The sequence below is a fragment of the Podarcis bocagei genome, assembly GCF_964188305.1.
Source record: "Podarcis bocagei genome assembly, chromosome: 7".
NCBI lineage: Eukaryota > Metazoa > Chordata > Lepidosauria > Squamata > Lacertidae > Podarcis > Podarcis bocagei.
In genome coordinates this window covers 11,219,387-11,343,160 of record NC_138132.1, presented here as the reverse complement: position 1 = coordinate 11,343,160, position 123,774 = coordinate 11,219,387, and the positions used below count along the sequence as shown (strand labels likewise).

Here is a 123,774-nt window from a genome sequence, read left to right as displayed (position 1 = left end):
AGCGCTTTTTTCATCGTGGGGCAGCTAACTTTGGAACTAGGTTGTGGAAACAAACTATACCTTTAAAGTACGCCTGATGCACCTTTTCCCCCTTGAAGAATCCTGGGCACTGTAGTCTGTTAAGGATTGCTAAAGATTGTAACTCTCTGAGAAGTTAAACTAGAGTGCCCAAAATTTGTTGAGGGAAAGAAGGTGCTTCGAAGGTGCTTTAAAGATACAGCGCATTCACAACATATCCCTTGTAGCTGATCCTTCAACAAGAACAGATTCTGCTTATCCCCGTGCTGTGAAAGGCTTCTGCATATCAAGCTGCTTTTAAAGATGCATGAGCAGCCAAACTATTTTTTTCCTGGTCGGCTGGCAACTGTATATGATCCATAGCTATGCCTAGTGGGGGACAGGGATAGGATGTATTTAACTCTTTTCTTCAGGGTTCCCTCAAAATTCAACACAACAATCTTTCTCTTTCTTTCTTTGGCGATCACTCGTAGCCGAGTAAGATTGTCTTCCATAAACACGGTTTTAACAATGAGTCCGTAAGTGACTGTGGAGGCCAATTCTGGAACCACACATCCTTCCACAGTAACCTTCCACTGATGGCCAGTTCCACATTTGCTTATTTTTCTCTGCCCTTGGTTGCAACGATGTCCATGATTGTATGAAGGTTGCTCCACACCCTGTATTTGTGGCTGGGCAAACATTGCCATCCCAAAGTGGCTTGACCACCATCTAATCTCCATGGTGTTAGCTTCATCCTTCCACTTCATTATGAGCAAAATCTAACACAGGCTGGGGTGGGGGGGAGTTAAGAGACCCACCAAGCTGAACGCATCCTGCCAACCACTAGTGATGGTTCCACCAGAAGCACTTGTCTGTGAAACCTCCTCCTCTTTGGGGTGACTTTCCAGGCCGACAAAATGCAGGGAGTGGTGCGTCAATCACTTGGGTGACAGCCACTGTGTGTGACTGGTGACCTTCATTCATCTTGGTGAGTCACAATGGCGTGGATCTCTGTTGAATGAAACGGGAACTGACTTGTCTGTTTTGACTGTCGGACCCATCTTCTTCAGAAAATGCAATGGCGCCCAATGCTTTCGCGGCGCGGTGCTGAGTCATTCCGCTACTCCCGGCTACAGCAGTTTCTTCAGCAGCAGTGTGCCTGTGTGTAAGGATTTATCAGCACTGCAGTAAAACTCTCATACACAGCTTCTTCTGTTCTACGAAGCTTTACTGTACAGCAGCAAAACAATAAATCAGCCATGAGAGAGCAACGATATGTTGCCTCTCCTTTGCAGCCAAAACAGAAAGTAAAAGTAAGTTCACATTCCTACGTGAAACACACCCAGGACAGGACGTCATTTCCCTTGAGCTATTAACCTTGTAAGCTCTGGGACTCCTCACAATCTCAAGTGTGACTGTGCTTGTCCCAATTCTTGTGAGTGCCTCCTCTTGGGTGTGGAAGATGCAGAAGAAGCCAGATTCCTGCAGATAGCACACATAGTTCCGTCGTTCTTGTTGAAAATGCATTGAAGCATCCAGGTCTAGAACAAACTCCTTCAAACTTCAACAAGACCCGTGGTTCTGCATTGCTTGCAACTGAACAGCATCTTGAACAGGAGGTGGTTACCACTGCTATTGGCAAATCTGTTGTTGGGGAAATCCCCTGGGAGCTGATTTGCAGCAATAAATAGAAATGTATCTGTTGAGACTTGGGCACAAATAGCTCCCCTTCTCAAGTTGAGCTGCTTTTTATTGCATCTGTTCGATTCGTTATCCACACTTGGATTCTCGCAACTTTTGTCAAGCACTGTGCTTGTGGGTTGAATGTTGCAGGGAGCTCTGCAGTGATTGCATGAAGGTAAGGAATGGTCCTCTTAGTGGTACAACTCATGTTTTGCTTGTAGAAGGTCAGGTCTTAGGTTCAATTTCCCACATCTTCACCTAGAAAGATCTTGAGTAGTTGAGGTGGAAATGGCTCAACTACTATCTGGATATTTGAAAGGTTTCTTCCAGTAACAATTCTGTGATAGGTTGACCAGTGTTCTGACTTGGTGTAAGTCAGATTTGTGTGTTCTTTCATAGTTGGGTGGGATGGGGGTGAAAAGCATTGGGAGGGTTGAGTAGCAGAGAGTTTGCTTGTTAAATCCCTGCAGTTTATACTGACTTGGATAGCAGAGGAATAGTTTTAATGTTGTGGTAGCCAACGTCTGAAGATTACCATATTTGTAATGAGTGCACTGCACATGACTAGCAGTGAATTCCAGAGTCACCCACCCACCCACACCTCATAGACAAAGGATGGTGAATGGAAACATATTTTTAAAATATTATTCGTATATAAATATGAAACAACAATAATAACAAAACAGATACCAAGAGACAGCTTATATAATTGTCAATAAGAATGGCTAAATAGAGAAAACAGTCATTCCTAGGAGAAGGCATTTTGCAACAGACGTTCCAATACTGGACAATGGATTCTGGCCTTTTTACCTTTCAGAGTTACTCCGTTCCATATATGTGCCAAGCCCATCAGCTTGTCCGTTGCATTAATCAACCATACAGTTTTTCTTGTGATGGGTGGAGACACCTGTTCAAAATAAAGGGTTGTTGTTTCCTCTATTTCCAAAAATAAGTATCCCCAGATTCCTGAATTCCTGGAGGGCATTCAGAGGCATAACAACCCACAAGCCTGTTAATATCAGTCTATTTCATTCAGCCATTAATAAATAGCAGTACAATGACCAATAACTAACAATACATTTGTGGATCAACAGTCTAGCGCAAGAGTGCATTGCTGAACTACAACTCCCAACCATCTCTGGCTATTGGCCATGCTTGCTGGGGCTTTTGGGAGTTGTAGCTCAGCAACATCCAGGGGGCCAAAGGTTCCCTTCTCATGGTTTAGCACCGAACACACACACACACACTCACGTGGGCATTCAATCTGGTAGTGAACATAGATCACAAAAAAATAATTTTGCATATGTTCATGTCCCATTTTTGCATTGATTGTGTGGGATGCACAATCTTTGAGGAGAGAGAGAGGCATTCTTGGTAAGCTCCTTCCAACCGAAGGATTAGCAAATATTGTGTCCCGCTGCCCCACAGCCGTTTGGTAGGGTGGGTGGGTTTCTCCATCCCTTCCGCGTAGTCTTTGGGAGGAGCCTCCTCGCCGCCTTCACAGAAGTCTGTGCCGGCGTCTGTGTGTCTGCCACTGTCCTCGCGGCTTCTGATCCCCCTTGGGGATCTTCCCCCTACAGTATGGCCAAACTTGGCCCTCCAGCTGTTTTGGGACTACAACTCCCATCATCCCTAGCTAACAGGACCAGTGGTCAGGGATGATGGGAATTGTAGTCCCAAAACAGCTGGAGGGCCAAGTTTGGCCATGCCTTTGTTAACAGAGAAATCCGACGGCTCCCTTGGACAAAAAGCAAAGACACCAACCAGGACAACTGGAGCAAAACAGCAGCCAGTAGGCTTGGTCTTTATTGAGACTGTTGCAACAGGACTCCAACTCACCACAGGATGAAGCAAGATGGAAGCCCTGAACAAAAGAAGACCCCAACTTTTATTAGCTACTAATCCCTCATGCTACACCCCTAAGACTACATCATAACTACATCATTGACACATCACAAAGAGGAGGGGTTCAGGGAGGAGTTGTGGTGGTAACCTGAGTGTCTTGTCACCTGTCCCGTTCCTCCTTCCCCTCTCCCCATGATTACATTCCTGAGGACAAAGAGGAGTTCACTGTTTCCTGCCCCCAGAGGGAAGGGCTGGTCACTGTCCTTTGTTTCAGTCCGTACTGAATCCACTTCCATATGCAGGTGCTTTGTGAGTGTAATGATTTTCTGTCTAGGACCATCAAGGTTGGCATGCTAACTGGGTAGGGCTCCCTGCGGACGTGTTGGCTGCCTTGTGTCAACTCTCTCCCCTTTGATAGTCCTTCCTTCATGGTGTAAAATAAAAGTGGAACGGTACAGATCCGATGTACGGGTGATTTTCTATGAATTTATAACAGAAGCGTCGCGTATGCTGTGTGTGTGTCGAGTTGGTACAAACTGAATGATTGGGGAGGGGGTTTCTTGCAACACCTTGCGCCCTCGCTGTCCACGCGCTAAATAATGAGCTTCACAAGCCTTTGCGGGTGCGTGTGAAAAACCTACAAAATCCACCCCCCCACCCAAATTCAGGACAACGGCACTCTGTCGTGCTCCCCAACCCAAATTCAGGAGAACGGCACTCTGCACATGCTTGGTGCTGCTGCTCTCGGAAGACAGGGCTGCCTGAATCTAACAACAGCAGCAATCCCAACTCGCTATTTTCATTGTAAACGGTATTTTTTTCATTATTAAAAACAACTATTATAAAAACAACAATTATTAATCACTACACATAATCAAATGAGCGGGTGTATTAAATTTCATGGTAATAAACATCCCGCCTCCGGTCCCTCCAGTTGCCATGACAACGGTCCTCGGCGGCCTCTACACACTCACACCGGCCTAGAACTTGCCGCTCTAGCCTCTCGCTTCCCCCTGCGGCCTCTATGGTTCTTCGATCGCCCGTTGCCTTTCCATAGAAATCAGGGAACGTCCGCATTCCGGTTCCCCTCTATCCCTCTCCTCCATTCTCTATGCGCCGCGCTCCTCCCGCGGGCCGCTCTGGCCCCGTCGTCTCGCTGCGCCTCATCGGTCCCGGGCTGAGCCTCTCTATGGGCCGCGGGGGCAGCGGAGTCGGCGGCAGGTGGGTCTTCGCGTGGGGGGGGGGGCAGGTGGGTCTTCTCTTTTCCCGCATTCCCCCCTCATTGCACGCCTCCGCATGCCCCCCCCTTTGTAGGCCCCCCTAATAGACCTCACCTGATAGAACCCCCCCCCTTTGACCCTCACCTTCCTCCTCCGGAGAGTCCCCTGGCTGCAAAGTCACCCGTTTGCAGGATTTATCCCTTTCCCGGCCCCCACGTTCGCCCCACTCATCTTTTGTTATTGTTATTATTAATTATGTATACCGTCCTGAGATTTACTGGTGAAGGGTGACAGTATAGAAATACAAGATAAAATAACCACGAAATTCACAATAAAAGGAAGGACAAAACAAAAACAATAAGCCCTCTCCTCTCCCACAAACACACGTCGCCTCCTGGACTCTCCTCATGAACCTCCCTTTCAATATATATACACACAGTGTAGGCGCATTTATGTTGCATGCTGCAGCCCCTTTGGGCATCTCTAAGGTATGATTCTCACAACCCCAAAGACTTAGCAGGGACTCCCCCCCCCACTTTAGGGTCTCCTCCTTTTCAAGGACCTGTAACTCCAGAAGTAATGCTGAAAAGGAAAAAGGGGAAAAAAATCCTGCTCTGGACCTAAGTTTCCTCCTAGGAAACTTGTTTTGATTCCCCAGCTGGGACCAGTTCCAGGGAATTTCTTCCCTTCTGTGTATGGGTTTCTCTTCCTTTTCCCACAAAGCCTTTTTTGGGGGTGGGTGGGGGATACTAAACACACATGCGACACGTATACAGTGCTTTTTTCTTTTAAAAAAATGTTTAGGGGTCCTGTCATTTTGACGCAAGAAAATCACCATTTTATAATTCAAATCGGGAAAATATACACAGTAAATGGACAGAAGTACAAAGTCACAAAATGTTTAGGGGTTTACGTACCCCTGCGTCCCCCCCCCCAGAAAAACAGCACTGCATGTACACACTCGGTTTGCTTTACGGGGAGTGGGTTTGTTATTGGTGTAAGGCAGCCTTCGCAAAGCCGGTGCGCTCCGTGGGAGTTGTCCGAAACATCTGGAGGGCACCTGCTTGGCAATGGCTGCTTTAAGGTCTGAAATTTAAGCTGCTTGTGAGAAAGGATTGGAAAGCCCTGACTGCAGTTTGGAGGCACAGTCCCCTTTACACCACATCTTTCTTTATTCTGTCTACATCCTGTCCTGTCCTGTCCTGTCCTGTCCTATACCTATTACTCGAATTCAGCATTTGTAACAAGTTGTGGATCTGAGCCCTGTCTACGTTCTGGGAATGGGAAGTTTGTCAAAAGTTACCTTTCGCTGACTTGGTGCGTTCCAGATGCTGGAGCTGGGGCTGATGGGAGTTGTAGTCCAAAAAACATCTGGAGAGAAATGGGTTGGTGAAGGCTGTTCTATTGTGCTAAACAACTCCTTGCCTTTCTCCTTGTGCCCCAAAATCTCTCTGGGCCATCTTGGCTGTTCCACTGCCCTCAAAAGCTTTGGTGAGATGGCGGTTCGGGAGAGGGCGTTTTCTCCAGCAGCCCCTAAGTTGTGGAACTCCCCACAGAGATGCACCTGACACCCAGTCAGATGGGCAGGGTATAAATAATACAATTATATTTATTGTTATTATTATTTTGGCACTCGAGATGTATGTTTTTAGGATGCACCTAATTTTTTGTGATTTTAAGTTGCAACGGGCAGTCCGGATGATGGCGGTGATGAAAATGAAAATAAACAGTATACTCTGCCTGACCTCCGAAGTTCTTCTCTGCTCTTTCAGGCTGGATTATGGCATTCCCTTCACCTTTTGGACTGTGCTGAGCAGCCTCCGAATTGTGGGGAGATCCAAACCCCATCATGGACTCCTTATTGGACGGCTGCCTGAGGTTGCTGGTAACGTTGCTTTTAGCGCTGTGTGGGATCCGCTGGGCCAGCGGTGGCGACTGTAAGGGGCACCGCCAGGTCCTGCGCAGTGCGTCAGGCTATGTGACGGACGGGCCGGGCAACTATTCTGTCAACGGCAACTGCGAGTGGCTAGTGGAAGGTAGGAATTTGGGGAGGCTTCTTTATTTATTATTGGAAGTATATAAATCTACCTCCTTTATCCGAAAGTCCTATGGTGGCTGTCTGCAACAACCTAAACTAAAAATAAAAAGTAGGATAGAACAGAGACTTTAATTACAAACAAAACCAGCAACCAAAGTCCTGGACCCTGAGATCATCTTCTGAGGCCCCTTCCTCGAGTGCCTCCTCCACGAGAGCCTGGAGGGTGGCAACATGAGAACAGGGACTTTTCTGCAGTGGCTCCCCGTTTGTGGAATGCTTTCCCCAGGGAGGTTTGCCTGGCGCCTTCATTGAACACCATTAGGCACCAGGCAAAAACATTCCTCTTCAACTAGGCCTTTAGCTGATTAATATTCTGTAGCCTTTTAACTGTGTCTGTGGGAAGATGGGGTTTTTATTTTGCTGTTTTGCTTTACTTACAGTGGTACCTCTGGATGCGAACGGGATCCGTTCCGGAGCCCCGTTCACATCCTGAAGTGAACGCAACCCACGTGTGCGCAGGTCGCGATTCGCTGCTTCCACGCATGCGCGTGATGTCATTTTGAGAGTCTGCACATGCGCGAGCGGCGAAACCCAGAAGTAACACGTTTCATTACTTCCGGGTCGCCACGGAGCGTAACCTGAAAACGCTCAACCTGAAGCATATTTAACCCGAGGTATGACTGTATTTACTTGTTTTTATCTTGCATTTTATTCAGTGAACTTCCTTGAGATTTTACGATGAAGGGTGGTATATAAATCTAATAACTAAATAAAGATAATAATAAAAAAACGTTTTCCCCACCCATTTGTTTCTACCTTTAAATATAAATCAGCCGGTTAATGATACATTTGAGAAGTCCTGCCAAATATATCAGTCGTGTGATCTGAAGAAGGGTGATAGTGGGGTTCTGTGCCTCCCAGCAGTTACATGGTGCACAGAAATCCTGCAAGTGCCCACTTTTCCTGCTGCAGAAATGGGAATGGCCCCTTCTTGAATGCCTGCCTATCACACAGCTGTTGGCGGCGCAGAACCTTGTTCCCATAGAGGTGAAAGAGGAAGTGAGAAAGAGCGCCCTTCCTCAAACTTCCTCCTTCAGTTCTGTGCACTTTTCACAGGACAAAAGGTGACCCCACTCAATGCCTCTTGGACCAAGGGGGCTAAGAAGCTTAGTGGGCTCTAGGGGAAGACCCTCCAGGGCTCATGGGAACCATGTTGGTACCCCGCTGCCTTACAGGAGTCAGGAAATGATGAAAGCCCATTCTTGGTCCTGTGCCTGGTATTCTAACCCTCCCGCCCCACTTTTCCACCCTGTTCAGCTCCCAGCAGCAGCTACCGCATCCTCTTGACGTTCATGTTCATGGACACTGAATGCACCTATGACTACCTGTTCATCTACGATGGAGATTCTCCCAGCAGCCCTTTGCTGGCCAGCCTCAGCGGCAGCACCCTGCCCCCCACCATCGAGGCCACCTCTGGCAAGGTACTGACCCCGGAGGTTGGGTGGGCTCAAGTTGCAACCAATAGACATAGGCCTGGACCAATGGGCATGGAAGGGCTCCGTGGCCTGGAGGTTTTGCTCTGGGGTTCGGGAGGTGGCCATTCATGAGTTTTTGTTGAGATGAGGTTGGAGATTGCTGCATCCTGGGGAGAGGAGTGGAGACTCTGAGGGGCACACGGGGCACGTAGCTGTGGTCTCTTAAGGAACACGCGAGTCGTGTAATTGTGATCTTGGGTTACATGTGGGGCATGTAGCTGCGATCTTGACACCATCCCACCCTCTTAACTCCTTGGCAGATGCTGCTGCACCTGTTCAGTGATGCCAACTACAACCTCCTGGGCTTCAATGCCACCTACACAGTCTCGCTGTGCCCAATGGGCTGCTCGGGACACGGGATCTGCGACAACGACGGGCACTGCACATGCTTCCAAGGTTGGGGCGGCGAGGGCTGCTCCATGCCTGACTGCGTCACCTACTGCCAGAGCCATGGCAGCTGCAGCCAAGTAAGACTTGCGACTTTCCGGATCTCACCGTGCTTGCCCCATAAAGAGCATTTGTAGCAGCCGTGTGTGTGTGTGTGTGTGTGTGCTGGGGGGTGGTCACCCCAAACTTCTTGCCCTAGACACAGCTTTCTCCTGTCTTTCTCCTGTAGCCTCCATCTTGTATTTCTCGAGTGGGGGCACGCTTTTTGCAAAATAAAATAAACGGAGAGACAATCCGAATTCAGTTCCAGGAACAACTGAGTTCTGCACAGCTCTCTGTTCTAGACTGTCTCGCCAGAGTGGTGCATACTCTGGTTATCTCTCGCTTGGACTTCAATGCGCTCTACGTGGGGCTACCTTTGAAGGTGACCTGGAAGCTACAACTAATCCAGAATGCGGCAGCTAGACTGGTGACTGGGAGCGGCCGCCGAGACCATATAACACCGGTCTTGAAAGACCTACATTGGCTCCCAGTATGTTTCCGAGCATAGTTCAAAGTGTTGGTGTTGACCTTTAAAGCCCTAAACGGCCCTGTATACCTGAAGGAGCGTCTCCACCTCCATTGTTCAGCCCGGACACTGAGGTCCAGCTCCAAGGGCCTTCTGGTGGTTCCCTCACTGTGAGAAGCGAAGTTACAGGGAAGCAGGCAGAGGGCCTTCTCGGCAGTGGCTCCCACCTTGTGGAATGCCCTCCTACCAGATGTTAAAAAACAACTATCTGACTTTTAGAAGACATCTGAAGGCAGACTTGTTTAGGGAAGCTTTTAATATTTGATGTTTTATTGTATTTTAATATTTTGCTGGAAGCCGCCCAGAGTGGCTGAGGAAACCCAACCAGATGGGCGGGGTATAAATAATAATAATAATAATAATAATAATAATAATAATAATAATAATAATAATAATAATAATAATAAACATTGCCTAATCTCTGCTACTTTGTGTAATCTTATTCTGCAGTGTTTGTTATTTTGCCTCATTTTTTCCCTGGTTTTTGCTTCTCTTGGGGAACTCTTTGCAAGCACCAGATCTTGGCCTGCTCCGTGTCTCTAATCTTGGAAATCTCATTCGGACGTCTCTCGGATGCCTGCAGATTTGCTTCCAAGCCTAGACTCCTAGGCCCAAGGGCTACCTTTCCCCCTTGAGATGAGTTTCTCCTCCCTGCCTGCGGGCCAGTGGCGCTTTGCAGGGAGCCTTAGGTTTTGCTGTCCTGACAGGGTGTACTGCTTCTCCACAGGGATCAGATCATTGCCGGTGCGAACCTGGCTTTGTGGGCCGGGCCTGTGACTTAGCCCTGAGCGAGAACCAAGGAGCCGGCAAGTGGTACAACGTCAGCGCCCGGGATCCTAGTTTCCGGCCCCGCACGGCAGCGGCTGGTGCCTTCTTGCCCTCCACTGGAGGACTGTACATCTTTGGAGGTCAGAAATTAATCCAGTTATCCACTCCTGTGGGGTGGAAGGAAGGGAGCCGCTCTGGGCATTTGGGGGCTGCAGTCCTGGGGTGCTTCCTTTCCCTCCTGCAGTCCCAAGGGGCGCTTCCTTCCTGTTCTGTAGCCCCATGGCTTTTCTTCTTCCTCTCCAGGTTTGGATCTGAACACGGCCCTGGGGGACCTCGTCTTCTATAACTTCACCACCAACGTCTGGCATCGGCGAGTGCTCAGCCCCTCTCCGGTAAGCTTCTTCTTTCCTTTGTCGCCCAGCAGCGATTTATGCGGCACTTTAAAATTCTGTTTATTTAGAAAATATATAAACCACTTGGTCAGGGGAAAAAATATCAAGCAGTGTTTAAATGAAATGATAACTAAAACATGACTAAAACCCATAAACCAATTAGAAACAAGTACAGTACAGTGGAACCTCGTGTTACGTACCACCCCCCTTACGAATGCTTTGGGTAACGTGCTCTGCTTAGCCGGGAGTAGATGCCCCTAGTTGTGACTTGCCCCAGGATGTGAGAGGAAGTCGTGTGCCAGTGGCACGGCAGCAGCGGGAGGCTCCATTAGCGAAAGCGTGCCTCATGTTAAGAATGGTTTTGGCTTAAGAACGGACCTCCGGAACGAATTAAGTTCGTAACCAGAGGTACCACTGTATATATAAAATTGGCATCATTCTTTTTAAAATATGAAGTTTTTTTTAAAAAAGCAACTATTAAAAATAAGTATAGATTAAAAAAACTAAACAAGGCCCTTTAGGGCCCATGAACCTGAGATGTTTATAGCATCCTCATAAAAATGTAATGTGTGACTGTATCATCATTAATGTGTGTCTGCACACATCCGACTTGGTGGAATGCCCTGTCCCATGAGACCAGGGCCCTGCAGGATTTAACTTCCTTCCACAGGGCCTGTAAGACAGAGCTATTCCGCCTGCCTTTCAATTTGAACTTAGCCCGATCTTTTCTTCCCCTTCCTTCCTTTCCTCCCCCTCCCCTTTTTATGAAGATTACCCACTCTGGGATCCCACAGCTAACTCTCACCTGGTCCAAATAGGACTAATTTAGACAGCTAGCCCTGGCGATCATCTAATTTTTATTGGATGGATTTCCCCCCTAAATTGATTTTTGAATTCTGAATTTATTGTTATTCACGTTTTATACTGTATTTTATGTAGTTTTTTGTTGCATCAGTTAAGTGTTTTAAATTTGTTGTTAGCCACCCTGAGCCCGGTAAGGGCAGGGTATAAATAGAAATGTATTATTAATATTATCTCAGAGCCAGGAAGCTGCCCCTTGAGCCTTCCTTGCAGCTGCTTCATGTGTGAAATGGCCCTGGGGGAAATCTGCCCCACTGTGCCTTGATCCTATACCTCCCACTTGTCTAACTCCTTTGTCCTCCTCCTTTTACAGTCGGCCCGCCACTCCCACGTCGCCGTGGCATGGGAGGGATTCCTGGTCCTCTTTGGGGGCGAGCTGGCCAGCGGCTTTCTTACAAACGACGTCTGGATGTACCTGCCCTGGGAAGGCCGTTGGCAGGAGCTGGTGCCCCTCAACACCACCTGGTTTCCTCCACCTCCTGGGCTGGCCGGCCACGCCTCTGCCGTGGTGAATGAATGGCTTTACATATTTGGAGGTGAGAGCAAGAATCACAGAATCTTAGTCCAACCCCCCTGCAATGCAAAAATCTCAACTAAAGCATCCATAGTCATCCAACCTCTGCCTAAAAGCCTCCAATAACCTGAAGGGCAGCGACTTGAATGGGACGTGAAAAAGTAGAGTACTGGAATACTTTGCTTCACCCACTACTACTACTACTACTACTAATAATAATAATAATAGGATTCCTTAGCTGCCTGTCACCATAAATTTCCAGGTGGGTGGCAACAGTATAAAAACAGGATTAAAATCAGTCAAAATAATCTAAAACCAGAAGACTAGGGTGGGTCCTGAAAGTATCTATCTGGGTTGTCAGAAGCCAGAGGTAAATAAGTGCAGCTTCAACACGTAACAGAAATGGTACAATGGAAGTGCCTGTTATGGCTTGTGGGGAGGGACTTTCATAGTTTAGGGCAGGCATAGGCAAACTCCGGCCCTCCAGTTGTCTGGGACTACAATCCCCATCACCCCTGAGCATTGGTCCTGTTAGCTAGGGATGATGGGAATGGTAGTCCCAAACATCTGGAGGGCTGAAGTTTGCCTTTGACTGGTTATGGGGCTGTTACAGAGATGGCCCTCTCCTGGGCTGCCACCCCCTGAGCTTCTGAGGGCAGCAAAACTACCAGGAGGGCCCCCTCTGCCAATCTTAACACCCGAGAAGGTATGTAGGAAAGGAGCTGATTGCCCAGATATTCATGTGCTAAGTCATTCAGGGCTCTAACCACTCACGTGAACCCCCTGAATTGGACCTGGACACAAACTAGTGACCGGTTCAGCTGTTTTAGAGCAGATTGCTGTGTGAATTCTGTACGGAACCCCAGTCAAGTAACCTGGCTGCTGCGTTTCGGACCTGTGGATGTTTCTGAGATCTCTTCAAGGGCAGCCCCATGCGGTGCACATTGCAGCAGTCCAGCCCAGCAGTCACATGAGCGTGGAGCATGGTTGCCGAGTCACTTCTTTCCAAAAGGGGGCTTTATCCGGTGAACCAGCCAGAGCTGGAAATAGGCGCTCTTAGCCCTGCTAACTTGTTTCCCTTCCTTTACGCAGGCCGCACCTCGGTGGATGTCTTTTCCTCACAGATGTACCGCTTCCATCTGAGGATGTGGCGCTGGGAGTTGGTGGTGCCCTCAGGTGGCAAGGCTCCCGCAGCCGCAGGCCACTCCATGGTGTTCCACGCAGCCTCCCGCACACTCCTGGTTTACGGCGGGCACCGACCCTCAACTGCTCGGTAAAGAGAAAACTGGGAGTACTGTGGGCATACATACCAGGGGCTGCCACCCCTGCTCACTCCACCAACCAACCCCACCTATCTGCCCTACAAGTGGCCAAACCCTCCTCCCTTTACACCTCACCCACCCCTGCACACTCCTCTGTAAACGCCCCCCACCCGGCTCCTTTGAACAGCTTCCCTTGGCTGCCTGCTACCCAGTCGTAGCTTTCTATTGGTGGCCATTCAGACTGCAGCGTGACGGCAGCCTTACAATTTTATGTATATAGGAAGATATGTATATAGCAGAAGTAGATCTTTTTGTTGTTCAGAACATTGAGGGAAACTGGTGCAAAAGGCCTTGGGGGGTTTGATTTACAACTTCCTCTGGCCTATTGATGCAGGAAGTCGCCTTGGTTGGTATAGCTGGCATATAGACAAAGAATGGGGAACCTGTGGCTCTACAGGTGGCATTGGACTACGACTCCCATCAGCCCTAGCTGTTGGCCATGCTGGCTGGGGTTGATGGGAGTTGTAGTCCAGTAACCCTGGGAGAGCCATATTTTCCCCATCCCTGATAGAGGCTAAGTTCCCACCTTCTTCTCAGGTTATTGAGTCAATGCTTGTGGGTGCAATTGCTTCCTTTAAAATCTATTTTTATTGCAAATATAACAGGAAGGAAAAAGGAAGAGACCATATCAACTCACGTTAACTAAAAGAAAAACCCAGCAATTCTAATTTAAACATATGTGTTAAAATAAACAGTCCCTCTGGGCAAAATGAGATTGATGCTGACGCTGTGGGCAGACTTGAGATGATGGAAACATGAAGGGGGTGATATGAATCATAGGATTTGTAGAGCTGGAATTGTATAGTTGGAATGTCAACTCAAGCATCCATGGCAGATGGCCACCTAACCTCAGCTTAAAAACCTCCCGTGAAGGAGAGTCTACAACATTCCAACGGAGTCCGTTCTACTGTCAAACTCTTACTGTCAGAAAGATCTTCCTGATGTTTAGTCAGAATCTCCTTCTGTACCTTCAGTCCATTGGTTTGGGTCCTAGCCTCTGGAGCCGGAGAAACCAAGTTTGCTCCATCCTCTGTGTGACAACTCTTTAGATGTTTGAAGGTGCCTATCGTATCTCCTCTCAGCCTCCAGGCTAAACATACCCAGCTCCCTCAACCGTTCCTCATAAGGCTTGGTTTCCAGACCCTTGATCACCTTGGTTGTCCTCTGCACACGTTTCTGCTTGTCACTATCCTCCTTCATTTGTGGTGCCCAGAACTGGACACAGGATTCCACAGGAATAATATAATAACAATTTATTATTTATACCCCGCCCATCTGGCTGGGTTTCCCCAGCCACTCTGGGCGGCTTCCAACAGAATATTAAAATACAATAACCTATTAAACATTAAAAGCTTCCCTAAACAAGTCTGCCTTCAGATGTCTTCTAAAAGCCTGGTAGTTGTTTTTCTCTTTGACATCTGGTGGGAAGGCGTTCCACAGGGCGGGTGCCACTACCGAGAAGGCCCTCTGCCTGGTTCCCTGTAACTTGGCTTCTCGCAGCGAGGGAACCACCAGAAGGCCCTCGGAGCTGGACCTTAGTGTCCGGGCTCAACGATGGGGGTGGAGACGCTCCTTCAGGTATACTGGGTCGAGGCCGTTTAAGGCTTTAAAAGTCAGCACCAACACTTTGAATTGTGCTCGGAAACGTATTGGGAGCCAGTGTAGGTCTTTCAAGACTGTTGTTATGTGGTCTCGGCGGCCGGTCCCAGTCACCAGTCTAGCTGCTGCATTCTGGATTAGTTGTAGTTTCCAGGTCATCTTCAAAGGTAGCCCCACAGGTGTGGTCTGACCAAGGCAGGAAGAAAAGCTTACCTGAAACTCTCCTGCCCTCAGCTTCAGCGTGCGGGTGAACACCACCGACCTCTTCCATGTGGACCTGCGCTATTGGAGCACGTTGCGCGCGAAGGACTCGCACCGGGGACCTCGAGAGCGGGCCTTTCACTCTGCTACAGTCATTGGCAACTACATGGTTGTGTATGGTGAGTGTGGCCTCTCCAGCCAGAGGGTAGGGGTGCGTGGAGGAATGTGAGAATTGGGGTGGGGGTCAGATCTTTCCTTCCTCTTCCAATACTGGATATTTGGGAATTTGGGGAAGGGCCGTAGCTTGGTGGCATAACATGCCGAAGTTCTCAGGTTCAGTCCCCATCAACATCTCCAGGTAAGGCCGGCAGACAATCCTGTCTGAAATCCTTGAGAGCCACTGCTGATCTGTGTAGACTCTATTGAGCTAAATGGATTCATGTTCTGACTCAGTATCTTCCTTTGTTCCTAATCATTTTTGGTGCAGATAATACAAACCAGTTTTCCACCATTCCCCAAACCCCTGCCCTCCTCGCATTGACCATTTCCCTCCGACAGCCTGAGACACAGAAACTTGGCTCCCCAGGCCATTTTATTTGCATGCCAGGCAAAGTTTCATGTGCTAAATTGCTGCGTATCCAGGTTGGTGCTAAAGGCACAGGAGCAGAGCCAGGAAAAAGAACTGGCGACCCTGTTACCAAGTTTAGTACGGTATTGTTAAATTAACATTGCCAAAGCTTCCATTTCCTGTAAAATTTCTGTTGTCTCAGTAAGGGAAAAGCCTATATTGAAGCAATCGAATAAGTACAGTCGTACCTTGGTTTTTGAACAGCTTAGTTCTTGAACACTGTGGCTCCCGAATGCCACAAACCAGGAAGTGAGTGTTGCAGTTTGTGAACTATTTTTGGAAGCTGAATGACCGACGGGGGGTCCGTGGCTTCCAATTTTCTGCATGAGCTTCCTGCAGCCAATCAGAAGCCGCGCTTTGGTTTCCGAACGTTTTGGAAGTCGAACGTACTTCCGGAATGGATTCCATTTGACTTCCAAGGTACGACTGTATTGCCCCCCCGTCCCCATATCCCCTATCAGTTGCTATCAGTGGCTACTAGCCATAATGGCTATGTACTGCCTCTGCAATCAGGCAGCAATGCTTTTGAATGCCAGTTCCTGGAAACCACAGGAAGGGAGAGGGCTCTTGGGCATGAATCCTGCTTGCCCGTTTCCCACAGACATCTGGTTGGAGAAGAGGACTAGATGGGCCTTTGGCCTGATCCAGATCCAGCAGGCTTTCCTTGTGTTCTTAGGCACTGGAAATAGCTGGACATTTTACTGCACCATTGTATATATATATATACATCATATACATATATATTTCATCATCATCATCAAACCTTTTATTGGCATCACATACAAACATCCATAGCAAATCAATACAGAATTCCTTCCTTCCCAGTGACACAAAGCAGTCTAACATTACATCTCTAGGTTACCAGGGAGATCAGACATCTTCAATGTGTTTCGACGACAAAAAACCAGATAAAGATATTTAGCCATTAACTTGGTGAGCTCCTGATTATTCCCCAGTAATAGAAAATGTATGAACTCTAGCTCTGGTTTCCATTTGGGGATGCAGAGTTGATCTAGGAACTGCTGGTGGAGATCACCATAGAGTTTACATTTAAGAACCATATGTGTAAGAGTTTCCACCTGATGGTCTTCACATGGGCAAATTCTTTCTCCATCCACCATTCCCAAGAACCTTCCCCATAGGAGGTTTGAAGGATTTGAATTAAACCTGGCCAGCAAAAATGCCCTTCTTTCTTGAGGATTAAAAATTCAAGATAATTGTGGTTAATTTCATATGCCCAAGAAAGTTGAAAGTTAAGAGGGGAACATGTTTTCTCTGCTGCTGCTGTTAGTTCCTGGCGTTCAGTGTCCCACAACCTAGTTTTTATTATAATATATTTTTTTGCTTCTCTTCCCCTTCCTATCCAGGGGGAAACGTCCACATCCACTACCACGAGGAGAAATGTTACGAGGACGAAATCTTCTTCTACCACCTGGGCTGCCATCAGTGGGTCTCCAGTCATGATCTGGCGCCTCCACTCTCCCACGGTGAGGGAAGGTTCTGATTCTAGGAAATTGCGCTCGCCCTCTTAGTTTGCTGCAGGGTCGTGATGGTGCCACAGAATTTTTAGTGGTCAACTTCCCTATAGAAAGAGCACTTCTGTATGAAGTACTCTGGGGAGGAGAGAAGTTCCATAGGTCCAGCTTCTCTCATCGCAGCGTTGAAAGGAAAGGGGGCACCTGAGCTTGCTGAGCACCCTTTTGCCACAGAGCTCGTAAAGCAGGAGCCCGTATCCCTCTTATCTCTCTCCTCGTACTCCAGCTCCCATCAGCCTCATCCAGCCCTGCCAATGGTCGGGACTGATGGGAGTTGTAGTCCAGCAACATCTGAACCAGATCACAGATTGCTCATTCCTCTTGCAAAGGAACAAAAAAATAATAATTGGTGTTGGGTTTTTTTAACGGATAGTGTAATCGGTGAGTTTTGATCTGTCACACCAAAAATCAAGCCAAAGTTAAATTTTGGTCCGCCATCTTGATTCAAAATGGCTCCCAAACATTGATGAAGACCCCCTCCACCCCACCTCAGGAACTCTCATGCTGTGTTTGGTGATGATATCTCAAGAGATGGACGAATTTACGCCAAAAAAAGGGGCAAGGTCATGCCAAAGTCACATTTTGGTCCACCAACTTGTAACCTAGTGACCAGTTGGTGACAAAGACTGCTGCCCCCACCTCAGAACACTCATGCCAAGTTTGGCAGCGATATCTCGAGAGGCGGCTAAACCCACGGGGAACAGATAGACAGACAAACCATTTCCCAAAATGTATAGTTTTATATGGCACCCTATTTTTCCCGGGCCCCAATTCCAGCGCCTTGTTGCGACACCGCAATAGGCTGCCCTTGACCTGGTCTCTTTCTCCTTCCCTCAGAACACGAGGCCAAGACTCAGGCCCAGGCGCGAGGCCGCTACTCCCATGTGGCCGCAGTCATGAACGGGAACGTGCTGGTTGTGGCTGGCGGCTACAGCGGGGTGCCGCGGGGAGACCTCCTAGCGTACAAGGTGCCCACTTTTGTCTTCCAGGTGCCTTCTCAGATGGTAAGTGACTCTGCCTCCCTTAACCCCTTCCCTTTCCCTGCTTCCGATGGGCTTGCCTGACCGTGGGCCCATCGAAACCTCAGCATCCTAAGAGCTGGCCTGTCACCTGTGCTCCAGGAGAGGGCCTTCTGGTCTTAACCAGGCCAACCACATACACCCCAGTTAGGGCCTCTCAGATGTATACTTTTAACTGTAAAATCGTAAAACTGGGAAATTTTACAAATAAATGCATGAGACTTGGGGTTCATTAGAGAATTAGGCTGGTTAACTTGCTCCAGGAAGTAATGGTCTCTCCTGATGTGTTCATGTATGCAATTCCTTTCTTCCCCTTGTTTTGTGCTTTATACACCCGTTGAAAACCCTTATTTTCCTCCAAGCTTTCTCCAGATGAACTGTTGTTTTAGTTTGCAACTGATAGTCTATGCAATGGAGGAATTCTAATTAGGCTTTGAAATTTTGTTTTATGATTTACGTGTTATGTTCCCCTCCCTCAGTACTCTTATTCACCGCTTAAGATTATTTTATTTTATTTATTGCTTTATTTATAACCAGCAGGGGTGTCTGGTGATTTGTGGAAACAAACAAACAAAAAACTGCGCTTTTAAAATGGACAGCGCAGTTGGTGATTTTGGACCCGCTTCCCAAAAATCAGGTGAAGTCACGCCAAAAGTGTTAGTCCGCCATCTTGATTCAAAATGGTGCCTGGTGCCCCAAACACGAACAGAGTCTGCTACCCCCCACATTGGAAACCCCCATGCCAAGTTTGGAGATGTGCTCATCACTGTCACATTATTCTATTTCAAGCTGTATGTAACACCTTAAAATGGATACATTAAAAAATAAAGAATGTGTTTTGTTGCAGAGACAGTCTTTGCATTCTGCTGGAGGGCAGGGTGTGGGGGGCAGGAGCTACACACCCTCCCTTTGTGTGGGGCACTTTGTAAGGCAGCTGAGTGCCTTTCTGGATGCAGGACTGACTTGAGGGGACATTGACCCACACCTTTGCTTCTCCCCCCACGGCCTCAGTACCACTTGGACTACTGCTCCATTTACACTGAAAAAACCACGTGTGCCAAGGACCCAGAATGTGCCTGGTGTATGAGAGGCTGCCAGAGTACCCAGCCCCACAGCACTGTGAGTAACTCTGGGGGTTCAGCGGTTTAGACCACAGCACCACCTGCGTCTCTTGGCCTTGCCGATCGGAAGGTTGGCGGTTCAAATCCCTGTGACGGAGTGAACTCCTGTTGCTCTGTCCCAGCTCCTGCCAACCTAGCAGTTTGAAAGCACGCCAGTGCAAGTAGATAAATAGGTACCACTCCGGTGGGAAGGTAAACAGCATTTCCGTGTGCTCTGGCTTCCGTCACGGTGTCCCGTTGCGCCAGACTCCATAGTCACCTTTGACTGGACTTAGCCGTCCAGGGGTCCTTTACCTTTTTTTACCTTTACCTCTGGGAGTGTGGGGTGCGTGGCGATCCAGAGATGAGTAGCTGTGCATGGACAGGAATGGAAATCTCACTGGTTGTCCACTGTGAGATGGTGGGAGTTGTAATTTGACAACATCTGTAGCGCACCATGCTGGCTACTGGGAGTGCAAGCTTTTAGGGCTCACTAATGTTTCCCCCCCTCCTTCCCCTCAGTGCCCCAATACTGGCTGCCTGGGCTTGGCCCGCCTCTTAGTTGACTGCCAGTCCTGCCTGGCTTTCGGCGGCACCAACGCTTCTCTGCCTCGTGCCCCGGGACCCTTTGGCTGGTGTGTGCAGAACGAGACCTGCATGCCTCTCTCAGGTAAGTGAGCCAAGCCGGGCCATTCCTCCTGTTGCCAGAAACCCGTGTTTACGAGGCACACTTCTTAAAGTGACATTACAAATACTGCTCTTGGGGGCTACAGGCTCGCCACAAGCCTGGGAGCAAGTTGACAGGAATGAACACTGTATTCCTCATTGTTGTTTTTAAAGAGATTAAAAATAATGATGAATAATTGAAGTTGTATATCGCCTTTGATTTCAAGAAGGAAAACCAAGGCAGTTCACTGCCTCAGTGAGGGAGAATGGGAAGCAGGGACTCACTTCATCTACTTTGCTGACGGAAACTCCATTAGGCAGGCACCACCTACCTCTGAACAGTTGCAGCTGGGCATTATAAGAACCTCTGTTTAAGAGCTGGGACGCTTGAGTTTTATTTTTTCCTCTTCCCTCCCTTTCTTTTCCCCTTGTGTGCCTTTCTTTAAAGGACCGTAAGCTTGCAGGCAGAAACCGCCTTCTCTTAACCGAGTGCATGTGAGGCACTTTGAGACTCTTTTTGGCTGAAGAATGGGTTGCAAATGCTCTTAATAATAATATTTAAATACACCCTGAAGCAATTTATTCAAAACGCTGAAACGTCTGTAATTGAAATGCATAATAAACAAGCCCATTAAAGCAGCGTAGCAGTGAAAATCAAAAATAAAAACAGGAGATTCAGATCAGGAGAATGCTTGTCCAAACAGGTGTGTCGTAAGGAGCCGGCGCCTTTCATATTTCAACAGAAACCGTGTGCTGAAGAAATCCACTCTCCGACACTCCTGTTTCCTTTTCCTCCGCAGAGCAGGGCAGGTGCCAGGTGGGGAAAATCTCTGGGACCTATGGCTGGTGGGGTCCTCAGCCCTTCTTTGTCACTTCCTTGGCGCAATGTCAGCATGAAAACTTCCTCCCCGGCCTTCACCTCATCACCTACCAGCAGCCACGCAACGATTCCCAGCCTGATAAGGTAATGGCGAGAGTGGTCTTCAGATTTATATACACAATCAGCAGATTGATTGATTGACTGATTGATTTATCGGTTGCATTTCTTTGCCGCTTTCCAGTCAAATGAATCCCAAAGCAAGTTGCAAGCAATAAATAACAAAAAGCATAACATCACAAGTGCAGCATAAATCATATAATATAATTAACAAATCGCCTGTAAACCAATTGCAGTCTATAAAACACAATTAACAAACAGGCAATTAGAATATAAGCTAAACATCACAATTACAGCGTAAGTCGTACCATGCGATTAACAAATCAATAAGGCATTTATAATCTGTAAAACGATATTAACAAGATAGCAACTAAAAAGTAAGCTAAACGCTATTAAATTCATACACAACACAACACATTCCCTCCCTGCAATGACTCATAATTTTTCACTCTGCTGTGTTCATTAAAAGACACACGCATCCATCACACGGGAGGGCCGTGATCTGAATACAGTGCAATTTAATTTAACTCAGCTCCATAATAGGTTATCTGTAATTAAAACATTCAGAAAAGTAACCTATTCAAAATGTGGGGTTTTTTTAATTAAAAAAAATTACGATACACTTGGGAAGAAAAAATATGAAATAAAATAATGTCCAATTTGTTGGTTGGTTGGTTGATTGATTAATTGATTTACACATCTTTCCCCACAATTCTTCAGGAAGTTGGATGCCACAGATATTTTATTTTTCATTTATGACTGCCTTTATATCCCCTCTTTCCTTCAAGGAGACCAAGGTGGCATATATGGTTCACCCCCTCCCCATTTTATCCTCAACACAACCCTGCTAGGTATGTGAGGCTGAGAGGTAACAGCAGGCCCAAGGTTACCCAATGAACATCACGGCTGAGGGAGGATTTGAACCCTGGTCTCCCGGGTCCTAGTCCAATGCTCTTAACCATCATGCTAAGTCTCTTAATGCCATTAAGTCTCTGGCAGATAACATAAAGCTGGGAGCTGGGCAGGGACAGTGTTGGTTCCGCCGTACCTCTCAGCAGCTTTCGATAACAGCTAAAAAAGCCAATGCAATTCTGGGCTGCATCAATAGGAGTATAGCATCTAGATCAAGGGAAGTAATAGTGCCACTGTATTCTGCTCTGGTCAGACCTCACCTGGAGTACTCTGTCCAGTTCTGGGCACCACAATTCAAGAAGGACACTGACAAACTGGAACGTGTCCAGAGGAGGGCAACCAAAATGGTCAAAGCCCTGGAAACGATGCCTTATGAGGAACGGCTAAGGGAGCTGGGCATGTTTAGCCTGGAGAAGAGGAGGTTAAGGGGTGATATGATAGCCATGTTCAAATATATAAAAGGATGTCATATGGAGGAGGCAGAAAGGTTGTTTTCTGCTGCTCCAGAGAAGCGGACACGGAGCAATGGATCCAAACTACAAGAAAGAAGATTCCACCTAAACATTAGGAAGAACTTCCTGACAGTAAGAGCTGTTCGACAGTGGAATTTGCTGCCAAGGAGTGTGGTGGAGTCTCCTACTTTGGAGGTCTTTAAGCAGAGGCTTGACAACCATATGTCAGGAGTGCTCTGATGGTGTTTCCTGCTTGGCAGGGGGTTGGATTCGATGGCCCTTGTGGTCTCTTCCAACTCTATGATTCTATGATTCTAACATCGACTACAGTAATCCTTCTTGACTGCCTGGTCTGGATGGGACTCTGGGGTACTGTTTTGCCTTTTCTCTTGCCCTATCTGAAGCGCAAACCCCCTTATTTCTTTCCCCGAAACAGTAATTTAATAACGCCCTAATTTGCCATTTCCTCCAACTTTCTCTGAGTATGCAGTGGCTATTGAACTGATGGCCTGAGTGGTGTCAGGTGGGCGATGCCACCCAGCTCTGGACAATGGAGAGAAGCGGCAGGGAGACCAGCCGTCTCAAGGTGGTCTTGCCCTGCCCTGGACTCTGCAAGAGATCAGCCTGTGACAACTGTCTCTCTGCCTAGGTCTCCATCGTCCGCAGCACCACGATCACCCTCAACCCCAGCACGGAGATGGACGTCTCCCTGGTCTACAAGGGCTTCATTCACCCGCTGGTCAGCAGCTCCGGACCTGCCGAAGACATCTCAATCTGGGCACGCATCCAGCGCCTCTTTGTGATTGCCAAGCTGGCCCGGGCCCCTGGCACGTCGGAGCTGGTAAGGGTACAACAGTCCGGGGGCAGAACTCGGGTTTGAAGCATACGACAGGAAGATAAGGTGCCGCAGGATATGGAATATATATACCTTAATATCAGCAAGACAAAGGAGATGGTGTTGGACTTTCGGAGAAAGAGAGGAGAACTAGCCCCGCTGTACATCAGGGAGGGCTGTGTGGAAAGAGTCTCTTCCTTTAAATTCCTAGGAGTTTATCTCAGTGAAGACCTTACTTGGAAAATCAATATGACCCAGGTGGTTAAGAAAGCCCAACAGAGACTCCATCTCCTCAGAGTACAGTGGTACCTCGGGTTAAGTACTTAATTTGTTCCGGAGGTCCGTACTTAGCCTGAAACTGTTCTTAACCTGAAGCACCACTTTAGCTAATGGGGCCTCCTGCTGCCGCCACGCCGCCAGAGCACGATTTCTGTTCTCATCCTGAAGCAAAGTTCTTAACCTGAATCACTATTTCTGGGTTAGCGGAGTCTGTAACCTGAAGCGTATATAACCTGAAGCGTATGTAACCTGATGTACCACTGTATTGTGAAAGAACGATGTCAATCAACATTTAATGATCTCCTTCCACAATAGAAAGTGTCCTTTCATACCGCATCACGGTGTGGTACGCTGGTTTGACATCAACTGATAGGAAGGGCCTACAGAGGGTGGTGAATACAGCACAAGGTATTATGGGCTGTCCCGTGAATCTGCTGGATGACATCGCGGAAGAACGTTGCCTCAGGAGAGTGAGGAAAATTCTCAGGGATGATTCACACCCTGGCCTGCACTTTCTTGATATCCTGCCCTCAGGCAGAAGATATAGAAGCATGATTAGTCGCACTAACAGGGTAAAGAACAGCTTCTATCCGTGGGCTGTTAGGCTGCTGAATGAAAAGATAATAACAGGGCAACTGACTTTCGGGTTTGGTGGGTGTGCGTCAGTAAACAAGGGGAACTAAGACTAAGAGAGCTGAGTGGGGGGTGCTCATGTAATCTCACTGTATACAAGTTGTACAAGTGACAATAAAGCATTTCAATTCTGGGGGGTTTCGGGGTGGGGGTGGGGCTGTCTGCTTGAAAGGTTCTGGGGCAGCCTTCCTCTTCCCCATCCATCATGGCCAGTGGTTAGAGATCAGAGTTGTACTCCCCACGGGGCCTATGAGAGAGAATGTGGGGGGCCTTAAGAGCTAAGGAAGAGTCTGAACCAGGTGAGAGTAGCCAATGGATCTCAAACCTGTGGTGAGCTAGGGACTTTCCTGGCATGCAGAGACAGACTCTGGTGGATTGAGCAGACGGGACCAAGATTGGGTCCAACATTCAAGAAGGTGGTTTCTACACCTGCTGTAGAGGGAAGTGAGGGGCAGATGGGGCTTGTCCACCTGGGAAGGTGGCCCATCTAGGAGAAGGCAAACTTTGACCCTAAACCTCTGCTGCCTTGTGGGATATCTTCAGGAGAGATCCCTGCAAAAACCCAGAGTTCAGTCCCTAAGACGGTTGGCTAGAGTCTCGTACGCCTCCTTCCGGCAACTCCTGCCGCCCAGCTGGTGCCAAATGTCTTGCTCTGCTTACCTTTGGACCACATCAGTGAGTCTGAGAGGGGGGTCTCATCACCTGGGCAGCCCAGGACCCCCACACTGCCCAAGCTTGGACTCCCAAGGAGATTACTTTGGCACTGCTAACACAGTGGCTTGACTTCACCTTCAGAAGTGCACTCCATTGTCACCCAGCAAACTTCATGGCCAACTGGGGATTTGAACCCTTGCTTCCCAGGCCTTAGTACCACGCTTTAACCACTGCTACATCATGCCGTTTTAAGTACGGTCATACCTCGGGTTACAGACGTTTCAGGTTGCGTTTTTTCGGGTTACGGACCGCCAAAACCCGAAAGTACCAGAACGGGTTACTTCCAGGTTTTGGCGGTCGCGCATGCACAGAAGCGTTAAATCGCGCTTTGCGCATGTGCAGAAGCGCCGAATCGCAACCCGCGTGTGCGCAGATGCACCGCTGCAGGTTGTGAACACTGCGGGTTGCATCCCACACGGATCACGTTTGCAACCCGAGCGTCCACTGTAGTATTAAAATGGTTCCAATTCATAGCATTTGGTGACCATAATCAAACATAGGCAGCGGCCCAGTCACCAGAAACCCCCTTTTTTAAAAGGAGAGTAATGGGGGGGGGGGAGACCAGCTCGCCTGCAGGAGACTCTTACACTTAAAGGCAGGTGAGCAAGCAAGCAAGCAAGTAAGTAAGTAAGTGCATCTTTGTAAAGCTTCCCCAACTTCTGACTGGCTTTGAAGGCCACTCTAGGCTGCAGAACATGCTCTTCCTAGCTCTCCCGCCTTCCCTTTCAGGAGGAGGTGGGCCGCTGGGCAGTGCAGCAGGAGAAAGAGAAGCGGCTACTGCAGCGCCCCGGGGCTGAGCGCCTCTTCCCCAGCACCGAGAGGGGCAATAAGTACACTGTCCTGGTCGAAGGCCACCTCAACAACTCTGGCAACGGGCAGACGAGCGAGCTGACCCTCACGTGGGATCGCACAGGAGTGCCCGGGGGCAGCGTGAGTATCTCGCCCTCTCCGTGAGAGAGCCAGTGTGGTGTAGTGGTTAAGACTCGTAATCTGGTGAACCGGGTTCGCGTCTCCGCTCCTCCACATGCAGCTGCTGGGTGACCTTGGGCCAGTCACACTTCTCTGAAGTCTCTCAGCCCCACTCGCCTCACAGAGTGTTTGTTGTGGGGGAGGAAAGGAAAGGAGAATGTCAGCCGCTTTGAGACTCCTTTGGATAGTGATAAAGCGGGATACCAAATCCAAACTCCTCCTCTTCTTCTTCCATGGGGAGAGGTTCGCAGCCTCGCTTGTCTTCAGGGACTTCGAGCGCAGAACCCACTGCTTTCTGGTTCACGTTGCTGCGAGCGCAGACTGCTGCCATTGACAAGGGAGGAGGTTCAGCGGCTTTTTAGGAATATTCAGGATCCAAGAGGAACAGGATGCGAGGGAGCGAAGGATATCTGCAGGCGGGGGCAGTTGTGCTTCTGAATACCAGTTCCTGGGAGAGGGCTCTTCCCGTGGGCTTTTTTCTGCACCTGCCAAAACATTTTTGTCTATGCAGACATGTAGAATGTTGACTTTTTTTTAGTATATCGCTGATATTAGTTAATTTTTATCACATTTTTATTAAGTTTTCCAAAAATTGAACACATGGATTTCAGTAGATAGTAAAACATTTTTTCTTTGTTATTTTTTTGTCAACTTCCCACCCCCTTTTCCACTGTGTTTTTATTACTCTCCCTCTGTTGCGCCCTGTCTTGTGTCTCTTTTATCATAACAACACTGCTATAATCTTCAAGTTCTTCTGTTGCTCGTAGTTCAAATCCTGCTCACGTATTCATCATATAATAATATTTCTTTAAATTGTCCGAAAAAGAAGATGTTAATTATTATTTTTTCTATAATTTTTTTTAAAAAATATGTTTTACGTTTTAAAATATTCATTTAAACAACCTTAAAATATCAATGACTTCCCTTCTTCTGTTTCCATGGTTCATTTTGCGTAACACAAATCCCTGCATATTTTGTATCAACTAAACTATTCAGCATTCCATTATTACATCCATCAGAACTTATTTACCCTGTTGAATTTATCTTAATGCTAACATCAAGATGTTAATGATTTTTTGAAGTTTTACAATTGTTGTTTTTTACTGGTTATTTCTATGCGTTCTTCTTGTAAGCTGCTTTGAGGTTGGTTTGTTTCTTAAACAATCAAGTGGTATATAAATTTTAAGAAATGAAATAGAAATAAAGGAAGCGAACCTCGCTCGCTGCATCCCCTCCGACACAGAGAGATGTGGCGATGTTTATACCAGGTGATGCTTATCTTCGTTTCTCTTCTCCTGCCAGGAGATCTCTTACTTCTTCCTGGAGCCTTATCGCTCAGAGCTGTGCGCCACCTACCGCTCCTGCCTGGCTTGCCTGGCCGACCAAGGTTGCGGCTGGTGCCCGGTCAGTGCCACCTGCCACCGGCGGCTGGCGCATAAGGACGATGCCGGCGGCTGTGGCGCTGGCAGCGTGCGCCTCATCCTGGCCCCCGGCAACTGCATCCTGTGCGAGGACTACCGAGACTGCCACGCTTGCAGCAAGGTGAGAGGGATATGGCTTGCGGGTTTGTGTGTTCCTTGGGGCAGAGCCTTATTTGGAGAGGGGGAGGCAGGCGCAGTTCAGTGCAGCGGGCAGGACCATTGTATTTTCAACAATATCTGTGTACGGAGAACGAAGGGTCTGATCTGTCTAGGGTAAGTTGTTGTCAATGAAACCCATTTCTCTGCTAAGGGATAAAATCTTAGAGGCATAGGAGCGATGGAGATGGACTGTCAACACTGCATTGCAGCGCAGTTACATCAGAGACCCTTTCTTTCTTTCTTTCTGTCTGTCTGTCTTTCTTTCTTTCTTTCCCCCGCATTTATATTTTATTAAATTTCACATATACACCCCAATACAAAAAAACTTATCTGTGTATCTGAAGAAGTGTGCATGCACACGAAAGCTTATACCAAGAACTAACTTAGTTGGTCTTTAAGGTGCTACAGGAAGGAATTTTTTTATTTTGACTATGGCAGACCAACACGGCTACCTATCTGTAACTGGAAACATGGATATATATGCTATAATGTTATTGCTATACTTAAATAAATTGTTTAAATTGTTATTACGGAAATGATTATTTTTCTCCTTCCAATAAAGTACAGCAGAAAAGTTGTCCAAATATAAACAGTTAAGTTATTAAACGACACAATAATTTCATATTTACCTGTCTATGTATTTCTAATAGTATAACCAAATCAGCAATTTTCGATATAACTGTAAAAACTACTCTGAAAATTCATTATTCCAAAAATAAACCTTCATCTGGTTGTAAATATTAAAGATTATACCAGCAAGAATGGGGGACTCGGGTGGCGCTGTGGGTTAAACCACAGAGCCTAGGACCTGCCGATCGAAAGGTCGGCGGTTCGAATCCCCGTGGCGGAGTGAGCTCCCGTCATTCGGTCCCAGCTCCTGCCTACCTAGCAGTTCTAAAGCACCCCCAAGTGCAAGTAGATAAATAGGGACCGCTTTCTAGCGGGAAGGTAAACGGCGTTTCCGTGTGCGGCGCTGGTGCTGGCTCCCCAGATGCCGCTTAGTCACGCTGGCCACGTGACCCTGAAGTGTCTTCGGACAGCGCCGGCTCCCAGCCTCTTGAGTGAGATGAGTGCGCAACCCTAGAGTCGGACACGACTGGCCCGTACGGGCAGGGGTACCTTTACCTTTACCAGCAAGAATGAGTCCTTCTGTAAAAAAATATATTTAAATCTTACTGACCAGTGATTTAAATAAAGTCTTACTGACCAGTGATTTAAATAAAGTCTTACTGACCAGTGATTTAAATCATGATTTAAATCAATTTGATTTAAATCAGATCCACCCTGGAAATAAATAAATGGTAACAACAGAACACATCTATGTGTTTGCTGCACCTTCCCACAACCTGATTATGATGGTGATAATAAAGAGCGTTTGGACCTCACTCTTCAGTCCAAAAGTCTCCCAGAGTGGTTTACATACAACTAGTTAGAACAAGGCAGTCCTTGCCCACATGCCTGCAAATTTAAAAGAACATGACAAACAAGGGAAAATGGGGGAAAACCCCAAAATCGAGCACCAGTTCTTAAACAGTGGTTCTCATAATGCTCAGTTCTGGGGTAAGAGGTACCCGATGAAACCGGCCTTTGGCAGGGCTGATGGAGCGAGCGTTGGTTTGATCTCTTCCACTAATTTGAGTGTCCGATCCCAGAACAGATTTAGCGAGGGTGGGATGGGGAGCAGAATGGGGGAGAGTTCTCTTGCACAAGTGTAAATCCTTGCACTTACGGAACGAGAGACTGGGCACTCGTTTGGATGCGAGCCCCACGCTTCCTCTTTTGTTCCCCTGCTCCAGGACCCGTTCTGCGAGTGGCAAGTGAACAGCAGCAAGAAGGGGGACTTCCTCTGCAGCCGCCGGGGCCGCCTCCCCAGTGCGATCCGCTCTCCGAAGGACTGCCCCAAACTCTGCAACCAGTGAGTGACCTGTGTTGCAAACAATTATCAGTAATATCCAAGGCAACACGATGACCAAGTACAACAATGCGATGTCAATATAAACTCTTTATATAATCTACAGTGGTACCTCGGGTTAAGTACTTAATTCGTTCCGGAGGTCTGTTCTTAACCTGAAATTGTTCTTAACCTGAAGCACCACTTTAGCTAATGGGGCCTCCTGCTGATGCCCTGCCGCCGGAGCACGATTTCTGTTCTTATCCTGAAGCAAAGTTCTTAACCTGAAGCACTATTTCTGGGTTAGCAGAGTCTGTAACCTGAAGTGTATGTAACCTGAAGCGTATGTAACCCGAAGTACCACTGTATTCAGAACATTGAACAGTATGAAATATATGAAATATGCACTCTCTGCATATGTTTATGTTTATTTGGTTGTATGTTTTCAAGAGAATCCATCAAGAGTGCATATTTTGTGACTGTCAGAGATTTATAAGATTTCTGTTTATTTGGTTTTGCAGAGAGTGCATATTTCATATATTTCATGCTGTTCAATGTTCTGTATAGATTATATAAAGAGTTTATATTGACATCGCATTGTTGTTCTTGGTCATCGTGTTGCCTTGGATTACAGTGGTGCCTCGCAAGACGAAAAGAATCCGTTCTGTGATTCTCTTCGTCTAGTGGTTTTTTTCGTCTTGCGAAGCAAGCCCATTGAAGGATTAGCGGATTAGCGCTATTAGAGGCTTTTAGCGGCTTATCTGCTGATCGGATCAGCTGATAATCAGCTTAGCGCTATTAGCGGCTTATCTGCTGATCGGATCAGCTGATAAGCGGCTTAGCACTATTAGCGCTGTTAGCGGCTTATCTGCTGATTGGATCAGCTGATAAGCGGCTTAGCGCTATTAGTGGCTTTTAGCTGCTTTTAGCGGCTTATCTGCTGATCGGATCAGCTGATAAGCGGCTTAGCGGCTTAGGAAAGGGGGGGGAGGGAAAAAAACCCAGCAGGAACTCGCAAGACATTGTCGTCTTGCGAAGCAAGCCCATAGGAGATTCGTTTTGCGAAGCACCTCCAAAACGGAAAACTCTTTCGTCTAGCGAGTTTTCCGTCTTGCGAGGCATTCGTCTTGCAGGGCACCACTGTACTTACCCACCAGTGAGTGAGCCAGGGGGGCGGCGGGAAGGTTTGGGACAAGGCCGCGGTGGAAAGGAACCTCGGTCAGACTCTGCCCTCCCGAGCATGAAGGCTGCAAACAGATGTGGACGAGAGCCAGGTCAGGAGAGCGAGGGGCAGTCCGTGGCTGGGGCTGAGATGCCAGCCAGCAGATGGGAGACATTTGGCCTTGCAGGGAAGAAGGCAGCAGGGAAAACTAGAAAAGGGAAGCTTGGAAGTATTTGGGAAGTCCTCTGGTTGCTCAGGTGAGAAAGCTCGCTCTGATCCAGCATCTAATGCCTGCTCTTCGCCAGTGGGGAAGCAGCAGCACTGTCTTATCTTCAAGAAGCCTGAGATCATGGAATTGTAGAAGTGGAAGGGACCCTGATGGTCATCTAGTCTGACCTCTTGCAATGCAGGAATCAAAGATGCTGGATTCCTAGCACAGCCTGGACCTGGGAAGCCCTGGTTCAAGCAGCGGCAGAACCAGGGGGGAAAATTCAGGAGGCGGGGGCGCCAGGGCTGGATTAACCATTACGCAAAGTAAGCACATGCTTAAGGCATCAAGGAAACACCGCAGAAATTTTCCATTGTTGGATTTCTAACATTAATGGTCGCAAATTCCTCGTTTTCTCAGTTGGAGCATATTAAAAATCCCAACCGAACAACTATGCAAGAAGACAGGCTGGATTCCTTATCTCTACCTAGTATAGAAGCAGATATGTTATGTAAGATTAGTTTTGAGGATCTGATCCAAGACTATGCAATTAGAAAAGAGCAGGAGGGGGAAAAATCAGATACGAAGCAGAAGTATACAAAAATAAACATTCATTTTCCATTGTACCGTAGGTTTTGTTTCATTTTGAGTTTTATTTTACGGTTTATTGTTGTTTATAGTTTGAATTAGATATATATGGGGGCACCAAAGTCTTTTAAAGTGTTTAGGGCCTCTAAAGGTCTTAATCCGGCCCTGGAAGGTGCAGAAGGGGCAAAGTAGTTCTGAGATCCGGTCTTGAAAGCGTTGGTTTCTCCTCTCGTCTTCCAGGCGCAATACCTGCTCCGAGTGCCTCTCCAACTCCAGCCAGTGTGCTTGGTGCCAGTCCACACGTAGCTGCTTCTTCTTCGCTGCCTACCTTGCCAAATACCCCTATGGAGACTGCCGCGGTTGGTATGACAGGTACGTTGGGCATGCAGCAGGAAGACTCGGGGCATGAGGAAGTCACGGTCTCCTTCGTGGTTGTTCGGCGGAAAGAAGAAAGGCAGAATCTGCACAGGCTCAGAGGAGCTTCCCTCTACTAGCAGGCCGCAGTTTGGAAGAGCAACACTCCTGGCTCATAAAAATGCTAGTACAGTGGTACCTCGGGTTACAAATGCTTCTGGTTACAAACTCCGCTAACCCGGAAGTAGTACCTCGGGTTGAGAACTTTGCCCCAGGATGAGAATGGAAATCCAGCGGCAGCGGGAGGCCCCATTAGTGAAAGGGCGCCTCAGGTTAAGAATGGTTTTAGGTTAAGAATGGACCTCTAGAACGAATTAAGTTCATAACCCGAGGTACCACTGTAATAGGTTTCCAGAAGGAATGATCAGATATGGGCGAGCCCTAGCCCAGGTTATGCACCGCGTGAGGGGAAGTGGTAGTGGAAAAGGAGATGGCGATTTATTCATTCACTCATTCATTCCACAAGATGCATATAAGCATCCCATTTATGCAGGAGTTACGCTCCGAGGCACCACACCCCTCAGTGAAATCGCATATATTTGAAACACCATTGAAAGAGCCTGCAAAGGCCCCTTTCCGCCTTGCCCCAGAAAAATATTTTTGTAGCTGGTTCCAAATTCCTGAGAAAGAAGGAAAGAAGATGTGCAGAGGGCTAGTAACTTGACTACTTAAATTTCAAAACAATTTATTTACAGCAAAACCAGAGTCATCCAATTGACAAATTAAGTTGCTAAGCATCAGGTTACTAGAACTCTGGACCCCTCTTCCCTCTTTTCCTTCTTTCTCGAACCCAGTGCATGCAGGAGCTGCTCACCAACCTCTTTCCCCCCCTCCCCTCCCCCCAGCGTGCACTCTGTGCCCCAGTGCCTGGACTGCACCCGGTTCAACACCTGCCGGGAATGCCTGCAGAACTTTGAATGTGGTTGGTGCGGCAACTCGGACAACCCCACCTTGGGCAGGTAAGACTCATGTTTACAGTGGTTCTTCTTCCCCACCACACAGACAAGGTGCCTGTTTTAGCCTGGCCACGGATGAGTAACTATATCACCTTTAGAAGACATCTGAAGTCCTGTACAGGAAAGCCTTTCAATGTGTAATGCTTTATTATGTTTTCATATATGTTGGAGGACTGGGGGCAGCCCAGTCAGATGGGTGGGGTACAAATAATAAAATTATTACTGTCATTATTATTAAGCTTACTTCCAGGGGGTGAGTAGAACAAGGGGGCAGGGCTGTCAATCCACCATTTAGTGCGTCGCACCAAATTGGGAACCTCAGGTTTGACTTCAGTTTCACCATTTTAACTTCAGTTGTGGTTGGGCTCAGGACTGCGATATCTGAAGGACCACCTCTCTCCACATGAACCTACCCAGATCCTGTGATCATCCTCTGAGGCCCTTCTTCATGTGCCTCCTTTGCGAGAGGCTGGCAACGCGTCAGTGGCCTTTTCTGTGGTGGCTCCCCGTTTGTGGAATGCTCTCCCCAGGGCGACTCTCCTGGCGCCTTCATTGTACACCTTTTCGCCCCAGACGAAAGTGTTCCTCTTTAATTAGACCTTTGGCTGATCAGCCTCCAGTGCCCTTTTAAACATCTTGCGGGAGAGGGCGGGGATCATTGGTATTTTTATCATGTATTCTGTGTTTTTTAATATGGTGTTTTCACGTTGCGAACCACCCTGAGACCTACAGGTGAAGGGTGGTATGCAAATTTAATACAGTGGTGCCTCGCAAGACGAAAAGAATCCGTTCTGTGATTCTCTTCGTCTAGCGGTTTGGTTTTTTCGTCTTGCGAAGCAAGCCCATTGACGGATTAGCGGATTAGCGCTATTAGCGCTTTTAGCGGCTTTTAGCGGCTTATCTGCTGATCGGATCAGCTGATAAGCGGCTTAGCGGCTTAGAAAAAGGGGGGGAAGGAAAAAAAAAACAGCAGGAACTCGCAAGACATTGTCGTCTTGCGAAGCAAGCCCATAGGAAATGCGTTTTGCGAAGCACCTCCAAAACGGAAAACTCTTTCGTCTAGCGAGTTTTCCGTCTTGCGAGGCATTCGTCTTGCGGGGCACCACTGTAAATAAAATGAGTAAAATTGTGAAGGAAGAAATTACAAGCTGCTGTGTTTGTGCTGGAAAGGTTGCAAAGTCTTTTCCATGGGGTCGTGGTTTTTCTTTGAGTGGCAGCAAAAAAAATCAACAGCCAGAGGTTTTCCCCATCGGTGGAGGGTCAGCAGAGGGAAATACGGCGCTTGCTTAATTTCTCCTTGTCATACAGGTGTTATAGGCAGGGAATCCTTTGAAAGCAAAGGTAGTTTCAACCCTGGGACCGTTGTGAGGGGAATAACTTATTCCTTTTCCCTTCTGCAGGTGCCTCCCTGGGGATTTCTCAGGCCTGAACACCTTCCTGAACTGCTCTGTGGCCCTCTGGGAATCTCACGGGCTGCTTCCCACCCACCCGGCTCAGTGGTCCTACGGGCAGTGCCCAGATGTGGACGAGTGCCGCCTGGGCCTGGCTAACTGCCATCCCTTTGCCAGCTGCAAGAACACACCCGACTCCTTCGAATGTCACTGCAACCGAGGCTATGCGGGGGACGGGGTGGCGTACTGCAACCAGACGTGAGTAGGCTGGGCACGAGGGGCGGGCAAAACGCTTTTGGCAGGTTTGGGGTGGGGTTGGGGGTGTTCCTTGAGCTTGGTTCTGGTTACAGGAACCAGAGACTGTCAGCAAGCAGGCAGAGGTTTCTCCCCAGTGTTCACAAACAATGAAATCTGCTCCCACAAGATTTAGTGGTGGCCACCAGCCTGGCTTTAGAAGGTTACACAGATTCGTGGAGAGTAAAGCTCTCAGTGGCTACGAACCAGAATGGCCATCTGCCATGAATGCTTTAGTTGAGATTCCTTCATTGCCAGAGGTTCATCCAGAGGACCCTTGGAGATACCTTCTATGATTTCATGATTCTGTAATTCTCTCCACTGCCAGAGGCACTATGTTGAGTATCGTAAGCAGAGAAGAATTCTCAGGTGTGGACTTCCCATAGGCATCTGTTTGGCCACTGTGAGAACAGGATTAGATGGGCATGTGGCAAGATCCTGCAGAGCTTTTTCTGACAACCTTCTGATGCCAAGAAGCCCCCTGGCAGGACGCGTTTGTGAGCCTGTGATGGTCCTGTGACCCCAGACTCTCATCTTTCTGAAACTTCTGTGTTAGTTTGGTTGCGCCTTCTCTATTAATCCAGTCCTTCTGAAGGAAGGAACTTTGGCCAGATCTGTACCATACATTGAAAGCGCTTTCAGCATGCATTTAAAACTTGTGAGTTCCCCCAGAGAATCCTGGGAACTGCACTTTGTTGAGGGCATGGGCCCTGTAGCTCTGGGAAGAGCTTTCTGCAGGACTTTCTCCATCTCCCCCTCTCTGTTTTCACACAGCTGCTACGACGAATGCGCACACGGCGAATGCAGCGGGGCCCCCAACTTCACCTGCGTGTGCGACTTGGGCTGGACCTCCGAGACCATCATGGGGGCCACCCCGCCGCCAAGCGGGGTGCAGTGCAATGTGGACTGCGGGTGCCACTTCCACAGCAGCTGTGGCCTCAGCGGGCCCGGCGTTTGCGACGAATGCCAGAGTGAGCCGGATGCTTCTTGTCTCCTGCTTTTCTAATTTACGGTTTTGTTGCATCGCTGTTCTTTGGCCAGTAAAGCACCGTCAGTGTGGACCTCGGAGGGTATAAGACGGTTTTCGGACTACAACTCCCATCAGCTGTGCTGGTTAGGGCTGATGGAAGTTGTAGTCCAAAACCTGTGGAGGGCCTGAGGTCGGTGATGGTTTGGTATAAGAGGACAGGTCTTCAGTTCTTGCCTCCTCCTTCTCTCCTTCTAGGAAAGGGCCATAGGTCAAGAGGCACACATCTGCCTTGCATGCAGACGCTCCCAGATACAACCCCTGCCCACCGCAGGAAGGGCTGGGAGAGATTTCCTGTCAGAAGCCCTGGAGAGCCACTGCCAGTCCTTGCAGTCAATACAGTGGTACCTCGGGTTACAGACACTTCAGGTTACAGACTCCGCTAACTCAGAAAGAGTACCTCGGGTTAAGAACTTTGCTTCAGAATGAGAACAGAAATCGCGCAGCAGCGGCATGGCAGCAGCAGGAGGCCCCATTAGCTAAAGTGGTGCTTCAGGCTAAGAACAGTTTCAGGTTAAGAACGGACCTCCAGAACGAATTAAGTTCTTAACCTGAGGTAGCACTGTACTGAGCTAGACGGACCCAACTGCCTGACTCAGTGTAATTGTCAGGAGCGAGCCAGCAGTAAATCACACCATGCAAGTTGGGGTTAACTCTTTATTAGCGAAAGCACGCTTGATACAGAGGTGTCATGCCGAACTCATCTCTGGCAGGTCTTGCCCCCATGAAGCCATTCCTGAGACTGGAGGTCCCCACCTCCCCACAACCCTCTAAGTCCCCTCCTTTCCAGGGTGTTTTCCTGCAGCCAACCTCTGCCCTGTGCCCTGCCCTTTTCATGCCTCTTCTGGTTCTGGGAGACAAGTGAGGAGGGGAGCTTGGCGCAGACACCCCTGACTCTTCACCAGACTGACTCATCTCTGCCCCTTGGCCTCTCGCCTCCTGCCCTTCTGCTTCGGCCTCTGGTCCTGGACTTTTCTCTGCCACAGATTCTCCCTGCTCACGAAACCCTGTTGCTTCTTCAGCTTCCGACACCACCTCCTCCCAGTCTTCTCCTTCTCCCTCTGATCACTCATCGCCATCCCACCTCCACTTCCCAGGCTCTGAGCCTTCTTCCTTTGTGGATTCCCCACCATTCATCTGCGTCCAGCCAGTCTGTGACTGAATGCAGTTTCCTCTGTTCCTTGTCCACATCGGTCTCATCCTCTTTTTTATCCTCCTCTGCAGACTGGACCCATGGTGAGCGCTGCCACCTTTGCCGGCCTGGCAGCTACGGGAACGCCACAAATCAGAGCGGCTGCCAGGAGTGTGCCTGCAATGGGCATGGCCTGGAAGAGATGGGCTATTGCCACGGGGCCACAGGAGCCTGTTACTGCGCCCCACCCACCGAAGGGCTTCACTGCGAGCGCTGTGCCCCCGGCTACCATGGGGACCCCAGGTGAGAGAAGCTGGTTGATTTGACTGTGGTTGCATCCCCTGTATTACGGCAATACTACCTAAGTTGCACAAATAAGCAACTTCTATTGAAGGCTATTAACCTGAAGAGCTAAGTTGAGCTGCCATGTTCAGGAGCTGTCTATATTACTGACTACCAGCTGCTAGATACAAACAGTAGCAGCTGTTGTCTGACACAGCAAAGCAGTTCTTCATTTGGTCTGTGCAAAACTTTGCCCACCTTTTCTAATTCTCCCACTTTTTGAAATTTCGCCTGGTGGTTGCTGAGGACTACCGGGGCACTTGCCAAGCTCACAATAAAAGTGGTCATGTTGAACTACTTTTTCCACAGCCTGCAGTTCCCCGATTTTCCAAAGACTCGCCTCCTGAAAAACAAAGAAACACCGAGCTCTTCCAACATACATGCTATGGGAATCATCAAACTTTCTATTAATGTTTAGTGTTGTTATATTCTTATTTTAAAGGTCTTTTGTTTCTGGCTGCCCTTCATTTGGGCCCAAACTGCGTATTTTTAATGCAAAACTCTCACACGTCATTAAAGAGGTGCAAAATGGATCAAACTGCTCCCTGATGTGTGCCGTGTACAAGCAAAAAAACAAAGACTGACATACACACACATGCTTCCAGTTTCCTGGAACAGGAAGTATTTATGTAGGGCTGTGTGCGTGACTTGGGTCCATTGCAAAAGGGAAAGCTCACAGAATATGACTGGGAGCAGAATTCAGCCTCCTTTAAGAGGAAAAGTAACAGAAGCTTTCTGGTCATTACGATGGTGTAATGGTATACCTGAAAGGGTGCTGCCACTGCTGGTTTTAGTACCTTCCATGCCCGCTTGCCTCTCTCACTTAGTTGCAAAACCAGAATAAGTTATAAAGGAAAACTTGTGCATAATTGCATAGGTTATACACTTTTGCATAGAATTCTGCAGAATTCTTTGTCATGGAGAATGCTGTCCTGCAGTGAGAAACTCTTACTCCAATAGGGAGGGTTAGGCAAATTAGCTTTACAATCTTCATCCCTGACATTTGGAGGAGTACTGTACTTTTCGCCCCATGGGACGCACTTTTCCCCCTCCAAAAATGAAGGGGAACTGTGTGTGCGTCCTATGGGGCAAATGCAGGCTTTCGCTGAAGACTGGAGAGCGAGAGGGGTCGGTGCGCACCGACCCCTCTCGCTCTCCAGGCTTCGTGCAGCTCTCCGCAAGCCGTAGGAGCCTGCGCTGGGCTCCCGTGCCGGGCTCCCGCGCCTTGCGGAGCGTTGCCTGTTCTGGGGGCTGGGGTCGGGGGAAGCTCGGGCTTCCCCCACCCCAGCCCCGCGCCTGGGGGGAAAATAAATTTTCCCCCTTATTTCCCCCCCAAAAAACTAGGTGCGCCTTATGGGACAGTGTGTCCTATCGGGCGAAAAATACGGTAATTGCCATCTCTGTTTTTTTCTGCTTCTGCTTACCTCCAAGACAGACTGGCTCCTGCGGAAGCTAATTATGGGCTATCTTTTCCTTCCCCGTCCTAAGTTAGCAGGGTGGGAAGAGAGTTGGTGGTTTTTAAAAATAAACACGCTGCAAAATCACCAAAACAAAGCGCTGTTTAAGCCTCCCGGCCGATTCCTCAAAAGACCAAGGCGATGCCAAGTGGCCATGCTGTCATTTTCAGAATTTCTGTGAGGTTGGGCCAGACTTAGCAGTTATTTAAAGGGCAGGGTGACTTAGCGCAGCCCTTCATGACAAAACCAAAAAGATTTGTTTTGGCAGTGCCACGGCTGCGCTATTATTGTCTGCTTTATTTTTACCCACCAGAAACGAGGGCGTTTGCTACCAGGAGTGTGTGGGGCGCTCCTTGCTTGCCAACCTCTCTTCCTCTTCGTCGTTGAGCTCTCAGCGGGCTGGGGGCCCCCCGCAGGGTGGGCTCTCCTACTGCGTCTGGGTCTTGTCGACCACTGAGGACATGCAGCCCTGTCGGCCTGAGCAGATCTGCCCTACGATCACCCTTACTATCCAACCCGATACCCTCTGTATGGTGAGCACAGGGGGTGGGCACAGTGGGGGCCAGGGGGCTGATTCTGTAGGCAAGTGATATCTTCCAGAGGCAGATGCTTGTCATTTAATACATTAGTAACGTCAGAAATCAGCATGAGGAGATGGACATGACTAAAGCTTCCTCATTCTTTTGTTTTCTATGGCATTTGGCATATTTTGCCTAAAAACATCCTGCTGTCTCTCAAAAGCATGTCTAGAAGCATGAAGCCTTGTTTTTTTTTAAGGGGGAGGCAGTTTCTTGGGGCGCTGGAAGTTTGAAATCTTTCCCCATCTCTTACAATGAGATATTGGTGCAAAAGATTAGAGTGGCATTGTAAAAATTTTCACCACCCTCCTTTATCTCTCCCAGTTTATTTAATGGAGCCCAGTCATGAATGAAACAAAATCCAAACTGGGCAAATACCTCCCCCCCCCCCATTTCTTCCCGCTGAATCACCCACAAAATCTCCTCCCAAAAATGCATGTGTATTTCTCTAAGCATATGTTTGTTGTGAACTCGCTTTTTAGCACACTAATTGCAGGAAATGGGTATGAAAAATCACTTGAGAACTTCATCTAGATCAGGGTTTCCCATGTTTGGGTCTCCAGCTGCTTTTGGACTACAGTTCCCATCATCCCTGACCACGGGGTCCTGCTAGCTAAGGATGAAGGGAGTTATAGTCCAACAAGAGCTGGGGACCCAAGTCTGGGAAACCCTGATCCAGAGCCCCTGTTGGAAGTCACAGAACAGAAACCAGAGGCCTGTATTTAAAAAACTTAGCATCTCTTTGAAGCAAGTTTGATCCAATGCTGATAACTCATGCTTGCTTCCCCTTCGCTTTCTTCTTAGAATAACTATGTCTATGCCTTTGATGGACTTCCTGACTTCCTGGACACAGGCCTGATCCAGTTGGATCGCACTCTCATTGGGGCTTTCTGCGGCCAGGGCCATCCCCGTCCCATCACTGTGGAGGCCGTATCAGGTAGGAAGGAGGAAGGAGGTTGGAGTCAAAAGGAAAACAGAGTTTTGATGCGGGGTGTGAACTTAGTGAATTCGTTTGCTAGTCAGACCAGTGGTCCACTTAGCTCCACGTTACGACTCTTGACTATGGCGAATCACATACCTTTATTTGAAAGGCAGGCTTCCTTTCCCACTAGTGAGAGGCAATGAAAGCTTACGAAAGGCCAGCGGCCTCTTAGGGATCAGCATCACCACTCATGAACCAGAGCATCTCTTTGGCTGTGTGTTGTGAAGCAGCCTGTCTAATAACAGGCAAGCTGACTCTCACAGAAGGGACCTCTGGATGCCCTTAGAAGCAGCACAATATAAATTCCTGCTTCTTTCCTCCATACTCTCGTCCTGATAAAGGAAATCTGAATCCTTCTACGCAATGCTGTATAGTTCAGTTGGTTAGACTTGTGGTATAGGGACACGGGTGGCTCTGTGGTCTAAACCACTGAGCCTCTTGGGCTTGCTGATCAGCAGGTCGGTGGTTCAAATCTGCACAACAGAGTGAGCTCCCGTTGCTCTGTCCCTGCTCCTGCCAACCTAGCAGTTTGAAAGCACGCCAGTGCAATCAGATAAATAGGTACTGCTGTGGCGGGAAGGTAAACACTGTTTCCATGTGCTCTGGCTTCCATCACGGTGTCCCGTTGCTCCAGAAGCAGTTTAGTCATGCTGGCTGCATTACACAGAAAGCTGTCTGTGGACAAAAGCCGGCTCCCTCAGCCTGAAAGTGAGATGAGCACGGCAACCCTCTAGTTGACTTAGCCATCCAGGAGTCCTTTACCTTTTTACCTAGACTTGTGGTGCTGATAATGTTGCAGGTTCAATCTCCGCACGGGACAACTGCATGTTCCTGAATCCTGTGAGTTGGGCTAGATCAGCAGCTCTCAACCTGTGGGTCCCCAGATGTTGTTGGACTACAACTCCCATCATCCCTGAGCTCTGGCCTTACTAGCTAAGGGTGATGGGAGTTGTAATTTGACAACATGTGGGGACCCACAGGTTGAGAAAGGCTGGGCTAGATGACCCTCGGAGTACCTTCCAGCTCGGCAGTTCCACGATCTGGGAATGCTGCTCCTCCGATTCTCTCCCTCCTTGTACTTGCAGGCCTTCTGGTCATCTACTATGAGGCCAACTCCACCGAGGCTTCGGGCTTCAACGCTACCTACACGGTGCACCGCTGCCGCCCCAGTTGCCACCCCAACCAGGAGTGCCAGGAGGGGAGCTGCATCTGCAGAAATGGCTACACGGGGCCCAGCTGCCAGTTTCAGATCTGCCCGGGCAACTGCAGCGCTCATGTGGGGCAGGGGATTTGCAACAGGGTGAGCCCCGGGGGGTTGGTTTGTGTGTGTGCATGAAGGGCAGGAATATTTCAGAAAGGTCCAGGGACAAGGGTGGCCTCGATGGCAAAGGGGAAAGAAGAAGAAGAGTTTGGATTTGATACCCCGCTTTATCACTACCCTAAGGAGCCTCAAAGCGGCTTACAATCTCCTTCCCCTTCCTCCCCCACAACAAACACTCTGTGAGGTGAGTGGGGCTGAGAGACTTCAGAGAAGTGTGACTGGCCCAAGGTCACCCAGCAGCTGCATGTGGAAGAGAGGGGAAGCGAACCCAGTTCACTAGATTACGAGTCTACTGCTCTTAACCACTACACCACACTGGCTCTCCAGTTTTGGTTTCTGCCCAGGGAGTTTAGGAGCTGACATGGGTGCCCAGTCAAAAAGCATTCCCGAGCTTGGAAGGCATTAAGTTCCAGGCCTGGTCTGCAGTGATACGGGTATGTCCAAAGGGCCTTGCACGACAGCATGACAAAAGCAGTGCTTGGATACAAGTAGGGTTGGCTGCATTCTGCTGAGCAGAATGATGGCAGGGTGGGTAACTGAACATAGGTGAGGTGGTCTTGAGTCTACACCTTAGGAAAAAGCAGGCAAGCAGACTGTGGGTAGAAGTGCAGGAGTCATATTTAGTTGCTCATCAACATATGAAAATCTCCAGAAAGTACAGGAGTTACCTGGGTACATTGCTTGTGCAAGCCATTGCATCTAAAGCTGTCTCCCATGAGCCTCAGGTGGTTTGGCGGTGACCTTTGAGTATCATGATGGCAGTGCAGAGCCAGTTCCAGTTTCCAGAATTTGTGCGCGCCGTGCATATGCTTCCTCCTGCGAGTCTCATTGTCTTCACGCCCTTCTTTGTCTCTCTGTCTCCTCCCCGCCCCATCTCTTCCCTAGAGCCTGGGTCTGTGTGTTTGCAGCGACCGGTTTGCCGGCAAAGATTGTTCCATCCCTCTAGATGCTGGCAAGATCATTTGGGAGACCTTGATCGACACCCAGCTGACAGCTGTAAGTGAACCCCTACATCCCTTGAAGGCTCCCTCTGACATTAGCTTTTCAGTTCATTTTATTTGTTATCCGGCCTGGGGCCTCTTTGAGCCATGAGAATGGGTAATTTATCACTGAGAGCATACTGCATTAAATAAAAAAAATAATTTCTTGCTGCTCTGAGCAATGTCACTCTTGAAAATAGCTGTGCTTTGGGCTTGTTACACACTCAGGGCATCTAATTAGTTCGTCCTCTATCTGAGGAGGAGGGCAACTGACATGATCAGGGATCTGGAAACCAAGCCTTATGAGAAACGGTTGAAGGAGCTGTTTAGCCTGGTAAAGGGGAGAGGGAGAGGAGATGTGATGGCCATCTTCAAATATCTCAAGGGCTGTCACATGGAAGAGGGAACAAGCTTGCTTTCTCCTGCTCTGGAGGGTAGGACTCGAACCAATGGCTTCAAGTTACAACAAAAGATATTCTGACTAAACATCAGGAAAAACTTTCTGGCGCTAAGAGCTGTTCGACAGTGGAATGGACTCCCTCGGGAGGTTGGGGACTCTCCTTCCTTGGAGGTTTTTAAGCAGAGGTTGTTGGACAGCCATCTGCCATGGATGTTTTAGCTGAGATTCCTGCATTGCAGGGGGTTGGACTAGATGACCCCTGGAGTCCCTCCAGCTCTACAATTCTGTGATTTTACGCACTCAGGGTCTCTGTGGCCACTAAGTGACTGGCCACTAAGTGAGCATAGATGCAGAAAGACCCAGGACAACTCCAGCACTATAATCTAACCCTCACCTGTGCATTTTCCAAGGACACAGCCAGCCGGTTTCTTCACCGCCTGGGCCACACCATGGTGGAGGGGCCGGACACCACGCTTTGGATGTTTGGGGGCATGTCGCTGCGAGAGGGGATGCTGGGCAACGTGTACAGGTAAGAGACCCTCCCCTTGCCAGGCTTATTCCAATGGCTGCCCCTGCCTTTCCCATCCTGGCCATAGAGGGCGCTGTCTCTCCGCAGATACTCCATTGCCGAGCGCCGCTGGACCCAGATGCTGGCAGGGACGGAGGACAGAGGCCCAGGACCCAACCCTCGGTACTTTCACGCGGCCGCCTACATCCCCTCCTGCAAGGCAATGTATGTGCTTGGTGGACTGACGACCGACGGGGTAGCCAACGACTTCTGGCTGCTCAACCTCACCACTTTGCAATGGAGGCTCGTGCAGGTAACCCCCCTCATTTAGACTGCGAGCGGTTGGCAGGTCCCTGTTAACTGGATCAGGCCAGTCCACTTCCAACAGCAGGCAACCAGATGCTTCCAGGACACTCCCAAGCTGGGCATGTACCTTCTCCTGATCCAAAACTGTGGGTGTTGGCAGCAGATTATTACATGACCGATTGAGGAATGAGGAGAGCACCTGAGTGCGGGAGGTCTCAGGGCAAAGGCTTGGGGTTAATGCACAAAGCATATGCTCCTCTGTTTCCACAATGCAGCCTACTGGTTTCTTCTCGGCCATCCCATGGTGGAGGGGAAGGAATGCATTTTAGCCTATAAATGGCCCCCTCACATTCCACCAGTGTTGCTGCAGATAAATCCACATTGGTGGAAAGAGGAAGAAACGCTGTGCCCCACACCCTGTGCCCTTCTCTTTCATACGCCCTGGATCCTGACAGGTTCCCTGTTCCCTTCCCGACTTCTCCAGGACCCTCTCATATGCACAAAGCATATGCTCCTCTGTTTCCACAATGCAGCCTACTGGTTTCTTCTCGGCCATCCCATGGTGGAGGGGAAGGAATGCATTTTAGCCTATAAATGGCCCCCTCACATTCCACCAGTGTTGCTGCAGATAAATCCACATTGGTGGAAAGAGGAAGAAACGCTGTGCCCCACACCCTGTGCCCTTCTCTTTCATACGCCCTGGATCCTGACAGGTTCCCTGTTCCCTTCCCGACTTCTCCAGGACCCTCTCATCCCAGCCGTGGCCGGTCACACACTCACGGCTCGCCGTGGCTCTTCCCTGCTCCTGATCGGTGGCTACTCCCCTGAGAACGGCTTCAACAAGAAACTGCTGGAATATAACGTCGTGTCGGAGAGCTGGCGTGCCGGGAGCCAGGCTGGAACGCCCCCTACAGGTAGGGGATCCTTTTGACCCGCTGTGGGGCCCTGAGATTACCTAGGTGGTTACGGAGCCAAAAAATGCTCCTCTTGAGAAGGCAAGGTTGCCTTGATCTGAGACAGTCGCCTCTTCTGAAAAGCTCTAAGACAGGGAATCCCAGAAACCCTTCGTGCCACAGTTGCAAGGCACGCAGGCTGGGAAACGTTACAAATGTCCCACAGTGCCTGACTCCGTATTTCCACTAGTGAGATCAAACACAGACCCAGCCCCCAGTCCCACCCAGCAAACAAACACCTGGTATTGAATTTACTTTTCAGGTCTGTACGGACACTCGGCTGTGTACCACGAGGGCACGGATGCCATCTATGTCTTTGGCGGCCATCGCTTCCACGTGGAGATGGTTTCTGCTTCCCCTGAGCTCTACAGCCTTTATTATCCCAACCTGACCTGGAGCTTGCTGGCTCCGTCTCAGGGGCCAAAGGTGAGATGCTGTCAGGGCAGAAATGTAACAGTTGCGGCCAGGGTGCTGTTAAGTACTAGCCTCCCCAAAAAGACACAGGGCTTCTGGTATGGAGAAACCACCAGAGAGTTTCCCAGTGTGAAGACTCTGCCCATCTTTGGTGCCGCTACTGAACAGCCCTGAGGCCCAGAATGAATTATGAGGTCTGTTTAGCACTGTCTGTGAGATTCCTGCATTGGGAGATGACCCTCTTGGTCTCATCCAGCTCTACAAGTCCATGTGTTGCAGGGAAATGTAGGATAGTGTAAGCAAGAAAAGATTCATTTTCAAACACAGATCAGGTTGAGGGAATGAGAAAATGGTATGTGTGTGTGTGTGTGTGTGTGTGTGTGCGCGCGTGTGCATGGTGTGTGTGTGCATGCATGGTGTGTGTGTGTGTGCATGCATGGTGTGTGTGTGTGTGCCTGCACCTGTGTCATGTGTGCCCTCTTTTGCATATACATGCCAGGAGAGGCGAGATCACGTAGAACGTAGGCAAGCTCAGTGCAAGAAGTTTGGGTGTTTGAGGTAGACAATCCCAATGACTCTGTTGCTTCACACAAAGCACAATTAAGCAGGAAGTTTAAATACGTGGCGCGGAGATCAGAAGATCGGACTCTAGGAAGCTGCCTTATGCAGAATTAGAGCTATCTAGTTTAATACTGTCTACACTGACTGGCAGTAGATCTCCAGGGTTTCTGGCAGAGGTCTTTCCAAATCCTATCTGAAGTTGGTCCAGGACTGAGCCTGGGATCTTCAGCATGAAAAGCAGATCTTCAGCCCCCAATCTACTGCCCTTCCCCAGTGATTTCAAGGCCAGGATCTCCCCCCGCCCCCCCCGATATGGGAGGAGGAGCGAGCTGCCTTGAGCGAAACCTTTGCACAGAACAATGTAATGCACGCTTAGCCTTGTCACCCCCTGGGTGTGAGTCAGCCTGATAAGGACATCAGCTGAAGCCTTAAATCACTCTCGGCAATTTGTCTTCCCTTTCCTGCGGAGGGTTTCGTTGTTCCTCCCGAGTGAGTTATCTGCTGTCTGGTATAGGTTGGCCATGATGAGCACATGATCCTGCAAACACTTGACAGAGCCACCATTTCCCCAGGGAGGGTGCTTTGCCTCCTTGCAATTTCAGTGATGGAAGAATTTAGCTTTTTCTTTTCTTTCCCTCCTTCCCTTGCACTTACTGTGGGATGGGAGTGCAAACCCACCCACTCCAGCTCTTTCTTGCATTAACCACAAGGGTTTTGTTATTGGGGTCCTAAGCCGTGAAGAGCTTTAAAGGTCAAAACCAGTGCTGTTCCTTTGGAGTGTCAGTGCAGGCAGCCAGTATATTTGGAACAGAATTGTTATATTTATAATAATAATTTATTATTTCCCCAGCCACTCTGGGTGGCTTCCACTGAATATTAAAAACATCAGAGATTAAAAACTTCCCTAAACAGGGCCGCCTTCAGTTGTCTTTTAAAAGTAAAATAGTTGTTTATTGCCTTGACATCTGCTGGGAGGGCGTTCCACAGGTCAGTGCCACTACCGAGAAGGCCCTCTGCCTGGTTCCCTGTAACTTGGCTTCTCACAGCGAGGGAACCGCCAGAAGGCCCTTGGTGTTGGATCTCAGTGTCTGGGCTGAACGATGGGGGTGGAGACGCTCCTTCAAGTATACTGGGCCGAGGCCGTTTAGGGCTTTAAAGCTCAGCACCAACACTTTGAATTGTGCTTGGAAACGTAATGGGAGCCAATGAAGACTATATACTGTTATAATATAGTCTATCGTGGAGAGCCAGAGCTTAGCCATCTCTGTCTTTCGGGTGAGCAGAGCATCCGGTGGGAAGAATGGGCTTGAGAAGGGGCCCCGTGGAGTACGAGGCTCATATTGGGGGGAATTGTGATATGCTATTACTAAAGGGCTCTTTCCTGTCTTTCTTCAATCCCTTGTTCCTTACTACCCTCACCAGCCACTGGCTCACTTCTTCCACGTCGCAGCAGTACTGAAGGACACCATGGTGGTGATCGGAGGGCGCACAGAGCGTGAGAATTTCACCAACCACCTTTTCTTCTACCAGCTAAACTGCAACACCTGGATCCTACCCAACAGCACAGGTCAGGGCTGGGATGGATTTTTTGGTAAGATCGGAGGTACAGGATTTGGCATGCCAAGCGCATCAGTCTGTGGCCCAACGACCTGAGCTTCCTTACAAATAATACAGTGGTGCCTCGCAAGATGAAAAGAATCCGTTGTGTGATTCTCTTCGTCTAGCGGTTTTTTCGTCTTGCGAAGCAAGCCCATTGACGGATTAGCGGATTAGCGGCTTTTAGCGGCTTTTAGCGGCTTATCTGCTGATCGGATCAGCTGATAAGCGGCTTAGCGGCTTAGAAAAAGGGGGGGGGAAGGAAAAAAAACCAGCAGGAACTTGCAAGACATTGTCATCTTGCGAAGCAAGCCCATAGGAAATTTGTTTTGCGAAACACCTCCAAAACGGAAAGCTATTTTGTCTAGCGAGTTTTCCGTCTTGCGAGGCATTCGTCTTGCGGGGCACCACTGTACTTCCTGGTCCCTATTTGACATGCAGAATAAATGATGCAAGTCATTTGAATTTGCAACGAAACAATACCTTATTGGTTCAGAATTTGAGTCGATTGCCACAGATCCCTGGGGCTTCAAGTCCTCCATTTTTGCACACGTGATGAAGGAGAGCCTCCCACAACGTGGACTAACTGACTGTAGACATTGTGCCCACCTGTTATCCATAGTTAGGTAGCGGAGGGCACCCCCTAGGGACATCCTGCTGCCTAGTGTGGGTATTTCTCTATCCCTCCATTTCAGCTAGCTGTGCTTAGCATTACGTTGACACCAGAGTTTTTGCCAAACAAAGCTACTGCCAAATCCATTTCTGAAGCTGCTTGCATGCTCTCACTTGGCATCGACCGTGGTTAGCAGTTCATTGTACAGTGGTACCTCAGGTTAAGTACTTAATTCGTTCTGGAGGTCCATTCTTAACCTGAAACAGTTCTTAACCTGAAGCACCACTTTAGCTAATGGGGCCTCCTGCTGCTGCTGTGCTCATCCTGAAGCAAAGTTCTTAACCTGAGGTACTATTTCTGGGTTAGCGGAGTCTGTAACCTGAAGCGTATGTAACCTGAAGCGTATGTAACCCGAGGTACCACTGTAGACAGAAAGCTAACCATGGTTAGCTCTGAACTCGAAAAGGGCGCCTTTGTGAGTGGAGGGCACAGAGTGGGGCCTGCAAGATGCTTTCAATTGTCTAAAAGACTGCCCAGTGTTACGTCTGCGCAGGGCCCTTGTAAAAATTATATTCATTTATCTAGTGAAGCGATGGGGAACCTCTGGCCCTCCAGACGTCAGCAGATTTCAGTTCACATCATTCCTGTCCTCTGACCAAGCTGGAGGATGAGATCCCCTTCCCATCTACTGCTTTATAAGTTCCCTAGTGCTTCCTCATCTTCTCTGTTTGCCTTGCAAATCGTTTCCTTCCATACATTTCTGAAAGAACACCTTCAGTTGTTCGATTTGGCTGCATCGGTGCAATTATGTGCTTCCGGACGCTGTCCTTAGCCCTGTGTGTTCTCTCTCCAGTTTTGCTCATCTGTGCACTTCCTTTTCCCCTCTGCAGCAGAAGCCGTCGTGGGAGAGCCCATCATGGAGTCCATTGCCCACGCCGTGGCCGCTGTCGGAGGGCGCATCTACCTCTCCGGGGGCTTCAACGGGGTGGCGCTGGGGCGCATGGTGGCTCTCTCCGTGCCCTCCGACCCTTGCCTCATCTTCAGCAGTCCGGAAGCCTGCAACAGGTCCAATGCCAGCTGCACCTGGTGCCACGCCAGCTGCCTCTCTGCGGATGCTGCCGAGAGGTGAGGAGGGGCAGGGTCTGGGCAAGCGGCAAAGATGAGAGTGGCCGGACCGTGCCTCTTGTTAGGAAACAGGACGGTGTGGTTAGCAGTTGGGGTGGGACTAGGCAAAAGCAGAGAGAAGAACTGGGGGCTGGAGCTGCTTGGGTGGAGCTCATTGGTGGCAGGAAACGCACAAGTAGTCATGGGAGTTAAAATGAGGCATTGCCAAAGCTCCCACCAGGTGCCTTCAGGTTATGATAATGTAGCCATTCTAGGGAGTGCACAATGGTTAGCAAACGGATTTCACATTTGTGCTGCGTAGTTCCATAAAGTTCTATACAGAAGAGAGACTGAATCCTCTACCCAAAAAATCACATTGTACTCCTAGATCCATAATTTCCCATAAAGTACAGACGAGTGCTCCCCTTCCTGTTGCTCCCTTGCTAATTTGTTTTTCCAGGCTCTTCAACTTTGCCGAAAACTCTCTTGAGCCTTACCGAACCTTTGCACTGCCATAGATACACCAAATTCCATAACCAAACCCATTAACTTTTGAATCTCAGCTAATAGATGGTTGAATCGTTTATTGGGAACATCGTGCCACCTGTTCTTAATTCTTTCATTGTGAAAATTGCCTTAAGACCCTTAATTTGGTTGTCCTCTTCCATCTTTATTTTCCTCTCATTGTTTCCACGCAAGCCAATTTTGTTTGCTCTCATCCCATAAACTTTTTTTCATCCCCTTCCTCCATTTCTTTAGAGCAGGGATGGGGAGCCTGTAGCCCTCCAGATGTGAGGGGTGATGGGAGTTGTAGTCCTCTGGAGGCCTACAGGAAGATGGATGTGACCTCCTTTAACAATGTGATTCATCATGATAGCCTCTCATTTTAGATAATTTCGCTCCCTTTTAAAAAACAAATAAATCTGGGGGGTGCAGATCACGCGTTGAGAAGGTTGAGCAAATAGGGTTGACCCTATAGGTATAGGAGGAGAGTCTGGAAGAGCTTTCCCCCCACTGAGCTTCCTGGTTGATCCCCCTTCCTTCCTTCCTGCAGGCAGGGCTGTTCTGGTGGGACTTCCTGCTTCCCCACCCCAAGGTCCGCAGATGAGTGCCGCCGGCTGAGGACCTGCAGCGAGTGCCTTGCCCAGCACCCTCGTGCCATGGCCCACAGCCTGGGCATTCCAGTGAGTAGCCCCCATCCCTCTTTCTAGCAGCTGGCCCACTGCCTGGGGAGCACCCTCTTCTCCCTTCCGTGTTGGAGGTTGCGGGGCTTCCAAACTCTTCACTTCTGCATTCACTTTTCAGGGAGCACTGAAGGCAGGTGGTGGCCTTGCGGCTCACACTGTAGTAGCACATAATCCCCACCTCTCCAGTTCCCGACGCTCCCCGAATTGGGTGCAGGGGAATGATAGGGAAGTGCGGAATTCGAAGCGTGGCCAGGTATTCCAGCGTGTCCCAAGGGAGTGGGTTCTGAGAACAGGGAGGGGGAAATGGCAAAAAGGATTGAGGACAGAATTGGGGTTCAAGATGACCCTAACAGATTGGAGAACTAGGCCCAAAATGAACTTGAGTAGAGACAAATGGGAGGTTCTGCACTTAAGCATCAAGAACTAGCTGCACAAATATAGGATGGGGAACACCTGGCTTACTAACAGTACACGTGAAAAGGATCTAGAGGTCTTGGTGGACCACAAGATGAACATGAGTCAACGGTATGATGTAGCAGGGGGGAAAGGCTAATGCTTTTCTAGGCTGCATCAACAGAAGTATAGTGTCCAGATCAAGGGAAGTCACAGCACTGCCTTGGTCATACCACACCTGGAGTACTGTGTCCAGTTCTGGGTACCACAATTTAAGATGGATATTGACAAGCTGGAATGTGTGCAGAGGAGGGCGACAAAGATGGTCAAGGGTCTGGAAACCAAGCCTTATGAGGAACGGTTGAGGGAATTGGGTATGTGTAGCCTGGGAAAGGGGAGAGTGAGAGGAGATTGGATAGCCATCTTCAGATATCTAAAGGGCTGTCACTTGGAGGATGGAGCAAACTTGTTTTCTTCTGCTCTGGAGGCTACGACCCAAACCACTGAAAGGAGATCTAGAAAAGGATCTAGGAGTCTTGGTTGACCACAAACTTGACATGAGCCAACAGTGTGACGCGGCAGCTAAAAAAGCCAATGCAATTCTGGGCTGCATCAATAGGAGTATAGCATCTAGATCAAGGGAAGTAATAGTGCCACTGTATTCTGCTCTGGTCAGACCTCACCTGGAGTACTGTGTCCAGTTCTGGGCACCACAGTTCAAGAAGGACACTGACAAACTGGAACGTGTCCAGAGGAGGGCAACCAAAATGGTCAAACGCCTGGAAACAATGCCTTATGAGGAACGGCTAAGGGAGCTGGGCATGTTTAGCCTGGAGAAGAGGAGGTTAAGGGGTGATATGATAGCCATGTTCAAATATATAAAAGGATGTCACATAGAGGAGGGAGAAAGGTTGTTTTCTGCTGCTCCAGAGAAGCAGACACGGAGCAATGGATCCAAACTACAAGAAAGAAGATTCCACCTAAACATTAGAAAGAACTTCCTGACAGTAAGAGCTGTTTGACAGTGGAATTTGCTGCCAAGGAGTGTGGTGGAGTCTCCTACTTTGGAGGTCTTTAAGCAGAGGCTTGACAACCATATGTCAGGAGTGCTCTGATGGTGTTTCCTGCTTGGCAGGGGGTTGGACTCGATGGCCCTTGTGGTCTCTTCCAACTCTATGATTCTATGATTCTATGAGATTCTGACCAAACATCAGGAAGCCCTTTCTAAGAGTAAGAGCTGTTCGAAAGTGGAACAGACTCCCTTGGAAGGTGGTGGACTTGCCTTCCTTGGAGGTTTTTAAGTAGAGGTTGGATAGCCACCTGCCGTGTATGATCTAGTTGAGATTCCTGCATTGCTGGGGGCTTGGACTCGTTGACACTCAGGGCCCCTTCCAACTCTACAATTCTATGATGGAAAGCGATCTGATTGCAACCCCTAATTTCCATCTGCAGATCAGCATCCATGCTACTCAGAGCACTCCCAGCGCCAGAAAGGTTACAGTGCCAGTTTATTTATAAAAATATTTGCATACTGTTGCCTTACTTTAAAAAACCAAAGTGGTTTATGACAGCCATACAATCAAAACCATATGAAAATGTAAACTTGTGAAATAGGCTTATATAAGCCAAGGGGTTGTACGGGGTTGGGGGTTGAAGCATTGTCGCCAGCCTTTGGTTTGTAGTGAACGCGCCCCAGTTGGGGAGGCTTTGACCTTGTATTCTGACCCCCTCCCCAGGCCTTACCCCAGTGCAAGTGGTGCACCAACTGCCCCGAGGGCGCTTGCATCGGCAGCACCGGCAGCTGCACCTCGGAGAACGACTGCCGCATTAACCAGCGCGAGATCTTCGTCGCCAGCAACTGTTCGGAGATCTCGTGCGAGGCCTCGGACTGCGCCAAGTGCACGGCTTCTGGGAAGTGCATGTGGACGCGGCAGTTCAAGCGCACAGGTGAGGGGCAAGAGGTGGGGGCCGGTGGGGGCGGGGAGGGAACCGTTGATGGGCCTTGCAGGCGGAGGGAGGAAGAGCTGCGGGGAAGGGGCTGCACAGGAGAGCAAATGGGGATTTTGTGGCTGGAAGCCCCAGGAGGGGAGACGGCTCTTGGGCATGGGACCTGCCTGAGAGTTTGCCAGGGGCTTCTGGTTGGCCACTGAGAGAATGGGGGGTTCTGGATTAGGAGGCCCAATGGCCTGATCTTACGTTATTGGGTTCTTCAGGACAGAACACCACACTAAGTCAGCTATTGGTCAGACAGCCACTAATAATAATAATAATAATAATTTTTCTTTATACCCTGCCCTCCCAGCCAAGGCCGGGCTCAGGGCGGCTAACAAGCAATAATAAAAACAAGTTGAATGAATACAACTTAAAACAAGATTAAAATACAACATTAAAATATTGAAACATTAAAATTTTAAAATGCAGCCTCATCACAGGAGGAGAAAGGAAAAAGAAAGAAAGAGGGGGAGGGAGTCAAATTGATTCCAAGCCAAAGGCCAGGTGGAACAACTCTGTCTTACAGGCCCTGCGGAAAGAACTCAGATCCCGCAGGGCCCTGGTCTCATGAGACAGAGCGTTCCACCAGGCCGGAGCCAGTGTTGAAAAGGCCCTGGCTCTGGTTGAAGCCAATCTAACTTCCTTAGGGCCCAGGACCTCTAGGGTGTTGCTATTTATGGACCATAAGGTCCTCTGTGGGGCATACCAGGAGAGGCGGTCCCGTAGGTACGAGGGTCCTAGGCCATAGCGAATCAAAGGCAGATTTAGGGGAGCGTTTCAGTCGCAGAGGTTCAGGGACTATGGGATTATGATGTGGAATGGAAGGTGAGAGGTGGGGGGCATGCCAAATTTGAGACCCCAAGATCTGCCACTGGTGGAATGAAGGGTGAATGGAAGCGTTTGGGGGGAGCTGATGAAAAGAGCAAAGTGAATTGGTAGTTACTTGGCTTGTGAGGGGATCCCGAGACAAAGAAATCCAAGCAGCTTTCCTGACAGCAGCAGGTTGCGCATTTCACCATGGATTTCTCCTGCCCCAGCTGCATGGAGCTCCTCTTTGTTTCTGTGGGGGGCTGTGCATGCGTCCCACGAGTCAGGCCCCTGGGTGCTTAAATGGCCCTTGGGAATCAGCTGACATGCCTTCTAAGGCCACGTGTGAGGAAAAGGAGGAGGCGTGTCGGACACCGCAAAGGCCACCATCTCTGACTCTTCTCCTCGCTCTTCTGGCCCAGGGGAGACAAGGCGTATCCTGAGCGTGCAGCCCACCTACGACTGGACCTGCTTCAGCCACTCTCTCCTCAACGTGTCCCCCATGCCGGTGGAGTCGTCGCCTCCGCTGGCCTGCCCCACGCCGTGCCACAACCACAGCACCTGTGGGGAGTGCCTGAGCTCCAAGGGGGCCGACGGGGGCTGGCAGCAGTGTGTCTGGAGCGTCAGCTTGCAGCAGGTAATCCCTGGGGGGAGCAGGGGAGCTTGTGATTGCAGTAATTCTGCTAAATTCCTCTGCGTCATTTATTCACGGTGCAGAATTTTGATCGGGAAAAGTGCGCCCACGTGAGTTCTAACAGGCACCCTCTTCCGCCCCTGTCTCCCCGCAGTGCATGAGCCCCACGTACCTGCCCATGCGCTGCGCGGCCGGGATGTGCGGCCGAGTGCTGAGCGGGGCCGAGAGCTGCACCCCCTCCTGCTCCCTTTTCCAGCAGTGCGCCCTCTGCATCCAGCAGCCCCGGTGCGGCTGGTGCGGCCTCCGCGGCGAGAACGGCAAAGGGCGGTGCATGGAGGGAGGGAGGAGCGGTCCTCACCATGGTATGTACCAAGCAGAACCGGGAATAGGGGTGGGGTGGGGGGGTCAATGGCACCTTCTCAGGGAGGAGTGTGGAAAGTGGCGGCCCGGCAGTAATGCTCACAAATCCTAGTTGCAAACAAGGCATTTGTCCGAGAGGTCCGGAGGGTGGCAACACGAGAACGGGGCCTTCTCTGCAGCGGCTCCCCATCTGTGGACTGCTCTCCCCAGGGAAGTTTGCCTGGCGCCTTCATTATACATCTTTAGGCGCCAGGCCAAAACGTTCCTTTTTAACCAGGCCTTTGGTTGATCCGATTTACATCCCTATTTAGGGAAGTTTTTAATGACTGATGTTTTAATGTATATTTAATCTTTTGTTGGAAGCCGCCCAGAATGGCCAGATGGGTGGGGTATAAATTACTACTACTACTACTACTACTACTACTACTATTATTATTATTATTATTATTATTATTATTATTATGTCCTTTTAAAATGTGTTCTTTTTGGGGGGGGCTATTGGGTTGTTGTTTTTATTTTTATTAGGTATTTTGTGATTTTATATCTTGATTTTATTCTGTGAACTGCCCTGAGGCCCCCGGGTATAATAATAATAATAATAGTAATTGCGTTTATCAGAAATACTTCCTTTTATTTGTGGTCTGGGGAAGCCCTTTGCCCAGGATTAAGTGGTTGCTCCTGGAGAGTCTGATACAAGCCGGTTGCGAGATGCAGCCCAGAAGAGCTTGAGGGCACCAGGTTGGGGGCAGCTGCTCTTAAGGATTGCCTGCAGCTCCTGTCCCTCTCGCCTCCTTGCAGGGCTGGTCGAGTCGTGTGGCCTGAAAGCAGACTGGGCCTTCATGGCCTGCCCTCCCGAGAACGAGTGCCTGAACGGGCACCACGACTGCAACGAGACCCAGAACTGCAACGACCTGCCCCACGGCTACAAGTGCACCTGCAAGAACGGCTACACGCTGGACAAGTGAGTGCCGTGGGAGGGGGACGGAGATGAAGCAGGGAACTGTAAGCCTGTGCTCTCGGCGGTAGCTGCCTCAGCTTCACTAAGTACCATTGCATTTCAGACAACCGAGCTGCGAAATCCCTCCTGTCTACCCTGGTCTCTTTAGATATTGCGCACGAACTGGCCGCTTTTCTCCATTGATGGAGGGTGGCATTTGCCGCAGCTTCACCCTCCCAAATTGAGGGGAACCCTTGTCCCTTCAGCACCCCTTCCTCCTCCAGGGTAAACGCACGTAGGTTATGTCTGTACATCACAACAGACTTTTGTTGATGGCGTGCTGAGAATGCAGAGATCCTTGCTTCGCTCTCCTCCCTGCATAAGCGACAAAGCAAGCACAATCTCTGCTTCCTGTGAAGCCTGAGCTAGAGTGCTTAGGCTTTGTTTTGCCCAAGCAAACCAAGATGTGAAGCTAAGGATTGTCCCTCTCAGAACCGCAACTTGGGGTCCCCAGCTGTTGTTCGACTACAACTCCCATCATTCCTAGCCAGCCTGGCCAGAGCTCAGGGATGGTGGGAGTTGTGGTTTGAGCACATCTGGGGACTCAGGCCTGAGAAAGGCTTCCTAAGGCTATCAGCATCCTATAAACTATGGGTAGGCAAACTAAGGCCCGGGGGGCAAATCCTGCCCAATCGCCTTCTAAATCTGGCCCACGGATGGTCTGGGAATCAGCGTGTTTTTACATGAGTAGAATGTGCCCTTTTATTTAAAATGCATCTCTGGGTTATTTGTGGGACCTGCCTGGTGTTTTTACATGAGCAGAATGTTTGCTTTTATTTAAAATGCATCTCTGGGTTATTTGTGGGGCATAGGAATTTGTTCATCCCCCCCCCCCAAAAAAAATATAGTCTGGCCCCCTACAAGGTCTGAGGAACAGTGGACTGGCCCCCAGCTGAAAATGTTAGCTGACCCCTGCTATAAACTCACAGGTTCTTGTTGGGCAGGTTTTGTGGGTTTTAAAAAATATCTCATTAATTTAAAAATCCTTTTCATATAATTCTGTGTACCTCCGTCTCCCACTCCCATCATTTTTTGTGGCTGTCTTTCACTTCCATAGTAATGCACAGTAAACCACTCAAGTTTGCTATTAGGCAGAGCAATTTCTAGCCACTGTTTTTAGCCGGGCAACACCAGCGTATGGGAAAACCTTTGCAGAATTTCCACCGGGGGTGGGGATCGCACACGCTGTGTACCGATTGTTCTGCGCCTCCTCCTTTCTCCCTTGCAGCGTGACGGGGCTGTGCAAGCCGGTGTGTGAGCAGGGCTGCGTGAACGGGACCTGCGTGGAGCCCAACGCCTGCCAGTGCCACTTTGGCTACGTGGGGCAGAACTGCTCCGTGGAGTGCCAGTGCAACAAGCACAGCAACTGCCAGGGGGTGGAGGCCCAGGACCAGTGTTTGCAGTGCTTCAACAACACCATGGTGAGGGCAGCGGGCGGCTGAGAGGGTCCGAGGGGCGCAGGGAGAGGACAGAAGCTGGGGGCGCAAGCGGAGGCCAGTTGGAAGAGGAGACCTGCAGCTGGGTTCATACTGGGCGGTGATGGGAGAGCATCTGTCCTCAATGCAGAAGCACCCAGGTTCAATCTCCAGGCAAGCTGGGAGACACTTCCTACCGGACATCCTGGGGAGCTGCTGCCAGCCAGTGTAGACAAGACTGAGTTAGATGGACCAGTGGTCGGGCTCAGTAGAAAGCCAGCCTGGGAAGCTGCTGCCAGCCAGTGTAGACAAGACTAGTTAGATGGACCAGTGGTCGGACTCAATAGAAAGCCAGCCTGGGGAGCTGCTGCCAGTCAGCGTAGACAAGGCTGAGTTAGATGGACCAGTGGTCGGACTCAGTAGAAAGCAGCCTGGGGAGCTGCTGCCAGTCAGTGTAGACAAGGCTGAGTTAGATGGACCAATGGTCGGACTCAGTAGAAAGCAGCCTGGGGAGCTGCTGCCAGTCAGTGTAGACAAGGCTGAGTTAGATGGACCAGTGGTCAGACTCAGTAGAAAGCAGCCTGGGGAGCTGCTGCCAGTCAGTGTAGACAAGGCTGAGTTAGATGGACCAATGGTTGGACTCAGTAGAAAGCAGCTTCCCAAATCCCCGTGCTCCTGTGTTCTTGCACGGACTTGCCTCCCTCTAAAGGCCTCCCGGGAGGCCGAAAAGGCAAACCGCCGCTCTCTGTGCGTGCCCGCTCCCAACTCTGCCCCCTCGCCTCTTTTCCCCTCAGGGGCAGCACTGTGAAAAATGCCAGCCGCTGTTTGTGGGGTCAGCGCTGAGCGGCGGCTCCTGTCGCCCCTGCAACACTTTCTGCCGGGGAAACAGCAACGTTTGCATCACGCGGGAGGAGTACGAGAGAGCCCGCCGGGATCCTGCCCGCTTCCCTCTGGAGCCGGCCTTGGTGAGTGCCAACGGTGGGTGGCGCGGGGGAGCCGGGCCTGGCTTGCTGGGACAACCGGTAGTGGCTCTTTTGGTGGAAGGAGACCTGCCAGGTCAAAAGGGTGCGTCCATATTCTTCAGAGAATCCAGTGCATATTGGCACCTTTGTTGTGTGCCATCGTCTGTAGAACTCCTGTGCTTACTGCATCATAGCCACACCTTTGAACAGGTACTTGCCTGAGTGGTGCATGCTCTAGTTATCTCTCGCTTGGACTACTGCAATGCGCTCTCATTGGGGCTACCTTTGAAGGTGACCCGGAAACTACAACTAATCCAGAATGGGGCCGCTAGACTGGTGACTAGACACATAACATTGGTCTTGAAAGACCTACACTGGCTCCCAGTACGTTTCTGAGCACAATTCAAAGTGTTGGTGCTGACCTTTAAAGCCCTAAACGGCCTCGGTCCAGTATACCTGAAGGAGCATCTCCACCCCCATCGTTCTGCCCGGACACTGAGGTCCAGTGCCAAGGGCCTTCTGGCGGTTCCCTCACTGCGAAAAGCCAAGTTACAGAGAACCAAGCAGAGGGCCTTCTCGGTAGTGGCACCCGCCCTGTGGAACGCCATCCCACCAGATGTCAGAGAAAAAAACTACCAGACTTTTAGAAGACATCTGAAGGCATCCCTGTTTAGGGAAGCTTTTAATGTTTAATAGGTTATTGTATTTAAATATTCTATTGAAAGCCGCCCATAGTGGCTGGGCGGGGTATAAATAAATCATCATCATCATCATCATCATTATTATTACTACTACTAGTTTTTTTGGTCACTCCTCCGTGTACCTGTAAAATAGACGAATGAGCACTTGCCGCTAGTGCCGGCATACGCATGGGGTGCTATTCGACTAAATTGCTCAGCACAGACCTGAAATTAATGGGCCCTATTAGCCACGCTCATTTATTTCAGCGGAGCTGCTCTGAGTAAAACATAGCTTTAACTGTTGCATTTCTATCCCTCCTTTTTTTCCAAGGAGCTCAAGGTGACCTACGGGGTTCTCTTCTTCCCCGTTTTATCCTCATAGCAACCCTGTGAGGTAGTTCAGTGCCACCCACGCTGTGCACTTTTCTCTGCGTGAGAAATAAATGGCCTTTCTTGAGAAAAGGCAGTGATTTAAGGCTCCTTGCCTCCCTCGAAATATATATTTCCCAGTTGCATTTTGAAGCTGGCCTTCGCGCCCACGAATGCACGAAACACTTGCTGCTGGGTCTAATGAAAACACAGCAGCGTGCAAGTCTTGGGCAGGTTACGTGAAGCCCCATTCCACTATAACCAGCTGCCTTTCAGAGAGAGAGAATGGGTTTGCATCGCATTTCCCGAGCGGACAGGATCAGCATTTCCGTCAGAGGATTGTGAGCCTAGTCTGCTGCCAGGGGAAAATGCACGAGTGGGAAGTCACATTTCGCTCGTCTCCTTGCCTCCCCACAGATCCCCAAATGGGTGGCAGAAGGGCCAGCTGAGGACGCCGCCGTGTGCGTGAACTGTCAGAACAACAGCTTTGGGGAGAAATGCGAGAGCTGCCTGCACGGCTACTTCCTGCTGGAGGGAAAGTGCACCAAGTAAGGAGCCGGGAGGCCAAGGCTGAGTCTCGTTCTTATTTATTTTTTTAAAAAACAAACATATGCTGCTTTCTAGGGCAAAACCTATCCCAGGGCTTCTTCCCATCATATGCAGTATCAATAAAACCACAGTATCAAACCGAAACATCATGACGCTACAACGGCAGCAGTAAAAACAACAGAGAATGCCACATATTAAAAGCACTTAGAAACAGGTTTCCCACAATATCTGGTTGGCCGGGATCCCGAACTCGGATGTGCCACCGGCTGGATCCTATCAGGACCGTTCTTATACAGTGGTACCTCGGGTTACATACGCTTCAGGTTACAGACTCCGCTAACCCAGAAATAGTACCTCGGGTTAAGAACTTTGCTTCAGGATAAGAACAGAAATCGTGCGGCGGTGGTGCGGCAGCAGTGGGAGGCCCCAATTAGCTAAAGTGGTGTTTCAGGTTAAGAACAGTTTCAGGTTAAGAACGGACCTCCAGAACGAATTAAGTACATAACCAGAGGTACCATTGTAGCCTTATGTTTAGGGTCCATTTAAAAACCAATGGAATTCGGAATGGGTGGGCCATGCATATACCGTATTTTTTGCTCTACAAGACGCACCCGAAAAAAACAAGAAAAATAATATTCTGAATCAAATGTTGTTGAAGAGGCTTTGCTCGGCTATCCCTAAGCCAGAACAGCAAGAGGGATTGCTGCGCAGCAATCCCTCTTGCTGTTCTGGCTTCAGCGAAAGCTGCACAGCCTGCATTCGCTCCATAAGACGCACACACATTTCCACTTACTTTTTAGGAGGGAAAAGGTGCGTCTTAGAGAGCGAAATATGCAGTACCTCCCTAGGGGCAGGAATGCTTCTGAATACTGGTTTCTGGAAGTCACAGGAGGGGTGGGGGCTCTTGTGGTTGGGGGCTTTCAATAGGCATCTGGCTATTGTGAGATCGGGATGCCGGACTGGCTGGGCTGTTGCCCTGATCCAGGAGGGCTCTGCTCATGTTCTCTCCTCCCAGGTGCCAGTGCAACGGCCACGCTGACTCGTGCAACGAGCTGGATGGGACCGGCTGCCCCTGCCAGAACAACACGGAGACGGGAGGCTGCCAGAACAGTGCCCAGTCAGACAAAAAGGACTGCTATAAGCAACAGGTGAGGGGCGGGGCTGCGGCCGCAGGAGGCGGGTCCTTGGCAGGGATGAAAGAAGCTTACAGAACAAGGCGCAGTCCATCCGGAAGTTCTCCCGCACAATCCTCACTGCGATAACTGGGAGCCGTGCAAGATCATACATGGGGCAGGAGACAGAATCATTTCTCTCCCAAGCACAGTGTCTCCAGGCAGAAGTGTACCTAGGCTCCCTTGCCCTCAGCTGGGAGAGGTCTTGTAGCAGAAACAGAAAAAGTTAGCTTTTTGTCACCTTTTGTGCTCTGTCGGTGACTTCCTCTGCAGCCATCAGGGTTGGGTCTGCTCTGCTCTGCCTCCCCTCCTCTTCCTCCCTCCCTCTGCTTGCTGCTTTCCCTTCTGGCTCCTCCCTCCCTCCCTTTCTCCTGCTCCTGCAAGTCTCACCTGCTTTCTTCATCTTTCTTCTCTCCAAACCCTAGTGGGCTCTCCACACATACTCCTAATAGCGCCATCGGCCAACTGAGGCTGCTGTGATTGCTCACACCAGCAACCACATTCCTCCGCCAAGGCACCCAGGGGAGCTTGCATACCTTGCCCAGCATGCAGAGCAGCCCAGGGAGTGCATAGATGGGCAGGCAGAGTGGGGAGGGGCAATTTTTGCGGCCCCCTGGGCCTGTGTCCTTGGCAGCAGCCCAACCCCTAGGTACATCTCTGTCTCCAGGCCATGCAGGAGAACTTCCAGGCAAACAAAGATTTGTGAGCAAAGCACATAATTAACCCATGGAGCTCCTTGCCACATGCTTTTGTCTTGGGCTGTGATTGCATAAACCTACGTAGCCTCTTGATAGTGACCTGCTGTGATAGCCAGAACATCATTCTCTGTTCAGAAATCGCATACCACTGCTAGGAGATAAAAAGAGTGTAGGTGACGTCCTTTTTGCCACCCCCTCTGTGGTATTTGGACGACTAATCTTGGCAGGAAGACCAATAGGGACCGTTTTGTGTTGTAAATCTGTGCAGGGACAGCAAAAGCGCACAATGTGGTGGTTATGGGGCAATAATAATAATAATAATAATAATAATAATAATAATAATAATAATAATTTTATTTATATCCCGCCCTCCCCAGCCGAAGCCGGGCTCAGAATGGCTAACATCAAATGTATAACACATTAACATAAAATCAGACAATCAATTAAAATACATCCTCAAATCAGATCAGGATCAGAATAAAATCCAATCAGATGGCAACCCGCAGATTAGGGTTGGGGACCTTAAATGCTCACCAGGCCCAACTGTTTGTGCTGAACTTATATGGGCCTGTGAGAAAAATTGGAAGGCCACTTTCATGGAAGTTCTTATGAAAGGGGAGAGGGAGTCAGAGTGAACCCCGACCAAAGGCCTGGCAGAACAGCTCCGTCTTGCAGGCCCTGCGGAAAGATGTCAAGTCCCGCAGGGCCCTAGTCTCTTGTGACAGAGCGTTCCACCAGATTGGAGCCACAGCCGAAAAAGCCCTGGCTCTAGTTGAGGCCAGCCTAACTTCTCTGTGGCCTGGGACCTTCAGGATGTTTTTATTTGAAGACCGTAAGTTCCTCTGTGGGACATACCAGGAGAGGCGGTCCCGTAGGTACGAGGGTCCTAGACCATATAGGGTTTTAAAAGTTAAAACCAGCACCTTAAACCTGATTCTGTACCCCACCGGGAGCCAGTGCAGCTGGTATAGCACCCGGTGAATGTGATCTCGCAGCGAGGACCCCGTAAGGAGTTTCGCCGCGGCATTCTGCACCCGCTGGAGTTTCTGGGTCAGTCTCAAGGGCAGCCCCACGTAGAGTGAGTTACAATAATCCAGTCTGGAGGTGACCGTTGTGTGGATCACAGTGGCTAGGTCAGGGCAAGGACCTGCAGAACACCTTGTGCCACCGTTCGACTGGGAGAAGCAAAGTGAATTTAGAAAAGTAGTAAAGATTTTCGAATAAGAAGCAACAGTGCAGAGTCGTTTCATTTGTGCCCCTTTCACAGAGTGAAGAATTTGGGTAGGATGGGCATGAGACAGCTTGTGTGACCCCCCAATCCCACTAAACTGACCTGCCTTCCCCCCTTGTCCCCAACAGTGTGCCAAGTGCCGCGAGTTTTTCCACGGCAACCCGGTGGGCGGCCACCAGTGCTACCGGCTGATCATTGTGGACCAAGAGAGCTGCTTTGACCCAACGTCACAGCTCAACTGCTTCCACGAGCCCAACATCAAGAACCTGCTGCTCGGCCGCTCCGTCTTCTTCGGCGTCCAGCCCAAATTCACCAACGTGGACATCCGCATCACCATCGACGTGACCTTTGGTGGGGTGGACGTCTACATCTCCACCTCCTACGAGATGTTTGTGGTGGACGTGGACCGGGCCACGGGCTTCCACTCCGTGCGTGTCGTGCCGCCGGGGGAAGAGGCGGGCGGGCGCAGCGGCCTCGGCAACGGGAGCCAGCCCTCTCCGGCCGTGCGAGAGGCGCGGACCCACGGGCTCATCACCTACATCACCGTGCGGGAGCAGCACGCGGTGCTGGTCGTCCGAGCTGTCCGGGACCGTGTGGTCATCACCTACCCGCACGAGATCCACGCCCTGAAATCCAGCCGTTTCTACGTCATCCTTCTGGGCATCGGGGGCACCAGCCCCAACGTCACTGAGTCCCAGGGGCTGCTCTTCTTCCGCCAAGACCAGGCCCACATTGACCTCTTTGTCTTCTTCTCCGTCTTCTTCTCCTGCTTCTTCCTCTTCCTCTCCGTCTGCGTCCTGCTCTGGAAGGTCAAGCAGTTCCTGGACCTGCGACATGAGCAGCGGCGCCACCTGCAGGAGATGACCAAGATGGCCAGCCGGCCTTTCGCTAAAGTGACCATCTATTTCGAGCCAGATGCGCTGGGGGCTGCGGCTGAGCTGGTCTTCCTCCCTGCGCGGCCCCACAAGCACCCTGCGCTGACCGCTGCCCAGCCCAGCCGGCTGAAGCCATACCACGAGGTACCCTACCCTGTGGCCCACTTCCGACGCTCCGAGCCCTTCCTCTCCCACCTGATGGGCTACTCCTACTCCAGCTTCCGGGTGGGACCCATCACCCTGGAGCCGACGGACGATGGGATGGCCGGGGTGGCCACGGTCCTCTTCCAGCTGCCCGGAGGACTGCAGGCCCCTAACCGTGCCTGCCTGGGCTCCGCCCTCGTCACCCTGCGCCACAATCTCCAGGACTACTGCAGCAGCAGCCACGGAGTCAGCAGCTCCCGCAAAGGACTCCTCAGCCACGAGAACCTCACAAGCATGTCCCTCTGAGCCGCCGGGGGAGCCCTGCCGGGCTTCGGAAGGGATGGGACTCGATGCCTGTGTCGCCTGCTCAGCAACCCTTCTTCGCCTCAGGGAGGCGGCCTAGAAGGGGTGCGCAGGAGAAGCGCCTTTGCGCATGGAAGGCAAGGGAAGCATCTCCCGTTATCATGTCATGGAACACAGACCTTGCCACCAGAGGGCGCCGCTGTACTCCTGCAGCTCCAAAGTGTTGGTGTGGGGAGGGAGGGGGCCGGCTCCCTCCCCGTCTTCCTTGCGCAGCTGCGCAGGAGGGAGTGGGCAGCAAGTGGCCGCCAGCCCAACTCTTCTTCTGCATTAAAAGTCAGGGACAGGTTTGTCAGAAGGGTTTTAACCCCGTCCCTCCCACCTACTTTTGTTACAGTCCTTTGGCCACCACTGCCTGCCCACCCACCCCCTGCACACAGACACCGAAAGCCCTCAGAAGGTCATAGAGTTTCCCTGACACTGTTTCCTTCCTTGGCAAAATAGCCGAGCTGGAGGTGGTTTTGTGGAGTCAACACAATCAAGTGCTGAATGGGCCGTTGCCAAACCTGGTGCCACCTGGATGTTGTTGGACTACAACTCCCATCAGCCCCCAGCCCGCACACCAGGTTGCCAAAGAGATGGCTTACGGAAGCTTTTCATGTATTGTACAACTTCAGACTATGGGGGACGGAGTTGGGGTTCAGGTTTGAGAAACACTCGCTGCACCTATGACTCTAGGGCACCAGGAAGAAGGGCTTGTGCCAAGCCTTTCCGCACGTGTCACATGGCTTCAAATGGCACAGCCTAGGAAAAGCTTTATTCCCTCGATTCCTGCATTGCAGGGGGTTGGACTAGATGACCCTTGGGGTCCCTTCCAACTCTACAGTTCTGTGACTGAAGTCAACTGGCCCTTCTGTTTTGCTCAGCATTTTGAGAACCGCAGCTTCGCTTCCCAGGGATGTTGCATCACAGTTCTGAGTCAACTGCCTTTTGTGTATGCAGATCCTTGACCCAACCCCTGGAAGCTGAAGAATCGAGATGCTTTGCTGCAGGAGGAGAGCTGTACCCCCCTCCCCACCTTATTTATTTACAATGCCAGCAACTTCCTATGTGCACACAGTGTAATATTAACAGGGGGAGAGAGGGTGATGTGGCTCTTCCCCCACACACACACACACTGGAGGAGCAGGTTGTGACTGTCCTTAGTGAAGCAACACCTGAAGTCCAGTGAGAGGCACAAGCCACGACAGTCCAAAGCTTGCAGTTCTCCTATGCCTGCACTTCATCAGTCGGCTGGAAACCAACTTGGCAGGGCTTTGCAACTCAGCTTCAAAGCTTCCCCGAGTGGTTCGGTTCAGTTCATTCCAGGCACCTGAGCCCCACAGCACCCCCAACGCAGTAGGAGACGTGGCTGACCAGCAAGAGGGTTCCAGAGTGTCCAGCTCAGGATGAGGCTAACAACATGGGCTCTTCAGCTCTCGTGCCATTTGGCACAGAGCGCAGGGGCAGCAGAAGCAGAAAGCGCACCAGTCGCAGCACACGCAGCCCTGTGGAAGAGGAGAGGACCATCAGTTGGGGAAAGCCTTGTCTTCGCTCCTGCCTCCAAGCGCCTCCCCACTGCCCCAGATTAAACACCGAACATAGCCAGTGTAGATTGCCTGCTTTAAACCCAATCTAACAGCCATTCCATCTTTGGTTCCGTGGAGGGTTTTCGGCAGAATTCTCAGCACCTCAAACCAGTTACCACGAATAGCAGGGATGGCATGATGGGAACTATCTACTGATAGGATGTGCTCTCAAGATGAGACCCCCTGGATCTGCATAGCAGCCTGTGTCTCCCCCAAACTCTGTCCTCTGGCCAAACTGCACCAATCTGGCAACCTCTCCCTTTTCTCCACATTGGACTTTGGTATGTCGTGGTCAAGAGGAAGAGCTGCGAGCTTCCGTCTCACCAGTGGCTAATTGTTTCCTGCTTGGCAGGGGGTTGGACTCGATGGCCCTTGTGGTCTCTTCCAACTCTATGATTCTATGATTCTAATTCCTTGACTCTACCAGACGATGGGCTGCAGCCCGACAAAGAACGTGGGCTGCTGCAACAGCTGCTGCGGTGGGATAGAGCTCTGGTGTCCATTGTGCGAAAGGCGGCAGAGCTCTGTGCATTTGCTCCCTGCCTGCCTGCCTGCACCTCCCTCCTTCACCCTGGCTATAACTCCCGTGTGCCAAGCGGAGAGCTCGCTTTTGCGCCTCCTGGCAATCACCTGCTGGAACTTTCCCAGAAGTCCCCCCGGAGACGAGTACCTTGATGCGCAGCTGTTCTCGCAGGCCCGTCCGCATGGCCACAAGAGCCCCCGGCAGGAAGGGGACGCAGAAGCACTCGCCGTACTGCGCGGCCACCTTGCACATGAGGCAGGGAAGGCAGAAGGTCCCGCAGAAACCTGGGGGAGGGGGCAGAGAGGGCTTCAATTTGACATGGACAATTTTCTGCAACGCTAACACTCTGCACTGGACCCTGAAGCCGAGCGCCTTTGATCCGAATACCTGTAAATCAGCAAACGGGTACAGAAGAACAGAGCCTCCGTTGGGGAAAGACATGCCTTTGAGGCAGGCTTGAGCCCTGCACCTAAGAGGTGCCAGGCAGCAGTAGGGTGGCTTTGCTGCAAGATGGGGCGCGAAGCAGCCGTGCCCAGGGTACCCTCCTCCCTGCCCCCAGCATGGTCAGTCCCCAGCAACACTCACATATCGATTGGTCCGAGCTGCAGTCCGTCAATCCCGATTTCCAATCCCTGTATGGACACGGGCAGCTGCTGTTAATGGCCGCAGGCTGAGTGACCACAGGGCAAGGCTGGAAAGCCATGAAGGAGAATGGTGCCAGGAAGAGAAGGCACTCCGAGGATCGGAAGGAGGAGGTCGCCAAGTGTCAGCTCCCAGTCACAGGGATCCAGTTTTCAGCTGCTTTCCCAGTTAGATATCATCCGGGGGGAGCGCTTGAATTACCGAGACTCGTGTCTTACGGAGCAGTTTGGAGGAATTTGCAAAGGCTTGCAGCTGGAACACAGCACACCTGCGATGATGGGAGGCCGTGGGTGTGAGTCTTGGCACACAGAAGAGAAGGTGGTTGCAGGTTGCACAGAATCCAAAAGCTCATTTTGCTACTGTTCCTGCCACTCCAAACTGGCGGCAGGGAAAAGATTATAATTTCAAAAGGAGGCTGAGCGTGCAACACAGCTGGAGAAGGAAGGTGCGTGGGTGTCAAACCACTGACTCAGAAATGCCTTCAGCTGCACTCAGTGGCCAGGCTTTTAAAGGGAAGGGCGTCTCCAGGTGTGAAATGGCTTGAAAGCCCTGCCCCCTGACCCCACATGTGCAGTGGCAAGCTGTGCTGTTTGAACAGCGATGAGAAAAGTGCATTCAACGGTCTGCCACATGCCAGCCTTGTAGGTGGCACCAGATTATTCAGGAAGGTAAAATCTGCATAGAACTGTCCAGGAACTCTTCTAAATGGGGGTGGCTGGGAAATGGTATGGAAGTTGTTCAGCGTAAGTGCGGAGAAGCCCGGGTGAGGGTGAATCCTGACTTGATGTGCATGCCATTGGGGCTCAAGATTGGCTGTAGCGTAACCGCTGATGATGGGTTTGTCTTCAGGTGGGTGGAACAAGCACTTCTCCAAAAAGCAATCAAGCCAGGCCTCAGGGTGTTCCGTGTTGTGCAAGTGCAACAAGCTTTGCACAGGTGCACCAAAGTGCAAAAAGGTTACTTGTGTATTTTGAAGAAGCAATAGTGCAGGGGCGGTGGGCCTCATTCAGCCCCCCCTGGCAACTTGGAAGTGGCACCTAAAAACAGCAACACCCCTCGGAAACTGCTCTGCACCGTTAGCAGCAGTTGTTTTCAGGGATCTAAGGAAGAGCACTGATTTCCAGGGAGTTGGGGACTGTGGCAGCAGAATCCGCCCCCCCCCCGCAGTTCTGCTGCCTCCACGTTATTGAGCGTTTCAGCTCAGTAACATGGGAGCGTTTCAGTCGACAGTCATCACAGCGCTTCATGGGATTGTAACAGACTTGGACTGAACCTGGTGCACTCTGAAAGCTCTCCCCACAAATTGGGTCGAAGCAGTGCAGATCATTTCCCCCTGAAGAGTTGGCAGCTGACCCCTTGCTCACGTAGCCGAGCTCACCAAGCAGCCCATCTGCATGCCAGTTGCTTCATTGTTAAGAACGACACGAGCCAATAAGTAAATTATTGACGGATTTGACACATGAGTACATGATGGTTTTTTTCAATAAAATCTTATAAATTATTTGAGCGCCTCTTTATGGCGGGGTGTGTGTGTTTATCTGTTTTCAGACAACAGGATGGCTTAGTTTTCTTAACCGCTGAGGTTTGACCAGTTTTAATAAAGTAAGACCAGTTTTATAGTAGGTCAGGCATAGGCAAACTTGGCCCTCCAGATATTTTGGGACCACAACTCCCATGATCCCTAGCTAACAGGACCAGTGGTCAGGGATGATGGGAATTGTGCTACAAAACATCTGGAGGGCCAAGTTTGCCTATGCCTGGCATAGGTCTATCAATGGCTAATAGTCATGCTGTATTTGCTCCTGGAGAGATGTAATTAATCTTTACACTCCTAGTTCCCAAGAGGTTGTGTTGACCCTCTGCAGCTGAGCATAGGGACCCACCCACACCTCAGCTTAACGTGGCCTGTGAATCTCGCCTGCTTCCTCTCATTCCTCCTCATTCATGTGGCATTTTCCAATTGCTGCCGACCCATACTTTCCCCCTAAATCCAGATATTCCCTAGTAATACTAGCACATCAGAGAGTGTGCTACACCCATCTTGTCTCTAGAGATAATGGAGTGTGCCTCTGGAGGGTGAAATCAAACCGCTGCGTTACCAGCACCAAAGTTTTTCCTCCTGACCTTAAAGATTTGTTTTTTTAAACAAACAAACAAACAAACAAACGGGAGGATTAAAGTTTTGTACCCTGTTACAGCCCCTACTACATCAAGGTGCAGACCCTCTCACGGCTTCATTTCTATATACTACTGGCAAAGTCGGCACCCTGACAAGCCCCAAAGGGATACCAAGGCTTAAAACAGTGAGGAAAAAGTCCACACCCAGATTAGTTTTTAATTAACAGCTTCTATGAAGAGGAGTTTGGGTTTCAATTTAAAAGGGCAAAGGGAGCTTCGTTTGCTGGGAAGTTAGGCAGTCTTAGATGCTTCGTGAGCCGTCGCTCCTGATTTGTTTCTGGGACGGCTCAGCAACATTTCCTAAAAGCAAGGGGTTGTCTCGCAGTTTCCAGCCCCCGTCCTTTATTGAAACAAAAAGCCCAATCTTTCGTTGTGCAAGTCCTTCCAATGAACTCCTAATTTAGCTGCTCGAATTGCCTGCTGCATGGTGAAATCCCACTTGAAACGAGCACCAGTCAGGAAGCAAAGCCGGAACGCCCCATTATTGGAACAAGAGTCCTTTGATGGTGCATCTACATTTATTAGCCAAGTTGCACAAACTGATAACATAGATAGATGCCTGATTAAATCTTAATTAAACCATTGACTAATAAGGGGTGTTTCATACAAAACAGAATTATTTGTCTTTTTGTTTTGTCACCTAAGATAAAGGCAAGCGGCAGGGGCAGTGTCCACATCTGGTGACCTACTTCTGCAAGTGACTTCCACTAATGCAAATGGTGTGTACAAGAATTGGATAGGGTGTAAATATTAGCTTGGCAGAGGAACATAACTTGGCATTCTTGCCTCACTCTGCAGAGGAGTCCTGTGTAACCTGGAAACGCTCTAGAATTTTAAACACAAGCCGTTCCAAAGGCGTTGCCTTACTGGGTCTGTTTCTGCACCAGGCAGAGCAATCCTAAATCCAGGAAGCTGGTGGAACTTAATGCCGGTTTAAAGGTAAAGGGACCCCTGACCATTAGGTCCAGTCGTGACCAACACTGGGGTTGCGGCGCTCATCTCACTTTATTGGCCGAGGCAGCTGGCATACAGCTTCCGGGTCTTGTGGCCAGCATGACTAAGCTGCTTCTGGCAAACCAGAGCAGTGCATGGAAACACCATTTACCTTCCCACCAGAGCGGTACCTATTTATCTACTTGCACTTTGACGTGTTTTCGAACTGCTAGGTTGGCAGGAGCAGGGACTGAGCAACGGGAGCTCACTCCGCCGTGGGGATTCAAACCGCCGACCTTCTGATCGGCAAGTCCTAGGCTCTGTGGTTTAAGTTACCCTTACTCCAGATTCCATTTGGGGCAAGGCTATACTGCTTACACGAGTCATCCCAAGCCTGCTGGAGGGAAAACAAGCCTTGAAAGGAGAATTTCACTTATGCCACACTTCTGTGTAAGTTGTACCAGCTTGCCAGTTCCATGACTGAGCTGGAAGGGGTTTGGCATAGCTGTAAATCTCTCCTTGCCCAGTCCTGCCATGCTGCTTTTGGGGAACAGGCCAATTTAAGTTTGGGCAGTTTAAGTGGGGATGAGGGAGTTACACTTGCAAGACCTCCAAACTCTCATTCAGGTGGATCCTGGGTTCAGATTACACTGTAAGCAGAAAAGCAAGATTCTAACAGAGTTAAATGCTTAGCATGGGAGGAGTCGCGCTTGAGTTACTGCTGCAAAACCAACAGAGAGTCTTGCAGCACCAAAATGTAATTCTGGCAGCTTTTCACTCCACAAAAAAGCTTAATGAAACTGCTAATCCCGAAGGCGCTACAAAATGGCTGCAACAGATTAATATGGCTACCCCTCTGGAAAGTGCTGCAGAAACATTTCTTGCAGCTGATCTGTGCAGCTTCCAGCAAATAGGGAGGCAGGAGATGGTGCAAGCCATGGGGCTCGCTCTCTTCGGCCTCCTGTTTGAAGTGCCGACTGACCAGAAACCAGAGAATGTGATCAAGGTAAGGCAACCAAAAGATTATGGAAGCCACACCTCAGGCTAACCAAAAGCAGCTTATGTGCAGCCCAACCTGCTGAGCAGGACTTGGAAGTGGACCGCAGCTCCTGTTGCTGCTACTGAGGTTGAACATCAGCTGTAGATCTCTATCCCCTTCCACAAGTTTTCCCAATCCATCTTGTGTTCTAACACCTTCTAAACTTGTCGTCGTCCCCTTTTCTTGGGGCAGGGAGTTCCGTAAGGCAGCTAATGCATTGAGCGAAACTTTATCATTGCTACGGCAGTAACACCCATGGTCCTCGTTCCTCCAACCACAGGATAGGCAGATGAGATGACTGAGAAGCTCACAGGCTGAGCGATGAGGCAACCACTTCCCCTTTCACCTGGAAATTGGGCGTACGGCCTTCAAAACTTTTCAAGGCGGTTCCTGGATGCCAAGTGCGATTCTGCCTTCTCGTTCCCCTCCAATTTATTGCTGGTTCATTAGCTAGGGCAGTTCCCTCAGATAAGAGATGCATGAGTTTCAGATATAAATCCAGTCACCTCCAAAATAAAACAGCGTCATCTCTCTGCGGCTGCACATACTCCAACCTGCCACATACACATATTTTACTTTTCTGTTGGATACATTTTGGCTGATACCTGAGGATCAGGGCAGCTGATAACGTATTTCAAATAGCAGCTGAAACCAGTGATGTGGGGTATATCCCCCCCCCCAATTTGGAAATTCCCCACAATATTTTTTGCAACAATATTTTTCAGTGGACCCCCCCCCCCCATTTTTAGAACGGCAATTTCCTATCACATTTTAATTAGTTACACAATGAATTCGTTCCAGTTAAAAATTGGCAATGGGGATGCTTTTCCCCAGGAAGGCTTTCTGGCACCTTTCTTGCTTATCTTTAGGCGCCTGGCAAAAACATTCCTCTTCTCCCAGGCCTCTGGCTAATTAAACAATTTATGGCTTTTTAAGCTGCGCATGTGTGTACGTGGCGGGGGTACTGTTTTCGCTTGTGACTGTGTTTTTATATTGTCAACTGTCCCGTGATCCTTGGATGAAGGGCGGTAAAGAAATGTAAGAAAGAAAAAGAAAAACAGGAAAAAGAAACACCACACATCAGCATTGGCACAATCATATTGTTGTGCCCACTCCAATCAAGAAGCTCCAGTGGTCCCAGGGCTTCCATTTCTTTGGAATAACCACTGATGGAGAATGTGATGTTCTTAGGATATTTGGTTTTGTTTACACATGTCTACAACCTCCTCACAGGATGGAGGGGCGCACAGCAGGAGCACCCCAACAGTTTTTGCTTCCTCATTAGAGTTCAAGGGAAGCCCCAAAACACACCAGCACAGAGCAAAACATACCTCTGTCTTCCCAGCTTTCAGAATCAGACTGGTTTGCCCTGTTTTATCTTGCAGATTCTAACCTCACTCACAGGATCACAGGTCTGAAAGGGACCCACAGGTATCATCCAGACTGACCCCTGCCAAACCTATAACAATGTAAAAATAAATTGCACTAGTCTGGCATCCTGTACTCACCAGTGGCCAACCCAATGTCTATAGGAAGCCAGCAAACAGGACCTGACAGCAAGAGTGCTCTTGTGATTCGCAAAAACTCGATAGCAGAGAAGCGCCTTGCCTCCAACAGTGGAAACAGAAGCCACGGAAGTCAGATCCCAGTTTAGTTCAGGACCGTGGATATTTTTCTAATCCAAAGTTTTCCAGAAAACCCACTTTCATTTTAATTTAGTAGTGGATTTATCTTTCATTTTAATTTAGTACAGTGGTACCTTGGGTTAAGTACTTAATTCGTTCCGGAGGTCCGTACTTAACCTGAAACTGTTCTTAACCTGAAGCACCACTTAAGCTAATGGGGCCTTCTGCTGCCACTGCACCGCCAGAGCACAATTTCTGTTCTCATCCTGAAGCAAAGTTCTTAACCTGAAGTACTATTTCTCGGTTAGCAGAGTCTGTAACCTGAAGCGTATGTAACCTGAAGTGTATGTAACCTGAGGTACCACTGTAGTGGATTTATCGCTCACTTTACTCCCATCATGGAAGTCACATTTCCATGGTGGGTCTCCCGTTCAGGCACCGAGAAGAGCCAAACCTACTTTGTTTTGACAAGATGGACATTTCAAACAAGCTGAAATCACTGGCTAACTCTCAAGTCAAAAAGAGCTCAGTGGATGTGCTGCAATCTAACCCTCAAAACACAACCCTCTTGTGTTTTGAAACCTCTCTGGGACAAAGGCCACGGGATGGGATGAAAAGTGCCAACACCGCCCAAGTCTTCAACTATGGCAGGCGAATATCTGGCAGGCTGAAGACCAGGGTTCTATTCCTGGCTCGGAAGCAGATAATCCATTTGGTAGGCTCAACTGACAAGCACACTCTCCAAGGTTGTACTGCTTCAAGTTTACAACTATGTGTGGGAGTTACACATTTGACTCAAGGCCCGCACAGTGTAGTATTTGTCATCAGAGCTTGCCTGAGGCCCCAGGCAGGAGTCCTTGGTTGGGAGGCACAGAGTGTTGTGTTCAACGTCCATTTTGGCTGCAAAACTACGACCGTCTCCATGTCTCAATTCTCCAGAAGAACACTGACCCTGGGTGAGTGCCTGGAACCCCCTGGGATCTTGCAGAGAATGGAGGTGGCACACGACTTTTGTAGCACTATTAATACAGTGCCTTAAAAATAACCATATAAGCTCCAGCTGCTGAAATTCCATCTTCTGTGTGACTCCTAAAGGTGCAGGGCCCTGTTTTCTGTGCACGAGGTCTGTGGCATCACCTTGCAGGCTGTCCAACAAATCACACCCTGATCCTTTATGAGCCCTGCTATCAGTCTTCAGTACCCTGCAGGACAGCACATTTCAAGAGTTCATTTTAATGATTCTGACTGCAGTCAGCTTAGAAACTTTGGCCTGCTGGAAGCCACCTGCAGGCGATATCTCAGGTTGGTTTGCACAAATTTCACAAGTTGTTTCTGCCAAAAAGCTAACACGCCAAAGTAGAATAGCAAAGGATATGATAAAATATGATTGCCCTGTTGAAATACGGTTTCATCTTATTGCACATGTAAGCAAGAAATCCATCCTTGCAGTATGCTTTTTTGGAAGGACCGTTTATATATGTCCTTAATTATTACCTGAGAAGAAAACATAATATATGGCATATACTGCACTTTACTTGTCTCCTTGACTGAAAGATGCCTCCCATAATCTCGTTCACCTCGACTTTCCAGTTTCTTACTCTAGTTATCTGTTTATGGTTTTTTATCCTAACTGAAAACTCAAACAAACATCATTTTAAATACCCAACCCAGCCCAACCTTCAAGCCACCCAATCTTTTCTAAAGAGTGTACATCAACTACCATCAACCACAAAACACAAAGCATGCATTTGTTCTTAAGAAGAGAGACACCATTCTCATGGGATAGACACTTCCCAATTTTGTTACTCGTATTTTGATATCAAATGATAGCAATACTGAACATCCCAGTTAAGTGGGATAAATGCAGCCTTAATGTCCCTATAAAGTGAGTGAGGCTTCAGGACAGAAGCAGATGTACTCCTGGGCCCCCGTTGGTCCTCACACCATTCATTTTTAGACCCATAGCTCACCCCATCTCCAAGGGCTCAAGGGCAGGTAACTAAGGCAACACGGATCAAGTATGACGGATTAAGACTTCCCACTGCTTCTTGACAAAACACTGAACCACCAGATGATGCGGCCAAACTAGGAGTTGTCTTTTGATATTGGCAGAGAGGTGCGTCCTCATTCAGCGGTTATGGACAGGTACAGCTGGATTGAGACTGGGGGAGCCAAGCGCCCAAGTTCGCTTTAAAGATAAAAGAATATAAGGAAGAGCCGTGCGGGAGACGGGAAGAACTTGAAGTTGCCCACTCACTGTTAGTAACAGGACAGCAGATGGAGCAAAAAACACACAGGTCAGCGTTTTCCCCACTATGGTGAGAAAAATGCAAGCATTGGTATTGAATTTGGCATCTATCTGTCTTAGGAGACAATGGAGAAGTCAAACTGTTGGAGAGTTACAGCACCTGCAGATACCGATTTGGGTGAGACATGTTTTTTCGCAGCTGGGGCAGATGAAGGCATACAGTTGTGCTGCTGCACATGTACCGTGGCGTTTCTTCTTCTCTGCGCTCCTCCCAGCGGTCATTCCTCCTCTGGTCACTGCTGTGGACGCACGACCTGTCTGACTGTCTCCAGGGACTGCAGTCATCTACAAGGGATTCCCACCCAGCAGTTGATGCTGCCAGCCTTCACATCTAATTTGCAGACATCTTTATAACACAGATGGGACGCGGGTGGCGCTGTGGGTTAAACCACAGAGCCTAGGACTTGCCGATCAGAAGGTCGGCGGTTCGAATCCCCGCAAAGGGGTGAGCTCCCGTTGCTCGGTCCTTGCTCCTGCCAACCTAGCAGTTTGAAAGCACGTCAAAGGGCAAGTAGATAAATAGGTGCTGCTCCAGCGGGAAGGCAAACGGCGTTTCCGTGCACTGCTCTGGTTTGCCAGAAGCGGCTTAGTCATGCTGGCCACATGACCCGGAAACTGTACACCGGCTCCCTCGGCCAATAAAGCGAGATGAGCGCTGCAACCCCAGAGTCGGTCATGACTGGATCTAATGGTCAGGGGCCCCTTTACCTTTACTTTATAACACAGAGTTGGTCTGCCAATTGGCCTGTTGCCGGAGGCCAGCTCCCTGTAGAGCGCGTCCTTGGGAGATCCTGCCACCTTAGGTTCTGTGGACATGACCAAGCCAGTGTAGACTTCACTGAGCAGGAGTGTGGACATGCTGGGAATGTGGGCCTGGGAGAGCACATCTTTGAGACTCCATCCTGCCATGCGATGCCCAAATCTTCCTGACGGGTCCCATGTGGAAGGTGTTGAGGCATCGCTGGTGGAGGGTGTAAGCTGCCTACGTCTCACTCTCGTAAAGCAGCGCACTCAATTAAATCATAGAATTTTAGAGTTTGAATTTAGAGTTGGAAACCCCCTTAAATGCTAGCAGTATATCTCTTACATTTACATCTCACCTTTCTTCCAAGGTGCTCCAGGTTGGCATACAGGGATATTCTCCCTCTCCCATATAATCTACGAAGCAAGCTTGTGAGGCAGGTTATATGTAGAAATCAGCATATTCAAATATAATGCAAATCCTCCCTTTTTGATGATGCTTTGCCTCTTTTTTGGTGGTGGGCTGATGTGGAAGCAGCCACCCTAATTGGAGCTCTGCATCTTGTCTCCTCTTTAGTTCTTCATTCAGATACCATGTCAGTGGGACTCAGCTCAACTCCAAATTTCCAAAGGTTTAATAGCCAGGCATTGAGAAACAGGTTTCTCTTCAGTGCAAAACATACCATTTTGGCCATACGAAGCAGCTGCACTGCATAATCTGAAATCAGTTTCCAGGCTTTTTTGGAGACTTTTCAAGGGCTGCACCTTCTGGATAAAAGGTTGCTTCATTTCTAGTCATAAAAATATTGCTGTCCCAGGCGGTTTCTGGAGCCGCTGATTTTGAAGCAAGATTACAAATGGAATCATTATCAGTGGATCTGGGTTGTTCCAATGACCGCTGTGGGTGTTCTTTGATGTGGCGACTGCATCAGCTTCGTGTGGCTATCTTCAAAAGCAAGCAGCTTTCAAAATTAAAAATACCACAATGAAGGAGAACAAATTGCTTCCAAAGCAAGCAAAAACAATTCTTTTAAAAAGTAAACTAAATTAGTTTTCAGGCTTGCGCCCAATGGTTTCATCAAAACTTACCAGTCTAGGCGTGTCAGCAGGTTTACTGCCTGGCATTAAATGAATGTGTGGCCAATGTAAAACTTGAGCCCTGATGGTATTCTCCTACCCTGCAGTGATTAGAAATATATCTGACTGGGCAGAAACCGTGCTGTACAAACAGCAGAATTATGTATTAATAAAGTATTTTATGCCGCTTAATGTAATAAAACATTTCTAAGCACTTTATAAAAAAAAACTACACAAAATTCAACACCATTTACTAAAAACTAGAAGACAACAAAACACAACTGCATCTCGCAGATAAAACTCCTTTACGGGAAATGAGAATGGGGTGGGTGCTCCTGGCGTTTTGTCTACGGGTGACAAAACACTGCATTTTTAGTGTTAACTTTCAAATAACCAAGGTTATTATCCACTGGTGGATCTTTGAATGATTTGCAGTAGATTGCAAATTATTTCAACAGCAGCAGCGGCAGCAAACTGGCATTTCCCACATTGTCGAGTAGGCTGCTGAAACGAAGAAACCTAACCAGGCAGAAGGGCTGGGAGCTCAGCTCTGTTCTGGGTCAGAAAGCAGATTCCTAGGCTCAGGGCAAGCAGTGCAATGCTCTTTAATGCTGACCGTACGACTTTTGCACTTGGCTCTGGTTGGTAGATCTTGGAAGGTCTAGTAGTGGAAGATGAAGTAGAAATCTGAAATCTGCCCACCTCTGATTTAGAGGGTGGGCCCGCCCAGATCAAAGGGGGAAAGATTTGTGGTTAATCCAAATGGGATAGCGGCAGAGATGGGGAACTACCTGTGGCTGCTGTTCTGCCTGTGACAGAAGAGAGCCAGCTTCTGCCACAGTAAATCACACTGAGGAAGTTGGAGTTAACCCTTTATTAGCAAAACAGGATCTGCACAGGAGTGTCACGCCTAATGAGCACAGCAGCTAATCTCGGGCAGATCAGTCTAGAGTTGCCAAGTTGAAGCAGTTGCCAAGAATAAAGGTACCCCTTCCCATAGCTTGCTAAGTGCCCTCCTCTCCAGGGCTTTCCCCAAGCAATTTGAGACTGTGCCTGCACAAAGCTAACTTCTCCTCTGCCATTTTCATGCCTCTCCTGGTTGTGGGAGACCAGTTTGTCGCAACAGGAGGGGGATAAACTTTACTACTGCAATTTTCCAGGCTAATGGCCGGCAAACATTTTCTTCCCCTGGAATCAAATAACATGGACGACTAAATATGTTCTGTGAGTTTTTCAAAAACTGGTTTTTATGTTATGTGAAAGCTCAGACGTAATGTGGAAGATTGGGAAACGGAATGAACTGCCTTGTGAAGGCACCCTAGTCCTTGTATGCATTAGTGTTTCTGCACATAGTTAATCTAACTCAGTCCTGTTGATCCACTCCTGGGTTTCAAACAGGTGTTTTTATCAGGTCTCCTCAAAATTATCACCAGTGAATCTTCATCTGGGCAAATCATGTTTTCTACTGCCATATAACAGCCAATTCAACTCAAGTGAGCCGAGTTGCAACATCCCTGCATTGCTGAGCTCTGGTTTAGAGCCACACTTTCTGATGAGTAATCATTCTTTGTGACAGCTGCCACCTAGGCAGGTGTCAAAACTGTCACCACTTTATCTGCTTCCTGTGCTTTTCTTCTGGCTGCCCTTCCCCTCTTCCTCCTCCCAGGTGCTTCTGGCTGTTTCCTGCTTCCAGCTGTTTCCCTTCACCTGCTCATAAATGCTTTCCACTCACAGTGGAGAAAAGAACCCAGTACTAGAGGTAGAATAGGGATGGGCAGTGTTCATTTCCACCTCCAGGAAGTGGTGAAAAGGAAGAATGGAAGGAATCGTAGGGTTGGAAGGGACCTCAGGGGGTCATCTAGTCCAACCCCCAGCAATGCAGGTATCTCAACTAGATCATACATGAATGGTGACAACTTCCATACAAGAGCTCCCCAAACGAGATAGGACTCTATCTGCTCTAAATCTGTAATTAGTTTCCAAGAACAGCACTTGGGTATAAAGGATCCAACTTTGATTGAGTAGGCACAACGAGATTAGCTCCAGGGTGCTCCAAGGCCTGCAGTGTAATGAATTATATAGAGAATGACTAACTGCAGCCACATACCCATTTCTCAGAATGAAGGAGCAAACCCAAAGATCCTAAATTCTGACTCCTCCTCCTAGCATCAGCAGAAAAGTCTCGGGTTTCCGCTTGCACTGCTCTAACCACTATTCTCCACTTCCTAGTGGACACAAACCAATTCAGGCTGGATCCACCCACCCACCCTGCAGTGGTAAAATCTGGTTTGTACCACTCCAGACTAAAATGTTGACAGTGGGAATCTGTGGTTGAATATTCCATTTTAAAAGCATCCCTCCCCAAGTCCTTGCACATGGAAAATCAGACGTCAGAGAGGATTCTGTCCTCGTCTTCTGTGTGTCACAAGGAAAACTAAGCTGGCTCAGATCAGAGCTATCTAGTTAAGCATCCTGGTTGCAATTGTGCCTCCATCAAGCCCACAAGCAGGTCATGAAAGGAACAACAGTCCTCCTCTGCTGATTGTCTCCCACAATTCGTATTCTGAGATACACTGCTCCTGGAATTGGAGGTTTCATTTGGCCATTGTGGCCAACAGCCATTGATAGGTCTGTCCTCTATAAATCATCCCGATCTTGCTTGAAAGCTCTTGAAGCTTGGGCCATCACAACTTGTGGTAGCGCACCCCATAGATGTACCTTTGTTAAGATTATCAATGAGAGAGTGCAATCATGTGATCTTCCACCTTCTGTCTCAAGTAGAACAGGGCAGAGTACAGTTTTGCCACCTCACTGTGCTGTTTCCATAAACCGATCAGCTCTCAGGCCTTCCCAGTGTGGCATAGTCAGCCTCTTGCACTGACACCTCAGCTCCACAGCAGGAGACAAGGGTGCAAGGCAGCTCCCATAACGAAAAATTAATCCTGGCGACTTATGGCTTCAAAGAGACGCTTTCAGTGCCAGTGCAGTCTGTGGCTGGCTTTCCGTTTCCCTCTGCCTGGGGGCCGTTTCGCACAGACGGCTCCCCATGCCGATGTGCGGAGCTTTGAGTCCACTGCAGAACATATGATTAGTCCTCCGTGCCCCTGGCAATGCAGAACAATCATTTCGCTGCCTCATATGCTCCTTTCATGCCTGCTGGCTCTCCCACCCACCCACCCTCCCACTTCAAAGACTCAAACAAGATTCTATATAATGAACTTGGGTGTTGTCAGTACCTGGAGGGCCAATAGTACAAAGCTGGCAAGAAAGGGACAGTGTGATAATACCTACCAAGAGCTCCACTGGCACCCGTCACACCTGGAGAGACCACTCTCTCTTACACACAAACGTACTTCCCCACAATTCCCAGGTCCTCATGGCAAACCATGTAGTATAGAAGCTTAGCATCAGGTAAAGCCAAAGTATTCCATTTCCTGTCTACCAGCTGCATAACGCAGGAACCTGTATGCATACAGAAGTTAGCATATTGTCCGGGAAACACTCAATAGAATCACAGAATTGTAGAAGGGACCACGAGGGTCATCTAGCCCAACCCCCTGTAATGCAAGAATCTTTTGCCCACAACCAGGATTAAGAGGCTCATGCTCTACCGACTAAGCTATCTCAGACCTCTTAGAAACCTGTTTGGCACATTTATTTAATATTTCCAAAGATATTTATATATCAGCATTCACGGAAAAGTATCAGAGCCGTTTACTACAATTGGATAGAAACCCATAAAATAAAAACCACATGGAAATGTTAAAATAAGAAATTGGCTAACTATTGTGGAATTATGTGTTCTTAATTGGCTGCACAAGCCTGACGGAATAGAAGGGCATTTAAAAGTTGAAACAGAAGGCATCTGTGGTATCTAAGTGGCAATAATAATAATAATAATAATAATAATAATAATAATAATAATAATAATTTTAAAAATTGCATAGCTTTGTGAAAGGCCCCATCAAACTTGGGATTGAGAGTTATTGTGGTATAATGGTTCAAGTGTTGAATTGGGAGCTGGGAGACCCAGGTTCAAATTCCTACTTAGCCATGAAGCTCACCAGTCTAGTCACAGCCTCTCAGTCTAACCTACCCTGCAGGGTTGTTGTGTGCATAAAATGGACAACCATGTTTGCCACCTTGACCTCCTTGGAGGAAAGGTGAGGTGTGCTTTAAAAATAAATATTTGCCACACCAAGCATCGAGAAGACTGCTGCATGGATTAGACAGGTCACATCGCTGATGGCTTCATTTCCACAGCCCTTGTTGTGTGACATTGTGGAATTCCCTTAAAATGGGAAATGCTACATGTACGAAGACATGGCATGAATTCCGAAACTGTTACATGGGAATCTTTTAGAAAGTGATGAATGCAAAGAAGTTAAAAAAGCAACCACTGCAAGCCAAGTATGGGCAAGTGTTTGTGAGCCACATATGGATTAATCAGTGAGCTGATCCAACTACACGTTTTTGTTTTGAGCTTGGATTTAAAGCAGCCTCCTTCAACCTTGGGTCCCCAGACGTCGGACAACGCCCATAGTCCTGCACTACTGGGGAAGAAGGCTGGGGAAGATGCAGAAGGAGGTGCAGTCCAACAACATCTGGAGACCCAAGGTGGAAGAACAGAGAATGCACCTGAAGAACGTTTTTGGAATCCGTTCCAAGTCATTGGGTCAATAAAGTTGGTAGAGCACTCAGTGATCTCTCTAGTCGATGCAGCAAAGACACATCTGATGGCTGTCCAAATCTTGCAGCCACTTAAGAGCTATTTCAATGCAAACTAACTTGGGCATGCACTACCAGTGTCTGCAGAGTCTATGGGATGTTCATCTTCCCTACGCAAAGAACTTCCACTTACATTGTATAGCTAGTAGGCTCTAGATTCTTGTACTGGCAAATTCTCTGGGGCCCATGCAACACCAACAAGAGCCAAAGCAAGAACTGCTTCACTGGCGTGGCTCCATTCAACTTGCTGGCTATTGCACCAGTAGCAAAGAGATCCCCAGAGCACTTAGGAAAGGGCAGGAAGGGGTGGCACACATGTGTACCAGCTGCTACCCAGGGAGCCTGTTGCATCCGTTCAGCAGCTACGGAGAATGGTTGCATTGAGAACTCCAGGGTTTTATAAACACATTTCAATTTCATGGAAGAAACAAAACAAAACAAAAATTCCTTCCAGTAGCACCTTAGAGACCAACTAAGTTTGTTATTGGTATGAGCTTTTGTGTGCATGCACACTTCTTCAGATATCTGAGTATGTTGGGGGCACCAGCAGCGGAAGACTGGCTGGCCTAGTTGTTGCAGCCACAAGCTCAAGTAGGCCAGGAGGAGGAGCTGGCAGATGGAGGCAGCAGGTGCTATTTGAGGATTTAATCCTGTCCCCTGCTCTGCGGTCTCTCCTCGTTCCATCCACATCAACAGCAGCACAAGCAACACAAGCTTTAAAGTGGAAATATATTTATGGGGTGGGTGGGTGGATGTATTGCGAGTCTAACCCTGGCAAGAGAGGATTGCTGGGCTAGAGTTCTAACACTGGCTGGGGCATCTATAAAATCAGATTACATTGCAGGTAGCCTCGAGGCAGGGGATGGTAACAATTCTCAGGCACATCCCTCACCTAAATCACATTGGTGAAGGAGCCAAGGCTGGAGACAGTCCTGGATAATTGATGGTTTTAATCTTTTCAAAAAAGCGGTATAGGCTATCACTTGTTTTTTTTATCAGAGCATCCCTAAATGTAACGTGATATCTGAACAGCATTTAGGACAACCTAATTAAATTAAGTGGGACGCAGGTGGCGCTGTGGGTAAAAGCCTCAGCACCTAGGGCTTGCCGATCGAAAGGTCGGCGGTTCGAATCCCTGAGGCGGGGTGCACTCCCGTCGTTCGGTCCCAGCGCCTGCCAACCTAGCAGTTCGAAAGCACCCCTGGGTGCAAGTAGATAAATAGGGACCGCTTACAAGCGGGAAGGTAAACGGCGTTTCCGTGTGCGGCTCTGGCTCACCAGAGCAGCAATGTCACGCTGGCCACGTGACCCGGAAGTGTCTTCGGACAGCGCTGGCCCCCGGCCTCTTGAGTGAGATGGGCACACAACCCTAGAGTCTGGCAAGACTGGCCCGTACGGGCAGGGGTACCTTTACCTTTAATTAAATTAAGTATGTTTCCTCATCTTATGTTCCCTCTAAAGACAAAGACCAATGCAGACTTAGCCAATCTGATGATGACTCAAAACCCTGCTTGCTATTTTGTGCCTTTTTCTTTGACCCAAGTAAAGTTAATGAACTATTGTGGATATTACAGGTAGGTAGCCATGTTGGTCTGCCGTAGTCAAAACAAAATAAAAAAAAATTCCTTCCAGTAGCACCTTAGAGACCAACTAAGTTTGCTATTGGTAAGAGCTTTTGTGTGCATGCACATTTCTTCAGATATTTTTTATTATTGGGTAACTTTACTTTCTAGGATTACCCCCCCCCCCATCACTGGTTCTAGAAACTGGGGCTTTCAGGATCTTCCATTCTATTTCCTTGACCCAAGAGATCAGGACACAAACCTGAAGCCATGATCTCTTGCATGAAATTAACTTCACATTATTATTCCTGGGGCATCTTGAGTCATTTCCAAATTTGGTTTCCAAATTCGTTTGTTGACAGGGCAAGTCAGGCTGTCAGTGCTTAAGGACAAAAGAGCACATGTCCTCACGACAGCAGATGTGAGGCAACAGGAAAAATAAGTCATATGAGAGGCAATGGGTTACACAAGTGCTGGGAAGGAAAAGTTTGTCCTAGAACTAAGGTTCTCAGAACTTGAGCAATAATTCCTCAGTAAGATACAGGAAGCTGAAAGCGTTTCTCAAGCATCATCTTTTTGTCCACCTCTCCAGAATGCATCTTAATTGGGTTAAGAATAAAAAATGAGCATTGTACTGATTTAGCACACTAGGGCTGCTGGGTTTTCTTGATATTAATGTGGTCAATGGTGCTACTCAGAGGTGTGTGTTTGTAATTATAACCTGCATGGCAGCACATCTGTGAACTTTTGACAATTCAGCACACCTGAGGTATCTTAACAATTTAACTAATTAGCAGGGGGCGCTTACCTACTGCACCGAATGCAGCGATGCAATTATTTGAAAACTGTATTTAAGTTGATCAAGTGGTGTAGTGCGTAGTTATAGAGTACTGTTAGGCAATGCTGTTGAGGAATGGTGGAGAGAAGGGGTGTTTTGCAGCTGTTTGATTATTATTTTAAAATAAAGACAAGCAAAGATAGTGCAGAAAAGCTTTAATTCCATCACCCCAGTCGCTGCGCTAACTCAGTTGGAGCAGATGTCCAACAAGGGCTTACTGGGATCACGGGTGATTCCTACCCCAGAGAAAATAGAGGATGAAAGAGAATGTTGTAAATAATCCTATGAAAGCTAGTAGCCTACAAAATAATAAACAAACAAACAAATGAAGTAGTAGTCGTCTGCTGGGGGCTGCCTCCATCTCTCCTGCAGTGGGTCACCTCATTTCAATGCTGGGCACAGAGGAAGAGGGCTCCTCTCTTTTGGGAAGCCCACCTGGTTTCTATGCTCACCCCTCCTCTGCCAAACCACTTGCTTGCCAGCATACAATTTCTGGTTGCTTACACCAGCCAGGCTAGTGCTTAAATGCAAGGCTGATGTATAAACCTGAGAGATGAGACTAGAGGTCCATCTAGACCAGTATCTATTTTCCATCAGCGACCAGCAAGATGCCTCCAAAAAGTCCACCAACACTGCCTTAAGCAGACAAAAAATTCCAATAGACTCCCTTGCTGTTACACCCCAGCAACTGGTACCCAGTGGCATACTTCCTCTGAACAAGAAGAAATCTTCATATAGGCATCAAGGCTGATAGCTTACATGGAGTTGTAGACACTCTCAAAGATCTAAAGAAGGCAGGTCAGGCAGGACTTCCCCTTTGAAGAAGCCATGTTGATAGTAAGCAAGACTGACTTCTTCAGTGTGCGCCATACATCTATCCTTAACAACGTATTCCCTCAATTTACCAGAGGCAGACCTTAGGCCAAGTGGCTTGTTAATTTCTTGCTTGCCCCCTTTCAAAAAAAACCAGCAGCAAAACGTTGACCACTTTCCAATCATCTTGGTAAGGAGACTGATTTTAGTGACATGTGGTATATTTTATTATAAGATTAGCAATCATTTCAAGAATTATTGGGTGTCTGCCACCCGAACCCAATGACGTTAATTTTAATCCATCAATCAACTGTAAACTTCCATCTCCTGTCATCCCTATTTGATTAAGTTCTTCTGGTGTTGAGTCAGATGGCTAATTCTGCAGCGGCCACACCGGGGCCAGAGCAAACACTGACACGTGTGAGGTAGGAAATCTAAATCGCAATCCCATTACACACTAATCCGCCATGATGGTCTTCTGCACATGCACACGCACACACACACTGAAAGAGAGCTGTACCAAAGCACCATCACATTCTTGCAGGGCTCCCCTTCATTTCACTGGGGCTTGCCCAGTGGACTGTGCCCCATGAGCCAGCTCTCTCGTGTCCCCACTGCTGCCGTTAAGAGCACCCAAAATCCACTGTCTGAGGCAGCGGCTTCCCCTCACGTGAACCCATTCACAAAACGGGCCTAGACATCCTCAGGCAGCATCCTCACTCAACAGCCTCTCCTTGCTGTGGGGCGATTTTGTCTCCTATCCAGATGATGGTTCAGTCCTTGTCCTCTGTGCTCTTCTACAGTAAACACTCTATAGCCACAGCACTTCCATTACTACTTGACAAGCAACGAGTGTGGCCTGTGACACCCCTGCGTCGACTGCTTCTGTCTGCAGGGTGCCCCTTACCCAGTTCACGTAGCCCGTATTTCACTGAAAGGAATTTTGGACTGACTGAAGACTCTGCCCGGCCTCACAGAAGACTATCTACCGCTCAGTTTGCAGCCTCCCCTCCCGCCCTCCTCTCGCATCAATCAAAGTCAATGGTGACCTCTTCAATCTCTTCGTGGCTGTTCTGGACGGTGCTCTTGCCGTGCATCTCCTTGAGGTGGCGCCGCAGGCCCGGTTTGTGGGTGAAGTGCATTTCGCAGTAGTTGCACTTGTGGGGCTTGATGCCGCTGTGGAGGTTGAGGTGGTCCTGCAGGGTGGCGTTCTGGGTGAAGCACTTGCGGCAGACGGGGCACTGGAAGGGCTTGAAGCCGGTGTGCACGCGGATGTGGCGCGTCAGGTTGCTCTTCTGCGAGAAGACTTTGCCGCAGCGGAGGCACAGGAAGAGCTTGTGCTCCTGCACGTGGCTCACAAAGTTCCCCAGCTGCTGGAACACACTGTTGCAGCGGGGGCACCGGTACGGGCGCTCCAGCCCCGGCACCTTCCACGACGCCACCCCGCCACCCGCCCGCCAGTCCCTGTACGCCATGGCCGTGCCGTGCCGGTGACGATGCAGCGGGTAGTTCCTCCACTGAGGGGCAGGGGCAGGAGCTGCTGGAGGGAAAGTGAGTCCTTCGCTGCTTGCTTCGTCGTCATAGCAACCCTGCAGGTAGCTGCGCGTGATCTCCACAGCGGAGTTGATGAGGGAGAGGGAGATTGCAGGAGAAGAGGGGCCGTGGGAGTCGCGTGGGGTGAACTCAGGCACTTCCACTTTGACATCCTCAGAATCTGTCTCCCCCATAGGTGAAGGAGGTTGCTTCTCCTCCCCTTCTTCTTCCCCATCCTGCTGGGAATAGCTCCCCTCCGCCTCCTCCTCCCGCAGCAGGGTGTCTGCCTTGGGGACTAAGTAGTGGGAGACTGCCTGCGCACAGCGCTCCACCACGTGGCCCATCTGCAAGAAGGAAGCAGCTGTTAGGTAGTTGACCAGTTCCTTGATGGGCACCTCGAGGCATCCTGTGTAGCAAGAGAGAAGAAGCTGGCGCCCAATCTCCGGACTCTGGAAGAGGGAGACGGACACCTCCTGGGAGTCATTGAGCAGGAACTGGTCGCGCAAGAAAGGGGAGCAAGCGGCAAAGACCACACGGTGCCCGGGAACCCGCAGGTCGTTCACCTGCACTGTCACGTCACAGAAGCGCCTCTGCTGCCGCAGCTGGTCCATGCGGTGCAGCACCCCATCGCCATAGCCAGGAAATCGAAACTGCAGCCGTTCGCAGGCTGGGGCCATTTCTGATGTGCCTGGGAAGGGGGGACAAGACATGGGAGGAGGGAACAACTGAATTATATGCAACACACTAAAAGGGAATCCAGACACCTGGATATCCATGTATGTGAACTTGGAGGCACCTGATCCTTGTTTCAGTCTAGGAGCAACTAGGATGAAGAGAAGTTTCAGTTTGATTGGGTGGAGGGGAATAAAAAGACTTGCCCATAAGAAAACTCACAAAGGTCCTATTTCCATGTTGAAAATAATGTCACTACAACTGCATCAAGCAGCTGTGCAATCTTATCAAGTATTGAAGTAGTTATAAGATACTTTAATACCAAGGGTGAAATTTCATGTCTTCATTCATGTGCCCAAAGAGATTTTACAGATTTAATGAATACTTTACTGCCTTGTAAAAAAGTTTAGCAAGTTTACAACTCTCTTTCTTTTGTCATAAAATGGTCAAGAACACAACAGCAAGGCAGTTAACTAGGGTTCACCATGGGATCATATTTCTTTGGTGCTTTAAATGTTTCCAGGCGCAATTCAGAATTAGTTTTAACTTAGAGCTCTAATCAACCTTCTCCTATATAAGGCTGTTCAGCAGCTACAATCTTCATTGTAGTTCCTTCTCCGGAACTCCCCCCACCCCTGAGATTAAGCAGATGGCTGGGGGGCAGGTAGTGTTATTTCATGGCATTTGGTTTGTGGAATTCCTTTTCCGGAATACTTGCCTGGAATAGTTTTTACTATTTTTACTAGGCCAAGGTGGTGGTTAACCTGTGGCCCTCTGGATGATACAGGACAAAATCTCCCATCATCCCTGGCATTGGCCCTGCTGGCTGATGAGAGTTGGGTTCCTACAACACCTAGAGGTTAGCCACTTCCACAAGTTGCATCAAACACAGTGGGACTTAATTTTGCGTAAACATACAAAGGATTGTACTGCAAGTTCATCCTGTTTACTGGAGCTTCTAATAAACTACAATAACCTTGACGGTTAACCAGAGATGGCCAGAAGGAGAAAATTGAGAGTATCCCACCCAGAATTTCTAAATATTTCCAAATTTGGAAAACTTTGGTTACTTTAAAATATGGTCTGTTAACAAAAAGGATTACAAATCATTACCTGATCCTGGTTTGTTTCAACAAACTACTGTTTAAATTCACAACATGGAACTCTGGAGACTTTTTTGTCTGTGTTTGGTTTCAAATAAACCAATCTTCTATTTCCAGTCTCCCAGTGGACAGCATACTACTACTGTACTGTGATCTGTTTTAACTGTTTTTAACTTTAAATCACTGTAACCTGTCCTGGGACCTGCTGGTGACGGGCAGGTAATAAATGTAATAATAGTAGTAACAATGATGGAAGCATATAGTTTAACGTCACAAACAAATTGGCCCATTGTATCTAACTAGCCTTGTAAGCTGCCACAAGAGCTGTTTTAGCCAACTTTTAAAATAAACCTACAAAAGTGAGTAGCCTGCAAGTGATGCTACTAGCCCACTCATTTACTTTCACACACTTTTTTGCTGCTCGTGGCTACGTAAGGATCGTTTACATAGGGCAGGAAAGGTAATAAATTACGTAAGCAGAAGCAATAATTTCAAGTCAAGTAACAATAACATCTATAAAGCTGGGTACTGTACCTGTAAGATCCGATTCGGCACAACCCCTCTGAGCTAACTGCATCCCCCCAAAAAAACATTTACATCAAAATGGTAATATTTTGTGAACTTGACAGCTGAAGAACCGCTACAGCTAAAATCCAACAGGTACAGACAGAAAATGATTGCCGAATAACATGTCATCCCTGCAATTGCCACCAGATCACCGCTTTGTGCATCGAATGCTAGGACCCTTTTATGAATGAAATTATTTATTTTCCCTCACTTTGGAGGGATATCGACTGGGAAAGGAATGCAAAAAAAAAGACTATTTATCCTGATGCTTAGAATGCATGGGAACGCTTATTAGTTTTAAATGGGCATTTTACGCATCGTTTGTTTAAGGCTGTTTTCTCCAAGAACACAATGAAAACCTCAGCGAAACATTGAGCCTCCCACCGGCGCGCATGTGCCTCCTTACTACTATTCTCGAAAGCGTTCTACTCCGCTTGCGTAAAGCGCCTTACTGCCCCCGCCCTCGCCCATCTGCGCCTCTTCGAACTTCGAAGCTGCGCGCGCAGCGACCCCTGCCGGGCGCCCTGATCTCCCCGCTGCGCTGTTCGCGTAGCTCCTCGCTCTCTCTCCCCATTCAACCGAGCTATTCACAGACGCCTGCTACGCTCTTCCCGCACCGTACGCCCCTGCGTTCCTGGTCGCAGACGGACGCAAGTTACGTGAGATGCGCCGCTCCTCACCCGTAACCGCGGCCCGCTCGCCGGCCCCACCACCGGCGCCTTATCGTCTCTCTTCGGGCGTGGGGAAGGGACCGCTGCCGCTTCTTAGGGCCTCCGAGGCGGTCGCTTCACACCGGCTCTGTCAAGGCCACTCGCGGCAACCTGGCCGCGCCGCCATCTTGGAATCCGCCCTCTCGGAGGGTCCGGGACTTTTTCCCCCAGGCGGGCAAGGGCAGGGATTGCTCCGCGGAGCGACCCGCCGCTGGGGCTCGTTGCGAGGGGACGGGGGGGAGTGAAGGGGTCGTGCGAGCAGAAGTGGAACCGTATCCCTCCGCCTGGAAAGAGTCCGATGCCTGGGGACAACGAGGCATCGCCCCACCTCACACTGAACCCCACAGGAGCCTCTGGCCCGTTGGCAGGAGCCTCCTGAAAGCAGCCAGCCCCACCTCCATGCCACCTTCCACACCACTGCCTCCTTCCACAGAAATTCCCTCACACTGTCATTTATGAAATTCCTATGCCGCCCTTCTTCCGGGGGTCCCAGGGCGGCTTACAATACAGTGGTACCTCGGATGACGGACGCTTCAGGTTACAAACTCTGCCAACCTAGAAATAGTACCTCAGGTTAAGAACTTTGCTTCAGGATGAGAATAGAAATCACGTGGCGGAGGCAACAGGAGACCCCATTAGCTAAAGTGGTGCTTCAGGTTAAGAACAGTTTCAGGTTAAGAACGGATCTCCAGAATGAATTAAGTTCTTAACCCAAGGTACCACTGTATATAAAACACAGCAGCAATGTGCAAAAGCAGTGCCCCCAATGTGTCTTCTCCACCTCCCCATTTGGCACTTCTATTTCCCCTTGCTACAACCAGAGACAGACTTGGGTAACAGGGCATCCTGAGTGAGGACAATATTTGGCGCCCCTACTCGCTTTTGAGTAGATATGCATCATGCATATAGATTAAGGTTACCAGATTTCTTTCAATGAATCTGGGGACACTTTAAATGAATAAATACTACACATTCGGGACGTTGATGCAGTGGTGGCAGAGGGGTGGATGCCACCTTGACCTCAACCGCCACGTTTCCCCTTCCTACAAGGCTTCTATCTACTTTCTCCATGAGCCTGGGCAGCCTCTGAGTTGTTGGTTCTTTGGTGGTGGTGGGGAAGTGGTGGGTCAGGCATGCAAGGCAGAGAAGGAGGGTCGAGAGCGGTGGCACAGAGGCTCAGGAAGCGTGATGCCTCCACATCGGAGCAGCCCCAATCCCATTCCTACTTGCGTGCAAGCAGAAGGGGGCAGAGATCTCTCAGGCAGCGCAGTGCCTCCCTTCTCATCGGAGCAGCCCCAATCCCATTCCTACTTGTGTGCAAGCAGGAGGGGGTAGGGATCCCTCAGCTGGGAAGGGAGGCTTCCCCTTGCCTAACTGAGACATCCTTGCCCCTCCTGCTGCACGCAAGCTTTGATAGGCAGCGTGAAGCCTCCCTTCACAGCTGAGAGATCCCTGCCTGCTCCTGCTTGCACACAAGTAGGAGATGGGAGGCTGCTCCGATAGGCAGCGTGAAGCCTCCCTTCACAGCTTAGTTGCTGGGGTCAGGGAAGGTGGAGGCAGCCCGGAAGCTGCATCTTAAAGTCCCTGCATCACCATCACATGGGGACTTCCGAGCAGCTCCTGAAGCTAACCAGAGCCAACTGCTCCAGGCTGCTGAGACTGCCGCTGCTGCATTTCCCAGGGACATTAGATGAAATCCGGGGACATTCCGGGGATGGAATTTGTCCAGGGACTTATTCGCAAAACTGGGAACTGTCCCCGGGAAACGGGGATGTCTGGTAACCCTAAATAGGTAGCATTACTACTACTACTGCTATTTTGCACCTCTTCAGTTTGACGCCCTGTGTGGGGAACCACCTGCACCGCCCTAAATCTGTTGCAACATGTTTTTGTTTTGTTTTTAAAGGATTTTTTAAAAAAACTTTGAAACGATCAAAGGACAGCAATGACAACATCAAATCAGATTTCTTTAAAGGAAAATGCGAAAGAATAAAACGCTACATGTTACGTGCTAAGAAATAGTACTGTACAGTTAATATATGGGGAGACAAAAAGATCAAAACTAGATCCCGTCTCAGGAAAAGCAGGGGAAGACTTTGGTAATCTCTCCATCATATGGCGCCCTGCAGAATGCCAAAATTTGGTGCTCCCAAATGGATTTTCTCTGTTATGGGTCTTCTCCATTTGGTGCCCCCTCAACTGTGTGGGGGAAATCTAGCACTGCTGTGTCAATGGTTCTTTGAAATACCATTTCCTTGCCTTTCCCTTTGCTCCATGTCCTGCACTAGCTGCCAAACAGTTGGACCCAACTTTTGCTTGCCAGGAGTACAGGACCTCTACCAGCAAATATATGCAGCAGCCTGGAAAGCTTAGTTGGTTAGAGTGTGGTGCTGATAATGTCAAGGATGTAGGTTCAATCCTTGTATGGGACAGCTGCATTTTCCTGCATTGCAGGGGGTTGGACTAATAGGTGATGCTCAGGATCCCTTCCAACTCTCCAATTCTATGACTCTATTTAATTTAAGGAGAGGGGGATATTAAAAACACTAATGAGGCTCTCAGAATGAAAAGCAGGTTGTGTGGGCTGGGAGAGTTTTGTAATTAGCAAAATACAAAGACTAATCTTCCCATTAAATTGAGGTTTTTGCTTTGCCTTGCCTACTAAAGTATAATAACCTTGCTTGTAGAAGACTTTTCTGAGCACAACAGAAGATCCCAACAGCCAGAGAGGAAGGAAGGAAGGAAAGGACATTGCAACACACCGATCTTGAGCTAACATGACCTCTGACGGGGAGGAGAGAATTAATCATCAGAGCCCAGTGTCCTTATGCCAACACATTGCTTATTATTTTAATCCTGGATTCGATATAACTAGGACAAAAGCCGTTCAGAACCCTGCAATCTATTTTTGTTGCAATGCAAGAGGACGGACACCTGGCAAGCCGAGCAATATATATGTGTATGCACAACATGTGTTAACACCAGTCAAATCCCTTACAGGGACTTCTGCACTCGTAAGATGTTTATAGACCCCTAACACATTTTGAGCTTTGTTATTTGTTATTACAGGCGGAGGCTGCGTTCCAGGAGAAAATAATGTGGCATTATTTGGGGCTAGGGCAAAAACGGTCTGCCCTCTTGACTTGAAGTCTTGTTGTTGTTGTTTAGTCGTGTCCGACTCTTCGTGACCCCATGGACCAGAGCACACCAGGCACTCCTGTCTTCCACTGCCCCCCGCAGTTTGGTCAAACTCATGCTGGTAGCTTCGAGAACACTATCCAACCATCTCGTCCTCTGTCGTCCCCTTCTCCTTGTGCCCTCCAACTTTCCCAACATCAGGGTCTTTTCCAGGGAGTCTTCTCTTCTCATGAGGTGGCCAAAGTATTGGAGCCTCAGCTTCATGATCTGTCTTTCCAGTGAGCACTCAGGGCTGATTTCCTTCAGAATGGATAGGTTTGATCTTCTTGCAGTCCACGGGACTCTCAAGAGTCTCCTCCAGCACCAGAATTCAAAAGCATCAATTCTTTGGCGATCAGCCTTCTTTATGGTCCAGCTCTCACTTCCATACATCACTACTGGGAAAACCATTACTTGAACTATACGGACCTTCGTTGGCAAGGTGATGTCTCTGCTTTTTAAGATGCTAGAAGTCTGCCCATTGTCAAATACCTAACTGCACTGCTGCACAGAACTGAGAGAATGACAGGTGATTGTGGCAGCATTGTTGAGTTAAGAGTATTTCCCTAGGGCTTGAGAGATGAGGCTCAAATTGCCACTCAACTGCAAAGGTTGCGGGTGACCTTTGGCCAATGACATCATTTCGGGTTAACCTACTACAGGTAGGTTGTACTGCATGGCAGCTGGCCCTAGGATTTTATAGGCGTCCCTCCCCCACCATCCTTCCTCCCATTCCGTCTCCCCACTGAGATCTCTTTCTAGCCTATCCTTACAAGTGTTTGCAGGGCAGGTGTAAAACACAAGACTTGGGTCACATTCACACATACATCTAAAGTACATAGCTCCCCCCCCCGAGAATTCCGGGAACTGTTGTTTATGAAGCATTGCTCCCATGATTCTTTGGGGGCAGCCATGACAGTTGAAGTGCTATAATCTGCCTGATTCCCAGCAAAGGCTGGTTGTTAGGAGAGCCAAAGATGCCCTCTGGACCTCTGGTGGGGCTCAGCCAGCAGCACTCCAGCACAAATGATGAAGGTCTGATTTTTATTGAGGACCCAACCCAAGGGACCCAGAAGTTGCTGCAGACTTGAGCACAGTATGCTCTGTGGTTGAGAACTGGCTCAATTCTGCAGTGCCTTGTGAAAACCCATCCCCTTTTCTCAATCGCTAGAACTGGGTGTTCCTGCACCTCCCCTTGCCCCAAAAGCCTGTCGACCCCCCCCCCCACCTCCCCTGCTCCAGTTGCTCTCACAGCCCACTCTTCCAAAGAAACCCTCGAATTGCTACATGCCATGCAGAGGCACGGCGGTTGCAGCCCTTCTGCAAGGCAGAAGTCGCTTGTGCAATTCCTTAGGGCTGCAAACCTTCCACCCTGTTCCAGTGGGGAGAAACGCATGTGGCAGATGCCAGCTTCGATCCCTGCCACATCTCCCCACCCCTAGGGAAGACCTTTGCTTGAAAGGCGAAGGAGAGCTTTAGCCTAGAAGGAATCATAGGCCTGACTCAGTCGGAAAGGGCCTTTTTACAGCCTATAACCACCCTTGTAAGTTGCATCACTGCTGGGTGAGTGATCCTTTCAGGCAACTAGGCATGGAAGCTTTATAAATCCAGTTCTTCCCCCTCCTCTCCATCTTTCAGGCCACACAGATATGCCCAAACCCAAGGGGAAGGGTTGTAGCTCAGTGGCAGAGAATCCACTTTACAAGAAGAAGATTCCCAAAATCTCCAGGTTGGAATGGGAACAATACCCCCTGCCTGAAACCTTGCAGTGCTGTGGCTAGTCAGTGGAGATGACAGTGGGCTAGATGCTTCTAGGGGGATGTGGGTGGCGCTGTGGGTTATAGCACAGAGCCTAGGGCTTGCTAATCAAAAGGTCAGTGGTTCAAATCCCCGTGACGGGGTGAGCTCCCATTGCTCGGTCCCTGCTCCTGCCAACCTAGCAGTTTGAAAGCACCTCAAAGTGCAAGTAGATAAATAGGTACCGCTCCGGCGGGAAGGTAAACGGCGTTTCTGTGCAGTGCTCTGGTTCGCCAGAAGCGGCTTAGTCATGCTGGCCACATGACCCGGAAGCTGTACGCCGGCTCCCTCAGCCAGTAAAGCAAGATGAGCGCCGCAACCCCAGAGTCAGCCACAACTGGACCTAATGGTCAGGGGTCCCTTTACCTTTAGATGCTTCTAGACAAAATGCTATAGGGTAGTTGCTTTTTGTAGAAACGTAGGGTTAGGAGGAACTCTCAAGGGCCAATTAGCCCACCCCACCCCCAAAATGCAGGAATCTCATATCCCAGGTGCCATGCAGACTAACTTTTGGCCCCCCAGCTGCTGCTGCACTACAACTCCCAGTACCCCTGGACCATGGGGCCCACTCACTGGGGCTGATGGGAGTTGTAGTTCAGTGACAACAGGAGGCGCAAAGGTTCCTCACTCTCCGTACGCACTACCTGTGCTACTGCTGCCTTGATTAGCACAATATTGCTGTGGCCAAGGGCGCCTCTCTCAGCCTTACCAGGACTGCTTGAAGGGACATGGACACACACATCCAAAGGACAGAGGACGAGTCGTTCAAAATCGAACCAGCTTTTATTTACAAAAATAGTTCCCCCGCCCCCCGCCACATCCCTTGCAGGTGGGGAGGGAACACCACAGCCCTTTTTCAGCAGGGTAGAAGCACCCAGATCTTCTCTCCCTCCCCCCCCCCCCCCCGGTTTGGTTTGTAGCAGCAGCAACAACAGTGAAAGGCAAGTGGGGGGAGCTTGTTGAGTTTGGAGGACAGGAAGGTCACAGTGTGGTGGAATGCGTCCCCCAAGAACAAAAGTGAATACTGAGAAGTGGCAGCCGGGACGCCCCATCGAGGGTTGGGACTGGGCAGTGGCTGATTTTATGCTTATTGTGCAAGGGAGAGGAGGGGGCTGGGCAGCCCTGCAAGAACTGGGAAGCTGCCCTGCTCCCCCGTTTCCTCCCGAGAAGGAGAAGGGAGGTCAGTGTTTGTGCTCATCTGTGCCAAGTCGCACCCCCAGCACAGATCGTCCTTGGGGGTGCTCTGGCGGCAGTGGGGTGTTATGTGCATAGGAAGGCATGTGGGGGGGGGGGGCTGCTGGTGTGCGAAGAAAGGAGCAGGATTGTGGAAGGGGCCGTGGGCGAGAAGGAGGCGCATAAACTCCAGGACTGCCAGGACCCATCGGCAGCGGGGTTCTGCCCTTTTAAAAACACTCCAACATGTATAAAAACGGAGAATACGGGGCAACTGGCCCCCGGGTTTTGGAAGCAACGGGACATTTGCCTCCCGCAACCCACCAATGGCAGGAGTGGGCAGATAGAAAAAAGCACCAAGAGGGATTTCCACTGCAAAACGAAGCCACGCCACACCTTCTCAAACAGAGTGGTTCGAGTGATGCAGGAGGGGTCAGGCCCCCACCCCCCTGCCCACCGTGCCGTCGGAGGGGCCGGGACCCGAGGCGGGTGTGGACCTGTCTGTGACCCCACTTTGCTGGCCTTCGGGGGACCTGCTGCCCTCCTGGTGCTCCTGGGCTGCTCTGGCCTGGGCGTTGGGTGTTGCACCGCTCCCCACCGCCGCGCCGTTTGGCCCCTCCTGTTCGGCGGCCGTCGCCGCGCTGTTCTCCTGGGTGGGGGTGTGGTTGGTGGCTTGGCTGGCGGCAGCCCCAGTGCTGTGGGAGGTCCTCTCCAGCTTCCGGTGCTTCCGGTGGGAGGCAGGGGCCGCGGGCTGCTGCGTGGCCGGATCCTGGGGGACCAGGATGTCCCGGATGAGCTCCGTGCATAGGGCAGAGGCCTGGCGGGTTTCGCGGCACAGCTGGGAGAGGCTCAGGAAGCCGTGGGGGAGATCCTGCACCACCCGCAGAGTCACCGGCTGCCCCAGCGCTCGGAGCCGCCGGGCAAACATCACCGAGTCGTCCAGCATGGGGTCGAGGGCGCAAGCCTAGGGAGAGGCAGGGAAGGGAGGCAGAGTGAATGCGCGGCTCTGGGCTGCCACCTGTAAACCAGGGGGTGGAGAACCTGTGACAACCCTGCCCAATTGCTGTGTGGGTGGGGTGGGAGATGTGGGGGTCCAGAGGAGGGTGGCGCAAAGGAAAGTCAAAAGGACAGGGTGAGAGATAGGAGACTCCTGCAGAGGGTTTGCCTGGCCATCTGATGAATGGAAGGATATTCCCATCATGCCAAGGGGTGACTCTCCCCCTGAGGCATCCGGTAGGCTGTTTTCTGGAGAAGAGATGCTGAAATGCCCAACATAGCTGCTCCCTTGCATCTCTCCCCATCCCACGCCGTCCCAGAGAACTCCCTAGCACCTCAGCCTCTTCCCTTAAGACAACCTTTGCCAACTTGGTGACTTTTAGGTGTTTGGGACCCCAACTCCCAGCGGCCCCTAGCCGGGACTGGAGCCAATGGGAGTCCCTGGCAAAGGCGTCCTTAACACATGCTGCTGAAACCTGTTCCCCCACACCCTGCCAACCAACTGCGCAGTTTTGTGAAGCCCGAGGGAGGTCGGCCGGCTAACTTTTGTATCCTGTTGTCATGGACTGGCTGGATGCAGAAGAGCGGTGAGAGGCATCATTTGGGGACCCCCCCCCCAGGGCACCCCCAGGGGAAGAAGATTCAGAGCCCGGGGACTGGTGGTGGGACGACAATGAGTGGTCAGAGGGGGAAGAAGGAGAAGACTGGGAAAAGAAGGTGTCTGAAGCTGGAGAGTTAACAGGGTTTAGTGAGCAGGGAGAGGCTGTGGCAGAGAGCAGTCCAGAATCAGAGGCAGGAGAGGAAGGTGGCCAGGAGGCAGAGATGAGACCAGCCACTGAAGAATCCATGGAGTCCCCCACTCCTGCTGCAACCAGCTCCCCAATCCTTCCAGATTGCGAGGGAAGGACCTGGGGGATGAGGAGGCTTAGAGAGCGGTGCAAAGCCTTTGCAACTGCCTCATTGGGACAAGACCTACTAGGGAGAATTACCAGGCTCACTAGGCCCGAGCTGTTTTGTTTCTTTGAATGAAGTCTGAACTTCGCTGACACCTTGTGAGTTATTGTTGACTTGACCCTAGCACCCGCCTCTGAAACTTGTTGACCTCCCGAATCCCGCGAGCCCCAAGCTAGCCCAGCCACTGGACAGGGGGCCAAGATGGGCACTGTTACCCCGCAGCCTCACTCACCACGATGTGGATGGGCGGCAGCCCCTTCAGCATCGCGTCCGGCGCCAGCAGCGGCGACATGAACGGGTTCTTGACGATGGGCGACAGCTCCAGGGGCATGCAGGTGGCCGGCTGGTCGGAGCGCAGAGGCTGGAAGCCGTCAGGGAAGGTCAGGGTGCCGTCGTAGCTGGGGGGCACCGCCTCGTGCTTGCCGTCGCTCATGAAGAAGCTGGCTGCCGGAGGGTCCGGGTCTTGGGCCGGGGTGGGGCTTTGGGCAGGGCTTTGGGCTGGAGAGGCATCCGAGGCACAGGAAAGGTTCTGATAGGTCTGGCTCTTGCGGGATTCTTTGCTGCTGGCGAGTGACTTGGATTTGAGGCCCACCTCGGAGATGCTCTTCCTCACAGGCTCTGTGTGCCGGGTGGGGAGTGACTGGTTAGTGAGTGCCTCACAGTGCAGTTTCGACCACAGTGAGACCCGTCGTTGCCCCTCTCAGCACAAATCCCAGCGTTCACTGTTTCCCTAGAGCCAATGTTCACACCATAACTCTTCCCTCCCTCTCTGTGCACACACAGTAGCAGCTTCTGGGTTTGGGGAGAGGTGGTTATTGGGTTGTTGTTTTTATTTTGATTATATAGTTTGTGGTTTTATATTTTGATTTTGTTCTGTGAACCTCTCTGAGACCTCCAGGTATAGGGCGGTACATAAATCCAATTCAATAACAACAACAACAGGGTGAATGAGAATAAACCTGCTCCCTTCCCCTCCGTGGTCACGGCCCACAGCTGCTTTCGTTTCCTGTTTCTTGCTGCAAAACCCGATACCGAGGAGAGAAAGCAACACCTGATCTAGGAAGCACCCCTGGGGACTGCGGTAAAATGCTCCAGTTTACAAAGGGGGCAGAATGTCCTCTTGTTGCAGGGAGCACACTGCCCTACCTGTCCACGCCACACATCTCCCCATACCTTCCCTGGCTAGGACCCCCCCCCAAATGCTCCCCCCCCACTGCCTCCTCCTTGCTATCACATGGTTCTTTGCAGTTTTGTAAACAAACCGCGCTATCCATTCTGAAGGAAATCAGCCCTGAGTGCTCACTGGAAGGACAGATCCTGAAGCTGGGGCTCCAATACTTTGGCCACCTCATGAGAAGAGAAGACTCCCTGGGAAAGACCCTGATGTTGGGAAAGATGGAGGGCACAAGGAGAAGGGGACGACAGAGGATGAGATGGTTGGACAGTGTTCTCGAAGCTACCAGCATGAGTTTGACCAAACTGTGGGAGGCAGTGGAAGACAGGAGTGCCTGGCGTGCTCTGGTCCATGGGGTCACGAGGAGTCGGACACGACTAAACAATAACAACAAACAAACCACAATATCTCAAGGACCGCCTTGTTCAGTTTCTGTTAATTGATTCTCATGGGAACTTACAATTCACACAATTAACTCAAGGCAGTGTCAATTTACTCTTGGCAGAAAGCCAAGGTCTGCTTGACCTAGAAACTACTTACTCTGATTGGTTAACGACCAGCACTCAACTCTGTTATCTAGAAATGCTAGCACAGTTTGGTGTTAGGTGTGTTAGGAGTAGGAGTAGAAGTGCTGTGTATGAGAGAGAAAGAAAGGATTTATTTTGCTTTGTTTTGTATGCAGAAACTCTGCTGGTTTTATTTTTCCTTTTAATAAATCCTGTAAATAGTTATTCTGAGTCTAGCTGACTAGTCATTTCCACCTCGACTAGCTTCTTCGCTGTGCAGGAAAACTCTGCTACGTTTGGGCTAAAGCCATTAGAGCTATGCCTGACACTTCAAAGTTCCATGACGCCTCTCCCCATATAAACTGACCCAGACTCTGCAATCCTCATCTGAGGCCCTTCTTTGGGTCCATGAGAGGTCCAGAGGGTGGCAACATGAGAAAGGGCCTTTTCTGCAGTGGCTCCCCATTTGTGAAATGCTCTTCCCAGGGAGGCTCGTCTGGCGCCTTCATTGCCTATCTTTAGGCGCCAGGCAAAAACATTCCTCTTCTCCCTAGTCTTTGTTTAATTAGCCAATCCATGTCCTTTTAAATGTGTTTGTGGGAGGAGAATTTGATTTATTTTGTTGTAATAATAATAATAATAATAATAATAATAATAATAATAATAATACGCTGCCCATCTGACTGGGCTGCCCCAGACACTCTGGCCAGCTTCCAGCAAGTTATAAAACCATTATTATAATAATAAATTATAACACTGATTATCTGCTTTGTGGTTTTAGTCTGTATTTCATGCTGTGAACTGCTCTGAAATCTTCGCATGAAAGACTGATATACAAATTAAAATCACCATCCTCTACCACAGTGGTGTTCAACCTTTTTCAAGGAGGGCCAGATTTGATGAAGTGGAGGGCCGTGACGGCCGACCAAAAAGGCAACCAAAGTTCTTAACCTTTTTTTAGGATTGAGGTCGTTGATGGTTTTTTAGGATTTCCCCCCAGAAAATAAATTGCTGCAACAGACTTTGAACATGCCTGACATAACACCTCCAAAAATCCAGACTAATGCACAAAAGTGGGAGTCTCTGTGCAAAACAAGGGCACAGCTTGCTTTGTGGGTAGAAGAAGAGAAGAGCCAATCTGGTCCAGCACTCTGTACTAACAGGGACTGGCCAGTTGCCCATGGGACGCCTACAAGCATAACCTGAGATCAACAGCCGTTTCTCCTTGCCTGTGATTCCCAGCGATCGTCAGAGATTGCCTCTTAAAGTGGAACCAGAGACACCTTTGCATAGAACATGGAAAGCTGAATTTGGCCCAAACAGACGACCCACCAACCCAGCTCAGTTCCCCAGCTGTCACTCTGCAGAGCCCCATACAAGTGTCTTTCCCAGGCCTGTTAGCAAAGATCTTTTTACCCGGTGATCCCAAGGGTTGAAGCTGGGACCTTCTGCACAAAGAAGCACAGGCTCTACTGCTTCCCTGTGAGGATGCAAACATAATCCCCCTTCTCCCCTTCCTGCTCCCTTTCCCAGCAGCGTGCGCCATGGGAAAGAGTCAGCCAATGATGGGAAGGAAGGCAGCCTCCTTGAGGCCCATTGGCGTGAGCAGCTGCCAATCAATGCCAGGCTGTTTTGCACAGGGATTGTGCTGCATGCGATGCTGGCCCAGTGTAACAGGCTGCAACTGTCAATTTGCTCAGGTGAGACTTTCCCAAGCAGCAGCTGCCATAAGGAATGTGACCTAAAAACAAAGGACACAGAAACCCCTGCAGAATTCTGAGAATCTCAGTTCTTGCCTGAAGGGACGGCAGAAAGAAAGGAAACAAGGTTCTAGCCCTCAACAGTGCAGCAGGTGAGGTGGCAGCTGGGGGGACGAAGAGGAGAGAGAGAAACAATGGTCCAATTTGGCTCAGGTCATCAAAACCGGAAATCTGGGGACTAATCTACACTGCTCAGTTAAAACGTTTAAAATTGTGTTATAAAAACATGACACCAGAGGGCACTATAGAGCAGCGATCTGTCGTCAATGGAGATTTGCATTGAGAGCTATATTACTTTTTTAAAAGTGTTTACAGATCAGTGTAGATCCAGCCTGAGTGAACAAACTCTTTTTCCTTTCCCTCTCAACCTACAGATTCATGGAACCGTTAAAAGAGCGAAAGAGTCCGTGACCAGAAGGAGGAGGAGTACCAGGAGGAATGGAAGAAATTTAAAGACTATTTACCGTAAATTTCGCTCCAAAACACGCACTTTTTTGCTCCGAGAAAGTAAGGGAAAATGCCTGTGCGTGTTAAGGAGCGAATGCACGGATCAGAGCCATGGCTGCCGTCAGTCAGGCAAAGCGGGAGCCACTTACACGCTCTACGAGGCTCTCACTTTGCTTTCTTTAAAGCGACCTGGAGCCAGGAAGGAGGGAGGGAAGGAGAGCCATAGCAGCAAAGCCGGCAGCAGCCGCTTACACGGGAGGAGGGAAAGGTCTGCGCGCTCTCTAAACAGAGAAATGAGGCTGCAGAGAGACGGCAGGAAAGATAAAATTTAAGCAACCAGCAGCAAAATAAAACCAACCTCGAGCTCTGAGCCAGCGCAGTGAAAACCAGGAAGTAAAAAAAAGGCTGGGGAGGGCATGAGGGAGAGGGGAAAACTTCGCAAATCCCCCCGCGTCTCAGCTGATCGGCTGGGATGGAGCAGCTTGTTTTCAGGCAGGATAGATTTGAGCATTGTCTGGGTCCTAGTGCCCCTACCGCTTTGTTGTGCTCGATTCTATTGCTGCTGGTGGCTGCTTATCATTCAGGCTGCAAGGAGGAGCACTTTTACACAGCTAATGGCGAATCCCCTGCAACCCAAGTCCTCCTCACTTGCTCAAATCTATTCCGCCTCAAAACAAGGAGCGGAAGGAAAAGGCTGCAAACTGTTAAATGGAAAAAAAACCCAGGCACAGGGCAAATACCTTAAGTATACCTTTAAAGCAACAGTGCTCTTTCCCTCCCTCCTCCCCGCGGAAAAGCTCCTTGTCCCTTGAGTTCTTTTCCTTCCCTCCCCACTTAAAACGTGGTTACAAAGCACGGATCCACATGGATCCTCAGGATTTTTGCATTGGGCTACCCCAAACTCACTGTCAGATCACATGTCTGTGGCCACAGCATGAACCATAAAAATCATACATCCACTGTTTCATTTAGAATATTTTTTCCTCGTTTTCCTCCTCTAAAAACTACATGCGTGTTATGGTCAGGTGCGTGTTATAGAGCGAAAAATACGGTAGCTAAATATGCTAAGATAAATAGAAATACTTGCAAGTACCAGATTGGCCTAGAATTTAAACAAGTGATGTTATAGAATAATATGTTTAAAGTAAAAATGAGAAGAAAGAAAGCTGTTAATTGATTAAGTAAATTATATGTGAAAATAGTTTTGGAAAACTGTTACAATGATATACATCGAAACTCAGCCTGGGGGAGTCGGGGAAGTCACCCAACAATGTAAAGAAAAATTGAATTATTACATTTAAGATCTATGTTTATTTGTTTGTTTAGTTGTTTAAATACATGGAAAAATCAATTAAAAATTTTTTTGGGGGGAAAGAGTGAAATGCAGAGAGAAAAGCTGAGATTTCTGCATGCAAGCATGCCAGAATCAATACTGCAGAATGAGAATAGAGCAGTGCAAAATCTGAGGTTCCCTGTCTCCAAAGCCTTATCTAGCTCTTTCCCACAAATGCCATGCCGAGCCAGCAGCAGCAGCAGCAGCAGCAACAACACCCCAAGCCAGCAGCTCTGTACCCTGTTCAGACGATGCCAATGCACATGCCACCCTGTGCCAGCCGCAGGACCCTCCCCTGGGGCTGGCCAGCAAGGGCGTTGATACAGCACTGCCCCCTTCTCCTCGCCTCAAGCAGCGCTGCATGCCGTTAGGGGCAGGAGGCGGCTCCTACCAGCTGCCGGGTTAGTAAGAGTCGGGCCCTGCAATCGGAAGAGCCGCGCCAGGGACAGCATCGCCAGCAGCTGGGCCAGGGGGCACCGGCAGGAGCCCCACAGGCCCCAGGAGAAGGGCAGCGCCCTGCAGAGACAAGATGGGTCAGAGGACGGCGGGGAATGAAGAGCAAGAAAAGATGGCGAGGCCGAGGAGAGATGGGGGAGGGCTGCTTCTTACCTATCGGGGCGTCAGCCCCATTGATCTTGCCTGTGTTCTCCAGCAAGGAACCAAACAAGGAGGAGGCTCCCAGGCGCAAGTCTCGGAAGAGCATGGTGGTGTCTCGGCGCACCATGTTCACGGGGCTCAGTTTCTCCAGGGTGGGAGACTCGCACTGTTCTGGCTCCATCCCTTGGAATGGAAAGGGGGGAAAGAAACCCAGACAGTCAGGACGAGACGGGTTCCCTAAAACCGTACAAACACACCCAGATTTTTGCCATGCCCTTATAACCTTCCGGCTCCCTTTCCTACACCTCTCGCAGTACTCCTCACCACCTCTTTCATTTTCTGGTTTTATTCGGGGTACAAGTCTTATACAGTGGTACCTCGGGTTACATACGCTTCAGGTTACATACGCTTCAGGTTACACACTCCGCTAACCCAGAAATAGTGCTTCAGGATAAGAACAGAAATCGTGCTCTGGCGGTGCGGCAGCAGCAGGAGGCCCATTAGCTAAAGTGGTGCTTCAGGTTAAGAACAGTTTCAGTTTAAGAACAGACCTCCGGAACAAATTAAGTATTTAACCCGAGGTACCACTGTACAAGTTTTAGTATATGTGCTGCCTACTGGTGAGGCTCGCTGACCTCCCGGAAAAGCAAAAATTCGACCTTTTCCGGTTAGGCAAAGATCAGAAGACGACCCGGATGGTCGCCAGATTCTGTGTACAGATCTGTAGGCGCAGACCATCTCCCGACTCAAACTAGTTTGTTAAGAAAATCCCCAAACTCGGTTCCATGGGTGAATCTGGGTCAGCTCCCTGCGGTAGTTTATCTTAAAGTTTCAAGTGTCTATACGCTTATCGCGTTTATTAATTTTAAATTTATTGTTGTAAGGTAAAGGTAAAGGGGACCCCTGACCATTAGGTCCAGTCATGACCGACTCTGGGGTTGTGGCACTCATCTCGCTTTACTGGCGGAGGGAGCCAGCGTACAGCTTCCGGGTCATGTGGCCAGCATGACTAAGCCGCTTCTGGCGAACCAGAGCAGCACACGGAAATGTTGTTTACCTTCCCGCCGTAGTGGTACCTATTTATCTACTTGCACTTTGACGTGCTTTCAAACTGCTAGGTTGGCAGGAGGAGGGACAGAGCAACGGGAGCTCACCCCATTGCGGGGATTCGAACCGCTGACCTTCTGATTGGCATGTCCTAGACTCTGTGGTTTAACCCACAGCGCCACCTGTGTCCCTAATTTATTGTTGTACATTGTTTGTTTTCCTTCTGTGACTGTACCCCCAAGTGTGTTTTATAAGCTGGTCTCCGACCGTAATAAATTACCTATCTATCTTATACAAGGATTGACAGCTGCCTTACGGGGCTGCGGTGAAATAAAGAGAAAACAGTTTTGCGTTTTAAAAGCAGCAGCAGAAACGCCACAGTGCGTCTGAAGCCAGATGCCTTCAACTCTGTATTTCAAAGATGTCTGCAAATGAGACAGGAAGTCTGTCAGTGTCAACTCTGCCACATGGGAATCCCTTGCAGACGTGCCTGGAGACAAGCAGTCAAGTCGTGCATCCACAGTAGTGGCCAGAGCAGAAATGACCGCTGGGAAGAGCGCAGTGAGAATAAGCATGCAGCCACACAACGGGACGCCTTCCTCTGCCCCAGCTGCAACAAAACATGTCACTCCCTTATCAGGCTCAACAGCCACAGCAGGCGCTGTAACTCTCCAATGGTTTGACTTCACTCCCAAAGGCGCAGTCCTCCGTGGTCTCCCGAGACAGACAGATGCCAGCCGACCACACAGCCAAGCTTAACTAACCCTACGACCTTCAACCACCGCTTCCCTTTGCCCGCCAGGAGTGATACCCCTCTTGTCCCCTGAGCACCCCCTGCCCTCACCGGCATAGGCACTGAGGCACTTGCACAGCACGCTCAGAGGCAGGAGCGGGTCGAGCAAGGTGAGGAGGCGGGAGGGCGAGGCCGAGACCTGCATGAGGGTGGCCGGGTACGCCGCCATGATCCCGTCTGGCATCTTGATCCCGAAGGCGGCCGCCCGCATGGAGACCGTGATGCACAGGTTTCCGCCAGCGCTGTCTCCCGCGAGGCACACCGTCTGGGCTGTGGAACCTGCCAAGCGGCGGGGGAGAGAAAAGAGGTCAGAACCACTCGGGGGAAGCAGGGCAGAGGGCTCTTTTTCAAAACCCAGCAGCAGAACCCTCTCTGAATGCCAGACACCGCGGGCAGTGCCAGTGCCCACACTTCCTTTTTCTTTAGGCACATGTAGATCAGTGGTTCCCAATTGGTGGTCTGTGGACCCCAAGGGTTCCGTGGGACATAACAGAAAACTACCATAGAGGTATCAACGTTTTTCAAAAGCAGCGGGCGTCCCTGGCTTGGTTTTTGAAAAAATAGGAGTTTCACAGTACTTAGCTAATTGGGAACCACTGATCCAGACTGATGATACGTGTTTTAATCTTTTTCTCGTTGATCATGATTTTTAATTATTACTATTTTTCAAAAATGCTTTAATTAGCAGCTTTCGACTGCTCGCAACAGTAATTTGATTGCTTCCCTCTTTCTGTAAACAGCTTTGAGATTTAATTTTTACTTTTACAGCCCGGCGGTGCATAAATTTCATGAAATAATAAGTCAACGAACAAAGCAACATGGGAAGCCCTGGCTGTGAGCCCCAAGAGAAGCCTGGCTGAGTGGCTGGCGTTGGAAACTCGTTGTGCGCCGGAAGCGGGGCAAAAGCTGGTAGAAGGCTTTCATTATTATTATTTTTAGCTCTATTAGCTCTATGCAAACAAGGCATTTACACAGAGTAGACCTTACACTGAATATGACACCCCCCCCGATGTTGCTTGCTGGAGCCATGCTTGCTGGGGCGCTAGTGGGAGATGTCATTCAGATCTGGAGGTCTCCAGCTCTGCATGTGCAATGTCCCTCCTACCATCTCTGGAAGGACACCTGGGAAACCGAGTTCTATCTGAGATTTGGGCACAGGGCAAGGATGGAGGGAACCTGGGCCCCTGCCCCAGAGGCGCCTTGACTCTCTGTTCCCAGCCAGTATGGCCAATGGTCAGGGTCATTCCTGGGAAAGCTCAGTTGGCAGAGCGTGAGACAGTTAATCTCAGGGTCGCGAGTGAGAGTCCCACATTGGGGGAAAAGATTCCTTCATTGCAGGGACTAGAGAATAGACATGGTCCCTTCCAACTCTACCATTCCATGATTCTAAGCTGCTAGGGTTGCCATATCTTGAAGAGCAAAAAAGAGAACAGTCCAAGCCGCCTAAGCCCGAAAAACCTGGACACTTCCTTTAAAATTTAAAAATCTGCCCGAATGGGCATGTTGGCCCTGCAAAAGAGGACATGTCCTGGTTTTCCCGGCTGTATGGCAACCCTAAAGATGGGAGCTGATCTAGGCAGACAGATGGTCAGAGCCAGGAGAGAGCAGCTTCCTGTGATCTTCCAAGGAGGATCTTAGCAGCTGGTTCCTCTCAGGCCACTGTGGCCAAGGCCCAGTTCTGGCCCCCACCTCCTTCCTCCCCCCAGCCCTCCTTTTCTCACCCAACAGGTGGCAGTTCTTGATGGCCCAGCAGTAGGCATAGAAACACTCTTCTAAGGCCCGAGGAAAGGGAGCCTCCGGCGCCAGCGAGTAGTCGATGGAGAGGATGGGGGCGCCCAGTTCCTGAGCCCAGGATTTCAGGTAGGGCTCGTGCGACTTGGAGGTCTGGGCCACAAAGCCGCCGCCGTGGAAATGCACCACCAGGTAAGGCGAGCGGGGTAGCGGCTTGGTCCTCCAGCGCAACTCCAGGGCCAGGGGGCCTTCGGGGCGCATGAGGTTGCAGAGTTCCTCGCTGTCCTGGAAACGGGAAAAGCAAGCGGTCGTGGGTGCCGTGCCAGGCCCCGAGAGGCAAGAGGCGCCCAGCTGGCATCCACCTGCCGCCGCCCGGCGGTACCAGTCCCCGGAGCTGTCAAAATCTCAAAGGACTCTCTTGACAAACAAGATTGCTGTGACACATTCCTGGAATCTGTTGCTCCAGACTGCAAGAAGGGAATTGGATGGTTGAATGATCCTCCATTTAAATAAAAAATGAATTTTGCATTTGGGTAACCCTTAACTGTTGCGGAACATGGAATTTGCCCTCCCCCCTGCCCCAGGTTCCTGATTTGAGGCAAACCACAGTTTTCCTAGTCGTCTGCAGCAAACCCTGGTTCGCTCTTGTCCTGCAAGCCAGGATCAAACCCCGGAGGAAGGTAACAGGGATGTGAGGGGGGAAAGGGGGAGGAGGAAGGACAGAAGTCTGAGTTTCAGGGTAACCTTTGAACAGGAGCACTGAAAACGAGGCGCTTATTTTAAATGTGTACAGTGGTACCTTGGTAGTCAAATGGCTTGGCTCCTGAACAAATCGGCCCCGGAATGCCGCAAACCTGGAATTGAATGTTCCAGTTTGCAAACGTTTTTCAGAAGCCAAACGTCGGGCGCGGCTTCCGCTTGAGTGCAGGAAGCTCCTGCAGCCAATCGGAAGCCGTGCCTTGGTTTTTGAACCGTTTCAGGAGTCAAAAGGACTCCTGGAATGGATTAAATCTGAGAACCAAGGTACCACTGTATATGCTGCCTTTTCTGCTTAAAAAAAGCCTCAAGCAGCTAACAATGAAAGCCATACAATTAAACGCACCACCAGCAACAAAGACAATGACCAAAACAACATTTGCTGGAAACCACAGGAAAGGCGAGCGCTCTTGTGTTTGGGTCTGCTTCCCAGAGGCATCTGGTCTGCCAGTATGAGAACATGGTGCTGGGCAGGATGGGCTGCTGGCCTATGTTCTGAATGGCAGCAGAGTGGTTAAAAAGCTGTATGTCAGAGAGAAGGACAGACCAGCTCCCTTGTCCTTGACTCCGGGGGTTTCCTGCAGTCAGGGAAACTGGCATGTGGGACGGCATCCAATTACAGAGCAGTCCCACTCAGACAGGGTCCCGTCCGGGAACGGTTTGGCCACGTGATGAGACCATACGCCTGGAGAAGCTTTTCCAGCCTGCGGAACAAGTTCCCTTGCAGGCAATCTTCTCGGGGTGGCTGCGACCGGATGCAAAAGTGGCGTGTGTAATTGTGCCGTAGATGTGACGATACATTCCAGCCATGCAAAATGACAGACCCCCCCCAATAGCTTTCCATCCAGGCATGCAAGAGGCATCGGTGCTGTTGAAGGACAAATTCCAGCAAGGCAAAAGCCCTTGAGGGGGCGTGGCAGGGCTGGTGAAAGGCGTGGCCTAGGGAGAGCCCCAAGGGCCAGGGAGAGAGGTCTGAGGGGCCGCACCCAGAGGCTAAATAAAGCCCAGGATTCCACATGCCTCAAAGCTACGGGGTCTGACCCTGCGCATCCACCCTAGCTCAAGCCAACCCGCGGCTGTTCCCAGCTGCTTACCTGTCCCTCGCGCAGCTCGTGGGAGATGAGTCTCATCTGCACGGCTCCTGGTCCGGTGTGGGCAACTGGGGGGGTGATGGTGACTGTCAGCTGGGGGTCAGCAACCAGAGGCAGGTCGAAGGAGTGTGGTGGCACCAGCAGCGCCCGGGATAACCGGACCTGGGAGGAGGCCATGCTGGCGAGGGACTGCGGAGAGGGCAGAAGCTGTGTGAGAGCCCTAGGAGTGAATATCCAAAGAGCAGTTCCCCGTGGGAATATCCAGGGCAGAGGTGGCCCGCAAGGGACCAGGTACGCAGCATGCAGGGCAGGAACAGTGCTGCATCAATAATAATAATAATAATAATAATAATAATAATAATAATAATAATAATAATAATAATAATTTATTCATACCCCGTCCATCTGGATGGGTTTCCCCAGCCACTCTGGGTGGCTTCCAACAGAATATTAAAGACACGATAGAACATCAAACATTAAGAAGAAGAAGAAGAAGAAGAAGAAGAAGAAGAAGAAGAAGAAGAGAAGAAGAGTTTGGATTTGATATCCCGCTTTATCACTACCCTAAGGAGTCTCAAAGCGGCTAACATTCTCCTTTCCCTTCCTCCCCCACAACAAACACTCTGTGAGGTGAGTGGGGCTGAGAGACTTCAGAGAAGTGTGACTGGCCCAAGGTCACCCAGCAGCTGCATGTGGAGGAGCGGAGACGCGAACCCGGTTCACGAGATTACGAGTCCACTGCTCTTAACCACTACACTACACTGACTCTCTAAACTTCCCTAAACAGGGCTGCCTTCAGATGTCTTGTAAAAGTCAGGTAGTTGTTTATTTCCTTGACATGTGACGGGATGGCGTTCCACGGGCGGGTGCCACCACCGAGAAGGCCCTCTGCCTGGTTCCCTGTAACCTCACTTCTCAAAATGAGGGAACCGCCAGAAGGCCCTCAAAGCTGGACCTCAGTGTCCGGGCTGAACGATGGGGGTGGAAACGCTCCTTCAGGTATACATACAATTTGGACAGCCCATTTTGTTGCTATTGGTGCCCCCCTCTGCTAAACCTGTCCCTCCGTCCATCTTTCACAGTTCCCACAACCTCTGCCTCACCTCACGCTCCCTATCATCTGATCATGCCTCCTCCAAGCCTCCCCCCCCGACCCAGGCAGAGTCTCTCTCCCATCCAAGGTCCCTTCTCCCCCCCAGTAGGTCCGACCTCCTGTCGTCTGAGGCAGGACTCACAGCCAGCAGCTCCATCTCGGTGAGGTTCCAGAAGCTCTTCCAAAAGTGCACGTCCAGGTTCTGAGTGATGCGCTCAAACTCTGCCCCACGGAGCTCGGGGTCAATAGCAAACTTCCCGCTGGTGAAGAGAGAGCTGGCGGCCACACCTGAATTGGGGGGGGGGGGAGCACGAGAGAGAGAAAGAGGAAGAAGAGGGAGATCAAAGGGGTTGGGTGACGGCTCAGGGGAAAACCTCTGCTTCGAATTTTGAGAAAGGGGCTGCCCACATTATTATATCCCCCTGTGTGTCTAGTGCAGGAGAGAGAAAAATAAAAATAGGTGGTACCACGAAGCTCATTGCTAGTAGCAGAGAGTGAGGTCAAGCGTTGACACATTTTCCAGAGACATTGGACTTCCTACGCATAGCGGGGATGTGCCTGTGGCGCTTATGCGCTGCAAAAATGCGCTTGTTCCACTGCTTCTACAGCGATTGGAATCCTTCCTGACTTGAGACAACCTTTTCTGCCCTTGGGAGACGTTTGGCCTATACTTCAAAATACAGTGGTATCTCTGGTTGCGAACAGGATCCGTTCTGGAGGTCCGGCCGTATCCCGAAGTTTCCGCAACTGGAGAGACCGCTTCTGCGCATGCATGCGCAGCATAACACTTCCGGGTTTGCTGCTTTTGCAACTTGAAGTTTATGTTACCCAAGGGTAACATAACCTGAGGTTCCTGAGGTAACTGCCCTATTTTTCCATCTATAAGACGCCCCCATGTATAAGATGCCCCCTATTTTAGGGGACTAAGATTTAAGAAAATGGGGGAGAGATGTATCTGTGCATAAGACGCCCCTATTTTTTTACATTATATTTTAGGGGGGAAACCTAGTCTTATACACGTATTTATTTGTTTATAGCCCACTCTTGTCTTTAAGGTGCTCAAGGCAGTGGTACCTTGGGTTACATACGCTTCAGGTTACATACGCTTCAGGTTACAGACTCTACTAACCCAGAAATAGTGCTTCAGGTTAAGAACTTTGCTTCAGGATGAGAACAGAAATCATGTTCCGGTGGCGCAGCAACAGTGGGAGGCCCCATTAGCTAAAGTGGTGCTTCAGGTTAAGAACAGTTTCAGGTTAAGAACGCACCTCCGGAACGAATTAAGTACTTAACCTGAGGTACCACTGTACATGGATCTCACCCCAGCCTCATTTAATCCCAACAACAACCTTGGTGAGGCAGGTTAGGCTGAGAGGCAGTGACTGGCCCAAGGTCACCCAGTGAACTTCATCCATGGTCTAGGCGGGATTGGAACCCCTGTCTCTCCCAGGTCCTAGTCCAACATGACACCACACGGTCAAAATACTGTAATACAAATAACGTGAGAGGAACAGCATTTTGACCCACTGGCCTGGGAAAAGGAGGCACCTACGCATTACAGGGAGGGGAAAGGAACACCGTTCCCATGTTGTCGATGTGCCAAGATATGCCTGCCATTCCCCCGCCTCCCACCACTCACCAATGCCGGACACATGGCGCTTGTAATTTTCCCCAAAGGAGACGAGGCTGATGGCGATGGTCTGCAGGAAAGGCCGGATCGAGGGAGCGAACTGGGAAGGGAAAGGTCAACATTAAGGCTGGGCAGAAACTTTTAATGAATTAAATAATCACATCTGTTTGTTGCTTTTTCTTGCCCAGGGCAACCCAAAATGGAGCGGGGGGGGGGATATCCTAAAAACACCCCACCCACTTCTAAAAGGCTATAGATACTTTAATAAGCAAAAGGCTTATTATATGGTTGTAGAGGAATGTTTTTGAATTCTATATGATGATGGTGCCAGGAGAGCCTCCTTGGGGAGAGCATTCCACAAACGGGGAGCCACCACAGAAAAGGCCCTGCTCTCAAGTTGCCACCCTCTGGACCTCAAAGAAGGGCCTCAGATGATCACAGGATCCTGGTAGGTTCATATGGAGAGAGGCGGTCCTTGAGGCACGGTGGTCCTGAGCTCTTCAAGGCTTTATAGTTTATCACCAGCACTTTAATTAGGCCCAGAAACTAATTGGCAGCCAATGCAGCCGGGCCTGGATTGGTGCACTATGTATAAACTGTCTTGCCCCAGTAAGCAGCCTGCCTGAATTCTGCACCGGCTGAAGCTTCTGAACCGTTTTCAGAGGCAGCCCCACATATGACGCATTGAACTATCCTAGAGGTTACATAGACGGCAGAAGTTAGGCTATCCCCGTCCAGATTGGGGCAGAGCTGGGCCCCCAGCCAAAGCTGATGGAAGGCACTCTGCACCACCAAAGGCCACCTGAGCCTCAAGCAACATCAGTGGAGAGGGAGGGTAACCCTATCAGGAGCAGGCAACTTCCCATCCATCCAGTCTAGAGAACCACCCACTAACAGCCTTGTCTGGACTGAGCTTCGGTTTGCTGACCCTAATCCAGTCCATTACCGAATCCAGTCCGGCACATCCAGGGCCACACCACACTTCCCAAACACGGCTGCTGGTTCCAAGCCCGAGAAAGGCAAGTTGAGAAATCTATAGCCAGAGGACCAAACCGTGAGAGGCGGGGAACAGGATGTTGCGTTTGGGGAACTGGTTGCTCGCAGGCAGAGGCCTGGCCGGGTCTGGTTCTCATAGCCTCAGCCAAACATGCGGGAAAAGGATGAGGCAGCAGCAGAAGAAGAAGCACTGCTGGATCCCCCTTGCCAAGTCCTGCCAGGGTTCCTGGCTGCATGGACTGGGTGAAGTCAGAGAGTCAGGGAAGCTCCAAACTCAGCAGGGAAACTTTGTCTCCTGTGAGACAGGGCGATGACTGGCAAGTGTGTCGGGCTGGAGGAGGGAGAGAGCCAGAGGACTTGCATGACCCATGGCTCAGGGCCACGCAGCCAAGGCCGACGCCTGCGTGGAAAAGAAGAGAGAAGGAAAGGGGAAGGCCAGAGCTGGCTTTCCGTGACAGGGAGGCCCTGACTCCGCTGTGTGGCAGCTCTTGCCACAGAGGCTCCTTCGGGACAAACACGGAGGGCTCTGTGCTGGGCAAATCCGATTAAGGGAGCTGATGGGGACCGGTGTGAGCTCTGCAGAGAACAAGGTGAACTTCTTGGGAGGAGTACAGAGATCTCGTGAGGAAAGGGCACCAGCTTCTCCTGGGATGAAGCGGGCTCTCCTGGCAATTATTACCAGACGTATCAGACGTAAAAATCAATAACAAAAAGCACAGAGCAAACACGGGGGGGGGGGGGGGATGATGACAGGTCCCTGCCCCCAGGAGAATACAGCTGACTGCAGCCAGTGGTGGAGGAACAACAGAGAGAGGAGTCAGGCCAGGCCAACAAGGGATGAATGCAAGCAAACACAGCTGTGGCAAATTCAGCCACGCTATAGATGGGGTTGGAGAGGGCAGTCAGCAACTTCACAGGGTTTGGGCTGAGGGAAAGGAGAAGGAGGGCTGCAGCTCCACTGCCTTATATGCAGAAGGTCCCAGGATAAGTGTCTGACACCTCTAGGTGGGGCTGAGAACGTCCCCCTGCCCTCCTCCGTAACCCTGGAGAGCTGCTGCCAGTCAGTGAGGCGATACTGCACTAGCTCCGAGGGCCTTCTGGTGGTTCCCTCACTGTGAGAAATGAAGTTACAGGGAACCAGACAGAGGGCCTTCTCGGTAGTGGCACCCTCCCTGTGGAACGCCCTCCCGTCAGATGTCAAAGAGATAAACAACTTTGAGAAGACATCTGAAGGCAGCACTGTATGGGGAAGTTTTTAATGCCTGATGTTTGGCTGTGTTTTTTATATTATTTTGGAAGCCACCCAGAGTGGCCGAGACAACCCTTTCAGATGGGCGGAGTATAAGTAATTAATTGTAATTATAATTTTTATTATTTATGGACCAATTGTCTGACTCAGTCCAAAGCAGCTCATGCCCCCAGGCACTGTGCAGATAGATGTCCCACTGCGAAGACATCAAGGGGAAAGACCAAACTCCTTTTAGAACAGGAGACCACAGAAATGATGACAGGTAGGAACGTGGGGGTTCAATGATGCCTGCAACGGGTCAGGGGCCACCTCCCCAAAGCCTAGGACCTCAATTCGGGCTGAGCGCCTCCCCTCGCCTCACCTGGAAGCCCATGCAGCGCCCGTAGAAGCAGCCCTTGTGCATGGTGATGTACTCCTGCAGGAACTGCTCAGAGAGCCCTCGGTCCTCATGGTTGAAGAGGTGGCCGGGCCGGTTCTGGGTGAGAAGGCGCTGGGCCAGGTAGACGAGGGCTCGCAGCTGCGTCAAGGCGGTGCAGTAGGCCTCCAGCTCGGCGCAGTTGTGGCTGGTGCGGAAGAAGATGCTGCGCCGGTTGGTAGCCACGTAGCGGCTCTTGTGGACGATGTGGGCCAGGCAGCAGCGCACCGTCTGCGCCAGGCTCCGGTAGCCGTTGGCCGGCGTGTGCTCGTCCAGGTCGAAGATGTGGTAGATGGTGGCAAAGTGGCTCAGCACCGGCTCCAGGCACCGGGCGTGCTCCCGGATGGTGGTGAAGGCCGCCACAAAGCGCCGGCCCGTCTCGCTGGTGCTCTCCTGGAAGAAGTTGACGTTGTCTTCCGCCAGCGCATGCAGGGTCTGGAACAGGGGCCGAGGATCCATGGTGTCAGCGACAGGGGGGCCTGGAAGAGGAAAGGAGAGCTGTGAGGGGGTCCCCCCCGGAGAGGCGGGTACGAAGGGAGCCAGGTGGAGAAGTTATGCTGCTGCGACTGAGCGCAAGGAGCCTCTCACCAAGCGAAGAGCGCGCCTTCGCCGGACGTCCTGCCCCTTACTTACACTCCCCCGTCACTGCCTCAGCTACGTACTCCACATTCCCTGATTCCTCGGCTTCCATGTCTCCTCCGCGCAGGCCGGAAGCCCTGTGAGAAGAGCGGGCATCGCTTACTAAGACAATATCAATGTACGGAAGAGCCCGTTTCCAGAGGGCTCCAACCCACTCTCTCTCAACGGTTCTGTCACCCAGGAATAACGCCTGACGTGGGCTCTCCTGGTGAAGCTGTGCAGGTGAGAACCAAGCCCACTCCACGTAAACATGTAAAAAATGCAGGCAGGATTGGAATGAAGAGCAGCAGTTGGGTATTTGTTGGGAGCACAGTGTGGAATATTTATAATACGCAGCAAATTTAGAAAATATGGGGGAACTACGGGGGGGGGGTGAAGCTGTATGTGAAATGGATGTCTACTTGGAAGCATGTATCAGTTTGAAAACTTTGGAAATTCGGAAATAAAACTTAAAAAACAACAACCGAAAAGAGAATCAAGCCTACTCCTAATGGATGGAGCAGGCAGATGTTGCCGACATCTCAGTGGGGTCCCTGAGATCCCTCTTTTATCCCTCCTCCCGCCATTGGCTGCAGCTCACTTCTAAGAACAGGTAGGGGTTAAGGTGAGCGCACAGCTTAAGCTGTTGACCCTGGTGAGGTACAGGCAAAAACCTGCTCCCTTTCAGGTGGAGCGACGGGACATGCCTCTGACCGCTGGTGGTTTGAGCCTGCCCAGAGATGGCTGTGTATTGCAGGGAGTTGGACCAGGTGACCCGGGGGGGGGGTCCCTTCCCAAACTCTAATTCTGTGACTGGCAAGCCCCTGACCCTCGCCGACAGGTGCCCAAAGCACTCCCCACAAGCACAGCCCACCCACATTTAATAAATAACCATCATCCTATCAACAGGCCTTCCAAATAGTTAGGAGTAGCCTCCAGCACTTCAAAGACGTCCAAAGCTCTTTGCATCCTCAAAAATCCTGACAACAGCCCTGCCAGGGAGGCCAGCGGTGGCAGCAGAGGTCTCGGATCGCTGAGGAGCCAAGAGCCTGGTCTCAGGCTACCAGGGGACTGGAGGCAGCTGACACCCCAGCCGGTTCTTGGAGACACTTGAGCACAGGAAGAGAAAGGGGATTGTGTCGAGGGTACTCACCCACCGCTGCCCACCAAGGACCAGGGCTTCCTGATGCCGCCTGGAGTTGCCTTTCGGCCACTGGCTGCCTGCCCAGCCAGCCGGCTTAAAAGAGGGCTGGGGAAGTCAACAGGCTGGCCCCGCCTCGGAGGAGGGGACGAGGGAGGGAGAGTTTGGGATTGACTGGGAAGGGGAAGGAGGGCCAAGCTGCCGTCTCAGCCCATCTCTCTGTTTCCCCCTCGGCAGGGCAGCGTTCTGGAATGCTCAGGCGCTGCATCAAAATTCCAACATTCCAGTTCTGCTGCCAGTTCCCTCTCCGCAAACCCATGGCTGGAATAAACTAGCCACAGAGTGGTTGGTGTGCATGATATATATTCACCGGATATATTTGGTGCCCGCAGCAAAGCTGTGGGGAGGGTGGAAGGTGCTGGCTTTGGGTTGTTGTTGTTGTATTATTATTTATTATTATTATTATTATTATTATTATTATTATTATTATTATTATTATTATGTGTTTTCTGAGAGTGCAAAGGACCCCAATGGAGAAGATGCTTCACGAGGGAAGCTGGGCTAGGAAAACTGGGGAGAGAGCAACAGGTGGGAGTGGGGAGACAAGAGGAAAATGAGGAGCACGAGGCAGAAATTTAGGGGTTGTGGGGAATGCTGGTCTCAGTCCTCGGATGCTTGTCCCTCCAGCTGGAATTACCTATGTACTTACTACTTTTCAAGCCACACTCACATGTTACCCAAAGTGCATTGCCTGCTGGGCTTTCCTGTGGTTGCAAGAACCCCTCTAATTGTGGGGGGGGGGGAAGCTGCCCCCCTAAAAGGGTAAAAGGGACCCCTGACAGTTAAGTCCAGTTGCTGACAACTCTGGGGCTGCGCCGCTCATCTCGCTTTACAGGCTGAGGGAGCCGGCATTTGTCCACAGACAGTTTTTCCCGGTCATGTGGCCAGCATGATTAAGCCGCTTCTGGCGCAACGGAACACCGAAACCAGAGCAGCGCATGGAAACACCGTTTACCTTCCCGCCGGAGCGGTACCTATTTATCTACCTGCACTTTTGGGTATGCTTTCAAACTGCTAGGTTGGCAGGAGCTGGGACCGAGCAATGAGAGCTCACCCCGTTGCGTGGATTCGAACTGCCAACCTTCTGATCGGCAAGCCCAAGAGGCTCAGTGGTATAGACCACAGCGCCACCCGCGTCCCAGCTGCCCCCCTAAATCAAGTAAATAAATAAAAATACTTAACTAACTGACCAATTGCATCACAGATAGCTCTCTTCTGCTCCCCTCTAACAAAAGTCCTGCTCCCCCCTAACATAATTCCTAGATACGCCCATGCCTCCAACTCCTATTCCTGAAGCTGTCATCTGAGCATGTGCAATGGCTGCCTCAGATGTACACACCTCAGCAAAGGGAACGGCATATATTTCTGAACTGCGTGGAAGCTGGTTCGAGGGGAAACACAACAAACAGCGTCATTTCCCAAGAAACTACAGGATAGATATGGATTGGTGCTAATGCCATGCACACTACAGCTTCAAACGCCGGAGCCAGGGTAACCAGCACTGTGTAAACAGCTGTTGCCTGTTTCTTCCTCTGCAATCAATGAGGACTAGAAACCTAGTGCTTTCCCCCACTAAAAGGATGCGGAGAGTCTAGCAGTTCTTATTATTATACTCTACAGCACATGATATATTTCTGCACTGGAGGGCAGGACCCGAACCAATGGATTCAAGTTGCAAGAAAGGAGATGCCAGCTAAACATCAGGCAGAACTTTCTGAGAGTAAGAGCTGTTCGACAGTTGGGACTCTCCTTCCTTGGAGGTTTTTAAGCAGAGGTTGGACGGCCATCTGTCATGGAGTTGAGATTCCTGGACTAGATGACCCCCAGGGTCCCTTCCAACCCTGTGAAATAGTGTGGCAACAAAGATTCCAAAAACCTCAGCAACCACAGACCTATTATATTCTTTTGCATTTAATACTGTAGGAACTGATTTGGTTGATTCTGTAACAGAAGAATGACGCTATTTGCACCAGAAGAACAGAACACAACAGGCTCCTGCTCTTCCCCACACAGGGCAGGGAGCCAGGGCTGTTTATGGGGCTCCCGTGACCATGTTTTCAAGAGCGGTGCCAATTAGACCAACTCTTTCCAGGAGGGCCACATGCTCCCCATGCGCAGACAGGTCCCATGGGGCTCCTTGAAGCTCATCTGAGTTTGGGCTGCTGTAGAGCAACAGCCTTTGTGCAGAGCGCTAAGGGCAGAAAGGGGCATTGCACTCGTTGAGCCAGATCAGAAAAAACTAAAAGGGATCACAGACTCGCCAGCAAACGGTCCTGCGACTTCTATTTAAATCAGACAACGTGGGGCACAATTTGAAATAGTCAGACTTCAGCCCCATTCTTAAAGCGGCCCATGCCAACTTTTCATGCAGGGGCTGGAATATCTTTATTTATTCGAATACCAAATGAAATATTACTCCTTGCTACAGCGTACCTGTCGTTTCTGCCCTCAGTCAGAAAGAACAGCTAAGAGGAGGCTTCTTTCCCTTCCGATTAACAGGAATTTGCAATTCCGCTCCGTTTCTGACCTTTGTTATGCCTTCCCCACAAACACACTTTCCCAATTCCATCCTCACGCCTTGCTCCCTCCTCCACTCTGATTCCACAAAAAACAATCCCAGATTCAGCATAAGCACACACCACGCTTCAAAAACACATGTGCTCGTAAGGTGTCCAGAGCGCAGGCAAATGCACCTCTGCAAAGGTTTTTACGCACTTTTCTCTCTCACACACAAACTGAGCCTATTCTGCCTCCACTCTTTTGACACTCTGTCAGAGGGACAGGCCTACCAGCAATCTGAATGCCAACTGAATTATCTCACCTTGCCCATTCCACAACGCCTTTTTAATTTATTTATTCTTTTCTTGGGTCTAGGCTGCCGGGTTATTCACATTGGCATCTGCCATCGCTTCCAAGATCGCCTTTTTAAACATTAAAGGTGGTGAAACCTCCCAGGTGTGGAATTGTAATGTCACGGGCACTAGCCAAACAGCACTGTGCACAGTCAGCTTCTGCTGCAAAGCGGCAGAACCAGTTTTCATCATCCTGGATCTTGGAAAGAAATAAGTATCTTTCTATGCAGTGCAGCAGGGGCACCTTAACCACTGAAGTTAACTGATTTATTTGGAGTATTTATACCTCTCTTAGCAGCCAAAAATTTGAGACAGCTTGTATCAAAATGGATAATAACTCCATAGTTACAAAAATGAGTTATGAGGCATATTATATATATCAGTTCCCCCTTCGTCCTCCCATGTTCCAACCACCAGTCTGCAGCTGGTTCTCCTGGCCTGGATCTCACTTTCAAAGCCACCAGATGTTGTTGATGTCGTCATTCTTATTTCTAATTACTGAATTATATCCCACCCTTCCTCCTGAAGAAGCCCAGGGTGGTAAACAAATACACATCTTTTTTTTTTTTTAAAAAGCATTTTAAGACAGCTAAAACATTCTAAAATCAGTTTAAAGCATTATTTTATGCAGTGATCTCAGGATTGCCAGGAACAGCACCCCTTCGTCCACCAAATGCCAAACAGGAATGTTCTCAAATGCATCCTGAAAGTTAAACATGATGGAGACAGACGTACCTCACTAGGAAGGTCATTCCACATGAACGAGGAACCACCACAAAAAAGGCCCCGTCACAGGCGAGCCACCAATGGTGCCACTACCAACAAGGCCCTACTTGCCAATCATACGGTCCGAGATGGTTGATACTGGGGAAGGGGCTCATTTAAGTCCCAAGGAATTTAGCAACCCACAAACCAGGGCCTCCTCACTGCCCTGTCATTGCTGTCTTCCCAGCCCCTGGTGGCTGATGCTGAAGATCCAGGAGCAGCAAAGGTGTTACAAGCTTCCCGCACCCCCAACTTTCAGGTTTATAGTGGGCCTCACCCTAAGAGACGTACAGCATCCTTTTAAACAACAAAGGGTCAAATCCTTTTTATCATTAACTTGAGTTTTCTTCCTAGAAGAGAATGGAAACTGCCCCTTCTGTTTTATTGCACCAGCTGATGAAGAATCGAGTGGCCCTCCAGATGTGGTCATAGTTCAGCTCCCGCCAGTCCCAAGTCGGGATGGTGGCAGTCCCACAACATTTGGAGGGCCACAGACTCCCCATCCATGTTCTACAAGCGGCATGGAGTTCCAAAGATGGGATGTTTGAAAAGACGAGATGTGGAAGGCAAAACTTAGTTTTGAGCAAGAGCTGAAAGATCTGCGCTGCCGGGAGATGCCCAGGCTTTCACCATTCCCTCCCAGGACGTGGAGTTTGAGACTTGCCCAGCTGAGTCACCGCTTTGGCATCTGTTGGGGAAGAAATGTTTCTGGGTAAACTAGGAAACACATGGGGGCAGGATGAGAGCAAGGGGCACAGGCAGCAAAGGGGGCACATGCAAATGCCAAAAACATGGAAAACAGGGGACTGGGAGAGAGGGCAGGGAACAGCCTCGCAGCTGGAACTGGACAGGGATTGGGGAGGGAGGAAGTCAACTGTCTCCCTTCTCGGCAGGGTGTGAAACCTTTGCCCTTTAACCTCTGCTACGCAGGGGGGAGAGAAGGGGGGCTAGCTTAAGGAATGACGACCTGCGGTGAAAGCCGATCCTCCGTGTCACACCATGTCCACGTGGCTCTCGGATTGGCGGACGACAGACCCGCACCCGTTCCTGGCCTTCCCCTCCCCTCCACCTCCTCACCCCAGGTGCTCCACTGCCGCAGTTTCTAGCAAAAACACAAACCAGCGAGAAACAGCATCTCACGCCGCTCTGCCAGGGCTAATGCCCGCATCAGTTAAGATCATCAGGTGACCTCTGGGGCACAGGCGCAAGCTGTGCCAGGCGCGCTCAACACAAATCTCCCTTTGTGACCGCCAGCTGAGCTGCCAGCTTCCTCCCTGCCCCTTGGCGTGACCGTGAGGGCAGAGAAAAGGCTGGTCGGAGATTCTGCCAGGAGCAAAAGGGTGCCCGGTTCTGCAACGCTCATAGATTGGGAATGTGGCGCCTCAGGCAACGCCTTCGCAGGCTTCAACAAGTTCTGCAAACCAATCACGCTGCCATTACCGAGAAGAAGAACTGTAATAACAGCGGTACCAACTCAGCGTGACATGTTAGAAGCTAATTCACTGACTAGACAAAAAGTGACAAAACGAGTTCTGTGAAACTGCTGTAGGCTGCTCAGGGGCTGCAGGGTAGGGTGCCAGGGAAATATGCAAAAACATTACTAAAGCTTGAAACGAATCCTTGCCATTAAGGGCAGGCATTGGTTCGAGAAACCAATTTTGCAGATATATCTTTCTTTAAAGAGGGAGCGCTTGTCATCTGGGCAGCGCAGGACCTCCGTACACGCTGCCCAGGCTTGCGCCCCGGAGAGGTCACTTTGGGTCTGTTTAACGCAACAGAAACAACACGGCCTGACTTCACCCCCAGAGGCGCACTCCATTGTCTCTTGAGACAAACAGATGCCAACAATGTTTGTGGGGCAGGGGGTCTCCAGGGCAGTAAGAAATCACCAGAACTCCTGGCTGAGAGGAATGTAATATCGTGAACTTTGAAGTGATCTGAACGTATACCCAGTCACTCGGTGTACAACTTTAAAAATAAAAGAAAACTTGTTAGAATTGCCGTTTTATTAGTGCTCGCAGGGATGTGGCAAGGTGGTTCATTAAAAAGTAATTGGAAGACACAGCTGAGAGAGGGAACAAGATGGAATCTCAAGGTACAGTAACAGAAGAGAATGTGGCACAGTTCAGTCATTCTTGGGCCTTTACTGACAGAAGGAACCAATCTTGACAACTTCTACAAGAAGCTGTCATCCAAAATTCATCCCAGCAAGGGAACAGTGCAAAAACGTTTTGCATTTAAGAGCAGAGATGTGTGACATTTGCAGTGCAATTCTACGCATGTCTACCCAGAAGTAAGCCCTATTGGTTATACAGGACTTATTCCCAGGTAACAATGTCTAGGATGGCAGACTAAGAGTTCAGAAATTACTTTGGGTAGGACTCTGAAACTAGTGCTTATCATCCAGACTGCCGCACACAGATGGCCAGCAGCTTAAATCTATATCAGAACCTGAAAGCTTACATAATTCTTCCTAAAGCCCCAATATCAAATTTTTAATTCACCTCCATCTCATAGAATTTTCATATATATGCAGCTGGTATCTGAGAATCTCACTGAGAATTTCCACAGGCAAACATAGGATACACAGAAACAACATTCTTACCCAGAAGCCCAGGTGCCACCCAATTATGGGGCACAGAGCAGAACACACACACAAAACAAACACACAAAAACACACTTGGAAGGTATGCTAAGAAATTCTCTTCCCACATCTTGGCAGCAGGGTTGCAAAGATTTCACTACTGATCAATGACATATATGAACTTCTAGAAGCAGAAGATCTAGTACACACACTCTGCTTAATATGATAAATAGAAAAGCCGTAATTTAGTAAACATTTTAATTAAACTAAATCTGACATTCTCTTACACTGTATTCAAAAGGACCCAACAACCACTGAACTCTAGAGCCCACTCCCATCTTCTCAAGGACCATCACAGTCGATCACACAGTTGATTTCTAGCAGATGTCACTGAGGGACAATGTGATATAGTAGCTAGAATTGGGGAGACCTGAGTTCAAATCCCGACTCAGCCACTAAGGCCACTGGGTGACCTCGGTCAGCCACTATCTTCCAGCCTAATCTCTCTCACAAGGATGTTGTGGTGATAAAATGGTAAGAGAACCATGTACATTGCCTTCAGGTCCTTAAGCTATAACATAATAAATACAAATCCTGTCAAGATACCATGGATCATACTTTCAGCAACATAAGCCCCATAAAGGACTTGATTGCAACAACTTCCGGAGGGTGTAGCTACATTAGCTTGCCCCAGCAAAAAACACCCCCCCCCCCAATTCTTATGGCACCTTAAAAACTAACATTTTAAAATTTTCTTAACAATATTTATTTACCAATTATAAAAAGAACTTCTAAGCAGTTTACAAGTCATTTATTATAGCATAAGATCCCACGGTCTACAATTGACTTCATCACTTGCATGATAAGTAATCCTGCATATACCCATAACTCAGAACAAAGTTTTGTCGACGAAGTTGGGACTAAAGTCCTCAAAAGCTTAAACCAAATTGAATGTGTTAATCTTTATAGTGCCACAAGAACCTGCTGGGCATTTATTAAAAAATAGTTTGGGACCACCCCTTTGCTATTTTCAGTTGGGCAAGCTCTGCACCGATGAATCACCACAGATCCTTCAGAAGACTTGAGGCACCCCTGAGGACCATCCCTGGGAAAAAGGATCCAGTGGCGTAGCGTGGGTTGTCAGCACCCGGGGCAAGACAAGTAATTTGCGCCCCCTAACCCGTGGATTTGCGCCCCCTAATCCCCAGATGTTGCGCCCGGTGCGGCTGGCCCCCCCTGCACCCCCCACGCTACGCCACTGAAAGGATCCACCAGCTGGGGTTTTCACAGGATCTACTATCCTAGCTGTGTGTAAGAGAGTATTAGTCGATTACCCTTGGATTCCTTCACATACACACCCCAACATTACCAAGCTGACTGTATGATCTCCTACCGCTGCTCCATATTTATGCTATTATTGTTTTTTGCTGAAAAAGGGGTTTGTCGTAACAGGTCAAAGCGTTAATTTCTGCATGCATTCCTGCTCCGGCCGAACTACGTACCTCCACCTGCGATTCTTGCATGAGATTTTCCTCTGACAATCCACCCCTTGCAACCCCTATATATGTGTGTGTAGATTTGCCTCCAGGGGGGATAGAACCCCATGCCCCCTGACCTGCAGAGGTTAAGGGCCCCAGACTGGGAGACCTGGGTTCAAATCCTCCCACGCCCTCATTAAGTGATTTTGGGCTGCAACCACCTTCTCTCAGCCTTCAACAATCACACAACACGGCCCACGGAACTGTCACAAACGCCACCATAAAGTGAGCTGGCCTTTAAGGGACAACGTTATTTGAAAACCTCCCCCCCCCCAACAATAACTGTCTACCGCCTAATGTTCCCACCGCCTCCCCCCCCCCACTTCCCTAATGGAAGCGCCCTCCCACAGAACGAAGAAGAGCGGACTCAGACCCCACCATTACAACTTTGAGGGGGGGAGCAGACCGCGGCGGGACGTGCCAACGCCTCAAAAGGCAAGCCCGCCTCCCCCTTGATTGGCCCTTTACTTACCCAACGGGGTTCCGTCTCCTGCCCCCGCCGGCCCCCTGTGAGCCCCCTTCCAGACCGGCTTCCGCCTCGGAGCGAACGTTCGGTAGCGCCACATGACGGGCGCTCGCCAATGAGTCGTGGGCGGGGACGGAGGGGCGGGCGGTTGCGACGTCACCCGAGCCGGTTCCCACGGCAACGGCGTCCCGGCTCCTGCTTCCGCATTCCCCGAGGCAGCCCGGCCTTAAAGGGGCCGGGCGCGCCGAAGTGCGGACGCCAGGGGATCGATACGAATTAAGCTCGGGACGCTTTCTAATGTCTCGCGCCGCCTAATATAATTAGTATACCCATGCTGGGTTCCTTTTTCCTTGCAAATGCACGGTTTTTTGTTGTTTTGTTGTTGCTTACTGTATTTGCAGCATAGCTGTCAACGTTTCCCTTTTTTTAAAAAGGAAATTCCCTTATTTCGAATAGGATTCCTCGCAAGAAAAGGGAAAAGTTGACAGCTATGATCTGCAGTGCAATCCTACACGTAAATTAATCTAAAGTAAGTCCCCATTGGATTCAATGGGGCTCCCTGTCAGCAATAAGTGCGGGCGGATCCACGGCACGTGACCCATTATTATTATTATTTATTAAATTTACATACCAGCCTTCGTCCGAAAAACACAAGGCAGTTTGCAAAGAATCCTAGGAAC

At 49.8% G+C, this 123,774-nt stretch overlaps 3 protein-coding genes and 1 pseudogene across 8 annotated transcripts; 1 reads left to right on the top strand and 3 right to left on the bottom strand.

Annotated features, from left to right (window-relative positions):
* The first annotated feature begins 4,632 nt into the window (after positions 1-4,632).
* Positions 4,633-63,490, top strand: MEGF8 (multiple EGF like domains 8). Of its 2 annotated transcripts, none has more exons than XM_081200109.1 (43): positions 4,633-4,749; positions 6,521-6,784; positions 8,104-8,267; positions 8,582-8,788; positions 10,004-10,184; positions 10,348-10,436; positions 11,611-11,833; positions 12,904-13,084; positions 14,967-15,112; positions 16,929-17,048; positions 17,934-18,100; positions 19,127-19,234; positions 19,738-19,885; positions 20,682-20,845; positions 22,832-23,023; positions 25,373-25,573; positions 26,915-27,154; positions 28,989-29,107; positions 31,282-31,413; positions 32,301-32,414; positions 33,812-34,060; positions 34,871-35,067; positions 36,348-36,558; positions 38,368-38,587; positions 39,437-39,569; positions 40,700-40,914; positions 41,821-41,931; positions 42,726-42,844; positions 42,932-43,136; positions 43,872-44,043; positions 44,345-44,508; positions 46,480-46,624; positions 48,160-48,391; positions 49,425-49,554; positions 51,687-51,897; positions 53,172-53,386; positions 53,538-53,745; positions 54,542-54,704; positions 55,969-56,161; positions 56,950-57,120; positions 58,584-58,714; positions 59,731-59,863; positions 61,945-63,490. In XM_081200109.1, the coding sequence occupies exons 2-43, from the start codon at positions 6,598-6,600 to the stop codon at positions 63,139-63,141; spliced, it is 8,208 nt and encodes a 2,735-aa protein (XP_081056235.1). In that variant the 5' UTR covers positions 4,633-4,749; positions 6,521-6,597; the 3' UTR covers positions 63,142-63,490. The 2 variants fall into 2 exon arrangements, with proteins under 2 accessions (XP_081056235.1, XP_081056234.1); XM_081200108.1 differs by having other exon boundaries at positions 48,157-48,391.
* A 687-nt stretch (positions 63,491-64,177) lies between these two features.
* LOC308590605 (cornifelin-like) lies at positions 64,178-67,528 on the bottom strand. Its single transcript, XM_081200803.1, has 3 exons — positions 65,872-67,528; positions 65,434-65,570; positions 64,178-64,682 (listed from the first exon to the last, which is right to left on the bottom strand). Exons 1-3 carry the CDS (start codon positions 65,987-65,989, stop codon positions 64,590-64,592), a joined length of 348 nt encoding a protein of 115 aa, XP_081056929.1. The 5' UTR covers positions 65,990-67,528; the 3' UTR covers positions 64,178-64,589.
* Positions 67,529-83,973: 16,445 nt separating this feature from the next.
* LOC308590461 (zinc finger and BTB domain-containing protein 26 pseudogene) lies at positions 83,974-88,497 on the bottom strand (annotated as a pseudogene). Its single transcript, XR_014013546.1, has 2 exons — positions 88,326-88,497; positions 83,974-85,991 (listed from the first exon to the last, which is right to left on the bottom strand). The product of XR_014013546.1 is annotated as a zinc finger and BTB domain-containing protein 26 pseudogene (transcript).
* Positions 88,498-94,093: 5,596 nt separating this feature from the next.
* LIPE (lipase E, hormone sensitive type) lies at positions 94,094-123,214 on the bottom strand. Of its 4 annotated transcripts, XM_081200238.1 has the most exons (11): positions 114,842-115,043; positions 113,704-113,786; positions 113,017-113,549; positions 110,420-110,510; positions 108,923-109,068; positions 107,691-107,876; positions 105,831-106,125; positions 104,161-104,388; positions 102,282-102,452; positions 96,685-97,070; positions 94,094-95,466 (listed from the first exon to the last, which is right to left on the bottom strand). In XM_081200238.1, the coding sequence occupies exons 2-11, from the start codon at positions 113,759-113,761 to the stop codon at positions 94,936-94,938; spliced, it is 2,625 nt and encodes an 874-aa protein (XP_081056364.1). In that variant the 5' UTR covers positions 113,762-113,786; positions 114,842-115,043; the 3' UTR covers positions 94,094-94,935. The 4 variants fall into 4 exon arrangements, with proteins under 4 accessions (XP_081056364.1, XP_081056363.1, XP_081056362.1 ...); XM_081200237.1 differs by lacking the exons at positions 113,704-113,786; positions 114,842-115,043 and adding an exon at positions 123,101-123,214; XM_081200236.1 differs by lacking the exons at positions 113,704-113,786; positions 114,842-115,043 and adding an exon at positions 122,593-122,902.
* Positions 123,215-123,774: the final 560 nt, after the last annotated feature.

Coding starts and splice junctions, on each gene's coding strand:
- LIPE (XM_081200236.1), bottom strand. CDS start 122,695: ATGGGGTTCTATCCCCCCTGGAGGCAAATCTACACACACATATATAGG. Junction 104,389..105,830: donor CAAGAACTGCCACCTGTTGG/GTGAGAAAAGGA, acceptor GCCGCTTGGCAG/GTTCCACAGCCCAGACGGTG. Junction 97,071..102,281: donor TGGGGCTGACGCCCCGATAG/GTAAGAAGCAGC, acceptor CCCGGCACACAG/AGCCTGTGAGGAAGAGCATC.
- LOC308590605 (XM_081200803.1), bottom strand. CDS start 65,989: ATGGCTTTCCAGCCTTGCCCTGTGGTCACTCAGCCTGCGGCCATTAAC. Junction 65,571..65,871: donor CAGCTCGGACCAATCGATAT/GTGAGTGTTGCT, acceptor CCCCTCCCCCAG/GTTTCTGCGGGACCTTCTGC. Junction 64,683..65,433: donor GAGAACAGCTGCGCATCAAG/GTACTCGTCTCC, acceptor CCTCTTCCACAG/GGCTGCGTGTGCTGCGACTG.
- MEGF8 (XM_081200108.1), top strand. CDS start 6,598: ATGGACTCCTTATTGGACGGCTGCCTGAGGTTGCTGGTAACGTTGCTT. Junction 39,570..40,699: donor CACTGTGGAGGCCGTATCAG/GTAGGAAGGAGG, acceptor TTGTACTTGCAG/GCCTTCTGGTCATCTACTAT. Junction 43,137..43,871: donor TGCAATGGAGGCTCGTGCAG/GTAACCCCCCTC, acceptor CGACTTCTCCAG/GACCCTCTCATCCCAGCCGT.